The 144179-nt window shown below is 39.9% G+C and overlaps 1 protein-coding gene and 1 long non-coding RNA gene across 5 annotated transcripts; one reads left to right on the top strand and one right to left on the bottom strand.

The window, feature by feature from the left end:
* Nucleotides 1-26640: 26640 nt before the first annotated feature.
* On the bottom strand, nucleotides 26641-143730 carry LOC118809592 (transformation/transcription domain-associated protein). 4 transcript variants are annotated; one of them, XM_036573052.1, is made up of 71 exons: nucleotides 143670-143730; nucleotides 142569-142750; nucleotides 141105-141154; nucleotides 139447-139557; nucleotides 139234-139338; nucleotides 138762-138845; nucleotides 138280-138336; nucleotides 138055-138180; nucleotides 136861-136938; nucleotides 136345-136433; nucleotides 136151-136247; nucleotides 135858-135996; nucleotides 135026-135104; nucleotides 133859-134093; nucleotides 133098-133428; nucleotides 132882-132979; nucleotides 131705-131899; nucleotides 131153-131344; nucleotides 129956-130121; nucleotides 128524-128780; nucleotides 127400-127600; nucleotides 118886-119037; nucleotides 116725-116924; nucleotides 114891-115108; nucleotides 114604-114801; nucleotides 114001-114261; nucleotides 112953-113114; nucleotides 112211-112307; nucleotides 111650-111771; nucleotides 110334-110504; nucleotides 109976-110044; nucleotides 106807-106926; nucleotides 106299-106418; nucleotides 105550-105714; nucleotides 105021-105202; nucleotides 104704-104902; nucleotides 99739-99867; nucleotides 99100-99366; nucleotides 97806-98012; nucleotides 97548-97706; nucleotides 96412-96546; nucleotides 96166-96276; nucleotides 94946-95092; nucleotides 92312-92525; nucleotides 91158-91283; nucleotides 90340-90486; nucleotides 87404-87603; nucleotides 85154-85275; nucleotides 84600-84813; nucleotides 82028-82207; nucleotides 80855-81001; nucleotides 78067-78186; nucleotides 76089-76376; nucleotides 75706-75843; nucleotides 73848-73960; nucleotides 73408-73543; nucleotides 71905-72096; nucleotides 66469-66664; nucleotides 64249-64514; nucleotides 60032-60132; nucleotides 56087-56288; nucleotides 52214-52375; nucleotides 47687-47777; nucleotides 46821-47020; nucleotides 44184-44445; nucleotides 37230-37455; nucleotides 36649-36866; nucleotides 34384-34568; nucleotides 33625-33828; nucleotides 28867-29061; nucleotides 26641-28360 (listed from the first exon to the last, which is right to left on the bottom strand). In XM_036573052.1, the coding sequence occupies exons 2-71, from the start codon at nucleotides 142666-142668 to the stop codon at nucleotides 28076-28078; spliced, it is 11511 nt and encodes a 3836-aa protein (XP_036428945.1). In that variant the 5' UTR covers nucleotides 142669-142750; nucleotides 143670-143730; the 3' UTR covers nucleotides 26641-28075. The 4 variants fall into 4 exon arrangements, with proteins under 4 accessions (XP_036428945.1, XP_036428949.1, XP_036428948.1 ...); XM_036573056.1 differs by having other exon boundaries at nucleotides 131705-131893; XM_036573055.1 differs by lacking the exon at nucleotides 143670-143730 and adding an exon at nucleotides 143454-143579.
* Nucleotides 73509-96418, top strand: LOC118809594. The gene is made up of 4 exons (XR_005007375.1): nucleotides 73509-73893; nucleotides 76155-76992; nucleotides 87344-87503; nucleotides 96225-96418. It is a non-coding gene; the product is annotated as an uncharacterized LOC118809594 (long non-coding RNA).
* Nucleotides 143731-144179: the final 449 nt, after the last annotated feature.

Below are 144179 nucleotides of genomic sequence, written 5' to 3'. Positions count from 1 at the left end.
AGCATTGTTGATTTCAAATGATTTTTATTTTGTATGCATGTGAAATGTCCTGAGTTGGGAAGTGAATAAGTTCACTCAAGTTCATGTCTTTCAGAAAACATTGACAGATATTGACAGATATTAGTGAGTCAAGGAATGTACTGTTTACTTAGTCACATTCTAGCCGTTCATACTTAGTTACTAACACCTTTTTCGTGCTAAATTCCTTTGTTTTGTTGGTGACAATATCTGTACTGTTTTGTGATTGGTCACATCTCTGACTTTGGAGCTTTAGCATTTTATTTTAGACCAAAATAATCCCAAAAAGGGAAGAATACAATCAAAGAATCTTCACTTGCTGTGCTAAAAGATGCTGGATTTACTAAGATGTTTCACTGCAGTTCTATAAGCGACTCTGTAGATTTTTGATCTGATATTTTTTGGGAAGGTGCTTTGACTTCTACTTGAGTCATTATTTTACCCAAGTACCAAGACAGTTGAGTAAGATTTTAAGCTACCCACCTCTGGAAATGTCACATGTTAGAATGGATGTAGGTTTTTTGTAATGTAGCTGAGCTAACATTACCATGGCGGCAAATTCGCTTTTGCCATTTCCAAGTTTTGATTAGCCGTGACAACAAAGTCCAGCTCAGTAGTGTAGCATTCTAAACCTGGAACTGAATATAAAGAAATGTTGTAGTGGTCTGATGTGAATGATTTACATTTTTTCTCCATTTCTTAATAGGCTGAATTGATTTTTTGCTAGAGTTCTGTAACGCTTGTTCAGCATAGAAAGAGAAGCTACTAATTTAGTGGCAGAGCATGGATAGACCAATTAATAGTGTGTAACTGTACACAATGGGAGATTGCTATCAGATGGAGTTGGCAACCCTAATTTATTTCACCTATGGCGCGTAATCAAAGTCATAATTTTGACACGATGGAGGAAAAGACAAGCTCCCCAAAGCTGTTTTCATTTTTAAGGTTGTGAAAAATGACATGGCAGAATTGAAGAGGGAGTTGAATGTCCCAATACCAATGATTGATTCCATCTAAGAAACTGTAGGACGCAGCGGCCAACACAGCCAGTTCAATTATCTGGCATTGCTCCAGTCTGATGGGATGGGGCATATTTGCACAGAGCCAATAGATTGAAAACAATCTGGGCTTTAATCTGTGGGGTTATCAGAGCCATGATCAGTAATTACTACTGACTGTCAATTTAGCACCAGCGTCCACGATGAAACACTGCAGAGCCTTTTCTCTACTACAGCCTGCACACACACACACACACACACACACACACATACGCGCACACACACACACACACACACACACACACACACACACACACACACACACACACATATACACACACACACACCATTTTGTGCATTTTGAGCGAGGCTGGAAACATTATTATTATTATTATTATTATTATATATTATTAAGATTTAAATTCTAATCATTTCTCTTTTTCTTTCGAGCCAAACCATCTCACAGAAAGACTTGGGGGTGCCTAACAAAAATAACGTTTATTCATATGTTTTATTAATTTAGTCAGGGTCTGTAAAGGGCTAAATGAATGTTACATCTGCAGTGGTTTGTTCCAGGCATTTGTGCCACCTAGAGCCTTGTGGTCTAAGACTCCCCAAGGGCCATGACAGTCAGAGGCCCCTGTCAGTCCATGGGCTTTGAAAACTTGTGGTAGCACTTAACAGTACATTACATAAGTAATATTTATTATTCATTGAACATTTACATATAAAATGTGGTATATTTGTTGCATGTAGCTTATGTAAAAACATACAGGTATGTGCAACAGTGCTTAAGGCTACATTGCAACATTTACCCAAATTTAATAAGAAATTATATACTTACCAGTAATATTTGGTACATATTTTGCAAGCTGAATGCGTAAGTGCATAAAGTGAGTAACTAAAGTGAGAAATGCCAGGTATTCTGTGCCATGAAACCATTGAAAGCAGTGTTTTAACCAGATCTTTCTCTAATAACATTACTGAGATTTAACCTTGTTGAGTAAAGTTCACATCTTTCTGATTGTTTCCTGGCACTAACTACTTGCATTTTGGGTCTTTCTCCCTCTGTCTATTTACACTGTGTGTTGTCTTCATTTATGGCCTTCCTGCTCTTGTGCATGCTCACTTTGGTTCTTTGGTTTAGTTTAGCTCTTTCAGGTCCCAAATGGCTTGTTGCTCAGTAGCATTGTCAGTTTTTTGTTCCCAAAACTACACACACACACACACACACACACACACACACACGCACGCACACTTTCTAAACCTCTTCTGGGTCGCAGGGGAAGCTGGAGCCTATCCCAGCGGTCAATGGGTGGAAGGCAGGAAATACCCTGGACAGGTTACCAGTCCATCGCAGGACAGACAGACATATATATACATTCACACACACACACTCACACCTAGAGTCAATTTAGCGTGTCCAGTTGGCCAGTTTGGACTGTGTGAGGAAACCTATGCAGACACGGGGAGAACATACAAACTCCACACAGAAGGGAACCTGGTCACCTGGCCAAGAATCAAACCTGTGCCCTTCTTGCTGTGAGGCTCCCAACATTCAACACTACTTGAGTTACTAAACATAACCTTATTGAGCTAAATGAATTTGTGAATTTACATAGATATAGAATGACCACGATAAATTTGCATTTACTTAAATCATTTTTTATGCTTTACTTGAATTCACTGAGTACATATCACTCAACTGAGTATCTAAGAAGTGACAAAGCAGTTTTGTGGAACTATTTGCTTTAACATTTTTAAGTAAATTTTTCTTTTCTTTTTTTTTGAGTACACACACACACACACACACACACACACACACATACACACATATTGTGAACCAGAACCTCAGGAACATTTCAACACTATTTCAAGGACACTTAGTCTACCCAGGTGTGTATGCAGCACCACCCCTTTCTAACACACACACAAACACACACACACACACACACACAACATGTCTATTCATTTGTCTCAATTGGCAGGGTGTGTCGAGTTTCTCTCGTTTAAATGAGACAGTGCTGCAGCAGAGGCAGATGGATGGTTTATGGCTTACATCAACACTTTTAGACATCAACACTTTTAGACTTGCACTCTGAATAATGCGACACTTCTTTTGAATTCTGCTAACTTCATTTTTTCCCTCCCTCAAATTTGCAGGGCTGAAAACGTTAGGAATATTATCTCTGTTTTTTTTCTACCACAAATGAGATTACACAGCAGATAGGCTGGGCTTTATAAATTACCTTCACACATGAGTTCACAAGAAACATGTACAGCTTTTCATGAAAATACAGAACTACAGAAAGACCTTTTTTCCAAGTGAATTTCAGCCCAGTTAAAAACCAAAACAAGCAGTAAAGCAATTAATTATTTTTAAAAATATCATAAGAAAAACTTATGTCTCAGAAATGGTAAATGTGCAGGAGGATAAGATTTCATTCAAAGTAATTTTGAAGCCTTTCTTTTGTTCCATTCATCATGAAACATTCACACAATGTAAAGAGCAGCTGGTGTTTTCAAAATGAGTAAAACAAAATACAAGCCCAAAAGAGATGAAGTTATGAGGTTTTGATATGACAGACGATATTTTATATAATACTTGAGCAGCGTCTCACTAAATCTCACTTAAAACAACTGCAAACAGTAAAAATAGTTGAAGAGTTTCATTCCAAAATGCTGTCAAATATTTGCGACAATTTTGGATGCAACACGTTTTTTAAAAGAATTGATACTTTTGTATTTGTAAATCTCACTCTCAATAATTCATATCAGGAAAAAAAGAAAAAATCCTGGAAGTGGTCATGGATCATTCTACTGAAACAGCTCAGAGTCAGAGTACAGACTTTTAAATGAGTTGGACTTGAGACTAAAATCCTTTTGCTTTGAATGATTCTGTACCCTAATTATGTTTATTTTATTAAAACAAATGATCGAACGTTCTGTTTTGTCAATACGAAAGTAATCATAACACTACTGAACCAAATGTTTTGGTAATGTCTGTTTCCATAGTGACAATTTTAGCTACTTTTGAGCATAAATCAAAAATGCTACAGCACTAGTATGACTAGCAAACACAGCCTTGAACAGTTCACACATAAAATCATAACATTTTTCATTAAAACACAAAAAAGATCATTTAATTGCAGAAAATATGTGTTTCAGTAGTAACAATTCTTAATGTTACACACTGATTTTCAGACTTTGGGACACATTTACTTCAAAACAATGGGATCTAAGTGCTCACCATGCGGCCTTGAGGGGCAGAGATGCAGTCTCACTTCCTGCTGTATATTGCAGGGGTGTGGCTAACATAAGGCTCCACCCATGGATGAAAATTATTTATATTTCGGTATTGACATGAAAACTGAATAAAGATTTTTAATTTAAAATGTAAATCTTTCAACTTCAATTTAGAAAAAATCAAAAAGACCCTCAAAAAACAAACTTTCACAAATTTGAAATTTAGGGGTTAAGGTTTGGGGCAGACACATCCCAGTAGAAAAAACCCTATAAATGATGATTTAGATATACATTTATACTTAATTGTTTTATTAAATAGTTTTTTGTACTCTGGTACTGCAGTTTGGACTAATTGAGTAGGTTGGCCCATAAGTGTCCTTTGCAAAGAAACCCTTCAATTCTGTTTTTTCAATATTTTACATTCAACTGTTCATTGTGAAACTGCTTGGTGGTCTCCGCTATAAGCAGAGAAGGTCATGGAGAGAGTCTGAAACGCCATGTTTACTTCTAAAAGTCAGACACAAGGCCGTCCCCTCGTTTCCTGCATTGATTTATCGACATTGACAACTGTATTACTGCTTTTAATTATAGCTACAGTATAGTCTCCAGGTGCAATCTACCAATCACACGCGCAGAGAATGAGGTTATTTGTTCTACCATAACCTGACACATTGATTAATTTGACAATTGTCCCCAGTGTCAAGTGTAACTACAACTCCAGGTAGATAAGAATGTTATTGTGGATGATTATATTGCTCCTGACCCTGCGGCAAGAACATACTGTACATATTAAAAGTTTCCTTTACTTTCTCTATGAACTATTACGGCAGGTTGCCACTGTGTGCAGTTCACCACAGCTGCCAAAAGCAAATACATTCAGGAGTTTCAGGTTTTTGCACATTGAATATTTAGCTTTCGATTTATCAGCGAAAAGCAGTGAGGCACTGGTTAAAGTTTTGAGCTTTAAAGCTATCGTCTTCAGATATAGAGTTTGATCTTCAATCCTCATCACAATACAGTGGGCCATAAATGCAGGGTGTAACTAGTTTAGGCCTATTGTAGTTCAGAGTGTATTTGATGTGAGAGACATTCATAGCCAGAGGAATATGGCCAGTCAGTGGGAGACGGTAAAGTGTTTCCAGTGCAGGAGTGCCTCAAATCATTATCACCTTACCTGACTAGAAGTTGCAGGAAGAAGGGAAGACAGTCAAAAGGCATAATTTAAACTAGGCCTACACGATACAGATGAAATAGCCTATTGAAATTTCACGGCTACACATTACAGAGAACCTATCCATGCTCTGCCCACAACTACACTCTTTCATAGAAACTGTTGTGAGGTTGGAGAAGCTTTACAGAATGTGGGCAAAAATCCCATTTAACTCACTTAATTACATTGAGTTTCCAGTTGCTACACTATTGAGCCAGACTGTGTTGTTGTAGCTAATCAAAACAAGGTTCCAATGGTGCTGGAAGTGATCTCCATTTTCTGCCAGACACATGAAGGGGTACAGGGGTATGCACCCAGAAGTTGCAAACGGAGGTTAAACATTGTGACGGCTGTCCGGCGCCTACCTCATCGCTCCGATGCAGGGGCATCCTGGCTTGTTCGAAGCTTCATATACTGAGGAGCACGTTGCAAAAGCTGCTTATACATTATACATTACATTTGATTATGCATTACTTATGACCAAAATGATTTGTTGGATGCCTTGATGTATCCGTACACCCACATCTGGATCATCTGTTGTCAGTTTTTTTGTTGCACACAAAACATTTTGATTGTAAGGCTCTTTTGCATATCACAGCTGCATATAAGTATTGCAAAAGGCCGTCATTGTGGTAATAATTAAATGTATATGATTGAATGCCTACTATATGTAGATGCGAAGCACTCACTCACGTTTAGCAGACTGAAGCTTCTCTACAAGGGTGCAGCACTATTAGCACCCCAATAAATTTTGAGCATCATTGGACCACTGCATCTCATACCTGCCTCTATCATCACTTTGAGCCTACTTTGATGGGGCTTTTAAAAAGAAGAAAGTTTAATTGCAGTGTGATTAAAAAACATATCATCATGTCAGCATGTTGCCTCATCCTTACCAAGAGCAATTACAGTACACCTCATCTTGTTTTAATATTGTGTGTTTTGTAATATTTGCAGGGGGAAAAGGCTCTTTGGAACATTAGCAAGGCCATCAGTGGTTATGTGGACAAAAAAACTCCCTTTCCCCTAGTTGTTAGCTCCAAATAGCTAATCAGATTGACATTTGTATGAATTTGCAATAATAATCTATCATTAGTCATTAGTTTGTCTTCACCACAGCCCCAGCAAGGCAAATTAAAGCCCACTATCTGCACAGCCCAGCCACTCCATTGCATTTTCCTAATCAATGCCTGAATTATAGGATGTTGTCTCTATGGAAATCAGAATTGGCAAGGCTACAGTAGCCGCAGTGAAGGGTACAGTAAGGGCGTTTAGTGTATTAATCATTAGGCTGCAGGCGTTTCTGTAGCCTGGCTCTAAATAAGACCATTTTGTGGGCCTCTACTGACAACCAGTCTATGACAAGTTCACTTAGACTGTCTGATAATGACTCATTCTCTTGTCCATTTTCCCCACCAAATGTTCAGTAATGATGTGAACACTGCTGCTTTTGCGAAGTTTATAAAAATGAATGAAGCGTGAACAATGATTAATTCAACTTATCTCCATTTTTGGCTCGCAAAGAAATTGAAGTCAAACTTATGTTGGCGCCCAACACACACACACAATCAACAGCACTGGCCTATTTCAGAATAACTGTGCTGAGGCAAAGTGAAGGCAGTACTGGGCAAAATGGCAACAATTAAATTAACTTAGATTTCAGAGCAGAAAAGTTAAAATGGCCAAAAAATAGAGCTATAAAATAACCTTTAGAACAGCTAAAAGGCACTTAGATCTACAGAACAGTCAGGGAAGCTGGTGTAAGGCTTGGATGCTGATGCATCACATTCATTGTGAGGTCCAGATGCGCGTGTGTGTTCAGTAAAGCCCACTGAGACCTCCCCTGCTGCGTCTCCTTCAGCTGCTCCAGCTCTAGCAATGTGTGAGTAGGCGACATTCACGCGCTGCACTTTGCCTGTGTTTGCTTTTACTACAGACATTTAGGTCTGCTTAATTACGTTTAGTGAATGAGCTCTCTGAATGCTGCCCATTAAGCTGGTCATTAAGCTAAAAACTGCCTCAGATAAGACATTTGTACTCACTCTTTTCTCACCTTGCTTACTTTTCAAAAAATGGCTATGCAGCAAGTTTAGGCTCTGTTTTAAGTTCACTTGCGTGATGAAAGGCCAGCGTTGCTATTTCTGTTCCCTGTGACACATTTCTGACATTCATTTGCTGAAGGACCGCTCGCAAGGTACCAAGTGTCACAGCAACCTCTTCACATCCGCACAGCTTACCTATAATGATAATGACCAAGGTTATAGCCAGTTTCTCTGCAAACTGTGCCTTATTCTGCTGTTCAGTTTGAAAGTCGTATATAGTGAAAAAGCATTATATTTCATGGTTTAGGTGTAAACTGAAAGAAAAAAATGAATATTGTATTTTATTCATATGAAAATGATGTACACATTTGAACCAAGCAAATTCAATGCATTACTCTTTTTAGTATTTTTTATTTGAAGTTCAAGTGTTGGTTTTGTTTTCATAAAATGCCCCTGAATTTCATTTATTTACATTTACATTTATGGCAGATGCTCTTATCCAGCGCAACTTTCAAAAGTGCTTTGTTGTCCACTCAGAGAATGTATCCTAGGTAGTACAAATAGGTTAGAGTCCAAACGACCCTTGAGCTATGACACTGCCGGAAATAACAGTCAGTCCTGATACCTAGAAAGAAAGATACAAAATACAGAATTATTAGACATAGCACGTGTGCAACACAATACATTTTAGTAAGTGCTACATTGTTGTCAACTTTTAATTACAGGGTATCTGATTACACAGCTGTTTTGAGCTAACTCAACTTGAGGATGATTTGACCAAACTAAAGCTTCTTAGTTTAGCCAAAAGTTCTCGTAACTCATGCTTTTTAGTTCTGAGTGTCAGCAAAGTAAATAACATAGAATTAGTTTCTCCATTAGCTAGGACTCTTTGGGGGATCTTTTGACTAAACTAATAGGTTTGAGTTGGGTGAACTGTAGTGTCCTCTAGCTGAGTTCAGGAAAAGCAGTGTAATCAGTTACCTTCCAATTTTAAGTTGAGCTGATACAGTGTACAGTGTAGATTAGTGTGCAGTTAAGTGCTTCACAAAGAGATGGGTCTTTAGTCAGCATTTGAAGACAGTGAGTGTAAGTTCTACCACCTGGGTGCCAGAACAGAGCCTTCATGTTTGTCTTCCATGCATTCTGAAGGATGTGTCTGACCAAACCATGCTTGAAGCACAAAGGAATCAAATTTTGACCATTGCCATTAAGTAGGGAGGGGTCTATTTTTGGCTTTGTAGGCAAGCATCAGGGTTTTACATCCAGTTTTAAGCCAGGGAGGGGAACACAGCAGAGGACTGACTTTGTGAGTGGATTTAGGAAGATTGAAGACAAACCATGCTGCTGCATTCTGGATCAGTTGCAAGGGCCTGACAGCCCGCATAGGAAGACCAGCCAAGAGCAAGTCACAGTAGTCAAGCTTTGAGTTGACAAGAGACTGAACAAGCGCCTGCTTGGCCTCCCTAGAGAGAAAGGGTCGTGTCCTCTGAAAGTTGAAAGATCTTTCTGTAGAATCTTTGTGTAGAAAGTATCTGGATCTTTCTGTAGTAAGAAGTCTTTGCAGGGTTTTTTGGAAGGCTGCCTTCATATAGAGACTTCATAAAAACAAGCATTTAATAATAAAAATTAAAATCAGTACTATTGTTGAATTGAGACATGGTGTTCTTAACTAGACCTCTGCTTTATAAGTTCGATTATTTGGGAATGATACTTCATAACACTGTTATAAATTGAGCAAATGCCAGTGACTTTAATGTAAGGTGCTTATGTCAAGTACAATGTCATTTACCTTACAAAACATCTTATGTCATCTTGTACTGACGTAAGCTGTTTTAATATTCAGGTACTTAAGAATTGTATTTTAAGTGCATTATTCAGCGATTATGCATGTGTCATGAAGTCTCTGTGTAAGTAACCTTAAAATAAAATGTTACTAAAAAAGTGATGCATGATGCATTTACTTGAATCAAACTGACACATGAACAAAATAAATCAATGCAATTTTGTCTTTATGTTTGCTTAGGGCAGTAATTGTGAGGATGTAATATTTTATTTATATTAAATGATGTATTCAGTTGAATCAAGTAAATTCAGTGCATCATTTTACTCTGTATATAATGGTGATGATATGTGAAGGAAGATTGCTCTTAAACGCTTACCAGACTTTCACTGTTAAAAATTAATGTGGGAAATATTTCAGCAAAATTCAACATTTTTGCCCACTAAGACTCAGCACAAGTGCACAAAAGTGTAATAAATGTGAATGAACTAAATGTAATAAATCACTATGAATGAATCTCACTAGCACACTAGCAAAGCATCTAGTACAATACCTTTTGTTCTTTGTACTTAAAACTGACTGTCTCAGTTTCTGCTGGTTCAATTCTGTATTTTTTTTTTTTTCAGTAAAATGAACTACCCTTCAGTTGTGTAATTTCCAGTCAAAATGACCACATGTACAAATCATTCATTTTTCAGGAAGTGTTTCTGAGAAGATTAGATACAAGATGCTCCACAGTTTCCAAAACTGAAGTTCAAAAATGATTAGAAGATATAGAGAAACTGGGTCTTCTAATAACTAGTGCAAGACCTAGTAAACCACCAAATCTGTCACCATCAGATAAGCAGTTTTTAAAGCTTTCATCTTTGAGAGAGAGGAGAAAATCAAGCTCCACTCTTGCTTCATGTGTTTTTGTCCATCCTTCCACTGTGAGAAGACAACTCAGCATTTAGAGAGTCTAAAAGCATGTGCAGCTGTCAAGAAGCAGTTGCTGAGAAAAAGAAATAGACAAAAAAGAACATTATCAGATAACAACCAAAGACGCTGCTAGTGTTCTCAGAACAGTGGACTGACCACCCCAGGGTCCAGAACTCAACATTACTGAATGTATTTGAGATTACTAAGATTGCAAGAAGCAAAAATGCAACCAAAGACTGAATTTTGGAGATTTGGAAAAATATCCCTGCAGATTTCTTTGAAAAACTGAAAGCAAGTCTCTTGAGTAGAAAAGAAGCTGTAATAAAGGCTGCTGTGTAGCTGTATATGTATTTAATGTTTTTTGTCTGTACATTCCCAGATGAATAACTTATATTTCATACACTTTATAGGCATTTTGACTGAAATTACATTTATTGCAGCATTGGTGTAGAGTAAGACACAGAGGAGGCCATGATTCCACTATGAGAAGTGCTATTTATTAAACACCAGGGCAGAAAGGCACATACAGAAGTACAAACCCATGGGGGAGGTCACAACTTCAACTACCCACAGGCTTCACCCTCATAGTAGAACAACCCTCAACACCAAACACCCACATCCCTGACACAGAATAACACAAACAACAGCCACGACCCCACTTAACCCTGTAAGATTCCAGGCTTCTTACATACTAGGGCTCATTATTCAGTAACTGCAGGGACTTCCATGCAAACTGGCAGAGCTGTTCTCAGGTTATAGAAGTGTGTAATAAATTTTGGGCCTCGCATGGCCACACCTCCTGAGCTTCTCAGAGGAAGTATAAGCCAGTAGTAGGTCACTACAATATGAAAGGTGGTCTCTGACTTTTGCAACAGAGTTATTGTCAAAAGAAAGTAAATGGAAAGACAAAATGATGCTGATATTTTATAATTTACTTATGTGGAAATTATGTACACGTTTGAATCAAGTAAATTAACATCACTGTTTTCAGTGGATTCTGATTTAAGTTGCTTATGTTGTTTTGTAAATTTCGCAAAGTGCTCCTATTTGTATATAAAATGAGTTTTAGCTACCTTTTAACTAGTTTTAGTTACCTTTTAGTTACCTGGCAAAACCAGCCCCTAAAAAGTATTCATTCCCACTACGTGCTTTAAACTTATGTAAATCGGATGTGTCACTTGCATGTGACTGAAATATATTACATTGGCACAATTGCTGTCTTTCGCTTTAATTACTTTTGGCAACAGTTGTGTTACTCATATGCAAAGTTTTTTGAATTAGGTCATTTCAAAGCACCATTTCTTTTCTTCTTGTCTCCTGAGATAGAGCTGAAGAGAGAGTATTCCTTTTACCTGTCGTTTGTAAGAATGTGGTGCTGAGCTTGAAATGAAAGCTGCTGTTGGGCGGCCATCACTGACACAGAAAAAGCCTGGCCAGGGAAGGTCCCCTCGGAGAGAGTTAGGAAATAAATTGTCTGTCCTGTCAAAGGGGACAATATTACTCGTGACATTACATTAGCTGTGCTGATGAAAACAGAAACAGTCATACATTCCAGTTCCAGGAAAAGAGGTGAAAGAATGGTGAAATTTGGTTGAGCAATTTAATCATGAAATATATTCATCATGTGCTCATTTGAACACAATAATCTTTCTTCTTCTATTACTTAATAGCTGAATAGTAAAATCTGCTGCTGGGGATTTACAACAGAAGTGTTCATTCAGTGGGCCTGTGTTGGTTTATGTTCACTGACAGCAAATGCTGTGCGCCTAATGCAAGCTATGAAAAATCATTCAGGAACATCACAGGCTAATCCCAAACTCAGCAGTTCACTCTGCGGTCTTAGGCCTCATGCAGATTCTGTGTGTCGAGCGCTGGCTGTTGGAGTTGACTCTGATGGATGGCTGAAAAGGCCCAGCCTATGGGACAAGCAAGCAGTGCTACTTTGTAAACTAGCTTTGCTTGACTTTCCTGTTGTTCGCTCTACTCTCTAGGGAGAGACGTTTTGCTCATTAGTTTGAACACATTGTTTGTAATAGAAGCTAATGGTTTATGCATATGGAGAGAGCAGCAAGCGCTCTTGTGATGTAGTGTGATGTTTATTTTATGGTAATCAAATAGCAAGATGAAGTGAGCTCTGACTTTCTGTGCATGGATACAGTAGTTGACACAAAATGTACATACACTTAACATCTGTACATTGCATACAACACTGTACATCATATATCATCTCTAATAGACATGTAAGGGTGTGAAAAAGCTGTGCAGGCTGCTGTATGTCAATAAAATGGACAATTACATACTGCAGACAGACGACAATTAAAAACCAATATACTTTAGTAAGCAAACGTTTGGGACCCCTAACCAAATTACATATTTTATTGATTATTGATTGATTTTATTGATTTTTTTATTGAGTATAAAGAAGTAAGTAGTAAGTAAGTAAGCAGGTCAAGAATTGTCAATAGGAATTGTCAGCTGATGACAATTCCATAACATAAATTCTCTGACTCTTCAAACATTGTGCTAACACCCAACAACCCGAGGCTCCTTTAAGCAGCTGGCTTAAGATCTATCAGTGAAGCTAACTAATGCCTACAAAGTAGGGGAAGCTTATAAAAAGATATCAAAGCGCTTCCAACTGCCATTTACCACTATCCAAAATAAGGCTATGTTCACACAGCAAGTAAAAATGTGTTGCAGTGTGAACAGCAAAAAACACATTCAATCTGACATTTTCAATTATGATTAGAGACGCTTTCATATGTGGTGCTGAAATATTATACGTTTCATCTGTAACCTCATCACAATAGCCACCATCTGAAGCATGTAAAACAGTCTACAGATCATTTCAAAAGCATCTTAGGCATTTTAGAACAAGTACTATGGACCCATGAAATAAAAATGGAACTTTTTGGCTACAGCCACTAAAGAAATAGTCGGTGAAAGGAACAGCATATGATGAAAAGAACACCTTGACCACTGGTAAGCATGATTGTGGATCTGTTATGTTTGTGTTGCAGCCAGTGGCACAGAAAAGATTGCATTTAGATGGATGAATGGATTCTACTAAATATCAGCAACTTCTGGAAGAATTTGTGACATAGTCAAGAAACTAAAGCTTAAAAGAGGATAGCTTCTACAAAAAGACAATGATCAAAAACATACCTTAAAATTCAACATGAATTACTTTGAATTATCATTGAAAATATCTTAAACATGTTGTGTGTGCAAGACAACCAAGAATGTTGTGGAAACTGGAAGCGTTCTGCAAGGAAAAGTGGGAGAAAATTCCTAAAAAACTGAAAGACTCCTACCTGGTCACAAAGAGTGTTTGCAAGCTGTAACATCTTCCAAAAGGGGGCTGAAGTACTGACTTAGTAGGGTGTCCAAACATTTGCACATGCCATAATTACTATTTTATTTATATTCTATTCTTTCAGTTAATCACATGAAGAAGACTGTGTGCCATTTACAGAAACCTTTCTTTTTTAAAAAATAGTTGGCAGTAAAGAATGTGCTTACTTCTTCTCGCTTTAAAAATCAACAAAATGTCATTTTTCAGAGGTGCTCAGACTTTTGCATACATATGTGCAACATACTAACATCAACAATTTCAGTCAAGCTAGAAATTAGTGTAACAACAGAAAAAAGGAAAACAAATGTAAGAAAATATTTTGTCTTGCGCACTGGAGAATGAAAGTTGTAATTAAAGATTTAATCATTCCAATGGAGAAAGAGTTGGGTATTGTTGAAAAAAAGATTGGATAAACCAGTGGCTACATTGTTAGGTCCCACTGTGCTTTCTGATATCGCTATGGATATGTTTAATAATCATTATGGGCCATAAAGAGAAATGGAGCGAGGAATGTGTTGCATTAAGGATGTAATCCCAGGATCCAGTAATGTCAGTGAAGAGACTGGGAACATGCCATTTGGCACCATTCCTAACTGTTCCACTGCTTAGCATAAAACATTAAGGCAAATACAGCAGAATCTAATCATAGCCAGCCAAAGGAATTTCTTGCTTAGATGTTAAATTTGAAAATAACTGATGAAAAATAGTCATCAGTGCTGGAGAACTGAATCAGTTCCATCAACAAAAAAATCTAACAGTGCTCAGTGTAAAGTATCTTGACGAGGGGATAGTCATCAGAGATACAAAATAAAGTGAAATGACTTTTTCTCAACCCACTGCACATTTAGCTCAAGCCGCACTAGAAAGATGAGGATGTTGTTCAACAGGGGTCATCAAATGGGCCCAAATACTGCAGAACAAACATCTTTAGCTTCCCACTGTATTGTTTGCTTCTCAGTGATAGCAGCCAGTCATGTAACGTTTAAGTAACTTTCATATAACAAGTTAGCTAGCAAAATGAGCTAGCTAGCAAAAAATGAAACTTTAAAATTTTATTACAATTTAGTTCTTAAACGTAAAAGTAAAACTTCCATGTAATGATTGACTTTGCTCATGCAACAATTCAATTTACTGCAGTAGGAAAAGAATTCATACAAGTAATAATCAGAATTTCAACTTGTTAGAAAAGTTTGCTTGTGAAGGTTGAAGTACCACTTGTTAAAATTAAATTCATGATAGTAAAATCTGTTTATTAGAAGTGTTCCTTCCAATAAAATTAAATAAACTTGTATTAGGGAGAACAAAATTTTTACATGCTAGAATTCACAATACTAAAATGTTAGAACTACAATTTTTACAGGTCAAATTTCTAAAAGTTTTACTAGAACTAATAAAATGTTTACTTGTTCAAGTGAAAGTTTTATTTCTGATACCATCTCCATTTTTATTCTACATCATTTGAACACAGCAGCTGTCCTTTACACTGGGTGAACATTTCATGATGGATGGACCAATTACTCAAAATAACACTTTTGCCTTCTTCTCTGAAGTTACCAATTTTTTTTTATTTTGGACAGTGATATGGTTTTAAAAAATACGTCATCCCATACATGCTTATCTATTAGATGTGCTAGAATATCCTGTCCCCTACATGTGGTTGTACATTTAAAAAGGTCTTGATGGTAGAACAGTGACCAACAAGCCGCTATCTGATCATGTTTGAGCAATGTGGCTTGAATTTTTGAACCTGACCTCAGCAAAAACAGGTTACTGAATAAGCCCGTGAGAAGTGTTCATTATTTTGACAGTATTGATCTTAGATTACAGGCATGCATTTGAAATGCTATTAAATGACAAAGCAGTATTAGGTCCAGAGACATTTTGCCGAGCAGAAGGTTCACAGCCATGAAGTTCGAGGCACTAACTGTCCTTACCCCCAGATCATTTCCATCTGTCGTGTGGTGTGATTGGCTGTGATCAGCTATCTCTCCAGAGGGCTCACACTCACACTCAAGCCTAAAGGAGCCGTCTCTCTCCACTGGAGGTGGAAATGAGCCGAACTTAAGATGCTCCCAGTGTCCTCCTCAGAAACACAGTAGGTCTGTTAGACAGGCATCTTTTCTACAGTGGAGCTGAACCTTTGGGAGAAAAGACTGTTAGACAGGCTTTGATACATTTTAAAGGACCACCTGAACAAGCAAAAATGCTACTGACTGAATAATTTACAGTTAAAACGGCCATTAAGTATAAGTTATTCATTTTTCACCTTCAGAAAAAAAAAATCATAAAGCATATATTTAACAGAAAATGACACACAAACCTCAGCAACTACACATCCATTTTTTCAGTATTCAAATATTTTCAGTTTTCAAAGTGTGTCCACACTTTGCCTTTATACAGCTTCTCGTCTTTTCAGGACTCCTGCTTTCAGTTTTTCAAAGAAATCTGCAGGGAATATTTTTCCACACTTCCAAAGTTCAGTCTTAGAATTTGGTTCCATTTTCTGCATCTCACAACAAAGCAATTCCAAACACATTCAGTGATGTTGAGGTCTGGACTCTGCGGTGGTCAGTCCTTTGTTCTGAGAACACCAGCAGCTTCTTTGTTTGATTTGCAATTGTCTTCTTTTTGTCTATTTTTTTTTCTCAGTAACAGCTTCTTGACAGCTACACATCCTTTCAGACCCAAAGCACTGAGTTGTCTTCTCATAGTGAAGGGATGGACAGAAACACCTGTGGATTGTTTCAGATCTCTGAAAGATAAACGTTTTAAGTACTGTTTATGTGGTCTTGCATGCTGGGTCAGTGTGGTTTATTTTCAAATAATTTTTGAACCTGCTTTCTCACATATTTTCCTTTGGCCTTCCCCCTTCTTATTCAAGTGGAATATTTTACATCTAATCTAAGAAATGTCTCTTGAAAAATGAATCATTTGTGTTTAATGTATATTTTGCCTGGAAATAGAATAATTGTCACTGACTTTTACACTGTAATATATTTTAAGCCATTGTAGCTGCTCTGCAGATCCACCACTTGTCTGAAGCTATGGAGAGTAAAGTTCTCCTCTGAACATGTTGAAACAGTTAAACAGTTTCTCACACACTTGTGGTAGCATGTTGTAGTGGCTTTTGCCTTACCAAAATGATGGCACCCATGCTCAGCAGAAGAGAAAACTGCTGATATATATATATATATATATATATATATATATATATATATATATATCTCTGTCAAAGCTTTATGATCTATGAGGAGAGACACTGGACAAACTAGGATCAACCCAATTAATGCTTGTTGGAGTTGAGAGGCAAAGTAACTTGATTATCTTCTCTGTCTGCTGTATTGGTGTGTCTTTAACCAATGTACAGTATAAAGAGTGATTCCTGTAATGTCAAAGTTCTCTAAAAAGTTCACGGTCCTAGAATCAAATTGTGCAATTCCTCGGTTCTTCTCTCTTTCATGCGCTATGTGGATTTGCCCCCTTTACCTCCATCTTCATAATGTCGTCTTCTGACTCGAATCCCCCCAGTGGGGGCTAAATGAATTGGTGTGTGCAGTCCGTTCAGGTGCTTTTCTGCAGGCAATACTCAGCCCACTCAGCCAGCTGTCAAGGTGAGACAGTTTTACATGGTGAAGCTCCAATGCCCTTGTCCAATTTCACTTTGGAGTGAATCTGGGCTGAACATGCCAATCCTCATATTACCAAACAAATTAAATCAGTGCACTGGGAGGAGGTGGGTGGGGAGTGGGGTTGTCCTGTCAGACACACAACAGCTTCCCCCCTCAGCCTGCCAACAGATCAGGACACTGAGAGAAGAGAGTGGTTAATTGGTTTAGGATGTGAGAGGTGTGTCTGACAAGCACCTAAAGACACACTCCAGTGGGGGAAGCCAATAGTCCAGCAAAACGCTCACTCTCCACTACAATGTGGAAAAGAGTCTTTAAAAACAGTGGCTTAACCTTTAGAATTTACTGTGATTTTATTCTAACATTTAAAATTAATTGTGTACTTGCATAATTAGTTATGATATCAAGAAATATTTGAGATGTTTCATTGTTGTTCCCCAGTCCGTTCGTTGTGTACCACTCACTATCAGGCAAAGAGTGAATGAGTTAATGAGTGAACCATTCTGAACACATTTTCGGGATACATTAGATGTAAGAAAACAACTTGCATAAGGAAGGGGAAAGTGAAAGGAAAATAAGTGAGAAAACTGGAGTTTACAAAACTGGACTTTTGCAAATGTTACCTACATAGAGTACTTATGACTACATAGAGTTTATTTAATGGTGACAGTTTTGGTGGTGTGACAGGTCTTGCATGGTTAAGAGTCCCTTTTTCTCTGCCCAGGACTCTGTCCAGCTTTGTTAAAAAAAAAAAGGAGTGAAACCATTATAGATATTCAACATTTTTGCCCACTAAGACTCAGCACGGGTGCACATAAGTGTAATAAATGTGAATGAACTACTCTTCAATTATTTCATTTCCAGTCAAAATTACCATGCATACAAATCATTCATTTTTCAGGAGGTGTTTCTGAGAAGATTACATGCAAGATGTTCCATACACATGAAAGAAAGAGAAAAGAGAGTCATAAAACAGTTTCCAAATCTGAAGTTCAAAAATGATTAATAGATATAGAGAAAATGGGATTCATAACAGCCATGCAAGACCTGGTAGACCACCAAATCTGTCACCGTCAGATAAAGAGTTCTTAAAGCTTTCATCTTTGAGAGAGATGAGAAAATCAAGCTCCACTCTTGCTTCAGATCTGAAAAAACCACAGCTTCTTCTGTCCATCTTTCCACTGTGAGAAGACTTCCCTTTAATCTAGAGTTGATAGGTAACAATGTTCTTTTACCTATAAACACCAGATTAAAGGGAAGACAACACTATGAGTCTCAAAGGATGTGTAGCTGTCAAGAAGCCGTTACTGAGAAAAGGAGGAAAAGAAAGAAGAAAATTTGCAAATCAAATAAAGAATCTACTGGTGTTTACTGGTTCTAAGGCTGAACTTTGTAGGTGTGCACATCATATCCCTGATGATTTCTTTGAAAAAGTAAAGAAATTCCCCTGAAAAGAAGCTGTAATAAAGGCAAAGGGTGAACACACTAAATACAACAATTGATAATATCTGTTGAGGGTTTCTGTTAAATACTTGCTTTCTACTATCACTAACTAATCACTAACTTGTATTTAACGATTGTTTTGACTGGAAATAAAATAAATAAAGTTTTTTTCATCAAATGCAAATTATAATAAAATATCTCTTCCTCTATTTTAAGTATATCTCTATAGGAAACAACGGCATATAAAACTTTACCATGTATAGCAACGGGTGATCTTCAGCATAATGGGCTAAAACATGAAATGAAACGTTTTTGAATTCTTTATACGACCTGACACAGTTCTAAGACATTTTAATGTCCTAATTTACTTTGGGCTCTGAGTCAGTGTGCCAAATTGATATGAATATAAGCAGAAAGGTTGGTGGTGGTGGGGTGGGGGGTTACTGAATGAAATGAAGAAATCCATGAACTGCCTTAATGGGGTTCAGTAAGTGTCGTGCAGTAATAGAGTGAAACCATTATAGATTACAGAGGTAACATCAGCACCCTGTCGAGAAAACACAGCTTCAGATTCACCCATGACAGTGTTCCTCAGAATAGTGAGATGGCTCTTCTTCTTAGAATTTAATTACTCAGCCTGATTCTCAGTACTTTCTTCCAAATGATCAATCAATCAATCCATCAATCAATCAAAGTAGAAGAGAAATTGTTCTTAGATTTATTTATTGATTGATTGACTGATTCATTTATCAAAGTACCTGTTAGTAGAGAAAAAAGAATGAAAAAAAGGGTTCCAAGTACCTCTAACAAGTCTAATACAAAAATGATTTATAAATAACTGATAATGACAATAATTTATAAGTAACTATAATACACACACACACACACACACACACACACACACATATATATATATATATATATATATATATATATATATATATATATATTATATTTATATTTCTTTTTTAATTGGAACAATGTTTTACCTATCAACACTAGATTATTAAAGGGAAGGCTGTGCTTTCCCTACATAAAATATTAGCTGTTTCACACTTTACATCTTAGAACAAGTACAGCTTTTCATGCGCAGCTGTTTCTATTGTTCCAGTACTATTTCAGTCCAAACGGTCAAATGTGTTTTCTTCAGGTGTCAAGCTATATGCAGCCCAAAATGTCATTTTGGTGAGTGTGTGTATCTCCAGTCAGCCATCCACTGCAAACATATTGTAGTGCACGGTTCAGTGCAGCATGTCGTTTATAAAGCTACGAGCCATTTCTGACTCTCAAACGGCAGCACTGAATCAGCTCAGCCAGTACAGCCACACATGTGACTCCTTCAAATGACTTTCAGTACGTGACGTATTGCACAGGTATCACCTTGGAAACAACACGCCGCAGTGCATGTGTGGTTTCAGAGTATATAGGTCGGGGTGTTGGAGTTACTGTGTGATTCAGAAGTAAGTAATCATCTCATGTCCTTTATGAGAAAATATCAGTGATTATCAATGTTTTTGTTGGTTTTTCTGGGTTTGCTGCTTCAGCTCATGGTCTGGAGCCGAAAAGGACATGCTGCTGTGGGAAAATCGGGGGAGAAAAGGCTGATGGCCTGTGGCTACTGATGACTCTTCTGTAAGACAAGTGTTAACTGTCCATATGTGGGAAAATCAGCCCAGGTGATCAGCTCAGCAAAAGAACAAACCACACCATGAGTTGTTAAAGAAAAAGAAAAACCCTCAGCAGCAGCCATCAGTCTCTTAGTCTAATGTACATTATTGTATTGGCTAAAATTTACTGAGAACTGATTGTGTCCCCAAAAAGTAAATCGTCACAAAAGTACCTCAAAGGTACATTTCTTTTTGTACTTAATTAATTACTTTTTCTTATTTCTCAGTTAAATTGTACTGCCCTTCATTTAGCAGTCATTGTTTATTATGTGTATTCCAATAAATTGTGTTTATTGCATTACCCAGGACTGTTGAGCAGCTAGAATCTTGCATCAGACAAGAATGGGACAAACTTTCCTCTCCCAAAACTCCAGCAATTGGTCTCCTCACTTCCCAGACTTTTACAGGCTGTTGTTAAAAGAAGAGGGGATGCTACACAATGGTAGACATGGCCCTGGCCCAAATTTTGAGATGCATTGTTGCCATCAAGTTCTAAATTAGATCATATTTTTCATGAAATGGTAAAATGTCTCACATTCAACATCTGATATGTGTTCTATGTTCTGTTGTGAATAAAATATGGGTCTATGAGATTTGCAAATCATTGCATTCTGTTTTTATTTACACTTATTAACATTTTACACAGCGTCCCAACTTTTTTGGAATTGGGGTTGTAGATTATAGTAGACAAAGGTGTTTCTCCAATTTGTGGTAAATGTAATTCAACAGAAGCAACTCATTCTCCCATTTGCCCCATGTTGCAATTTTTCTGGGAGTGTTGCTTTGTTGCTCTTTTGAAACTGTTGAATGTGGTTGTAAAACCGGATCCTCTCTTAACTATTTAGGGAGTGTCAGAGCAACACTTATATTTAAGGGACTCCCAGCAGCAGCAGTTGTCCTATGCCTTCCTCATAGCTAAATAATTTATAGTTCTATTCTGGAACAAGGAAGAAGCTCCTACAGTTAATCTGTGACTTGGTGAGCTACTGCTCACTGTTCACATGGAAAAATAGCTTTAAAGAATGAGTCAGTTTGGTAGAATTTGGTAACATTTACTTGATAATCTGGATACATCCTTGTAACATCATCTCCAGACAGTTTAAGGATTTCTGAGATCATCTTAAGTAGTAGCAAGGGGCTGGTGTGGAGGAAGGGATCCCATAGATGTTCTATGTTTTGCAGTTTTGTTTTATGTTTTTGTATGTCATAACATGTTACTGAAGTATGTATTGGTGGACAAGTGTAAAATGTGTTGGAATACAAGTGTTGAGAATACATTTTCAGAATACAGAAATTAGATATCTGTAAGGCAGTATTCAGAATACAGTTACTTTCTACATTTTTAGGAGAGTACGTTTAGAATACTTACTAAATAAAAAACATACAATCTTTAAATGACACCATCACTCTTTTCAAAATCAGTGTATGGCATGTAGCAATTAATAGCTTAACAGTTAACAGCAATTAATGATGTAGATAAATCAATGTGATCAGGTATTAATCTTAGTGTTACTCAGCTCTGCTAAAGCCTGAGTAGACTGATAAACCAATGTGATCAATTATTAATCTCAGTGTCACTGAGCTCTGCTAAAGCCTGAGTAGACTGATAAATCAATGTAATTAGCCAGTTATTAATGATAATGTTACTGTGCTCTTTTGAGGGATCAAACTCCTGCTAGGGGGATTGTGGAAGCAGCAATGAACTGAAGCAGTGAGAGAAAAAACAGGAATAAAACTGCCAACCAGTAACAGCAAGAAACAGCGTGAAAGTTTTTTAAAAATTAGAGTTTTTCCCATGTGCATTATCAAGATGCCTTTTAATTGTGTTCTGAATTACTGAATACATTTAGGACAGTGTAATCAGTAGTCACCCATCACTACTTTTTCAGAGTATTTTGCCCAGCACTGTTGGTGTAAAGTTTTTTGAATAATTTGTCTCCAAGCAAATACACTAATAAGCTGTTATATAAATAAAAAATATTATTATTTATGATTATATTATTAAAGATTGTTCAAAGTAATACACTTTCTAGTTTGCTGTGTTGGGATGCATCCATGTAACATGAAACATCACTATGAAATGATTTAACTGGGTTCATTTTAGTGAGTTAGAATTTACTCTAATTGATTGTAATAATCAATAAAGCATGCACACATTTATTGGCCAAAATATAAATTATCAGGGGAATAAATAAAGTGGTGTATTATTCTCTTTGTTTGTTTTTCACTATTGTGTCATCTTTATTTGTGTTTTCAGTGTATTATTAAAAATAATTCTGAATTGTACCAAATCAGAATTGTGGCGACATTTGAGATTTCATGCTGCACTGAATTGCTTCCTAAAGATTCATAACTAACTTGAATCATTGCGAGGTCAGAGATTCGCACTCTTGCTGTAGTACTTGGGAAACTTTTCTCTTGAAGATATAGTTGAAAGCTAAACTTGATTCATCCGTTAAGCAGCAGATACATAATCCTTCACCCCAGTCCATCACTTTCTATCAGTATCGACTTGATCTTTCATTTGAACTAATTAAAGCACCTCAGTGTAATTGTAGGCTGCAGACAGATGAGGTCATGAAGGATTCTCTCTCTTTCTCTCTATCTCTCTTTTCTCTCACTCTCTTTCTCTTTGGATGATGTCGCAGGCATAGTGAGTGAGAGAGAGAGAGAGAGAGAGAGAGAGAGAGAGAGAGAGCGGCGCTTGGTGTCTGCCAATCACACGCTCCGCTCTCCCTCAGGGTTTCCATCAATCAGTCTCTTCTCCTCCTCCTGCTATCAGTCTAGACATCTGCAGGTTTGGAAGAGGCATCCAAAACCACACACGGGACCCAGTGCATCTCACACACACTCATGCACTTCCCCTCTCTCTGCTCCAAACTCGCCCCCCAGCCCTTCCAACTGACAGCAGCAAAGTTTTAAAGCTGCACAAGAGCAAAGCAGAACTTTCATTGGAAGCGTCACTCTGGACTAGCTGTGTGCACATGCTGTGTTTCTGATGCAATAGGGTGTGTCTCTGTGTCTCTGTAGGTGGAAGAAAAAAAAACACATTCATAACATATGCCATAAAATTTTATACCATAAAATGACAGTTATTATTTTTTACTGCTCATTTCTGAATAGTAACAGGCAAATGTGCTTTGCCTGTATAGAACAATCAGTACATATCACTTCTGAAGATACAAAAAGCACTTTATTTGAAGGCTACCTATGTAGATACTTAGGTAGCACAAGCACTGAATTTAAAAAACAATATTTATGAAGAGTTTATGTCAGTATTCAACATATTATTTTGATGGTCCCCTCTCGACGATCTACAGATACATTATTGTTAGGGTTAGGTCCAGGAGTGGACATAGTGTTTGTGTTGAAGTTAAGGTTAGGTTTAGGGTTAAGGTTAGATTTAATACAATCTTTAAACCTCAACTTCATGTTCAGCTGCTACTTAATAGATACATAGTCGAATATTACTAAGACAGACTGAGCATCTACAGTTGATCATAAAAATAAGTGTTACTGGCATTTTATTGACATTAGGGCCCTTCAGTGATGGACAGTTGTTCTGTTTATAACACTGCTATGATCCCAAGTAATGGAAGTTAAAATGCAGTGGCCTAGTTAATAACAACATATCATTGCTGTGAAACCTTGTAACTCTATTTTTGTTGTTTTATTTTTTTCAAACTTCATTTGAAATGCAAGTTGTCTTTTATATTGTGCCAAAATTCTATATATTGTGTCAAAAGGAACAGACCAATAGAAATGCTCCAAAAGTGACTTGGAATAAAATTCTGTTTCATGAACTTACATTAAAAGTAAAATTAAAAGTTTCATTAAAAGTTCCAATGGCAATGATATACAGATCTGTAAAAGATTGTAATGTTCTCTTTTGTAAAACTGACTCATGGCATTCTTAATAAGGCCTATGTCTTATAGGTTCCATTACTAATGTTACTTATATTAATTCATATCAGGTTATAATCAGAACATTATTAAGTATTGCTTTTTAAATATGTTATTCAATGCTTATGCATGTGTTCCTAAGTTCCGATGTAGGCAGCCTTCAAAAAAGTGTTACCAAAGAACGATACACAAACCCTTACATATTACTTAAATAATCTATAATACTGATAAACTAGGAAATACAAAGCCTAACAATGCTTATTATGTGACAAATTCAAAACAGTAATGCTTTATGAGAGCCACAGGTTAGTGCTGTACTGCCTCGAATGCTCTCAGGTGAGGGAAAATAAGTCACAGCTGATGAGTTGAATGAAGTGTTAAAACAGAGATACAAACTTGGCCGGGACCCTGGCACACTATCAACACTCTATGGCCATTTTAGTAAAAAACACTATATAGATGCATTTTTTTTTTTAGCTGTACAATTACTTACACCCATCAGTGGAAAAGGACCATGGTGGTTTCCCACTGACCAGATATGAGCACACTACACAGCAGCAACGCCGGTGTGTGAGTGGTATTGGTATTTCAGGTGGTGACAGTTTTTACACACCTCAGTGTCACTGCTGGGTTAATAGTTGACAAAAAAACAAGCCTGAAGTCAGCCAGAGGTGTACCTAATATTCTGGCAACTTATAGGATGGCAGTCATATGTAAAGTAGGGGTGAAAGAAAATTTATAGTAATATTTTCCACAGTGCTGGTGATGGGAACCATAAGTTATGATATTTATTTATTATCTAGAACCATAGTAAACAGTTACTGTACGTAATGTTGATAGCAGAAACTATGGAAAAATATGTATTTTTTTATGTATTTATATTGGAACAGTCATATGCAAAGGTTTTGGCGCCCCAGTTCACACATCCTCTACAGAGAACACTTCAAATTTCTATTTATTTGCGGAGTTTAACATATTGGGAAAAAAATGACAAAAAAAATATAAAATGTGCTGTAACTTTTGCAGAGACCACATTTTATGTTTTTTCCTTCAAATTTCAGAACCATCACCCAACTATGTTTGCACACTGTGGAATTAGACCTCCGCATTTAAACCATCCGTGCAGTTAAACACCCACATACATACATGCACACTAGTGAACACACACACTAGGGGGCAGTGAGCACACAGCCCTATCCACGGCACCCGGGGAGCAAGTCGGGGTTAGGTGCCTTGATCAAGGGCACTTCAGTCATAGACTGTCAGCCGAGGGGATCGAACCGACAACCTTCCGGTCACAGGGCTGGTTCCCTAACCTCCAGCACACGACTGCTCCAATATGTTAAATTCAGCAAATGAACAGTAATTGTGCATCAAATTTGCAGAAGTGCATTTTCTGTAGAGGATGTGTTATTTTCACTTAAAAAAAAAATCAACAAAACACATCATTTGATCAGGAGCGCCCAAACCTTTGCATACTACTGTAGGTGCTGAGAGTGTAGGCTTTTGTAGAAGGAACCCAGTGTGACGCAGGGCAGCAAAGCTAAGAGCTGATCTACACTGGTCGATAAACTCCCCTGCCCCCCCATAACCCATCCAAGGCACATTCTGCTCACACTACTCACTTCCAACAACTGAGCCTACAGGAGGAGTTTATTTTAGAGAGTCACAATTAAACCTTGAAATTAATCTTTGATACACAACTTGGTCACAGATGAGTTACAGCACTCTGATATGGTCTTTACATTATTTTGACCCTTGTCTCGGCCTCGGTGTAAGGTGGACTCACAATCTGTTTTCAAGACCACCCAAGTGCAATGCCTTCGTCTGAGATTCTTTACTGAATATCAAATAGAATAAAACAGTCCCTTTAGTGATTCTGAATAAGCAGCAGAGAAGAAGGGACAGAAAATTACCTCACCATTTTTAGCTTCCAAAAGTTACAATGCAAAGTTGCACTAAGCCAAAAATCTAATAATAATTAGTAATATTTGCATGCTTCATATTATTTTACAAACTATATTATAAATTAAATATTTATTGATATATACATATATACACACACAGGTCTCGGTCTTGGACAGAAAATTGACACAACTCATATTTCTTAATGAAATATTGAATAAAGCATTTAAAAATACCTTTTGGTAAACAGCATATAATATTTAATCTCTCATTATGAGTACTGTATAAAAAAATAATAAAAATTACTAGTATGGCAAGTGATTCCAAGCTTTTGAATAATAGTGTATATCACTGATGATTAGTTGGCAATTTGCACAAAAATGCACATTTAAAATCCTCAATTTAATTGCCTCTCTTGCAGAAAGAATCTGAGGGACTCCACAACCGAGAGTTTTTAGATACAAAGCATGAATCTGGCTTGTAAATCACTTTCAGCACTCAAATGGTTTTGACACCTTGTTACTTTTTTATTGAAGACTTTTTGAAGGACCCGTTGTTTATCTTTTTGATCTTTAAAAGGCTCTCCATGGCTCGTCATTTTTCAGTGAAGTCCATTTTTTATTGTTTGGCTTGTTGAAAAATGATTTCTCAATTAACCAAAATAATCATTAGATCACTTGATTACTAAAATAACTGATGACTGAAGCCCTTGTAGAGTTAAACAGAGGTAAAGTATTCTCAGAAGTTCATCCCTGAATGACTCATTTTCTAAAAAGAGCATTTTATTAAAACAAAATGCATATTTACACTGCACAGTAACAATCCTTGGATTGGCACAATGTATTGTACCATTACAAAAAGGCAGGGATCATGTACAAAAATGAGTCTAGGCATATCAGTGATATAGAAACAAGTCAATAGGGCATTGTCCCAAAAAGGCAGAGTTTGGTAACCTAAAAGTAGCGAAAGATGACTAGACAGTTTTCTGTAAAGCTGGTATGGCTGGTACTTTGAAAGACACACTGTACCCCTCTGTTTGGGTGAAAAATCAGCCTTCAGACTATTGCTTATTTCTTAATGGTAACAGGTAAATGTGCTTTGCCTTAATAGAACAGTGAGTAAATACCACTTCTGACAACTGTCTGCCAAAAAGCAGACAGGACAGGGTAACAATTTGGGGTCTGACAGCAGTGCAGACGAAGGGAGTAGCCACCAAAACTAATCACAGTATAATTACAATAAACCATTAAGTTACACAATACAGTGTTGGAAACAGGCTGAGACAATGCCATTATTCACATGATGTACAAAAAGATACAAAAAACGCCTACCTATTTATAATTTAAGTGACAAACTAAGAAATATGAGGCTGAACACTGCTTAACGTGACTGCTGGCTGGCGAAATCAAAACAATCTTTTGCACAGAGAGTGAGAAATGGTAGAGCGGGGGAGGTAACATCACAGCACATTGCATAAAACCTGCTGGAATAGTTCCAACTCTCTGCCTGGCTGAAAAAACACAAAACGACAGCAGAATTTGAGCACTTTCGTTTCAGGCTGTTTTGTTTGCCTGTAACTTTACACCAAAAACCATAGGTGCCCCAACAAAAGCACAACGCTGAGCACATCAGGTGAACAATAGGCTTTATCTGCCTGAGCACAATGCTGCTTTCAACTGAAGCGGGAATCTCTGACCCGGAAGCTCTCTAATGACAGGAATAACACAAATCACAATAATGCGCATCAAATGTAACAACATTTCTTTTTTCCGTTTATAGCTTAACACATCATATTCTCCAGCGAAGCTCTACATGTTACCTAAAACCAGAGTGTTTTACCAGCTGTGCGATTTAGACACGTAGTTAACCCTGACGTTCAACCAAACTTCTTCACAGTGAAGCCTTCTATCTCCATTAGAGATTTCTGTGTAGCTTGTAATGCCTTTTTCCAGCATCCTGAAGGCCTACAGCCAAGGATGCCAGGCTGGGTCCATGCGGCAGAGGTTGTCCAGACTATTGGCGGCCGCCACCAGTGTGTTGACCTTGCTCTCACCACCTTCAAACTGCGCCAGGTTGTGCAGGCGGGTCATGATGGCAGTCACGGCCTTCTGGACCAGCGAGACCAGCTGTTGACTGTCCATGTTCTCTGGCTGTCCAGCAGGGGACAGAGGCATGGACGTGTCCTCCTGAGTCTTCTTGTGCCAGGCGATGATCTCGTCTCGCAGCACAGCCTTCAGAATGCCGTCCACCTGAGGGAAAGGACATATTGATGTGATGGTGGAGCAGACACAAGAGCTATGACACAATTCAAATGTTTTAACACTATAAAGTCAATTTAAACTCAATATATCCAGCGTAAAGAGCAGAGCTGTTGAACAACACTGAGAAATTTGGTAAGTTATAATAAAAGGAAAATAAACATCCAGAATGCTTTGTACTTGAAGTGATGTGTACACACACACACACACACACACACACACACACACACACGAATATATAGCTGCAGTCGGAACAAAACCTCGTATCTTTGAGACAGCAGCAATATATAGTTTAATTAATACTGCTTTAATAATTAATCAAATAAAAATGAATGAAGTGATGGAATAGCACTGTATCTACTAACAACATTTATGAATCAAAAAGCTATAGTTCTCTATAAATGCAACAAATATAAAAAAAGATCCTGTATAAGCTGTAGATACCATTTTCTTTATTGCACATATAAATACATATTTTAGCAGTAACTGAGAGCTACCTTAAAGTTGGGCTGGGCAAAGCAGCGAGCCACAGCGATCATGGAGGCAGTGAGAGGGCCGGAAACTCCAATGGTGGTCAGGAACTCTGAGATGTTGGGGGTCAAGCGGAAGGGCACAGGCCTGTTAGCATCCAGATCACCAGTGGCATCATTGATATCAAAGCGGAAATAGGAAACATTGAGCTTCCCGGTGTCCTGAAAAAGACATAAAACATTCAACATATTGGCAATGTTGGGACACGACCTGTTCAAAAAGGTAACTTTTACAGGAGAAGCAGAAAAACCTTCCTAACTCTGAATGGGAGGTAATGGAACTAGATTTTTTTCCAAGAACATTTCTATTGGTCCGTTCATCATGAAATCTTAATATAGTAGAAAAACAGCTGGTACTTAATTATTTAAAAAAATGAAAAACAGAGGTATTAGACTTTGCCCTGACACCAATGATACGCTGTAGAGATTGACCAGTATGAGCAAAATTTAATTAAAAATTTAATTAAAACTGGCCAATATTATTTAATAAGATAAAAAATTAAACAGACTCCAAACAGTACTGACTGATGAGACAGTCAGTAGTCACTTGTGAATTGTTCAATATGATTGCCAGTTCAAAACACACATCTTAAATAAATTGCAGGAAAAAAGTCTTAAATAATTTAAATATTAGGGGTGGATCATCTCATTTTTCACCAGCTCTCTTCACATAAACATTTTTGAGTTATAACATGTTATCTTCACGCAGAGGTAAGATTTGGATTTATTCGCATGTTTTTGTTAATTTAACAATGTTTGTTCAATTTACCACTTCAGCTAATTCAGGCAAAGAACTGACAACACTCAGCGACGCAATCTCTGAAAAGAGACCATTAAAATTCTCAGAAATTAGAGATTCTTCTCACTTTTGTAGCAAAGATGATCAGTTTGTTGAATATGAAACAAATGACTTAGAAATATGTGTTTTATTGGTGAGATGTTCACTGAAACTGATTACTGATAATTTAAGAAACCTAAGTGCTGGCCTTTTTAAATCAAGGTCCGATTACACATCAGCATATATTAAGTAGAGCTTCAGTATCAGTAGAACAGGCAGCGCATTCTGCCACAGTTAATAAATGTGATGATTCAGTCAAACCCCACCAAGAAAAACCTCACAGGGAGCTGGTCAGACATCAGATAATCTGTACAGCTACACCCTCAAAAATACTGCCTTTGACATCCAACCACAAAAAATATAAAAGATGCATTGATCTAAAAGCCACTAAAGGTTGTGTCAACCCATCACTGCAGGTACAGACTTCAATCCTCCATTCTGCCCCTGGTGCTCTACACACGGGCCACATGCGTCATCGTGGGAGCTATAAAGCAGTGATTACGTGTTTAGGGCAGTCCTGGTGGAGCGCTTCAGAGATAAGACACTTATTTGAGAACGGCAAAATGGATGAATGCTTTTCTGCCTCACATCCAATTCTGCCGGCAGTCACAGGGCTGGTGTGGAGGGAGCAGGCCACAAGGGACCGAGCTCCCAGACCCATCTGAATTATCACTGGAGGAGCCTTTAACATGAGTAGCTTCTGGGTCCTTCTTTCATAGTGGCTCTGAAGACATATAACCAAAGCACCAAGGAAGAACATAAGCACTGATCAGTTCTGTGCCGATGATGATCAATGAGTGACTAGTTGTGAATGATATATATATTTGGTTAAATTATTCATTTCTTCCTTTCACATAGCCATAGAAGTTTAAGCACCACCATCACCATCTCAGGTGAAAATAAATAAATAAAATAATACGAAATAAAAAGTTAACCTATTCTCAACTAGGAACAAAGTTAGTGATCGGCAAATCCTGCAAATTTTACTTTTCTATATATTTGCTGAGAAATTTTGCACAAGCATCATGCTTCATTATTTTTATTCATGCTACATTCAGAAAAAAGTAGTAATTAAAAAAAAAAAGTGCATTAAACAGTGCAGAAGTGTGTTCTCTGTACATGATGTGTTAACTTATTTTCACCTAGAAAATCAACAAACCAGCTTTACAGGAGAATGAAAAACATCCTTAACTGATTTCCCCCCAAAATTAGACATTTCCAAATCCACTCCCTAGTTTGGGCTCCCCCAGTCACACAACACCACCAGCACTAGGAGAGCAAAGGTGAGCACAGGCTTCCTCCGAGACCCATGAAGCATCAACATCATTGGATAGCCGAACAGGCCCGGAGGAAAGCGCCAACCGCCACATCTGTTACGTCAGCTAACAGACGTCTCTTCTATTGGACTCTCGGCCATGGATGGCTGTGGCATACAAGGTTTTGAGAGGAATGATGAAGTTTGAATATTTCTTTATTTTAACTGTCATAACTGGTTTTAAGGTCCAACTGTGTACTTTAAATGAGACAAGGTGTGTGGAGTTAACTTAAAAAAATATTGCAATGCATCTGAATTTGTGAAAATTTAATTTTCTTTGGGGTTGTGACTCCTGATCTAACCTGGCTTTTAATGCAGAGGGAGCCGGTCGGATTTCTCGCTCATCCACTTGTGTTTTTGTTATGTGCCGCCACAGACTGTCCGGGCGCTGCACTTCCAAGTTCTGCCTTTTGTGTTCCGTCAACATTACGTTATCAATGGCTCCCGTGTGGCATCTAAGCGTTGGCCCTATCATCAGGAAATCGCGAGTTCGATGCCATCCGTAGCCGGGAGTCCAAGAGAGCACAATTGGCCTCGCTCTCTCTGGGTTGGTAGGATGGCCCCTCCTTCTCCCCCCATCACTTAACGCTATGCTAGTCAGCGCAGGCGTTGGTTGGAGCTTTCCTCTGAGCGCATTCAGCTGTCCAATGACGTTGCGTGAGCGGCAGTTCGAAAAGAAGCGGTGGTTGGCTTCACAGGTCTCGGAAGAAGCCTGTGCTAGCCTTCGCCCTCCTAGCCTTGATAGCATCATGTGATTAGGGGAGTCCTAACTAGCGGGTGGAATTGGCGACGACTAAATTGGGGAGAAAATTGGGTTAAAATCCCCCCCCAAAAAAAAAAAATTACGTTATAAATTAAATATTTAGAAAATCGATTTCTGACATTTGTGAATCGATTCAGAATCGTTCACGTCCGCATCGCGATGCATCTAATAATCGATTTTTTCCCGCACCCCTAATATATATATTTATATATATAATATATATATATATATTTTTTTTTGTGTGTGTGTGTAAAAAACATCCATATGAACATTCTTACTGAATTGAAAATTAAAGCAGCAAACATGGAACACGTGGTAAGGCGTGCAGGCCTGACCTCCAGAACAAGTCTCAAAGCACAAACAGAGACAGTAGCTTTCCAGATGGGAATACACTCCAGATGTGTGTGTTTCATTTCTGGGTGTTTGTGTGTGTGTATGACTGAACACACACACACACACACACACACACACACACACACACACACACACACACCTCTCGTCCTCTCTGCCTGCTTCTATAATCTCTCTGTGCCTAATGAGATCTGTAGAGTGGAACACGCAGTGAGGGGACTTAATACTGCCGCCTTAGCTGCCCGCTCCTCCGACTGTCACAAAAAAGGCAGATTAGGATCAGAGGACGCCGCGTCTGTTTGACAATCACTTCTAATAAAGACTTTCAAATGCACTCCCTGCTCCAGTATAGAGTCCAACAGGCCCCTGTGCGGAGATGCTGTAATGATGCAGGGACAATCATCTACACTCAGGCTTTTTAATTGAATCAAGTCTGACAGCTGGAGAGCGACTGTATAATCAGGCCATCTAAAACGCTCCTCACATCAGAGCAGTGCACCACTGCTGTGTAATATATGCTCAGAGCCAAGGGAGAGTATCTGTTCTTCATCTGCTGTGTGATGATCCAGCAGGGCGTATGAGACCACTGCCTTATTGGATTCACACATCCAAGATGGATCCCTAACGTCGATCGAACCTGACTGCGTCCAGATAAGTTAGCCTTCAAAGAGGACCTTCAGTGGTGCAGTACCTTCAAACGTTAAAGGAGCTGTGTCTACACTAAGAATCTGGAGCAAGACCATCAACAACCTGCAAAAAATTCACCCTCCGATCTGATCCAAGTACCTTCAAGTATAGGCCGATACAAATCCGATCCAATCTGTGTGTTTTCGTAGCTAATACAGCTTCTGAATTTAGCTAAAATATGCTACTATGCCAATTAGAACTACAATAAAATGACTATTTTGTATGTGCATAAAGAGGCTGATATGCTTTTTTTGTCATACATTTTTAATTGTTCACTTTATCGTGTGTTTAATACTGATCAGTTATTTTGTATTTCTCTAACATGCATGCAGCAGCCTGCTCCTTTCTCTCTATTGAATACACAGTTGAACACTGGTGTGAGGCACCGTCACTGTTAAAGCAGAGCGTTTTTGTGAAATCTATGTCGGGACTCCAGAAAAGTTTTGATTTTCCACTTTAAAAAATCTGCACTGCAGACATTAGAAGTTTCGTTAACTTCTGAAAATGTGCCTCACTTCAGCAGTGATGTCTGTTTTTGCCTCTCTAAGACAGTGGTGCTAATAGAGTAAAAAAAAAGAAGGAAAGAATGGAAGCCAACCGGGCTTCATATAGCAGAGACTTGATCCATTAAAATTTGCCTAGATCTGCCCTGATTCTGATTCCTGGATCACACATAGATCAAAACAAAAAAATACTTCCTTGATGAAACAAACAAAAAAGTAAACAAAAAAAACAAAACAACAACAAAAAAAAAAAGACTATGGTCTTTACCTGAGCAATCTGCAGCATCTCTGGGTTGAGGCGGTTGAGATGCAGCATGAACTCAGCCAGGCCGATGAGGGCCAGCTGGATGGTGAACATCTTGCGGAAGGTCCAGTAATCAGTGGCGTTGGGGAAAGTGTGCAGGGCCCACTCTTTCAGCATGCTGCGTGGAACCATGTTCCCTTGCACCTCCTTCAGAATGTCCCGCAACACCTGCACACACATCAGAAAGACAAGGGCTTAGTACTGTTCATCAGCGCCTTAAACAAAAGGAGGGACCGGATGCCTCAATCAATGATGAAAAGAAGTGATCCACCCCCCCTCCCTTTTTCAGTATGAAAGATGCAGTCATGTGTTTGCATGGCATGGTTTGCTCCAGCTTCTAAATAGAATAGAAATACTTTGAGGGAGATAAGCATGGTATTTTTAAGAACCTCAAAACTCAATCTGTAAACTGCTACTGAATATTTCTGATGCCAGTTATATCATATTGTCAGGTATTTTTATCCAAATGTAGAAACATGGACGTTCTAAAGACAACAGTCAACATTACTAACTGGCAATTGTTTTAGAATGCTTGGTCGGTGTGCTCTGGCTTTAAGCTTACTGGTTTTAAGAAGACATAAAATTTAGAAAAAGATTTCTGTTTTAGCTGTGGTATTGAATCCTGAGAACTTCACTGATATGGGTACTGACTACTAACATTTGGGTATTGTGGCTACAGTAGTTTGGGCAACTACTTGATGGGTCACAACAGATCCGGTTTACCTGATGGCTGGCCTGCGTTCCTCTGGCCTGCACTGTGGCAAGCCTGTCGTAGTAGCGGGAGATGGGGTTGTCATGCTCGATGCCCTTCTTAGCGCAGCGCTGTTTGTAGATCTCCACCAGAGAGAGAGACGAGGGGTTATCCTCCACCAATCGCATCTGAGGAGACACGGCCACCACCCTGGGGACTGCAGGCACAACAACGCGTCACGATGCAATCACACTTAATGGAGCCAGACAAAGACATGCTTAGTAGATATCGTCCCTAAGATGCTTCCCTGAAGGTTGGATAATATGAAGCTCAGCTAGAAGTATCAAACTGAATTGCATCCTAACAAAGAACTGGCACAATGCATTAGCATGGCAACATACTTCAAACCATACAGAACTGTGAAGACCTCAATGCAGCGCAATATGGCTGAAACTTAAGCTCATCCATTAAACATCCTCTAAACATTTTCCACGGATGCGCCACTGTCGATACAATCGTTCCATTTACACAGAGAGTGAACTGAGACCACACAATTCCCCAGTCATATCATTTTTAAACAAAAGCAATCCACAGCCAAGAGAGCCAGTGAGAAAACACCTGCAAGAGGAGCGCTCTCAGGAGAACGCCCACGAACACCTCACACAGCTCGCAGGAAACTACTAATGCGCCGCAGGGTTGTACCACTGGTTATTTATTTGTTTATAAGAGGACGGAAATTGTTGGCATTAACTAAGAGAGGAAACTCACACAAAGTAAAATGAAGACTGGTAAAAGCACAGAGCACTTAAATCAACTGGATTGCTTTTGTTCAAAGTAAGGCTGTGACTATCAATTACATCAGTAAATACAGTAATCAACCAATTATTCTCTATAATTAATTGAATAATCAGTTTTTAGGCCAAATAATAATCAGTTTTTAGGCCAAATGACAAGAACGGACTTACCTTAACAATAACTATATAAAGTAAGAATAAATAATAAAGAAATCCATTATCAATAATTGAGTTTAATGAGTAGATGTGACAGCCTTAGTGCAAAAGACACTAGAACAGAAACTGCCTTTGACCTCTGACCTCAATGAGCAAGACAATTTAGTGTGCTGAAGCCTTTTCTACCAGGAGAGCACCAAACTCTTTTCTCATTCATTCTGCTCCGTATAGCAGAGAGAGGGTGAGCCATCGCAGCCTTGTCCTACATTACTCTAACACTTTTCCCACTGAACAGTGCTGAAAACCAGACCACATTCACTGCAATATTGTTTCTCTCCCAACTCCTCACATTCTGCCAGCCTGTCTGAAAGCAAATAGGCCAGAGGCTGTGGCTGCAAGTTTAGCCATTTAGCTGGACTCTGAATAGAGGGGACCAAGCACCAAATGTAGCTGGCTTCAAATGCCAGCATTTAGTAAATTGAATTTATTCTGGGCAAGTGAGGTTAAACTTATTCCAGGTCAGGTTTAAAAAAATAAACAGTTCTTAAATATGGACCTTCTTGCGATGTTATCTGAATGATATTTACTTTCTTTAGCCAAGCTGCTGACCACATAGCATAACAGAGCATGAATGCTTCACCTGATCACCGTCCCCACCCCCACCCAAAAAAAAACCCAAAAAACGAGAGGGTGGCCGATATAACAGTTTTACAATGGGCACAACCTTAATAGGAGGGGAGAAGGCTTTTTATGCCATTAATAGTCTATAATCTATTAGCTTTATCTCATATCCTATTCTCAATGTTTTTATGGGTCAGCCATGAATATATTCAAGCTAATTCAAGATACAATCACTAAACATAGTGGGTTTTTTTTAGGGCCTACATGGCTAACATTACTTAGCCTAGGCCTACATATTTACAGAGGGATAAAAGTTACAGTGCAAAATAAAACTTCTGCACTGGCAGGGCTAATGGCATTGCTTTCACTTAATACTATCTATTGGTTAGGGCAACTATAAAGCTAATTTTCTGACTATTTTCCAACTAATGCTAACTCCAGCCTTGAGACTCCCAAATATGTACATGTTACCTCACCATGGCAAATCAATTTATGTTCTGGATTCCATAATTTGCTTTTATTTAAAAAATGCATGTATTATTATAAAAACCTAAGTTAATAAAAATTATTAAACACATTTTTGACCAGATATCCACAGGCATGACAGCATTATTTTGCAGACACTGGGCCAGAAATCTACAATCTTCTTACATCGTGATTATGTAGTCCAGCTACATGATTATGTCCTTTGTAAAACAGCGCAGCCAAAGAAGTGGGTGGTTGTACCTGTGAAAAAGAGATGTCTCTTGGTGGTTTCCTTCCTTTTCTCCAGGCAGGGATTGAGAAGGCGCAGGAGCTGCAGCACACGCTCCTCTCTGCGCGACTCTGTTAGACAGGCATCGTTCATCACCAGATACGGGTAGATCTTCCCGTTGTGGCCACGGATGTAGAGGCGGCGGGCGGCTGTGTTGTGCTTCTGGACGATCTCAACCCTGGGCATAAACCTGAGAAGCAGAGCAGCACTGAAAAGGTTAATTACTGCACCAGGCATTATACATACAGTTGGGAAACCACTACTGTAGTGGGATCTACACAATAGTACTTTTGGTTCCCTAAAGGGTATTACAGCAGATAGCATTGTGAAAGAACCTTTCTAAAGCTTAAAAGAATCTCCACAAAATGTAAAGCTTTTATATTACTTATAGCATTTCCTGAAACAACAAATCCATAACAGGAACCACTTTGGGAATTTTGTTTTTTGAGAGCGTCAAGGAAAAAAATAAATCAAAATATCTTCCAATACATAAAAGATATGTTTATTATGTGTGCCTGTACATGTGGGGAGGATGTGTCCAATCTTTCTTTACCTCGCAATCTTGATGTAATAGTGTGTGGGCTTGGGCATGAGGAATTCTCCCGGGATCTCCACCTCGGCTGTCTGGGCTGAGAAGTTGCTAAGGAAACGGCACTTCTCCTCAATCAGGAAGAACTTCGGCAGTTGCTTGGTCTTGGCTTCCAGGATCTTGATCCATTTCTTCAGTTTGGAAATAAGATTGTGCAGCTTCATCGAGCCAGGAACGCTGAAGTCAAAATCTGTGCCAGAAGAATGACAGATAGGGATAGTAAGAAGAAAAAGGAGAGGAAGAGAGATTGGAAGTTCAGAAAAGATTGCAAAGGAAGAGAGACAGGTAGTGAAAGAAAGGAGGGTGGTAGAGAAAGCAGGGAGAAACATGGGACAGGTGTGAAGAAGGATGTATGTATGTGTGTGTGTGTGTGTGTGTGTGAGTGTGTGAGAGTGTGAGAGAGAGAGAGAGAGAGAGAGAGAGAGAGAGAGAGAGAGAGAGAGAGAGAGAGAGAGAGAGAGAGAGAGAGAGAGAGACAGACATTATCTATGGATCAGGAAATAGAAGTGCTGCGCTGTACTTCCTCACAGGTTCCTCTTGTGATGTGAGGCTGCAGATAACATCGGAGGCGGGGGGGGGGGGGGGGGGGGCACGAGGGGAGAAAAGGATTAAATGCTCAATTCAACTTCTAAATGACATTGTGCATTAAGCTGAGGAGGAAGGCACGGAAGGTGCCAGCTGAACACACGCCACGTTCCCAATTTTAGAGACAACCTCGGGGCACAACTTTATCAAATAGGCTAAAACCTGCTCCACTTTCATAATTCTGTTGTGCCCCTCCAATAGAAGCATGAAACACTGTCAGTGAAAGGGCTTGCCATTTAATTTCAGCTGGAGGTTTTTGTAGGAAGCCCCCAGACTGTCAACATCTCACCAAAGATGTGACAATTCTCACACCCCTGAAAACCTGCTCACCCAATTTCCATGTCTTTAAATATTTGGTAGACGCAGCTATAATCCAAAAGCCTGCTGTGCAGAGCTGTCAATCAACCTCTGAGTAAAGCCAGTGAGCTGAGCCTGCCATGCATACTGATGGGCCATTTAATGAACTCTCACTGCCATTATGACACTCGTAATAATGTCAGTTATTGTGTGCGATGCTTTGCCATAAGCAAACCAGCCACCTCCCATTTGAACGCCCACTGAATTAGATGGTGTCTTACGGAATCAGACACAGCTTGTAATCTGCCGTTTCCTAGGGCTTTAAAACAGACTTCTCCACTGTTTAGTTACTTGAAGTACAGAGAGAACTATAAAATAACACTTGACTATGAATGGATGGTAACAGAGCTGTCAAGTCTAATTAGTCAGTCAATGGTAGAGGATAATGGTGCAATGATTATGACACAGGTAACAACAATGGAAAACAAAACATTCCAGACAGTGAATTAAAATATATATATCACAGATATACCCCTTGGTTTCTTTTGAGGGTCTCTCATTTGCTACTTTTTGTGGAGAACACTGTCAATAAGTAACACTACACAACTGGGTGCATCCTCCTGGGTGCAGAGTATGATTGGGGGAGGTGGTGGGTTCGGAGTTGAGTGGCCTATGTTATGCATGTACCTACACTTGGAGGAGGTTTGTTTTTTTTTTTATCTGAAGTGTTCAGCAAGCACTGAACAAGAATCCTCACCAATCAGAAGACTTGTGGTTTGTCCCACTCACGCAGCTTTAACAAAACTGTGTCCTCCTACATTCTCTCCATGTTGAAGTTGGAGAAACTTCTGCCAAAGCTAATGGCAAATTAATGTAACAAGCTCGACTGATCAAGCTAGCTCATCTGTCTGTCTGTTGACTGTCTGTACATCCAATCATTTGTCCATTCAATGGGCCACACAAGCATTGAAATTTGCTTGAAACTGACATTAAACTAATTAGCACTTGAGTTGCACAAGGTAAAGAATCCTGTAAGTCGACTGAAATTCTGCAACAATGGTTGCATGCAACTCAGCTTCGTTAAATTAGCTTTAAGAAACTCAACCAAAATGTCAATAAAGCCCAAGACAGACAGATAAAAGACAGACATACAGAAGAAAAAATGGCAGTGACAGCTGGAAAAAACATGATAAAATGCTGCCTTTATAGTGAGAATGATATGGTGTACCAAAAATATGAGTGCTAATTTGGCTAATTAGGGGAGTAGCTAAATATGCTATGGCTTTGACTTGTTTAACGATTACACAGCAATTATGCTGCAGGCAACTCAGCATGCAACTAGATGCATTCAAGTTTCACCATGTAAAGCCAGCTTATAAGACAAATTTTGTGTTTCCAAACCAATCCAAACCAATCAAAGTAGTTTACTGGAGCTCTGCATAATGAAGATAATAAAATACAGGAAATCGACTCAAGTTTTGAGCCTAGAATCGAAAACTGTATTAGACCAGAAAATATGTATATCAAACGCATGTGTTGAGATTTTCTGGCAGATTGGCCTGTGGCTGAGACAAGTCTTTATGATAGCAGCACTCAGCCACTTCGTGTGGGACACAGCAAGTTGTTTTCTGATAAACAAGCTGCCCCCGAGAGGCCTGCTGGTGAGTTAGGGTGTGTGTGTGTGTGTGTGTGTTTGTGTGTAGACGCAGTGCATAGCTCTATTTCAGCTCCAGAGCATGGCCCTCATATCCAGAGGGGATTGGAGCTCCCCAGAGCTGCAGAAAACAAACTCCCTGCTCTCTGACCCGTGGACACCGAAGCACCAAAGGGGGAAGCTTTTTTCACCTAATATTGTGCAGATAGGGGAGGTGGTGGAGAACTATAAATCCCCTCCGCGTCTCTCTGGCTGCCCCAGTCTCTGGCGACTTTGCTGCTTTAAATTCCATCAGTGAAAAGCGCTGAGTGAATGCAGCCTCGCCCTGGCAAGCCAACGGGACGTCTGAGTCAAGCCTAGCACTGCAGCCACTTCACCAGCACTCTCTTCAACCTCAAATGCAGTGCTAGGGATAGAAATCTCTGATAACGATTAGATTACCATTTAATTAAAAGCAAATCGCAAACTATACAACAACCGATTATTCTGGTAAGTTTCAGAATTAGAGTGGGCGTGCACCAAATAAGTAGTCAGAGACCAGAGGAGGGTTATCTCTGTCTGCAGCCAAAAGAATACTGATGTGGTAAGTTTAACACACTGGGGGAGAAAAAAAAATGGAAAATGTGCCTTAACTTTTGCACAGGCCACATTTTATGTGTATTTCCCCCAGTGATAAATTTAGCAAATAAAGAGAAGTGTGCTCTGTGTAGAGTATGTGTACTTATTTTCCCTTAGAAAATAAACAAAATATAACTTTGAGTAGGACTATATTTTTATTTTGGCCAAAACATCAGCACTATCTCATCATGATAACCTTATATTAAATGCTAGTATATTATACTAACATTCCAAGATTGATGGAACTAAATCATCTTTGACAACCACTGCACTGATATATTTTTACACCCCTTTTAGCATGTAACTTTATTTCTAAGGGTCTAGAATTCTTGAAAAGCAGTGACAACTGGCAACACCTTTAGCATGTTTTATTGTATGTAACGTACTGGACTGAAAACAGAAAGGTTGAAATACCCAAGAGGAATAGACAATAAAAATAATTCAACTGCATTAGACATAAGGCATCAGTCTGTCCATCTGTAAAACAACAAACCATGCAAACGGTGTTTGGCTGTGATTGGATTAAAGGCTTTCTGCCTGCCAAATGATGTGTGGTCAGAGTGTATGTGTACTCATGTGCATAAACTGATATTTTCTGGTCTACATCTCACCCTTAAGGAACAGAGAACATAGCTCAAAGCAGCGGGGAGAGCGAGAGACACAGAGAGCACATGCAAGAAAGAGAGAGAGAGAGAGAGGAAGAGCAGGGTGAATCTGAAGCTTCCTGCATGGCTGCCTGTGTGCTGTAGCTGGCGATGCCAGGCGGGCACAGCGGCCATCGGCTCCACCCCACTGCACACAGACAGCTGGCAACACATCTGCTTCACACCCGCCTTCCTCTTGTAGTCCCGCAGGGCACTTGCATACATACCCACGCACGCACCAATTTATTTGCTGAGCTTAATATATGAGGAAACAAATGATACAAGATGTGCTATAACTTTTTCACAAACCACATCCTCATGTTCTCACTCTCATTCGAATCGAATCATGTGGAAAATCAGATTTTATGATGTATGAAATTCCTGATTTCCTAATCAGACTGCGTCACAGAGAGGTCAGCTGTGATTTTTATTCAGCTACAACTAACGATTATTTCTAAAACAGATTAATCTAACTTTGTCCCCATCACAGCACCGGTTATCTTACAAAGTTCTGTCTCTCCGATAAGCGATTTCTTCCTTGATGGAGCCAACACTTCCACCAGAAGTAAAAGAAGGCTTCCAGGATAGAAATGCTCTGTGCCTTCCAGAGTGGAGGCCTGCAGGCAGACAGGGAGTTTGTTTAGATAAATTCCTTTCCACATGCTGTCCAGGTGCCAGGTGTTGTGTAATGTGTACAAAACAACTTTAAATAAAAAGTCTCTACCAAGTGCCCCCACCCAGAGAGAGAGACAGACATTTAGTGAGGCTGAGGGTTCTGATATTCAGCATTTAAAGGCAACATGCTTTATGTCTTACCACAAACTGTTCATCATTTAACAAACTCAAACACTACACAGCATCATCGCAGTAACAGCCCAGACTAGACTCATCTATGTATTTTGATTATACTGTTCAGTGTTACTGACTAATACAGCCACCTCATATTAAAGATCAGTTTTGCACGCTAACTTTTAAAAAGCCACCCAAAATTGACGGTAAGCAAAAACAGACAGCATGGTGTAAATATTAGGGAGGAGTCAGAATAACAAAATATTCAGTCACTAAAGTGTAAACTTCATACAGTAAATAAGTAATATCAATTCCATGCAAATTAGCTTTTTTAACCTCTCTCATTCTCTTATTTAAGTACCATGACATGCCTGAGGACATGCGTATACCACTTCACATGAATCCCCTGAACTGGTGGAAAAATTAGACACAAATACGGCTAGTGGCTAGCACAGCTAACGAGCCCACCTGTGCATATTTGTTGCATATTATTCCAATGATGGTGTGAAAAATTTGACTGAAATGCCCATCCTTAGGACATATGTAACAGAAAATTCTCCTGAATGCGGCATTAAGTTTGATACATCGTGAATTAAAATCCAGGTGAACAATCGAGTTTATGGCAAATATTTCAAGTCAGAAGATCTGCCTCTCCAAATCAGCTGATCAACAGAGAGTGTGCAGGTGATCTAATCACATGCACACATGACCTTACTTTTCCATAGGTGACAAGCAGAAGATGTACCAAAATGAAAAGCAATACATCTATTGCATTGTTTTCACATCACTGTTTTTGCCTCATTGAACCATGACAGTGAAATGCAATGTACACTTAAGACTGCATTTAAATAGTAGCATACAAAAAATATGCCAAAATTAGAAGATCCATAATACTGATTTAACATTGTTTTAAAGACTGCACAGTGGAAAAGCAATATAGGCATGCCTTTATTACATTTCAAGTTGATTTCAGTGCACAAACCTGTAGTATCACCAACTACTCTTCTAAGTGGGAGCATTACATAAGACAAGAGTGGCACAATTACGACACAACTGTGACATAAATGTGAACAAAAAAAATTCAGGTACACCTCCAGGTAAATGCTGCTCTAATGTGAAACATTTAATGAGTTTGTTGAATGAACTCAGCTGTCCTAGCCCTGTGCAATCAACAGTACCTCAACACACACCAAATGCACCATTCTCCAGTCATCCTCCCTCACCCATTAAATGTAATCACATGGTTCACAGCCAGAATTATCTCCTGAGCCAGACCTGATGTAGAAGCGAGTGGTTAATGCAGCGCTAGTGCTCATATGTGGATCAGACACTTCAGGGAGATTCATAAACAACTCTCAAGTTCTCCCACATACGTGAAATCAATGTGACTAAATGGTCTGCATCTTCTGCTTGCTGAAGTGTGATTATATATCCATACAGATATTGGAGGGAGGGGGGAGGTGACTGCCACTGACATTCCGACTGTGCTTTTTCCCTTGTTTTCCTAGCTGTGCATATCCCTTGGTGTTCATGTTAATAACAAAATAAACAGGGGCTTTGTGAGTTACGTGTTTTGGAGTCGTCTCACAAAAAAGGCTGCAGGACTCAAGAACCAACAGCAGGTTACGTCCTTAAAGTACTGAGCAAATGTCAGAGAGCACCCTTTATTTCTTTCCGGTCAAAATGGTCATTCACTTTTCAGCGTCAGGAAAAAACAAAGAAAAAACACACAGTCTGAAAACTAAATATAAACTGTTTTGTTTTCAGTTTATAGTGTGTCCAGCCTTTACCGTTATGGCAGTTATCGTCCTTTTTGGAAGACTTGCTTTTAGTTTTTCAAAGAAATCTGCAGGAATTTTTTTGCTGCACCTCCAAAGCTCAGTTTTAGAAGTTGGTTGCTTTTTCTGCTTCTGACTCATCAAACCTTACTCTACATCTCAGATATCCAGTTTTGGCACTATAGTGCAAATAGTCAAATCTTTTTTGTCCATTTCTTTTTTTTAGCAGTGGTTTCTTGACAGCTACACATCCTTTCAGACCCACAGTGTTGAATTGTACTCTCACAGTGGAAGGATGGACAGAAATGGCCTAATTTAGAGTGGAGCTTGATTTTCTACTCTCTCTAAAAGATTAAAGGTTTAAGAACTGCTTGCTGGTGAAGTGTTGGTGGTCTCAAAGGTCATGGTTGTTAGGAATAACTTGTACTTCAAGGCTTTTCTCAATGGCAGAAACGTAGAAGCTGGCTGGACATTAAAGATGATGGGAACGCTTCGCTGTTTCAAAAGTTCATCACAAAAAGTACACAATGCAAGTGTGTGCACATGTACTGACCTGTGGTGAACTGCCCCTTCATCTTCTGGAAGACAGGGTCCTGAGCAGTGGCCTGGGCTCGGCGGGCCAGAGATTCGGAAGCAGCGCTGGAGAACATGGTGGAGACATTAGAAACATTCTCCAAACCTACACCAAATGTGCTCACCAGCTTCTTCACAAAGTTCAGAGTGTGTGGTGTGATTTTAGCATCTGACACCGCTCCACTCTTCTCAAACGCCACAGAGTGGCACTTGGCCAGGCCCTGCTGCAGCTGCCGCAGAACCTAAAGGATCAGAGAAACAAGGAAGAACTGAGTAAAAATCCTTTCAAGTCATTCAAGGAAGCAAACCAGAAAAGAGAAAAGACAGACAGATCTTTTAACATGTCTTATCCTACATTGTATCCTACATTTTTGTTTTTTTATTTGTTGTCCCTGAGGTCCACTTATGACATTAACTAAAACAGTCTTAAATCATGTTAACACTACCATTTTCAACCTGTCTTTTACCCTTAAAATGAAGTAGGCTGTTTCCGTTAAATATTTAAATAAGCTCTGTTCTGACTGGCTGTCCTGTATTATGCCTCATTCAAAACCAGTCCAGACTGAAACACTCCTTATAACTTCAACATGAATCGGTTGGGGCTAAACTGCTGTAGGCTGAATAGGTGGATGTGTGTAAGACATGTTGGATGGACTATGTTCTGAGCAGTGGGCAGTATGCGGACACCATGTTGAAAGAATGTGTACATACCACATCAAACTCTCATTTTTTTTTTATAATATTGAGAAAGTTTTGCTTTTTAATGATATGGGCCCTTTAAGGAAATAGTTTGATGAAAATAAAATTTACACAATTTTTTCCTCTTAATTCAAATCTAGTCAATTAGCCAAGACATGGTTAGAGTCTAAAGTTTTCTTCTTTAGTTTCACACTGGAGTCTAATATAGCTAAAGTGTAATGAATCTTAGAGCCACCAATTAGCATTGTGCTAACTGCCAAACTAAATCATCACACTGACGCACTTCTGGACGAACTGTTAAGTAAATTAAATTGACTTAAATTGCCTATGGTGTCCGACACTGTATTACTGGCTTTTCCACACAGACACGGTTTGACATGGAAAGCTTAAAAACTGGGCTCAGCCTGTTTTTTTTCTGCACAGTCAGCTAACCGTACTCGGGGCCATAGAGCCGTTCAGCGGGATGACATAACGACGTAGCTATCCGCTGATTGGTTCCACATTTAAGACGATACTGCGCCAACACAGTACAGGCTGTTTCAGTAACAGATGCACAAATACCAGCCGCTTAAGAAGATGAGAGCACAAGAAACTGGAGCTGGAGTGACAGACGGCATCAAACATGTTTTGTGGTGGGTGGTGTGTGCGTAACTATTAGCCACTCATTTGTTTAGCTTCCTTGAGCATTTCCTGGTTCTGATTTAGTGATCCAACAGATGGAAAAAGAAAATGTAACTGCTCTCACAAGCAGAATGGCCCAGTACAGCCCTGAGAACCATTTGGCTCGATAGTTGAAGAAAAAAAAAAAAAAAGGGGGGTAATTTTGTCTGTAGTTCTATCCATTTTCACAGATAGTAGTATGGCACACCATACAGCGTCATATTTTGCCAAATTATCACTTCAACCCAATTCCCTGCATCCCTTCCTCCTTGGTCTGGCTTGATGTCCACCCTCTTTTGTCTTCTCTTTTTCCATTCTCCAATTCTGCCAGGTGCAGGGCAGCGTCCCGCAGGACAAAGCGCTCACTGTCCCTGCCGCCCCTGTCCAGCTCCAACATATCAGTGCATCTGCTGCTGTCACGGGCTGCCCATCTCCCTGTGCTGCGTCCCCCTCGCTCTCCACAGCCATCAATCACACCTCTCCGCTCGCCACAACCCGATTAGCATCAGAGCAAAAGCCTCCCCCAGCACTGCAAAACCACTTTTCAGCCTCACTGAGCCCCGCTCCAGTGCCTGTGTCAGCTTTCATCTGGACAACTAGCCCTCTGAAAATAGCAAGGTACAGACAGCTACAAGGGCATTTAACGTTAAGAATCTAACAATTTAAGTTAAAAAGACGGAAACCATATTTGTTTCTTGTCTGAGAGAGTTGTGAGTGGGGGTTGGGATTATCTGAATTACTGCATGAAAGGCTACTACAAGATCTGATCTCATTCAAGTCATAAAATTAAATGAACAGTCTTGATTGTAATCTTGATTGTTTAAATCATTTGCTCAATAAAGATTTAGTAATGTGTTTTTTTTTTTATAAGACTGACTCTCTTTATTATGACTTATCTGAACATAAAATTACATTTTTGAAGCCATTCATGCAGAAATTTAGATAATTACAAAGGGATCACAAACTTTTTTCCCTGAAAGCTGAACTGCTGAGGTGAAATTGTAGTGTTTGTGCAATTAGCAGGTCCTGTGAATCCCAAAATACGTCAGATGCACCAGAGTAACAGATTTTATGCAGATTCTACACAAAATCTTCAACATTATTCTATTCTTGAAATGCTTGGTGCAGATATGTAATTTATGCATCATATGCACCAGCGTCAGTGCATAACTCACACACAAACATCACAATGGCCTTCAGAAGCTGTCAAAAACTCTTTTGGGAATAAGCCCATCCCACAATGGGGGGTGTAGCTCACCTCCTCGTGCCAGTTCTCTCGGAACCACACCATCTGGTCCACAATGCCCTCCAGAGAGGAGAGAAGCGTGGGGTGGAGCTCACGCTGCATGTGCATGATGCGGCTGCAGCGCCACATTGGCGCCGTCGCCCGGATAGGTCCTGGGTCTGAAGCTGAGTGACTCTGAGCCCCCACTGAACTCGGCTGCTGCTGACCAGAATCTGTGGAGAAACACCAAGGAAAGCGAGGAATAGTTTATAGAAGTTGCAAACATACTGTAAACATCCACACTTAAAAAAGAAAAAAAAACAATGAAAAGCCATGAATACAATGGGTTTTATGCAATATTTCAAATACTGTGTGCACTAAACTAAAAACCAATTATAAGCTCTTTAACATGCAGTTAGTTATTTTAAGTACAGACAATATCTTTAAAAAACAAACCTATTGTGGCATGTTACTCACAATATGAGAAAATATCATAAAAACACAGATAAATCAAATGAATATCAAAATTAGTCAGAATGCACACTTTTAGGCGTATGTCATCAGCACAATCAGTTGATCTACAGAATCATAACACTGCATTCTGATGTTTCTTCTTTTTGTTTGAAATATTTCATGCTAGGCTATGCTTAGATGTCGCAATTGAACACAATGTTATCTGCAGTTCAACATCACACATTAAATTGAAAACGTACAAAATTAGACGTGATACATTTTTCATTACACACACATTTGAATACTTGATTACATAAATGAAAACTAAGATGACTAAACAAACATCCATGACTAGGATATAATTTATTAATATTGTCCCAAAATGAAATGCAAGAATAAACCATTTTGTATAGGACTTCCTGAAAAGTCACATCCAGCCAACTCACCGCTCTTGTAGCGTTCCCTCTGCTCAATCTTCAGTGTCAGGTAGAGAGTACGGATGGGGAAGTACACAGCTTGAGGGTAGACACGTCCCACCTGAGAGAGACAGCCACAGATTACACTTCAGATAGTCCCCGTGGAACCGGCGCCCGAGCGAGCCGCAGCTGACATGTTTTCAAACTGCTGCGCGATAGCACTGGCTTTTTGAAAATGAAACCGCAGGGAAGAGAAGCAATGAGATGGACAAACATCAAGAGCAGATTAAAACCATGGCTCAATATGACACACGGTAAAAGCTTGTCAAGTCCGGACGGGCCTCTCTCCCTTCAACACCTGCTGTGCCCTTGAACAGCCTCAGAAGTAGACGAGGCCTATTCATCAAAAGCCCTGGCAAAGGCGTTTACACTAGAGTAGCTAAGAACAATATCTGGAGGTGTAATCAGAGCTCAAGGTCATAAGCCAATTTTACTTCACACCTCTGAACATCAGCGTTTTCCTCACACATCCTTCTGCATGAACTCTTTCCCAGCTTTACTCACACAGGTGAAAAGTCGTCCTCAGGTGGCAGAGGCTCTCTCTTTGGCTATGTTCAAATTACATGTTTGATATGAAACAAATCTGGCTAATTTCTTGGCCAATTGGACATTTTATTTTCCATGGCAGCATGAAGATAAAAATCTGATCTTTCAAATCAGATCTAAGTCACATGAACACCGCTCCAACTAAATTATGTCTATAATCGGTATCAACCTATCAAATATAAATTAGTTAATTGACTAATCAAAGGACTATGCCTTCGGCTGTTCCCACTTAGTTTGCTCCTGTCAAAGAGCCACAATTTAAAAGCTGACCAAATAGCTAACAGGTGAAACGTCTCCTCCATTATCATTACGATCCCATATCAATAACTGTTTAAATGTCCATTTGGCCTCGTCAGCGCCATCCCCAGGGCCATCTTAAGGGCTGCTCCATCACTTTATTAGTTCAAGTGAAGGGCGTCAGATGAGTCCTCAGAGTGAAGAGGAATCGAGTGAACACCAGCGTCGACTTCAGGAGCAGAATTTGCCCAGAAATCATCGTGACCTGACGCATTTTCAAGCCCAAAAATAATAGCAGACAAAGCTGTTTATAAGCTCTAGCAATAAACTACTTCAAAATAGTTAACATTTCAAAACAAATGCATTCATTTTGCTGGGCTTTACGAAGTACTTCATCTGTTACACAAGACTGCTGATATAACTTCATCACTTTCCTCTGCTAGCTGGCTTGTTAGCATGCTAAAGGCTACATGGCTAACAATAACTAAAAGGAAGGCATTACACCATGGCTCTACCCCCAAGTTTATAGCCAGACAAAGCAAATACTCACACAATATGTACGTTATGCTCAAACCTCTTTAGAAGCAAAGTTTGCATGGCTGGATAATTAGCACACTAAGACTAACCTGCCGAGGGCAAGTATGTTTCATTTGAATAATCCGTTTCTCACTGTTGCTTCCTCCACTTCTGCTGCAAATGGCCAATAGCCTAATATATATGCGTGACATACATGGTTAGTTGAAGTGGGTAAGGGAAATTTAAAAAAAAAAAAAAAAAGGTAGAAAAAAAAATGGCAAAAAATGGCAACAACAACATACTCTAAACGGAACTTAATTTCATGGCAGAAGACTAATTTATTGACAGTTAGTGTATTTTATGCCTGCAATTTTTTTTTTTAAATCAATAAGCCAAGGCCCATGACTAATCAACACTGCTGACTATTTGCCGCAGTTCCAGGCCGGGCATTCTTGATTTTAAAATGCACGTAGGCCTGTTCAGGCCAGAGGTGACCCTACACTAATAACAGATAGGGCGCACTTACACATGTAATAAGTCAATGCAGACAGATCATATGTGAGCAGATTTGAGCAACAAGGTCTGTAACATGAACATAGCTTTTGTGCTGCTTCATGGCATCTCCACTCATTCCTCTGTTTCCGCGTGGTATGTATGTCGTGTGAGATGGTGTGACAAGGAGTGAGAGTGGAGACAGCGGAGACTGAGCATTTCTTCTGCAGCCCCTCTGCTCTTCTCAAGTCACCCTAACCCAACCAGCAGCAGGCCATTAGAGTGGACACCTGATCCGCGCCGGAGCCGATAGCTGGGTGCGCAGTAGCCTTTAGGAGTAAAGGGACACCTCAGAGCTTCGGCTTTTATGTGAAAAGAGCAGCAGGCCCGCCTTTAAGAGCTTGTTAAGTAGCACATTAATAATGAAAGAGGAAAAAGGGGAAGAGATCACCCCTATAATTGGAGATATAGCTTGTCATATTTTGGGGCATGTGTGTATGTGTGTGAGCAAAGGTGTTGGGTTCTCTTTGCTTCTGTTTCATCTGCAAGTACCCCCATGGATCACCTTCATCAATTTTTCACCAAGCGTTTTTAAAACATCCCGCCAACCGGAGCGGGGGGCTAAATAATTCAGCGAGCCGAGATAAAGGTGCTCCATCCGCTGGAGATTTGACTTCAGCAAGGAGAGTCTTGCCATTCAGCCTTCAAATCAGTGGCGTGCGATGACGGGGGCTTAAGATCAAACTCGAAATGTCCTTCAAGAGGAAGAGAACCCTCCATGGCCAAACTCGCCTTGACAACTCTGTTAATTGAGACGGCAGCACACAAACATTTCCATTTCATTTGGTGCTTATCGGTTTAAGTGGCCTTAATCTCCCACCCGAGCGTGTCCAACACATAGGAGCGTTTGAGCTGAAATTGGGAGATTAAGAGAGTCACTGTGCCGCTTTACCTGCGCATGAGTGCAGAGAGGGGCCCAGCTGCATGCTAAACATCTAGGCCAAGGACAGGAATGAAAGACTGAGCTCTTCAGGTGGGTTTAAAGTAGCACCGATCCCATATATTCGACTGGTATTAGCACTGATACTAATACAGGTTCAGTGCAAGGTCAAGCTTTGATTCAAATTTCAATATTTTAGGGGTTAATAATTTACAGATATTTACAGAGTTCAAATTATTATTAGTACACAAATATACTTATATACTTTTATAATAACTTTATTACAAAATAATAGACTGCAAAATAGCATGTCCTTGTGCAAAACCATGATCTTATAAATCAGTACAATTGAGCAACTTTCTATTTGCAACCCTCCAAAAACAGAAATGTCGCAGTATAATCAAAATAAAAAATAAAAAAATAAAAAAAGTATTGACCTTGAGTTTAAATTTTTTACACTTTTTGGTTTCCACATAAGACAATTGCAAGACCCTCAGAAAAGCTTAATGCCTTAAACTCAGCTCATTTAAAAGCTTTGCTTCACACGTGAGTGATTTTTCACCACTTTTCTTTATTTGCTGTATTTTCTTCTTTCTCACTCTCAGTTTTCAACAGCTGTTGCAAGAATCCTTTTAGATTCAGTCATTGACCAGTATACACTACTAGACTATGCTCAGAGTCAGATTAAGAACAATCGAACATGTTTGATATACTTGCTCTGAAACACGATTGGGAGACCAAAATTCTCTGTCTGTGCCCCTCACACACTACTCGATTCTCTCTCCAAATGACCCAAAATCTGCAGACTGGAGCCAACCAACACAGACTCAAACAAACTAGGAATCAGGGGAAAAGTCATGTAGGTAGTGTTCCCCTTTAAGGCACTCATAAGAAATGTGTGCCTTAAAGCAGAATTCCACCAATTTTTTGAAATGTTTGCATAATTAAATTGTTAACGTGAATGCTCCATTATAGAGAAACATACCAAGTCAGGATGGTGTGGTGACAGATATTTAAAGAGTTTAACACCTATAAAAGTCATGTCATGGAATGCCACTAAATGAAATGGTTAGTTTTGAGATGAGACTTTGGGCTATAACTTTTTTTTTTATATTTAATCCAGGAGAAATACATGCAGGGCACTGTAAAATAAAAATAGTCCTGGAAAAAGTTCAGATATCAGAATCAGTATCAGCAGAAGAAAAAATGTGGATTGGTGCATGCCTGCTTAAAAGCTGAGGCATGAGTGGCCTCCGGAGTGCCTGCCTGCTCTTTGAAGTCGAGGTGCTTTTTAAATGGCTCAGAAATAATACTCCATCAAGGAAAGCAAATTAGTCCCTCCATTTAATTTGTGGCTCCCTTCCTGCAGGTTCAGAGCGCTTGATATTAACTCAATAATAACGCTTTGCATAAATAATTAAAGAGGCGGGGGGAGAAGGCAATAAAATGATGAATTTGATAAATTGAATTTGCAGTAGCACTGTCCCCTTTGGAGGGAACAAAAGAAAATGAATCTTGATTAGGTTTGTGATGTGCATGTCTACATGCACAGACACTACAACACAGAACTCAAGTTTGATCACCTGCAAGTGTTTGAAGAGATAACACAACATAACACATCACACTATAAAAGACCTGTTCAGTTTCATTTAACATGGCAAGACACCTTGCCAAGCACAGCCTCTGTCTGCCCAATAAGCAAAGTGAATATTGCACTCAGACATCATCAGCGCTGGAGTAAAGCGCTGGGTAATAGAGGGACACACCTGGCTGATGAGGTTGAGCAGAGGCTTGCCTTCAGAGCCCACGAGGCAGGTGAGGAGCTGGGGGATCCAGGCCAGCCACTGGATGGGAGGCACTCCAATGCAGTATTTATCTACCGCATCCGCCAGCGTGTTCTTGTCATCAAAACTCAGCAACCACAGCACCTGGGACAAAAGTTAACTGCACAACTGATCTTACACATTTTAAACCTCACTTAGTTTCTAAATACAGTATGAATCACACATTTACAGGCTGCATTTTAAATAAGACATTTATGCAAGCCTCCGCACTGGATAAATTTGAATGCTAGCCCAACACTCAAGTCAGGAAAAAGTCACTTTCAAGCTACTTTGCCCATTTTGAAAATAAACTGTTCATAATCATTTTATGATTTTATTTAATTATACTTAATTTTTATTTATAAAGGTTTTTTTTTTTTATCACAGATGGATATTCTGTCATATTAGCATCGGAGAGAAGTTTAGATTTGACAGATTAAAAAAATTATTTCTGAAAAAAATCCACAGGTGTTCCTGTCCATCCTTCCACTGTGAGAAACAACTCAACGCTAGGAGTTTGAAAGGATGTGTAGCTGTCAAGGAGCACTTACTAAGAACAGAAAATATACAAAAAAAACACAAACACATTTTGAAAATCAAACAAAGAAGCTGCTGGTGTTCTCAGAAAAATGCACTGACCACCCCAGAGTCCAGATCCCAACATCACTGAATGTGTCTGGAATTTTTTGGATCGTGAGATATAGAAACTGCAAATCAACTTCTGGGACAAAACACTTTAAAAGGTGTGAAAAATATCCCTGCAGATTTCTTTGAAAAACTGAAAGCAAGTCTCAATAAAAAGTGGATGCTGCAATGAGGGGAAAATGTGGACTTACTAAGAACTAAAAAAAAATGGTGATTTTGTTGAGGTTTCTGCGTAACTTTTTGTAAAATGTATGTTTTCTGCTTGCCCCCATGGACATCTCTGACTTTTGCACAGTACTGCATGTACATGAAATATAACAGACACTGGTCCATAACTTCCAAATCAGTGTATTTCTACGATTTGATCATTCGTTTATATTTGATCCCTCAACTGCTATAGATATGCACATAGCACTGAAGTTACCCAACAGATGAACTGAATGAATACATCATAAAGACATAGCGTTCTGTACAAAATTTGTGTCGAAGAATCATAGACACTCCTGATGTCAATTCTAAGCCATAAATCCTCATTTCAGTTTCATCAAAAACAGTGCCGTCCTACTATACTGACTCTTAAAGTCACAATTACACTATTAAGAGTGTGATGGCACTCCATGCAAGAAACAATTAGCCTCTCTAATGAAGGCCGATTTACATGTGCACACGGCTCAGTGAATCAGAGTCAGCACCATCTACACTACTCTGATCTTGTCCACATTATGATCTGATTTAGCGATCCACGGTAAAGTGCATTTAAGCAACTCTTGGCCACACAATGCACGTTTAATGGCTTGTGAAATCATATCACAACCATCTCTCTCCACCGTGAGTCATAACATCTCTGCTTGTTACAAGCTTCTAGAAGCGGCGGCTGGGGGCTGATAGCAGGTGAAGCTGTGTCCCTGGAGGGGCTGATGGAGACATTAACTGCTGAACCCCGCGATGGGCTACTCAGACCACACAGCTTGAGGGTAATTACTGATAATCACTGGGCATCTATTCTCATTTATCACCTCTAAACTGTGCCAGCAGCTCCACGTAGTACACGCTTGGCCAGAAGTGCGCCCAACATAATCTAATGTCCTTGCTGTGTGCCAGCCTGTTCATGCGCACAAAAGCACATGCCATCCACACAGCTGGTTTTACTATGCTTGTAAGCACTTCTATACTGTTCTCTATCTGAGCAGCTGAGTAATACACCTAACCCTAACCCTAACTGTAAAGGGAAATTCCACTGGTCAAAATGTCCGCACAATCAAGTGGTTAAGATGTAAACAGTCATTCAGAGTGGTTTGATGCAAAAGTCTCAATTCTAAAGAAATGTAAGGGATTGGAACTGTTCACAGTGGTGGTGAAAGAAACCTGATATCTGAAGCATTTAATGCCTCTAAAAGCTACCCAGAAAATTATTATACGAAACTTATGAATATGCCACCTGATGTCCAAGACGAGTTTTGAGATAAGCTTTTCGCCCAAAATGTGTATCTTAAAATAAATTCTTGGCAGATAGATGCATGCAAGCACTGTAAGGCGAAATAGTCCCAAAAGAAATCTTTTTGTTTTCCTTTTCAGATGTAGCTTATTTGACTGTTTTCAATGTTTCATATAAAAACCTCAGTAGAAGTGTGAGGGTTCACTGGTCATTTTGGATAGTAGATAAAACGGCCACCTCTACTGAAAGGAAAAAAATGACCACCATTGTAAAGAAACTATTCCTGCAAGGATCAGCAAAATGTTCTCACTTCTACAAAAAGAATTTTTTTTTCCCATCTTAAGGGGATATACATACACAAAATCAGATAAATGGACAATCCTTTCAGAGAGCACCTTGGTCCAGAAAAGAGCACTCACTCGAGAACCCGGTCCTACTGATACACAACTGAACATCAGCTCTAATAACATAATTACACCCATTATCTCTGCTCCACCACTCTGACTGCCTCCTCCACTACAGCCGTGTTAACTTCAGAAAGCCTGACACATGAACGGACAGGCCTTCTGTTCATGAAAACAGGCAGAATTTAGTTGTTAGGACAGACATATCTCTGGTTCCATTCATGCAGATAACTACAACTACATACAAGCATCACACTGACTGGTCTCGCTTCTTCCTAAATTCAAATTTCTAATATGGGCGTGCAACATCATTGCTTGGAGATCAAGGCTGTGGATGGGGTTACTGGTGCGATGACAAAAATGGTTAAATAAAATGACAGCAAATCCAGAACAGCTTTTACCAGAACATGATTTTAGTATGCGTGCAAAAAACTTTATTGTGTTGCAAATAGATCATGAAAAAAGGTAAACAAGACTAAATGTCGTAGCTGCTGGTCACTTTAGGTGTAAGTTTGGCCATGACGGCCCACCGATGGGTAGAATCACGGCTTATATGAGGAGGAATGTGGCCTTTCTCTTGCCTGCTCCTGACCTGCTGATAGCGCTGCTTTATTGATTGACTGAGGGTGGCATCTGGGTGTTAGTGGGGGGTTAGGCTGCAGAGAGCTGGTTAGATTGGACTGACAGGGGTGGAATTAAGCTCTTAACCTCTTGGTGGTGCTGGGCGTTCTAGCCAGGTCCTGTGGGGGTGGGAGTAATTGTAACAGGGCTTCTCAGTGTGAGGTTGTGGGAGTCTAAAGTGAGAATGGGCTTTTAACCATGTGAGAGAAGAGCAACATTACTGGTGTGGGTGGACACGGCCTGCATAAGCACAGACTCCATCACAGAGCTTCTTTCCAGTCTCCTTATGTTTAGTGTGCAAAGTCTGCTTCTGTAGATTTACACTGGAGCTGCTAAAACAACTACGTACCAAGCAAAACTGCAGATTGTTATCAAAAGCTCAGAATATTCAGGCTTCCAGATAGTTGCTACTGCTGTTTTCAACTATGGAATGTACTTTTGTCAACATTTGCAAGTCTATTTGAGGTTTCTTAACAACTCGATGTGGATTTACGCAAGAGTAAAATGATTTAGGCATGTAGTTTCCTAATATTAAAGCATGATGCTGAGTGAAGAGGTATATAACATGTTAGCTGCCTTAGCCTCACAGGCTTTTTGAACACCAAACTTGTCTTGGCTTAGTGACTAAATATGGGGAGGAAATATGTAAATTTGAACTCAAACCATCAAGCTGACAGAGGAAGAATGCTCTTGCAGGTCAGGAGCTCCTACCTTGGCTAGATATTTGCGGGACTTGCTCTCATTCTGATGGCGGCAGGCGTGGAGATAGCAGGTGATGGCTGATACGCCAAGGTGCAGCTGGCGGTCTTTCACAAAAATGTTCTCGAGGTAGTCGCCCCACATGGCCCAGGCCTTCACCAGGACATCATGCATCTGCACAGCTGCCGAGAAAGCCTTATTGGCTTCTTCAGACCTGCAGAGAGAGAAGGAGAAAGAAAAAGGGGAGAGAAAAATATCAAAAGTTCAATTGTTAGATGAATCTTCATGGACTGACTGATGATCATCATGGAAACTTTCCAGTGCGCTCATGCAATAAGTGACATCTTGCAGATACAGCACAACTCCCTTTATAGAACCGCCAAAAAAAAAAAATCAATGCAAGTAGTTTAATGGCTCAAATAAAACATGGAGAACTGGTAACAATCCAATACACATACTGTAAAAACAGCCAAGGGACAGCAGATATGTGGCAATATATTCAAAATTATGTGTAAGAAAATGGGTAGCAATTTCATTACACTGGAAAGCTATGGACTCGGTGAATTCTTGCAAGACGACCTGCATCTCACTGATATTAGCTGATAGAATCCAATATTTTCTTTCATCAGCCATTCTGCAGCTCAGAGAGCATTTCCCCAGTGATTATGCTTTCCTCAAGCCTGTTATGGAGCTGCTTTTAGACTATGACCAGAGAGGAGCTCATAAAAGGTTTTATAAGAGACTAAAAACAGTTGAGAGGAGACTTAGCAGGAGTGCTTAAAGCCTTAGTCATTACTGGCATGCTACAAACGAATCTCCAGCTACAAAACCCATGCGAAACATCTCTCAGAAGAGTTTATAACAGTAACGTATAATGAGTATACAGTGTGCAACAGGTCCGAGTTTGATTGCAAAGGAACCAAGGGAGTCCAGATCCACTGAAGCATCCTCTCTGCTTTGGACATACACACGTACGCACACACTGGGTTAGGCAAAGGGAGTGTGGCTTTCCCTCCTGCCCAGTCAAGTGTCGAAAGACTCCCGTCGACAGTGCTATTTCTTTATCAAATCCCCCTGTTAATATTCGTGGAGAGTGAACATGCAATGATTACATTAAGCACTGCTGAAGCCAGGAAAAGTTCTGCTGATCCCAGAGATTCCACAAATTGGTATTGAGTTAATTATTCAGAGCTGTGTATTTAATAAGCCACCCTGATTCAGCAGTGCCCTCCAGGGTCACCGTCATTTCACCCATGATGAGGGCGAGCGAGGCCCGGGACCCACAGAGCCCCAGTAGTGGAGAGAGAGAACAATTGGTGCTGTGGAAGATGAAGGTGGAGCGAAAGGTGGTAATAAAGTCAGTGCAGGAAGAATCTAGAAGTCTGAGGCTGTATCAAGTACCTCAAAAGTTAAAAGAAGGCAATAAGCAATGAAAGACTGAAGCCCAGCTGCTACGACAGAATCTATGACTGTGGCCTTCTCATTCAAATACAGCTTTTAAACTACTTTTAAATCAATACCATTGCTGCACTCAGATGATGTATGGACAAATCAGCAAGCAGCAAACTAGGGGTGGGGGGGATTAATTCTTAGATGCAATCAATTCACAACTGTCAAAAATCAATTTTCTAAATTTTATTTTATAACAATGTTGACGGAATGCAAAAGGTGGAAGTTGGAAGTGTGGAAGTGCAGCACCCGGACGCTCTGTGACGCTCATAACAAAAAAACAATTGGATGAACGAGAAATACGACCGGCACCCTCTGCATTAAAAGCTAACGTTAGGTTAGGGCAGGAGTCACAACCCAAACGTTAAGAAGGGTCAACAAAAATCAAACCACCTTGGGAGCCACAACATTTTATGTCCAGTATGTCTCAGTATGTGCTAATGTCCTAGTATAGGCTAAAAAATGTAAATGAAAATGCAGACTTTACTCTGCTTTAAGCTTTAGCTATAGCCGCTTTCCTTCCATCTCCGCCAGAAAACTTTTCCTCAAAAGCTGAACAGCTTCTTGTAAAATGTCTCTCAGCGTTCAACTGTTTTACGAGGCTGAAGTCGCTTCTCATTCGCCAGCTTCTTGTTTGAATTTTCCCGTTCCACCTTAAATTCTGCCTGAGGTGCCAGAATGTAAATGCGCCATTAAAGGTGGAACATTCTACTGACACAGCAATCCCCACTCTCTATGAGACCAAAACTGAAGTTACAAAAGCAAAAATATAAAAGAAAACGGTTAGGAGAGTTTAACATGTGCTGCGTCTACATCTATTTCCACTGGATCTTATGTCACCGTAACAGCGCATTTTATCACAGATGAGTATCAGCCAGTGTCTCATGTGCTCCAAACCAGAGCAGTGAATGAGAGTCTTCCAGTTCACTTACCACATCACTTCCATTTGCTTTATTAATTAAAGATATTGGACGTAAATTCATTATGGATCATTACAAATACTTTGCTTTAAAAGTACCAAGTCCTCACACAGTGAGAAAAAAGAAATACTGTATAGAAAAAAAAAAAAAGATGCATCAAGATGCATCGATAATCGTTTTATGACTGCATCGCAGCTCTCTGAATCTCTGAATCTCGAAAGGTGCCTAGAGATTCCCACCTACAGCAAACTCAAAAAACTTGCAAAGTGAAAAGCTATGCTTTCCTTTAACAGCCTCCACCAGAATAAGAACCTCCAAGCGGCCTGAATGAGAGCAAGGGCTCTGCAATCATGGAGGATTTGTAACCACTGCCTGCATATATGATATTTACACACAATTGGATGGAACACACAACCACTCTTGCTCCAACTGAACGCCAGTGAGGAAAACTGAAAACTGTACTCACTTTACAGCATTAAATTCATGATTAATGACAATGTAAATGTAGTTTATTAACAGTCACCTATAGTTGCCAAGCAACCGTTAAAGATTACTTGAACAGCACAACAGTTTTTAATAACTTGGTGTATTAATATGGAATTCAACAATTTACCAAGTTAGAGTTGTTAAATTAACTAGAGCCAATTAGAGTTTAAAACCAGAACTATTCATGTTATAATAATGCAACAAGGCAAGAGAGACAGCAAATTATAGTGCTTTTATCATTGTGGGGCACAATGAGACTATCAAAAACCAGAATATCGATATTCAATAGAAAATGTATTATTAATATTAATTTAAATAAACAATTATTTTACCAAGCAATGTAATTCCACACTGTTGCTGTGGCTGCCAAGCACCCCAAAATTTTAATCCTTGAGTTTCAGAACTTTAATATCTTGGCCTATTTAATACAGACCTTGACTGATGTATGCGGTCCACTCTAATTTTATAACCAAAACTATCTGTTTTGTAATAAATATTCCTTCATTTCAATTTCATTTTAAAGAACCTTAGGCGATGTCCAAACTACACAGCACTGAAAATTCACGGTAATTGTGAGCAGATGCAGAAAATGTCACTCAACATGAGTCTGACCAGCAGTGTCAATCACCATATGAGAGCCTAGACCCATTATCTGTATGCACGGATGCAGAATGTAAGGTTAATTACTCATCATCCACTCATATTGGCTCCTAACGACTGCTTTGACCTCATTATTGGCCTAATGTTTTAGAAGTGATCATTAGTGGGGAAAATAGAAACACACAGCTGTTTATCTATCTTCTCCGAAACACCTCTTCGAGTAAGCGTTCATTTTAAAGAGGGAGCTCTTAACGACCAAGCTGCCTCGTGGACCATTGGCCCAATCCTTTAATGTCAATCCAAAGCGGGCTTAATGAAAAGATTAGAGAAATGGAGAGAGCAGGGCCTGAGTTATGTCAATTAAAGACAAAGACAAAGAGAGAGAGACAACAAGAAAGAGTGAGAGGGAAGGAGAGAGTTAGTTCAATAAAGTAACAGAGAGAAAGAGAGGAGATGAGCAGACAAAGAGGGAGGAACTTCAAAGCCAGAAATCAACTCTTACTTATTGATCTGGGCTAAGAACATGCCCTTGAGAGCGTAGAACTCTGCGGTCATCTCCTTGGTGAAGTACTTCAGATTGGTGGACTCTATCACCTCCAGCCCCTGACCAGACAGAGAAAAATAGTTCAGATAATTTCAAAATATTGCATTTTAGGTTTAGAAAATGAGTTTTGTGGTAACCCACTGCATGTCAAATGTCTCACACACACACACACACACACACACACACACACACACACAGAGTACAGACAATCTGATGTATGAACAAGGACAAAGGACTAGGGCTGCACGATATGGACAAAATATCAGATTACTGCATTTTACACTGTCAGTAAGCTCTGCAACATTAGGCCTGTCACATCATGAAATTTCTGTTAAAGTTTTGTTCACTGCGTATAACTATTAAACCATTAAAGGGGACCCATTATGCAGATTTTCAATATTCATAAATTTGAACATTGAAAATTGGGGTATACTAGAATAGATTTACATGCTTAAATTTACCCAAAACACAATATTTCTCTGTACAGAGAATATTTCTAATATATGCTGTATTTCAAATATATCTGTATTCTCCTTCTGTCTGAGACACTTTGTTTAAGCTCCGGTGTCTTTAAGCCCCACCTCCCGATGAGCTCAGTGTGCTCTGATTGGTCACCTCGTCCCCGGTGTTCTGATTAGTCAAGTTCCGCACCCACACCGCTATGGCTATTCTTACAATGGCGTCGGTTCTGTCCATATCAGTTTGAGCCAGAGTCTGGTCATGTAACTCAGGTGGAACAAGCTGAGAGACCTGATCCACTTTTTGACTGGAGCAGGACATTTCAGAGTGGTACATTTTTACTTTTTTTTTTAGCTCTAAGTGCGTTGTGTGAAGGTGTGCCAAGCTTGCCGGGAGATGGGCAACAAGGATTGTATTACAAGATGACGTCATCTTGTAACAGAGAAAAGGGACAGAATTCCAATGAGGGTTTTTGGGCAGCAGAGAAAGTGGTTTCTGTAGGAGATAGTTACTCCCTCTAGCGTGTAGTAGGCTTTCTAACTTTGCAGACTGTTTACACATGTACAAAAAGCTGTACAACATACTAAAAGAAAGGGAAAAACCTGAAAACCATAGCAGGTCCCCTTTAATGTGACCAATATTCATAGTATACACCATGCCTTCTGAACAATTACCTTTACTAAACTCAGTACACAGAAGCACTTCCACTTATTGCAAACATATATTATACAGATATATCTACACATATATTCACATGTTCAGCTGTACATACTGCATATATGAAATTCAGTACTTGACTTTATCTGTACTGAACTCCCATTGCACATCCTTTATATTGCATACTATCTATTTGATGTATGTATAGTATGTTTTTTCTTTATTTTATTAGACTTAATTTCATGGTGAAACGTGGACCAAGAAAAATTTCTTAAACATCTGATTAGCTATCTTCCTTCCTAGCTGTTACTTAGTATCTCCCAAATGATAACATACACATCACAAGCAAAAATAAACAAATTCATGGCTGTCATCTAAAAGATTAATCGCAAGAAGTCAAATGAGAGCACTTTGTTTGTCAGATCCATAACATGTCGTAATAATTGTATTTTTTTTATTGTATTTGCCTAAACTCAACTAGCACGCGTTTCCTCTGAGACATGTGACTGCATCTGCGCAAGAGATGCTAACGCAACATCACTGGACAACTCAATGTGCTTGGAGAAGAACACTAATTGCCAATCCACTACACCAGCTAACAGATGTTGACTAGGGGAGAGGAAGGGACACTCTACCCACCCAGAGAAATCAAGGCCAATTATGCTCTCTTTAACTTCCAACCACAGATTATCCTACATTGTTGTGACTAAAATTATTTCTATTTTGGATTACGTGAATGACTTCATTCTTCAAAACATCGGTGACTGGTCAGATTTCTCAAAGTACAAATAAAGAGGGCTCATTTGCATATTGTGGCCTTCAGAGACATCAATATTGCAAAGGTCAATATAACAAAATTATATTTTGTGCAGCACTAAAAAGGATCACCAAATTCATTTACCATATGGTCACTCAAAGTTTTGTAATACTCATATTTCTTAACATAACAGCATAAATCCTGTCAGCAAACCCAAAAATGGTGAAACAAAACAACTAGACCCGTCCAAAGCTGCTCTAAGAACCCTACAGTTGTCTGCAAGTGTCAGAGTGAATCAGGTAAGAGGCAGTGGCTAAGAGACTGAGGCCGAGCAACGTTGAAGGGAAGGAGAGAGAGGAGTGAACGCGACAGCACTGAGAGCAGCTCTTATTAAATCCAATGGTACTTTAATGACCTGCGCTCAGCTGGGGCAGCCCCATTAATCAGGCTTAAGAGGATGCTCGGGCTATTCCTTACCCCGCTTGCGACTAACTGACAGCAGCACACAAGTCCTTCTCAGAATAATGAGAGAGTGGTCTTATTTGGATTAAGAGCCTTGTTAAAACCACAAGTGTTAGAACAGATCCAGTAAAGGAGAGGTGTAAACAGAAGTGGAATAGGGGCTGCCGCCCTGCAATTCCATGTAAAATGAAAATGGCTACTGATAACAGAAGGAGGTGGCTGTGCAGTGATGAAGGTTTGAAATAAGCTCAAAACAACCGCATTGAGTGGTGTAAAAATGCATCAGTGCATCATGATCAATCTGAAAGTGGTGCTAAATAAATATTTATTAATAATATTTAATTATAATAATAATAATAAATAATTAACTGATAATTCGTTTCTCTATCTCTCTCACACACACAAAGATCCATAAAATTAAAACCACCCTTTTTTTTTTTTTTACACTCAATGTCCATTTTATAAACTCCACTTACCACTTACCATATGGGTGCACTTTGACGTTCTACAATGCAGATTTTAGTCCATCCGCTTCTCTGTACACTGTTCTTCAATTGTCAGGACTCCCACTGGATCACCACAGAGCAGGCATTTATTTGGATAGTGTATCATTCTCAGCACTGCTGTGACACTAATGTGGTGGTGTGTATGTGTGTGTTGGGTAGATCAGACACAGTGGGGCTAAGGAGTTTCTAAACACTCCACTCACTGCCTCTATTAGACTCTCCTACCTCGTTGGTCCACCTTGTAGATGTAAAGTCAGAGACAGTAGCTCATCTGTTGCTGCACAGTGTGTGTTAGTCATCCTCTAGTCCTTCATCAGTGGTCACAGGACACTGCTGGGTGGATATTTTTGGTTGGTGGACTAGTCTTCAGTCCAGCAGTGACACTGAGGTGTTTAAAAAAAAAAAATGTAAAAAAATCCAGCAGCACTGCTGTGTCTGATCCACTTGTACCAGTGCAACGTGCACACACACGCCACAACCACGTCAACTATGATCCCCCACCCAAATAACACCTGCTCTGCAGTGGTCCTGACCATTAAAGAACAAAGTGAAGGGGGGATAAAATATGCAGACAAACAGATGGATTACAGTCTGTAACTAGGACTACAAATTGCACCTTTATGGTACGTGGAGATGAACAAAGGACAGAATAAAGTATAAATACAAGGAAGTGGTTTTAATGTTATTATTAAATGGAAAATAAATGGGAAATTTAACTGCTTTTCCAAAATTATGGCACTATTCAGAAGTTAAGATGTTAACAAAATCCTTCAGACTGGTTTGATGTTAAATGCTCCAAAAGAAACTTCCTCCTCAGATTTCTTTACAGTGGTTGTGATAGAAATAAGAGGTCATAATATCTACAATGCAAATATAGCCATTTTATTGTCTCACCTAAATGTCTCCCAAGGTTCTCTATGCAATGTTGATAATGGTAAAATAGTAGAAAATCTGAAAAAAATGTTTTCTTTGAGCACTATTTTGCTATACAATACTTTGTATGTACCTCTCCACAGTACACCTATGTTTTAAAAACTTTTAAGATCAAAATTCTCTTTCAAAAGTACCATAAAATAGTATCTCAGGCATCAGGCTGTGTATTCTTAACCAATTCACATGCTAAATTTCTGTGAGCGTTTTAGAGGCGTTAAACAGACTTCTGGTTCTTATCACCACCACAGAACAGAGCCTTTCATATCAAACCACTTTCAGTGACACTTAACATCTTAACCATTTTTATGCAGAAATTTTGAAAAAATGGTGGAACTCCCCTTTAAGGTCAAAGATTTATATCTCTAAATGGTATCTTCTGCTGCTGTTGCAGGTCCACTGACCTGCATGCATTCGTTCTTGCCCATAACTCCAGCCAGTTGCAGGTAGCATTTGACCTGCTGCCGGATCTTCTGGAAGCAGTCCACGATGGGCACGGTGGGGATGGTGTGGATGCGACTAAGGATGTCGAGAGCCACGTTGACCAGACCTTGCTTACGAGCGATTTTTCCATACTGGATGATGGCTGAGGCAGACGCGTGGACGCCCAGCATAGCGTTGTTGGTGTTGGGGTCATGCTGTGTGTTACTCTCATAAGCCGACACTATGGCTGAACAGAAAAATGCATCAGTTAGCCAACATCTTCACTTTAATACTGCACACAGTCAGAAATCACTTACTAGTAACCCTGTGGTAAGGACAGTTTTTTCCTTAGGAAATGAATGGAAGAATGTTTGGAAATTTCAAACGTAACTGCCATAGATTATGTATGGAAACCATAGCAATGGCCTAGCAGCACCTTAGTAACCACTTGGGATACAACAGCAATAGGCTTCCAAAACCCTAGCAACCACCTGAGATACCACAGCAAATGCACACATACACTAATGCAAATGCACACATACACGTCATATTCAAACCAAAGATGCAATACTCAGTACTACTCCTGGAAAGCCTCCTTGTAACATGTGTCTGAAAATCTCATTAACATTAGGGGTGGGAATCTCTAGGCACCTCAAGATTCAATTACGATTCAGGCCGAGGGCTGCGACGCGCTTATAAAACGATTATCGGTGCATCTTGATGCAATTTTTTTTTTTCTATATTCTTACTGTCTGAGGACTTGGAAGTTTTAAAGCTAAGTATGTGTGATGATCCATAATGCATTTACTTCCAATATCTTTTATTAATAAATCAAATGGAAGTGATGTGGCAAGTGAATTAGAAGGCTCTCAATCACTGCTTTTGTTTGGAGCACATGAGACACTGGCTGCCACTCATCTGTGACAAAAAGCGCAGTTACGGTGAAATAAGATCCTGTGGCAATGGGTGTCCACGCAGCACATGTAACACCTGTCCCACAGTTTTCTTTAGTGATTTTATAACTTCGGTTTTGGTCTCGTGGTAGACCTGATCGCCTGTGTCAGTAAAATATCTTCGAGACGGGACGTGTGCAACATAGCACGAAAGCCCTGGTTTGCAACGACTGAGAACTGATGTGCAGACTGCAGGTCACCTAGCAACGCAGTCTCGCCCAGCTAGTAGCTAACGAAAAGGCAAAGAGACAGATTTAAGACGAATATTTGGAGACGAATGGACTTATTCGCATTTATAAGCACTGCAGTTGGTTTCCTGGTATGTTAAATCTGCAACGAGAGACTGTCAAACACTAAAAAGTTGCGAAGATGAAGTCGCTTTTCTTTCGAATATTCTCGTTCCACCTTAAATGGTGCCGCATTTACATTCGGCTCCTCAGTCAGAATTTAAGGTGGAACGGGAAAATTGAAACAAATACCTGGCGAATGAGAAGCGACTTCAGCCTCGTAAAACAGTCGACCGTTGAGAGACATTTTACAAGAAACTACTCAAATTTTGAGGAAAAGTGTCCTGGCGGAAATGGGAGGGAAGCGGCTGTAGCTAAAGCTTAAAGCAGAGCAAAGTAAGTCTGCGTTTTCGTTTATATTTTTTAGCCTATACTAGGACATTAGCACAAACGGAGACATATTGGACATAAAATATTGTGGCTCCCAAGGTGTTTTAATTTTTTTGAAAGGACAAAATGGCTCTCCTTAACATTTGGGTTGTCGACTCCTGACCTAACCTAGCTTTTAATGCAGACGGTGTCGGTCATATATCTCGCTCATCCAGTGGTGTTTTTGTTATGTGCACGTCACAGAGTGTCTGGGTGCTGCACTTGCCCACTTCCAAGTTCCGCCCTTTGCGTTCCGTCAACATTACGTTATAAATTAAAATTTAGAAAAATCGACTGACATTTATGAATCGGTTCACAATTGTTCACGCCTGCATCGCGATGCATCCAAGAATCGATTTTTCCCCCCACCCCTAATTAACATATTCTAAAAGATATTGCATTAGGACACATGGAATTGTAATATGTTACATTTTGCTTAGTAAACCAGTTTTAAGAAAAATATAATCCAGTTAACACAAAAGTATTTTGGTCACCAATCATGTGACATCAATGGTTCACCCTTGATGCATAAAGTTTAACTAGCTGATTAGCTGCATCCCATATCCCATGCAGCCCCCATAACCCATCTTACCCTGGTAGTGGTGTTGGCGCCACATGAAGATGCTGCTCCAGTGCGAGAGGTCATCAGAGACAATGGGCAACCGGTTCCGCCACGTTTTCACCACCGTCTTCATGTCATGCAGGCTGGTGTTGCGGCCCAGGTTGGCTGGCTGGAGACCCGCGTTGATCTGAGCTGCCTCCTGCAGCTCAATGATCTGCTGAGCAGCCTGTATGAGTGAAACAAATGAATGGACAGATGAGAACCTTACCGAGGTGAACCCAAATTCTCATTCATGAAAAATGTATTGGTTGTGATGAAATTTTCATTGAACTTTTCTTTTTGGTACATTTTATTTCATGTAGCTTATAATTACAAGCAAGCATAGTGAGGTAGCATTTAGCTCTTATGCTGCCAAAAGATGGAACCAGCTGTCGGAAGATCTTAGACACGCCCCAAATCTGGACATCTCTAAGGTCATACTAAAGACTCTACTTTATTTCTTTGCCTTTAATACTTATGTACTTTCTCCAGGCTTTGTGCTTTTTTTTTTTAATTATTTATATACCTGCTTTGTCTTTTATTTCATTTTTATATTTGTTATGCTGTTTTATTTAGTTTTTTATTTAGGTAAAGCACTTTGAATACACTTTGCATATGAAATGTGCTATATAATAATAATAATAATGCCTTCACCTTGCCTTCTATTTCCTCTACCCTTATTTATTAATTTCTTTGCGAAGCACTTTGAGCTGCTTTTTAAAGTTCAAATGTAAAATATAAAGCTACCTCAAAAGTTTGTTATAGTTACTGTTATCAATAGCAGCAGCCCCTCCCACCCTCCTCCACCCAGTGGCAACTTCCAACTTATCAGACACAACCCAAAAAGACCAGCAAAGGCTAGTTGTGCTGATTTAAACCCAGCACAACACTATACAGCGTAGACAGATTAAATGAACAGTTCCGCAAGGAAGTAAAATTACAATCCACTAAAAAATAAATATTTTAAACATAAACAGAACAAGGTCAGTGGTACTCCTGTATGACAGCGTGGAGAATTTCAAAGTTCTCATCCACTTTTATTAGCTGCCTCAACTTGGAATCAGCTTTGAAATCACCACCACAGAATCAAATCAGAAAGGTCTTAGTTCTGGAGAAGTTCATTAAAGGTGTTACATTCTACGGATCATTTTGTTCTGCCTATCCTAACACCTTCCAGGCACATCACACACTCTTGCACACAGAGGAATCTCCAAGCCATTACTGCAGCCGTATTACAGGCTTATGATCCTTATTGGAGGAGAAAAAAGAAAAATACAGCGAAATGAAGTCCGAGGTGGCTGGGCAAAATGGATGGATCAAAGTATCTTCTAACCCATTTACCCTGAGGGACAGAAGAGAGCAGGAGAACGGGCGAAAAAGTCCCCCAATAAATTATTCCCTGTGTCTAATCATCCTCACAGACAAAACACTGACACAGCAAAACCACCTGCAAAATGCTCTCGCTCAGAAATGCAATCTATTTCTCAGGGGTAAACAGCCAGACCAAAATTAAGAATCTGTAGCCAGAATTACAGAAATATTGTATATAATGTCATATATACTGTATTGACAATTAAAAAGCATGCCTTACTACCAAAAACAGTGAGGTGTTGCTTTAAAAATTAAAATATGTATAAAAGCTTAAAACATCCATAACCTATATTTTTTGTTATTATTGTTTAATAACATTTGAGCGGGTAGACAAAATGGTCATAATTCATGTTTACATCACATTTTCCAATCTATTTATCCCTTAGAAGTGAACAGACTATTTTTGATACTGCACCTTTAAGACTGATATAAGATAAACAAGCTCTGTTCTGATTGGCTGCCCTGTTCTGTGCCTCTTTTAAAAAGTAAACAGATCTCTCAGAACTTTAATATAAACAGGAGGGGCTAAACAAAAAATGAGTTGATTATCCTGATACACAAACACAATAAACTGAGGAGAGAATAGTAAGTTTTGAAACTAATAATGTTTACATTTTACTTCAAAGTGCTTGATTTCAAAAAAGCTTAGTTTTCCATTATACAGGCCATTTAATAAGAATATTGCTGAAGCTGTGACCATGGTGGTCCCTCCTGCTGATCTGACATGATCTGACCTAGGTTACGTCAACAAGTACAGATTAACTACTGCAGTGATAGCCTCTCAGTGTATCGCCTGCCTAATTAACAGTTAACTATAAAATGACAAAATGTCTGATTAGTTACACGTCCAACCAAATAAGTTTGTTAAAAGGCAAAAAAAAATAATATTAATTAGGAAAAAATAAATAAATAAATCCAAGGCCACAGGCTCTGCAATTTTACCTGCCAAAATATGAAATGTTGTAGTCAGGCGTACCAGATAATAGGCAATACCTTCACTTACTGCCTCTCATTGTGTATATACTACACATGCAATTCTGTATGGTTTTTTTCAATCGTAGAAGGGCTAGCAGAACTGCTACAGGACCCTCTGGTGATTTACAACATGACAGTTTACTATGCAAATGGTGGGCTATTTGCTTTGGCCATGATAAAGAATCACAGCTATCCAAAACACACCCATTCACACAATACACACAGAAATAGAACAGCAGAGTCTGATAGCATATTCAAAGACGATACCTGCTTGAAATGATAAAAATGTCTCAAATCAAGTCTGTGGACCACATCACAGCACCGGAAACAAAATAAATTAGGAAATACAATATTTTTCACAATTATCAGTTAATATCAGCTGATGCCACGTTATACCCTTCATTCCGACTGCCCATTCATCATGTAAATGTAATTTTCTTGCAGGTATTTAATCAAACGCTATCTGATGAGGGGAAAAGTAATTACTGCCATTTTAAACTTACTGCTGTACTCTCTCTTTCTCCCTCTCTCTGAAACTCACCGTCCCTCCTGCCTCTCCTGTCACTTTTAATCTCGTATGTTGGAGTTTGTGGGAGGTGGTATTTTTTTTTTTCTTCCTTTGGTACCTGTGCAGCACTTTAGAGGCAGGAGAAAACATGCACAGTTATCTGGAAATTCCCACAATAAAATGCTCACGAACAGTATTTAAACACTACCAGTATTAGAACTACACAGCTAAATCTGGCTTCTTGTTTGAATTTTTCTGTTTCACCTTAAATGGTACAGGAGTTACATTGTGGCACACGAGGCACCGGCCAGGAGAGTCAATAAAAGTTCAGTTCAAGTTTTTACACTCGTTTCGTATAAATTGGATGAAACAAAGCATTCAGCTTTACTTTCATGCTTGGTATCAGTTTACTACAATCTTAAAAAAGATGGTTCTTCAAGGGTTCTTTAGTAAAGAAAATTGTTCTATACAGAACCATGAACACTCAAAAACCCCTTCTATAATTAAAGGGTTCTTTGCCTGGTGAAATAGTTCTTCAGAATGATAGAGAATGTGTTGTATACGGCTCTATATAGAACCTTTTTGAAAGAGGTTCTAAATAGCACCAATAGGTTATACTATTGTTATGATTTCAAGCTAGGAAAAAAAAACAAAAAACGAAGGAACCCTTTTTGGTGCTATATAGAACCTTTTTTTTAACTTACGTTTAGCGTCTGTTTACCTAAAACACTAACTGCCTTTTTCTGTGGAAATTTCAAGCCACGAGTGATCTACTGTGGCTGTCTGTGATCACGATATGGCTTTCATTTAATGTAGCAATCTAGGACCTAATAAAGATAAATGGCATCATTTACGAGTTAGACTACATAGGTATTCTCACTCACATCAGAATTACAAAGTGTGTTTTTAAAATAAATAAATAAATAAATAAAACAACATCTACACATATTTCTCTCATTAATTAAGCCTCTTGGACATCGCAGCCTCTTACTACACAGATGAACAATAACAGCCAGAAAACTAATGGTCTCCTGCAGCTCCGGAGAGCAGCAAGCATGGAAGCAGTAATCTACAGCCACACATCACCTCCACCATTGTGTGCACTGTCTGATTATGCATGTGCCACTCAGTAAGCTGTATGTAGAGAGCTCATGTTGAATATTAATACCAGCCACCTATTCACAGCCACAATGGCCCAGTTCACAAACACAGTCATTTCAGAACAGGTTAAGAGGCCACAGCGACAGAAGGAGACAGTCAGTACTGCACACAAGAATAGACATTTAGTGAATTAAAGTGTAAAAATACTAAGGAAAAAGGCAATTATTTAAGAGACAAGGGCAAAGTGAGTTTTACCACCTCACATAATAGCATGATTGTTCACGCATTAAACATGACGACAAAGAGACTTCATTGCAGTGAGCCAGAAACAGGCTTAGTCCGGCTATCATTATTCTGAACTGACCATGAAGTAATACCATTCTGAAAAGCTCTGCTCATTTGTGTAACAAGAAAACCAATAGGCATAATAAAAGGTAGACAAAGTTTTTGCTAGCTAGCACATATGTGTGTACATTTTTAAGGACAAAACTACGCTATATGCCCAAACATATCAAAACACTCTTTCTAATTAGTGAATTCTGCTACTTTAAGATTTTACCCCGGCTTGTATAAATCTCCACAGAGGAGCTTTGCCACTAAAGACGCTCTGCAGAAGCCTCACATGCTCACCATGCTCAATGCCAAGCATCAGCTAGTGGGGTAAAAAGCCCCCTGAGCTCTGGGCTGTGGAGCTTTTCTGAGGAGTACAGACTGTTATTCCTTTTTGTAAAAGGTATTAATACCTTTGATTTTTCATTCACTAAATTTCAGAATTACATCAAGAGTTGTTTTCAGAGTTGAGTTCAGGGATAGGCATTGAATGTTATTACATATCTTCACTGTCATAAGAAACCCTTATATACATATCGCCAGCTGCCCTTTACATTGTGTGAACAAATGAGAGAGAAAACTCCAATTAAGAATATAGTTCTCGCATGTGTGCAAAAACATTACACGTGGTAAAAATTAAACATCTTTTTGCAAGGGAAAAACACTTCTGTTAAACCATAGAACACTTTATCTGTAGCAGATATCACTGGGCAAGCAATACAAGTTGATGATGGGGTACCGGCGACTGTATGTGGCCTGTGCCATTCACAGTTGCGAGGATACAGTTGGAGTAAATGTGATGTGGAAAGAAGGCAAGTATGCTCAACAAACAACAATCTCTCGGATTTGTAAACTAAACTTTTACCTCATCCTGTTGGCAAACAAGCCAGGACATCTCATCTCATCAGTTACTATCCTCAAACAACAATTTCTAACTGTTTTATTAAACCAATTTTGTTCAGCGATCACCGAAGGGCATTTCTGAAACATTCATTCTAAAGAATAACATGATCTTTTTTCCTTGCATTACTGACTGTACTTTGGAAATTAAGCATGCACTAGAGAGATTTGGGCAGTAGGTCTTACAGAAGGTTTGCCTCTAAACACATTGTGTGTGTGCATGAGTGTTTGTGGTTCCTCACCTGCAGCAGTGGGGTGTGGACATGAGAGACAATGTGAGGTAGTCTTCTCCACTCTCTGATGGCCAGACTGCTGGCCATCTCAACCAGCCGTTCAATGAAGTTTAGCTGCTGCTCCTCTGGGTGACAGATGGCCAAGTATCCACGATGCATGTTTACCTTCCATGCCATCTCTTTAGGACAGCTCAGCTCCACCTGACAAACACAAACATAAAAGGTTGAGTTTTTTTTCTGGAACCTAAACAAATTTAGCACATTGAGGTTTTGCAGATCATAAGCAAATTTTTAAAGTTTATAGTAATAACAAAGGTTTAAATATAAGAAGATCTGGGCAACTCAGAAGCATATTTCCAAAACCTTTGTTCCAACTGACGTTTTTTTTTTAGTACTGTATTATCTAAGAGAAATTATTTTACAAATTCATTAAAACCAGCGAAACATAATTTGCTGGCATTCTGCTACGCAATGTGTCGAGGCGTTTGTGAATTACAATCGTCGGCCAGAACACACTTATCATGGCCAACGTTTTGATGAATCTCCCTGCGACAGCGCTGGCCTTATCGGCCGTGCTTTAATTGAAAGCGGGGACATTTAAACTTCCTGAGAGCAAGTGCTACTGCAGCGCTCTGTGCCCTGGCACAGCGAAAACAAATCACTTCCTAGCAGATGTTTGAGCAATTATTCAAGTGCGTATCCGTAAATATTAGATGCAAAGCGAATGGAGGGGGGAGGGGGAAGAGAAGTGGGGCGGTGGTGCCGGACAATTTAATTAGGTGTCACCTTAGGACAGAAACCTCAATGGATTTGTTCCAAGTCTCCTTGAACAGGAGCCAAGAGTATTTATAACGTGTCAAGTGCTATCACGTCCTTTTTTTTTTCCCCTGACTTTGTTTTAAAAGTGAGATCCATAAATTAACCGCCAACAGGGAGGCTATGTTTCTGAAGTGTCGTAAACAGCAGCCTGAAAAGACTTCCTGTTTACCTCTCTCCACCTAACAACACCGTACTCCCAATACTCAATTAGGCCTGTCACTATCAATTATAGTACTCACGGAGTGATCTACCAATTATTGACAATTAAGCAAGACATCAAGCTTTTTAAAAAAGGACAAAGAATAAAAACACTAACTTAACTAAACAATAAAAAATTAAGCATTACCTTTCACAGCTTCCTAAATGCTAAAACAAACTAAGAAGACTTGGATGCATTTATGGATCATATATCCATCTATTTAGTCCACAGCTGTCAAGCCTCACAAATCTATGTTAAAAGTTCTCATCTACATATATTACTCTTAAAGGCACAATAACAAAAATGTCCTGTTAAATTCTACAAGGATAAAGAACGGTTTAAATATGGTTGAGTTAAAAATATGTTACAACTGTTTTAAGCATAAAATAAATAAATAATGAATCTCAGCAGAAAAAAAGAAAATACAAGAAAACTGGAGGACATGGCACTTTAAGAAATTAAGAATATAAAAATAATATGTGGCAATGGATTACCTGCACCAGCGCCTCTTTCATGGCAGCCCAGTTGGACACTCTCCAGGCACACTCCAGCACGAGGTATGGGTTGCTGTGACCTTTGGACTGGCCATACTCGGTGAGAGGTTCCCACTGGTTCAGTTCCTTAGAGCAGCTGGAAGAAAACGGAAGAAAAACAGCCCGCTGGTTAAACTTCTCTACACGCATGGCCCAGGGTAAAGCAGTACTTCACAAGCTAAAATTCCAGGAATCGACTTTTGGATGAGTTACAGGGTTTCAGTGCGGCTTTAAGAGAGAAGTCTGTCATCTTGGGCCAAGTTTTGAGGGAGCGCTCAGCTTTGCAGCAGAAAGAGGCCGGCTGAGGCAGGATGTCGCCTGAAGGACAGCACCGGAGCTGCTGATCTGAGTGCCAAGAGCAGACAGAGATGAGCAGCCTTTAAAATGACAACAGAACCTACCGGATCCAATGGTCCTCCCACAGCTGGTACTCAGGGAAAATGGCAGGTGAGGTGTTGGTCCTCTCGTGCTCTTTTCGGGCTTTCTCCATGGCCTTCTCATAACTCTCTTGCGCCTGGCGAAGAGAAAATGACCGTTGAATGTTTACGGTAACAATGGCTGTCAGTATAATATTGGACATACAAACTTAATACATGTTCACTTAAACTGCTATTTCAAATAGGGCTTTTGCAGCTGGAAAGAAAATAGCATTTTCTTGTCATTTTTAAAGAAGTTTTTGACAGTGTGACAGTTAATGCAAAAGTCTGGGCACCCCTAGCACAGTGTTTGTTTTGTTTTAACACATCCTCTACTGGAAACAAACTTAAATATTGCATTTCTCTGCAGATTTTAGTGCACAGTTTCTATGTACTATGGCATGTGCCATATTTATTATTTTTTTATTATATCATTATACATGTTTATTATTGGAAATTAGGGCTGCAACAAACGACTAATCTGATAGTCGAATAGTCTATTGATTACTGAAACGAATAATGGATTATTCGGATTATGAATCACTACATTACCAAATAACTTTTATGTAGCTATTTGCTTTTAAATTTAGCTTGAGGTTGTTTTATGCATTTGCTAACAACGAAGTCAATAAAGATGAAAAACATTCAAGAATTCACTGTATTAATGAACTTTCCTGCTAATACAAAAGACAAAAAAGTAAAACTCCAATGTATTTTTCCTGTAAAAAAATTTATAACCAAGGATGTGTAAAGTAGAAGCAATGAAATATAACAAAACTAAATCAGTTTTCCTTTAATCAAGTAAATAAAAAAAAAAATCTATGTTAAATGTTACATTTTTAACAGTGCAGTCTGTGCTCTGTCTACATTTTTTGCAACTAAATTTTACAGTCACAGGTCTTTATTGAAACGGAGGAAAGTCAGCATCTCTCCGTGCTCCTGTGAGAGTCTTGCTCTCCTCTGAGAGCGGATATTCCCCACTGCAGAGGAGACGCGCTCTGACGGAGCAGATGGGAAAGTGGCGAATGTTTGTGGAAAACATGACTAAACATGACACGGAGAACTACCTCCCTAAACTGTTAGCGAGGAAACGCTCTCCTGTGTTCGTCGAATCTGAACGTACCGGTGGCCTCGACGCCAAGATGACGATGCAGTGTTTAAAAGTGTAAGCGTTATCTTGAACGTGAACAGGGTCGCTGTGAATAATAGTTACTTGCTTCTCGGTTCCAGCTCCGTTAACGATTCCAGAGAGATTTTGTTCTTGAGGCAGCCGTCGCGCTGTTGTTAACTCTCCAGTGAGCGGTAATGTTAAAACGTTCCTACTGAGCGCGAGAAAGACGTATAAGACATCACCAACTAATCGACTACTAAATTAGTCGACTAAGTCAAAATATAGTTGCACCCCTTTAGACAGTAATTATGCATTACTATACGAAGAAATGTGTTCCGATTCACAAACTGGTCCTCAGGGACATCCCAGATGGTCCAGATGTTTCCTCCAACCAAACTTGCAACACAGTGGTACAGCATTTAACTTGGGATACCCAAACCTTTTGCATAAGACTGTAGAACACTGAAGGACACAAGCAGCTGCTGATGCGCCTCAGGTTAAGCAAAACGGCAGCATAACAGGGCTGCAAGCGTCAGTAATAGCAAAAAAAAACAAAAAAAAAAAAGTTTGTTTTATGGTCAGTATTTTGCTGGAGCGTGATCTTGATTTTAGGCTTGCTGGTTAATGATTAATCACGGACTAATCACTGTCTGTTACTGACAAAAAGAGTTGCTATTGACAAAAAGCTGTTTACTACTGCAACTATTGTTTGAATATGAACTACTCTTTTACCTGTTCGAAGAAGCCATGCTGCTCATAAGCAATGGCTGTGCTGGTCTCAGGGAACTTGCAGCGCTTCTGCCACAAACCAGCCCACATGTCCTCCTCCTGCAGCAGCGAGTACAGCTCTGCAAGCGAGTCCAGGATTTCCTGGAAACATACATGCAATCACACTCAGAGACTTTGAAGTGGACAAATGTTTATACTTGCACCTGAGACCACTGCCTGGCAGAAGCAGCCTGTACACTAAAGAATACTTTACTAAATTTGAGCATGGTGCCAAAGCACCAGGAGGTACAAATAAGAATATGGTCAGGTGCCAAATGAAACCTCCTCTTGCATGTGACTAAAACTCAGTAAACAAATCCAGAATAAGGACTTAGTCCTCAGTGTACCTGCTGTGGAGGTGTGATGCTCTCCTGCTCATAGAACTCTGTGCTCTGCTTGGGTTTGATGTGCAGACTGAGGCCTTTCTCGAAGGCTTGCTGCTCCAGCATCAGGGTGGAGCGCAGCCACAGGTTGTGCGTCTTGCCCAGGTACTTGAGCACACAGGGCCTGATGGGAATGGGCGGCACACACTGTGACATGGCCTCCACGAAGCAGTTGAGAGCACTGGGCTGGCAGTCCCTCTGAGACTGATGACTGCCGCTGCACAAGAATGGACCCATCTCTCCCGACAGAGCCTGCAACGAGGACATGGTCACACGGTCAGTTTCAGTATTCATAGAGTGTGATTTAAAAAAGGTAAAAAGGAAGAGGTTAATCAGCCAGGGGAGTGAAATGGCTTTAAGCATAATTCTCATGGCAACATATTATACACACAGAGATATATATATATATATATATATATATATTCTGCAAATATGTTCCAATGAATATTTAACAGGCAACAAAAATTATATGTAGAAAGTAAATGATTTAAAAGAATATCAAAAGCATCATATTCAGATTTTGTAACATGCCCTAATTCCGTCCTCCTTACCATCAAGCCAAAACAAAGCTATTAACTAGCCTCCATTTCTATTTTTGAGATGCAGTTTAAAATTCATAGCTTTCATCATTGCAAATCAAAGCTATTTAATTAAAATCATAATGCTTAAGACATCTGGCCCATTAAACTCCTTGATATTTGCATAAACGCATGAATTTCTTTCTCATTACCATGGTCTGCATGTGAGAGCGCTGCGGAAAAGGGCAAGGAGTCAAAACGCCTGCCTCCCTGGAGCCTGCTGATCGGAGCAGTGTGAGGGCCGACACACGCGACCTCTGACACCATTAAGGACACTGAGCTCAGTACAGGTAATGATGTGATATGCATCATTATCACAAAAGCAGATTCTCTGGTCAGTTTTAAGTGTTTTGGTTTTAGCAGTAGGATGGGCAAGCCACTTTAAGACTTCTGACTAATGGTGGGTTTTAGCACATTTGACCTAGTGTGCTATACCATGTGATGTGACCAAGAACCACCTAATTTGACTGGAAGGAACCATTTGACTGGCATGCAAAATGAACAACCAAAGACCACTGTTTCTCCACACCCTGTGGGGGCAACCAAACAGTGCCATACCAAAAACAGACCCACATGAAGCAAAGACACACAGATATACAAATATTTGCTACTAACTGCTTCAAATTAAAACGCTTTAATAACTCAAAGGGTGTACATCCTGGAAAACAATTGTCTTTTTTACTGTATGTACAGTGTTAATTTATCAAAACATAGCATTCACTCTCCTGTCATATGGTCCATATATTGAAACTAAGTTTCAAGTTGTCGCTGTCCAAACAAAACCTTACGTCCTTAAAGGAAACAAGGTAAAAACTGGGATATGAGGTTTTGTTCAGACAGCAACAAAATACAGTAGGTTTTAATTATGCCATTTAGCAATGTCACCAAAACATTTACATTTATCATTCCATTTAATGTTGCAGAAAATTATATATATATATATATATATATATATATATATATATATATATATATATATATATAATAAAAATGAATGATGACTGTTTTTGTTACATAAAATATAATTATGTAAAGTGGAACTCAGGGGGGGAAAAGTACAACGCAAGTAAAACGCAGAATAACGGCCCTTTCAAGACCATGCTGTGAATTTCACGAATGCTATTTAATATAGCCACTTTATCTGAAGGCTCACTGCTGTCATGTCACACAGAACAGGCAAGTGCTTGCTACTGGTGACTAGCTAGAGTCTAGCTGGATAAACCAGTTTGTTTCCCACCATAAAAAACACAACACGGAACTGCATACACATAACGTTGTGGGTAGCCGATAACAAGATTCAATTTTAGCATGCAATATAGGTCAGAACGTAGAGCTATGGTACAGTTCGTGGTGATTGGACTCACATGTTGTTGACGATCAGACAGAATCTTCCAGAGGCGAGGGAAGAGCTGCACCCACGTCTTCTCGGCCAGCGGAGTGGAAATGTGACACAGCTGCACCAGAGCATTCAGCAGTGCTCCTGTCTGAGAAACACACAGATTACATTCATCTTCATTACACACGTTCAAATTTGCACCCATGGAACGAAAATATTGCATTTGGGTAATGGGATAACAATCAAAAAGACAGCCATCAGAACCTTTAGTCACTCCCCACTGAGAACTACAACCGATTGTACAGTACAACTAAATATAATTAATATCAAATTTTTTAGTATTTAGTGTGTCCACGTTTTGCCTGTAAAACAGCTTTCATTCTTTTCAGGAGACTTGCTTTCAGGTATTTAAAGACAACTGCAGAGACATCTTCAAAAACCTCCGTTTTTTTAAATCAGCTGCATGTTCAGCCCCTCATGATGGAAGTAATCCCAAAAACATTCAATGATGTTGAGGTCTGCTCTCTAGGGTGACCAGTCCATAGTTCTGAAAACACCAGCAGCTTATTTGCTTAATTTGCAAATCAAACAAATCTTTTCAGAGTGCAAGGATAGACAGAGACACCCATGAATTGTTTTTATCCCCACACTTATTGTCCTTTGCTCTTCCTTATTCAAGTGGATTATCTTACATCTAATTCTCCTCTGAAAAAACCTGAAAAATTATTAACTTGGGCTTAACGTCTGTTTTGACTGGAAATTACAGTGACCAAAAAAAAACTGGCCTCTGACTTTTACACAGCACTACACTCATATTTAGTGGGAAGAAGTATAGCAGGGAGAGTGGGATACATGGGATCTTTTTTTGCAATAAAGACTCTCTGCCTCTCTCATTTAAAATAATAATGACAATATTATTATTATTATTGTTATTATTATTATTATTAATAGTAATAATAATAATAGTAATAATAATAATAGTAATAATAATCATAATAATAATCATCATCATCATCATCATCATCATCATAGTGACTGGACAGACGTCCATTTTCATAATGCAATTGCAGTACGAGTATTGCAGAATGCACTATTGTGATCGTGATGGCCCACCAGGCCCAAAGTTTTGTTACACACCTCTATAACCTAAGATTGACTTGTGAATGCCGGTCTGCATGTAAGTCCCTGTAGTTACTGAATAATATGCCTTAGTATATAATAAGCCTGGGATTTTAAGGAGCTAAGGAGCAATATATTGTGCTGCTCTACAAAAAATAAAAACCCTGACTAAAAGTCACCTGTCTCAGCAGCATAGGCAAAAACTGCAGCTTTCTATTCATGGAGTCACCCGCTGCAAAGTGAGGAACAAAAGTGCGGATGTTCTGATCTAAATCTGAAGGGCTATTATGGGGCTCTGAGTGCTAGCATAAGCGAGAGCTAAAGGTGTACCAAGTCTCTGACAGCTGCTCCTCTGAGCATTCCTGCCAGGTCAGGCCTCTGAACTCTTCCACTTCATCATTTATCTAAAGCCTGCTTAAGTGAGGGCATGTAAAACAGAGCCGTGGCCTGGATTAAACAGGAATCGATGGCAGCGCGACCTCCGGGTGAGAGGGAGAGAGGGTCTGCTGCTGTTCTGATCAAACGCTCATTAGCACAGACACTTACAGGGGTATGGGTGAGCACAGGAGACAGAAAGCACTCCAGCCTGAACAAATGGCACTCATTATATCCAAACACCTTCAAATCTATACGACAGCATTTATCCAGAAGCATACAGAATGATTTACTCTTAACATGATGTAAATGTTTCCTATCCAATGGCATTGCTGGCCATTCCCTTTCCATAGTCTTATTTTCACATACATAAAGCACTATGTATGTACTATGTACTAGTATGCAGGTGTATGCCAGTAAAACACTTGATACAGTCCTGTGAAAATACACCCTGTGAAAAGTTTAGACTTTTTTTAGCATATCTGGACAGAAATGTACTTAATTCAAACAATATTGATAGGCAAATGTGATATAATTTAACAAGTGAAACCTAAAATGAGCAGTTTTGTCATCCTTTATATAACTGAAATAAACAGAAATGCAATTTCCTTATGTGGAAAAAGTACAACCCTACATATATCACTACATCAATTGTGTCAAATTGAATTCAGGTGTACCCGATCAAGTAGCACACTATATTTTCGCATGTTTTTTTTTCCTTCCTTACTGCTTTTAATTTTAACAAATCAAAAAATATACACAGTGCTGCTTTAATATGTTGACTAGAAGAATACAGTAGAGCTTGAAATATCTGTCCGAATCCAACGAGATACGACTGCTCAAGACATAATTTCTCAACTATGTATAAATATGTGTAAATATTCTGCTTCCTCAAGGAGAAGTTTGGAAATGGGCAGACTAATATTGATAGAAATAAAATAATAATGTATTGTTCATTTGCGTTTTTGTATTTATTCTATTTTTTTAAACAAACACTTACTGCCAGATAAATGATCGATACATGATTTTCTCAGATCTCTAAGAGTTTTGCACAATACTGTGTACTGTTGTAAGAAACCTAAAATATTTGAAATAGCTGCTCCAAATTTTATGAATTTTAATGTATGTTAATGTACATTATGTAATGTTAAAGATTTTATTTTATAAAGTAATTTTGGACCATTTCCGTTGTTCATTCTTCATCAAATGTTTTCTCTTATGAGTAACTGCCTGTTATTTTCCACAAATGGAGAAGTGTGCCATTGTGCACTCCAGCCGAAGTCACACGTCCTCAAGTAGCATATGTTGAGGTGGCTGCTTACCTTGACCTCTCTGAGGGAGTCCAGGAACTTGTCATGGCGGTTGGTGAGCATGTGCAGCTGGTTGCCAGCATCTCGCTCTGCCTGCTCCTTGGTCTTAGGCAGGCTGGTCTGGTCTCCGGGGGCCAGCTCAATGTCTATCTCCACATCCTACAAACGGCAAAAACAGGGAGAAAAAAAAGGGAGAGAAAGGCACCATTTAAACAGTTAATCTGTGCACATATCAAATACATAATATTTTCTCAACTTTTCTATCATCTGCTTTCAAAGAGAAATGTATTAATTTGAATGCTAATTAAAGTTGCTGTGGAGCTTTGTGGTTGAATCAAGTAAGCTACAGTCTAGGGGTGTAAACCTGACCTCATAACAGCTCCATTTCTTTAAGAAATGATTCAGTGTAACTTTCACTACAATTGAATTTGATTATTTTAGCACAATTCACAAAAATATTATAAAACCATCAGTAATTCATTAACCACATGAACTTGAGTTCTTCAGTGAGTAGAACCAGAGCTTTGTGTGCTACCATGTTTCTATTACTGTCTAAAACAAGCACAAGGCTTCTATTCTTGTTGGATACAAGCAATTTTTTTTGAGCGAGCAGGTAAATAGAACAGAATTTGAATTGAGAGTAATCAGAGTAAAGATAAAGCATGAATAATGTGTGACATTTCTGTTTTTTTCATGTGTTTTCTTGTTCAAAACTAGTGTGTGACATAACCTGAGTAAAATCTCAAAATTTTGGACTTCTTTAGATTGCGATCCTTATGTAACACAAATAAACACAACACCATCCACAACTGCGTTATTAATGGAAAAGAGTAGATAGTCATTTTTTGTGTCTGCCTTAAAGTGTTAACTAGAGAAACTACTTGTCCAATAGTAGAAAAAAAAACAAAAACAAGCTCCGTTTTCCTCTTTAAAAATAGTGAGAACTTTATTTAAAAAATGAAGTGCATATTTTATTGAATATTTACTGACTTCAATAATATTGACTTCAATGATTAATAATAATATTCTATCACTGAGTCAATCAAAATCATATTTTTTACACCTCTTAAATCAGTCATGTTGTAAATTTGGAAGAGGAAAGCAACCACCTCCTTCACTAAAATGACAGGTGGTGATCATCAAATCAAAGAGCTGTGAGGAGAAACTCAGACAGGCAGAACTGACCTCCTCCTTCGTCTCACTGTTTTCCCTCTCACGAGGCTCCTGCTTGATGTGAGTCGCCATGGCGAAGGCAGCACGGTCATGGCTGTCGGCCAGGTTGATGACGTTGGTGATGGAGGGCAGCATGGAGCCCTGGCAGCTCGTGCCAATAATGGTGCCCTTCTCACACACAGCTAGCAGCAGCTGAGGAGGACACAGAACACTTGGGTCAGCAGAGCACCAGCCCAGCCTAAATGGTCACTTACACATCTGCTTGCTCCTATTTTTTGTCTGCACTGGGCAATGCCAGTGCAACAGGGAACTGGATGGCTTATCTGTCTCTATACAGGCCTGCGATCATGCCATGCTTATTGGCAACAGTACAATAAAGGTCTGACTCCTGACATGCTGTCGCATATTTCTAAGCTGACACAGGCCTGGAGGGCACAAATGCAGAAGGCAGTTCCACTCCAGCAGGCCAGGATGAATCAGCACGTGCCCCCGATGCTTCTAAGGCACCATTAATAATTCACCAGCAAGCAGCAGCATTGATTGTAGCTGAGATGGAGATTTTTTTTTTTGTTAGCTGCATGCTGCAAGTGTAAGCTGTACCCCTCACCTAAAGCCACATCTTACAGCATGACATTACTCAGAGTCCCTTACGAATAATTATTATTTCTATACTTGATGGACATATCGATGGTTATTAGTTTGTTCGACTAATTTAACTATTAATCCTTAACTGGTAGTCTCTCATGGTCAGATGTCATCTTATAACAAGAATACAGGTCTGGGGACAAACATTTAGAGACTGATTGCAGTGAAAATCCACAGCAAACAAGGGTGCATCCTCTAAACCTACTTAAATTCTTCTAGTCCATGCTCTTATGAAGTCCAGATTGATGAGTGCATCCTCGTCCCCTACTTTGAGTTTGGCCTTCATGAGGCACTGGACTGGTACAGAAATTGCACACTAGGTTTGTTGCCACGCAAATAAGACCACATTTCCACACATATTTAGCCCAAAATGTCTCATGGTTGTCACAGACGTTCTTGTAACGAGATCACATCTGGCCTGCGAGACGACTTCATTGGCTGTTCTCTGGTTATGTTTGTAAGGCCAGCAATTTATTCCATGGAGCAATAATAAATCAGAAGCCTTATCACACCAAATGCTTCTTGCATTTTACTGCAATCTTTCAGAAAGACCTGAGTAATTTCTTTTTATCAAAAAAAAACAAAAAATGCCCAAAGAGCATTTTACAGGCTTTGAATATCAGTAGGTGTTTTCGAAGAAGTATCTGAGTACTCATTTTCAAAACTACCTTTAAGCAATAATTTTTGCATTTCAAAATTACCCATAATTTTAAGCATGGTCGTTACCACAGGAGTACTCAGATAAAAATCATCATACTTACATTTAACTCATCATGCCTCCATGATGCACCACCTCTTATATTTCTTACCATCCCATAATTTACAGTGCTCCCATACTTTCTTTCTCTGCTGTTTTGGCTTTAATGGCAGCATGGCAAGCAGTGCAGATTGTTGCACTCTAAGGCAAAGTGATTTTAAGGTATTATAAACAAAATCACAATTTCCATATCATCGCTGTCCAAAGAAAAACATGCATCTCCATTTTTGTCAATTTTTACCTTTCTACATCATTTGAGCTCAGCAGCTGCCCTTTACATTGAGAGAAAATATCATGATGAATGAAATACTTCAAAATTGCATGGAATATTTTTTTTTTTTACATTAACTTACATTAAGAAGTAAAGATGGTTTTTGCCCTCTTCTGCAAATTTACCATTTTAGAAATAGTTGTTTTTCGGTGGACAGCGACAATATGTTAACAACAACTGATATAAGTCCTTGGCTGATGAAATTTATTGATGAAAATTGAAAATTTTTGTGCCCTTAAAAAGATGAAGCTACTCTATCAAAAAAACATAGCTTTATATTTACATTAGTATAATTGGCAAAGAAATGTATTTTTGGTGGTCATCTCCTCACTATCCATCTGTTAGTTTTCTGTTGTCCAAGGTTACAACAGTGTGTCCATTAGAGCAGCTGACATACAACTTAAATCAGAAAACTTAAGTTTAGGCAAATATGTTAGCTGTTGATATCTTACCTTGAAGAATGGAACAAAACTGCCCCCTCCCATTATTCTATCATGCTATGCTATTGGTGACTAATAATATTGTCAACCTGACTGTAGAAATAACAACAAAAAAAAATACACAAAAATCGAAAAATGCTGACATGATCTGTCAGCATTTATGGCTGGCTGGAACACTTGAGTTAGTTATTCAGGCCAGCCATAAATACGTCGACAACACAAGAAAATTTTGTTGCTGCCCTACGTAACAGGACTAAACACTGCTAGAGGTCACCTGGTTTCTGCAAATGGATTATGTACATGCAGAATTTCTAAATAACTCCTCAGCAAAGATACTTCATCTAACCATGCAAACAGCAGGGAATTAACAGCATTCTCTCAGATATTTAACGCATGTGATTTGGTGTTGTCTCTGTAGATGTGTAGTCCACACTAGTGAACCTTTGTCTGTAGTTTTGTAGATAGTCATACCTCAATGCACTGCTTGATCCAGAAGTGGCTGCCCATGGCCTCCCAGTTCTGTGAGCAGCAGATGTACAGGAGCCGCTCGTAGACCCTCCGCTTCATAGAAGCATCAAACACCTCAAAGAACTTCGCCCTAATCAGCGGCTGAGCACAGCGCAGCCCTGACAGGAAGGCCGGCTCCAGCTTTGATGTGATGTCACTTCCTGAGAGGCTCTCATCCCTGAAGAGGAGGGTTCAGAGAGTTAATAAACCTGAGGCTACAGCACCCATGTAATGTCTCTCATTTAAAGATTTCTACTTGATGTTCTCCAACATATGGTAGAATACATAGACACTGAGGCAGGTCCAGGACTTGTCTGGGTGGGGTGAATGACCGTTGACTTAAGGATGCATGCTGGGACCCTTTCATGCCACCTGCCTCTTAAACACCACGCCTGCCCATACCCTTCAGCCACGCGAACCAGGCCTGCCACCCACTAACCAGCTGCAGCCTTGTCGCCATGGCGATTGATGGAGGGCCAGCGTGGCCGCTGGACCCTGTGATTAATCGGCGTAATTACCTGTAGACGTAATTAACGAGGTCCAGAAACTGGGCGTTCAATTCAAGGTCGTCAGGAAAGCGCTTCTCAATGTAGGTCATCATTTTCACCAGCAGAATAGACTTCTCTCTCAGATTAGGCATCTAGGCAGAGACCGAGAGAGAGAGAGAGAGAGAGCGAGAGCGAGAGAGCAGAGGGGAAAAAGAGAAAAGGAGGGAGCGAGAGAAAGAGACAGAAGCAGGGTGAACAGATTGATACACTCCATTTATCTTGAATCTATCAGGAGGGCTGTATGCAGCACCTTTGCCTGCCTCCTTTCTTTCCCTGTCTGCTCTGTTGCCTCAGGCTAACCGAGAGGCCACCTGGGTTCAACCGTCCAGCCAGAGCAGCCTGCCCACCGAGTACAGCTACCACAGCATGACAAAAACACAAAACATACTGTCTGACAAAACACAATCACTTAAAGTGACAGTTCTGCCAAAAACCACCTAAATTTTCCCATAAGGCCAAATGCAGTTAATCAGGCAAGACATGTTCAGCATCTTTTGTGAAGTTCGCTTCTTTAAGCCAGGGTTACACCAGCACCACCCAATATGCAGTCTGGCTGAGTCTGTGCTGGTTGGCTCTAGTCTGCAGATTTTGGGGCAGTTGGAGTGGAGAGCTGGGAGAGAAAATAAAGTAGTCTGTGAGCAGCACAGTGTAGGATTATTTGTCTCCTGATCCCATTTCAGACGAGTATATAGAGTATATCAAACATGATTTTTCTTTTTCTTTTCAACCAGACACTAAATGCAATCTAGTAGCATATACTAGTCAACATCTCAACTCACTCTAAACATATTCCTCTAACAGTCAATTTAACCTAAACACACTAAAGAAGGAAGTGGCACAAATAAATAAAGAGTGCAGCTTTTTACTGGACAAAGTTTAAGGCTCGAGCAATCAAGTGCATGAACATCAAAAACTCTACAAATCTTTACATTCATGACCTTCATCTAAATCTGTCTTGCCAGGTGCTCCATGTTTGTTTATTTGCATCTCATAGTAACAGGAAACAAACATGTGTTCGCCCAAGTTGGTGTGAGTTCGGTTTAGTTCCATAACAACCTGAAAGTTGTTCAGTGAGTATCTTAACACATACAGATGGAGCAAAAATGATGATCGTCTGGTGAGCCCTGAGGACCACTGCTCTTAAAAATGTCAAAAATATGCTGCAAAACTAAAAAAAAAAAAAGAACAGCAGTAGTGCGTCTTGAATCCTCACGGTTGCCCATACCTACATCTACTTTTTTACCGATCGAAGGGAAAATTGCTTTAAACGCGCAGAACACTTAGCACCACATTGTGGCTTAGTGACTATCATAATAAAAACATTTTCCCCACTGCATGTACAGCTGTTCTAATTCCAGATTCAACACACTAAGCCCAATAACACTGTCACTCTGGCTTAAGGTTGGACGATAATCTAAATTAGACAAATTGTTATTATCTGCAGAATTATCATGATAAACAATCATCGAAATATAAGTTCAGTTACAAAGTACCATAAATGATCGTTACAAAACTTTACACTTATAACCTTCAGTTTAGACGATAGTAATAAAAAGATCACAATTATCAACTGGGCTAGTTTCTATATTATGTAATAACTTAAATTATATTCTGCACATACAGCATGTAACACTTAACATCTGTCAAATGGTTCTCCCATATTTAACCAAATTGGCACTTCAATACCCTTCTTCTGAATAAGCTTGTCCATTTTACTTTCTACAGAAGAGTGGATCTCTTGTACCAGACTGATTTGTCTATTATTTACATTTACATTTATGCTTTTAGCAGAAGATTTTATCCCGGTCGACATACTTTTCACCATGTTACAGAGGCAGGCAAAAGCAGCATTAGTAGTCTTGCCCAAGGATCCTTGTTGGTGCTGCACAGGCAGGGAACTGAACCCCAGCCAGCCACATCGAGGGCAGTGGTATTACTCACCATGCCATACAATAATAAAGTGAAATCTTTGCCATTGTATACATTTTGGATTAACCATTGATTAGAATGACTGTACAAACAGAAAGCTTAAATAAAGACCAAAAGATTAATAAATAAAATAATATGGCATGTGAGAGAGTATGAAAGAGTGATAGTCTACATAAGATCAACACTTATTATATGTAATGTAATATGTAATAATATCAATTTTTATTCCAGGGCTACACTGGCTTCTAACACACTCAGAGTCGACCAAGAACTTAATCGTTGAAAGTGTACCTGGTTGGCAGCCATAGGGGAATTGTTCTTGACCCACTCCTCCACAATCTTTACCACAGCTCGCAGGATCTTCGGGTCCGGCGATTTCTCAATCAGTGAGGTGAGGATTACTTGAATGAAGTTCTTCCTCATCTCCATGTTCATGACGGACAGCCTGGTCTTCACCAGGTCCAGACTTAACATGACCAGCTCACTTGTCACTGAGATACAGGAAAGAGAGACGTGTAGATGCGTTTTTATGACATTATATATGAGTGCCATGAATGCATCAGTACATTGTTACGCACTGACTTCAAGTTGGCTATTTAACTGCAATGCTACAGTAAATGTTACAATACACTGCAGTTGATGACAATATTTAGTAAAATATGACCTTAAATTTGTAGAGGATGGGTTAACTTATTTTCACTTAGAAAACAAACAAAACATGTAATGTGACAAGGGGTGTTCAAACTTTCGCATACGACTGTTCCACTACTGTGTAAAAAGTCCATTCAATCAGATGTGTATTCAGTGTATTCTTAAAAATGACTTTCAAACTAACCAAATCAATCTGACTGTAGGTAGGTAAAAAATCTAAAAATAATTAGCCCAATATTTTCTTTTTTGGGGGGAAAAAAAAATAAAAAAAGAAATAAAAACAGGATTATTGATTACATTGCCCCCCCACCACACAAACACATTACTCTAGTATAATCTAAAGACTTATTAATTACCTGTTATAATCCATTCTTTTAAGAGTAGAAGGAAATAAAACATTACAGTTGCATATTAACTGATATTATTTTGAAAGCTGTTTAAAAGTAAAATTAATCCTCTGTCTGTTCTCTTTCTCTTTGGTATATGATTACATCACCTTATTTAAAACACGGTAAAAATTGAGATTGCTAATGCACTAAACCTAATCAAACTGTTGCATGATCAGAGATGTGCCCCCATATTCATACAGCACTATAAGAGATTTGAAAAAACGTCATTACTTTTATCTCATTCTCTCACACACACAAACACACACACACACACACACACACACACAGGCTTCCTTTCAAATCTAAATGAGGACAAATTCCACATAGCTCGCGGCGCAACAAAACCATCAAAACACTAAACATAGCTGAAAAGGCCCAAGAAAAAAATCAAAACAGACATCCCTGTATATGAAGTATAAAAACCATGAAAGCCATTACATGTCTTAACATGGAGACTAAACGGGATTGAGTTTTAGCACGGCGAAGTGCGACTGAGGAAATGCATGAATGTGAATTTGTTCAGCCATCTGAATGCATTTTCTGGCTGATTTGCTAGTGGTTAAAGTCTGAGTGCTGATCAGTGTAGCAGTGGGTAGATGGGGAAACTGTGGGAGCGGCTGATTTTTCGAAGCTATGCGAGGGGCTCATGCTGTGCGCAGGGCTCATGCTGTGCGCAGGGCTTCGGCCCCACTGCCACTGTGACACTGCAGCATGACGTCGACAGACGGCCGTGGGCGGGTGTGCGTATGCGTTTGCCAGTAAGACTGCATGTGTCTGTAAGCACGATACAGTCCAATCCGTTTAAACACCACGATAGCATCTGGGAAAGGTTTTGAGCTGAGAGGTCAGTTTGGAATTTCTAAGCCATTGGACACGGTGGGAGTGTTCTGACTGAGCCGCTTCTCACTTCTGAGGGATTAGTGGGTCCACACAACGACAGCTACACCAGTCCTTCTGCAACACCAAGTGGTCAGATGCAGACACCACAAGCTGCACCCTCACTACTCGTCCTCCTATTCTGCCTCAAGGTGTGTTTATTTCAATGTAGGGAACAGTGAGGAGGGTTAATGGGGAAAGAAATGGTCATCTAATCACAATTCCCTACAGTGTAACACCAAGAATTCTGTTTTATGTAACAGAATTTGTGATTCAAGTAAACTACTTTCTACATGAAGTAAGACAGGTTTATTAATCACTCTGTGATGACAGACACCTTCCGTCAAGGGTATTCTATGGCCGTTACGGAAGACTGGCTGTGACAGAAATGGATTCATTCTGCCTGGTATTAAGCTATATATTGTACGCACAAGTATTAAAAGAGCTATTTGTAACTGAAGCACTTCAGTTAAGATTAGCATCTAAAAGTATGCTATCATGCTGTACTACTGCACAGATAGAAACACACAATTTTTATATTCTAAGTTTTATGTTTTGAACTTTGCAAATACATAGAAATTGCGCACTAAACTTTGCCAAAAAAATCATACAGAAAGTGTGTAGAGGCTGTGCTGTTATTTTTAGAAAATCAACAACTTGATCAAAACGTAATTTCACCGGGGCTGTCGAAACATTTGCATACAACTGAACATAAAAAAGAAATTTCATGCTCAGTGATTAAAGAGGCTGGATTAGACTGTACAACTATCTTGTCTTGTGTGTTGTACTCGTTATTGTTGGCCAGTCAGCAAGCCACTGCTAAACTGCACCGAAGCGGAGGAGGCTTTTCCTCTGCAATCTTTCAGTCACGCCAGATGTGAACTGCACATTTCTAGTGTGATGCAGCTTTAGAAAGTGTCGAGTGGACTCTACTGAAAGACAGTAGAAGACAGCTCAGCTCTGGGCTGAATACAAGAACAGTTCACTCTGCTTTTCTGAAGCCACAAATTCAGAATGAAGTAGACAAGAGACCCATCACAAGTATGAGAATGACTGTGTGCGTGAGAGAAGAGCAGGCCTGAGCGCCCGCAGGTGGCTTTGATGACAGAAGGAGGCCGGCTCTCATAAAACACATTATCGTTTAATGTTGTGCTGGCATGCTACATCATATTAACTTAAAGCGGCTGCTCTGAGACAGTAGTTAATTGGAATTAATTCAGTGCCCCACAGATGACATGGAGTCTTTTAACCGCTGTCAAGAGCCTGTGAATGGATTTGAGAAGTGTCCCAGGACGGCTGCACACCGCTCACCTGCACTGGTTTCCGTGGCGCCAGGGTTGGTCTGTGGGCTCAGGTGTTCACGCACCATCTTCTGCAATGAACGCATGAAGACAGAGATGAGTCGGTCGATGTAGCTGGAGTTGTAGCTGCAGGCAGACTTCAGGATCATGAGTGTTCCTGGAAGCAGAGAGAGGGAGAGAGATAGAAAGAGAAACAATGAGAGAGATAGGGTAACATGATGCCCCACAGAGAAGGGACAATACTTCCCCTACTGTAACGCTATTGCCAGTGTCAGCCAGTGGCCCAGGGGGCAGCTAACGGCTTTGGAGGCAGCTTCTCTGTCACTCTAGTTGTATTACAAGGTCGTTTTGAAGAAATCTGACTGAGTTAGCGGCTGGGGTGGGGGTGGAGGGGATGAGTAATGCTTTTCTTTGCCCGTGCCCCTGGGGAGCGGAGACAAATGTAAAAAGTCACCCTCCGCGAGACACATACATCATATCAGTGGTGTGCGTGTAACTGTACGCCTCCACCAGGGCGGAATTGGGAGGTATTTATTGACCAGCATTGCCATTTCAGGCCCATATCGAGTACCACTAACTTTAGATTGTAATTCAATAGTGTTTTATCACCTTTTGTTCATTTGTAGGTCTTAAGAAACTGCCTGCTGTGTGTAAACTGAGAAACAGGAAACATCAGAGCAGATGCTAGCACTAAAGAAACACAGGTCCCCTTCTCTTAGAAATTTACACTTACTCTTCTTCAAGTCTACAACAAAGCAAGCAAACATTACTCAGCTAACATTTGAGTACTATTCCTACTGGCAACATGGCGATGGAGCCGTCTCTTACCGAACAGCTGAGTGGGGTTGGCACTGGTGGCCTTCTCGTAGTTAGTGAGGCCCTCATAAATGACCTTTCCTACAGCAGCGTACAAGGACTCCAACTCCTCATATTTAGAGGCCACTGAAGAGGTGCCTGAGGACACAGAAGAGACAAAGAGAAAATGCTGGATGTCCTAATAAATCGATGTATTTGTAAAACAGATTGATGGACCTCGTTTTAAAAGTAAACGAGTTAGGCTTCTCAGTAGTCTGTAAGAGAGAGAAGGAAATGAACATAATATACAGAGCTATGTTAATGTAATGTGTTGTCAAGCTATTTTCTGCAAGCTCCTCAACGGGGTTTCTAACAGTATGTTAGCACCAAGCTGTCACTGGTGCACATGAAAATGTTTTGGTTATATTGAGCACAGGCATTTGAATTATTTTAAGCTTATCTGGTATCTTTCAATGAAAAGTCCTGCTACAGAGCTGCATCTGTTTTCAATTTCTAGCACAAACAAAAGAAAAACAACCAAAAACAAATTGGGGAAAGAAACTTAATAATTAATGGCAACGAAATGAGAAGAGATTAAATAAATAAAACACACTTCCATCCTTCCATTCGACTGCGATGGTCAGCGCAGATAAGCAAACAGTTTTGAGCAGCAGAGTGACAAGCTTGTCCACATGGATCTATTTCACAATAGAAACATTAGAAGAGCAACTCATAATCCCTGATCATGTTGAGTATCAAGAGTGGATCTAATGTGCAAGAATTTGTGGTTTTATACCACATGAAAACAACATCCTGCTCAATACGCAGAGCACAGCAAATCAGAAGCAGAAAGCAATGTCTGAGCGCTAATGACATCTGTAGTCAGAGTTTCTGAATTAGCAAAAAGTGCAAACTCTGGAAACGTGTTTTTGTCAGCTTTTTTGGTTTTCGACTGAGTGTGTCCTGAATTTTGTTATCGGCCAAGAATTTTCATTTTGATGCGTCGCTAACCTTCTTATCACGAATCTCATTTGTCCACTAGATGACATAGAAAAAATTAAATAAGGCAATGGAAAAGATGACAGTTTCAAAATTACTCCTAATGTACGCTTATCGACAAATTTATCACGAGTTGCAGAAGTACATCAGGGTGTTGCCAGGAGCCTTTATGTGTGATGTCTACTCACTGGGTTCAGTGGGAAAAATGCTCATAAGTCTGGAGAGCAGAGAGTGGACAGCTCGTAGGACTTTGGTGTTGCCACAAGTCATGCAGGCGGCGATGCCACGCTGCAAGGGCTTGAAGTGGGCCAGGATGGCAGGAGACTGCAGAACAGTGAGCAGGAAACTCAGGATCTCCAGCCCTGTGCAAATGTTAGAGAAGTTGGCCTGGTTGGGCTGCTCCTGTAGAAGAGCAAAAAGGTGTAATCTCAAATGAACAACTCTTATTAATAATATTAACAGAACCATCTGACTCTAATGCTTGAAACAACTAAGAGTGATCATGGAGGATTAATAAAATTCAGCATCATAGTATTTCACATTTGGATGGAAAGTATCATGGCATTCAATTTAAAATTAAAATATTCATTAAATTAATGAACATGCTTTTGTGTACCCGTACATTATGCTAAAAATGTCTTAAAAACCTGACACCCAGACAAATTTTGATTGGATGGTTTGTTTTTTGTTTTCTTTTGTTAAAATTACACCAAATAGTCAATTATAAAATACTGTGTTACAGAAAGCAGATTTGTTTTTTTAAAACCAAATAAAAGTTTCATAAATCATTCAGCAAATTACATACACTGCATTGTTACAGTTAACCACATCTGTTACCCATCAATACTGCTAATTTTGCACCTTTTAATCTTGTTGTGTAACGTCAATACTGGTGCAGATAATATATTACCCCAGCACTATAAATAGGGAAAATCAACAAACAAGGTTCACAGGAGAACCAGCGCAGTTTCCAAACTCAGCAGCTCAAGTCAGAAGCGGAGCTGATTCCAGTAAAGAAGACTAGCGTGAGGCTAAAGTGTCCGGGAAAACGCTGCAGCAGAAGCAGGTCTGGTCCCGAGAGACATGCAGGCAGATCTGCAGTGAAATGCCCATATCTGCAGTGTGTTACTTAATCACACAAAAGCCAGCACAATCAGACAATAAAAGGTGACTGGATTTGCAAAGCACTTCATTAGTGTGGATAGGAGCCTTGGGTAGGCAGCACAACCCTATGTCCCCCCAGGGCCACCAAGACTTGCCTGTTTATTAAACCCAGCCTATAGGTCAAAAAAAGACCAACTTTCAACAAACCGGAGAAAATTCTAAAGCCACTGGCAACAGCCAGCTCACACTGATAGCTTTGAATGTTCCAGCATGTAAAAGATCACAAGAACCAGCAATGAACTCAAAGGAAAGTTTCAAAATGTTAGATTTATCTGTGAGAACCTGGCAGATTAAGAGTCTTATATAAATAGCTTCACATACCACTGTGTACTTTGGACATATGTACACAAACTAAATAGGAAATAGGAAAAAGAAAAAAGAAAAAAAAAATATCCGGGTCACCCACAAAATATGGGGTAGGGTAAAATAAACCATATTTGCGGAAACCAAATGAAGAGTTTGATTGTGCCCTTGGATGGACATCCGCTAACTGTTAAATGCAAAGTGAGAAAAATGAGCCGCTTTCTGGTTTTCACGACAGCCGAAGGCCAAACTCCAGGAATCTACAATTACACGATGCTCCAGACAGACTTATTGCACGCTGGGGAATCAGGCACCATCCGTGCATTTCAATCACAGGCCTACATGAGCCTGCAGCAGGGCACATGTGTCTGGCCCTAAAAAGAATCAATAGCCTGGCGTGTCTGCAAGACAGGAAAACCAGCTCTAATAACAGGAGAGAGAGAGAGAGAAGAGGAGAAGGAGAAATGAAAAAGGGCAGAAAGAGAGAGGGAGAACAAGAGAAAAAGAGACACGAGGTTAAAAGAGGAGGAGAAAAGAGAGAGAGAGAGAGAGAGAGAGAGAGAGAGAGAGAGAGAGAGAGAGAGAGAGAGAGAGAGACACACACACACACACACACAGACAGAGTTAGGGAGACAAGGAAGAGAGAAAAGGAGGGAGAGGGAGATATGATTAAGCGAAAGTGAGAAAAAAAGAAAAACAGAATGAGGGGGAGAGAGAAAAATAATGACAGAGTGAAGGAGAAAAGGGAAGTGAAAGATTGAGAGAGAATGAAGAAGATAGAGAGGGAGAATGAGAGATAGGCAAGGGGTTAAAGGAGAGCGGGAGACAGTGAAAGAGTGAGACAGACAGACCGACCGAGAGAGAGAGACAGAGAGACAGGGGAAAGGGTAAAAACAGGGAGAACGAGAGAGAGACAGAGAGAACACTGAAAGGCCAGTGCAGGTGGGCCAGCTGCTTAACGGAGACCCAGTCTCCCAGATGACAACAGAATTAGTCACAGCTCTCAGCTCACGAAAGAGAGAGAGAGAGAGAAAATCAGTCATAAGCCAGAGGATATCGATTTAGCTCACATCAACACTGCTTTAGGAAAGGCAAAGGAAAAAATGAGGAGGAATGGGAGAAACGGAGGACAGGGCAGACAAGGAGAACTTCTATCAAGACAAAGAGAACAGACAAAGTATCAAAACAAATGTAAAAAGACCTCTTTAAGAATCTGAGGTAAGCAGACTGTTTGATGCATAACTGACACCCATCCTTCATATTATTACCTGAACCATATAACCTAAAATAAATCGTTGACCACCTAAAATCATGTCTGACCATTTCCATCCCAAAGAACAGCCTCTGCAACTCACCACAGTCATGAGTAGCTTGTCGAACCACTGCAGTTTTAGTTCAGCGCGAGGCCACATGTCCGGCCTGAGGGCTGTCTTCATCAGGTTCACACAGCGGCGGGATAGCAGCTCACCAGGAGAACCTGCTACACTGGCACTGTCATTCACCTGCAGAAAAAGAGCATGTAGATGTTAAAGGCGTACATCAGGGAAAACCACATTTTCCATGTTTTTTTGTAGTAGTCCACATAGTCCTGCAAAAAATCTGTTTTATATTTATCGTGATTTTGAGGTCACAACCATTTACATATGACTATCCATTAAGCCTACAGCTGTTTAACCCACCCTTTCACGCTGAAGTACTAAGGAGTGCTGTCACTACAAACAGCTTGGCCGCAGCTGAATTATTGTTAGAGGAAGACGTGGGGAAAAAAATTAAACATTGTGCTATTCTTGGTTGCTGAGAAGCAAATCCATCAATTTACATTTACACAGTCACTGTCAGGCAAAACCTTCTCTCTCAATTTTTGTTGTTTTAATTGCAGTTTTTTAATAGAATTTGAATTGACAAATAAATAAAAAGCCAGCTTCCTTTTCCAATAAAATACGTTAAAATTTTATAATAAATGATCAAAAGAAATTATTAAAAACCACTTGAGAAGAAATGGTTCCATTATTGTCCATTCAAAGTTAACTTATTTCCTTCTACTGAACAGTTATGAGGAGATACAAAGTTTTGCTACAATTTATGCATTAGAATTACTGTGGCCTTCCAATGATCCAGGCATCTATAACAAGTGGCTAAATTAAAAAAAATTTTAATGTCCCTGAGGTTTTCAGTTTAAATTGTTGTTCTACATTTCAGCCTGGACTGCTTTTTAAAGAAGGCACAGCACACAAACAAGCCAATCAGAACAGATATCATTTACATATCAATCTTAAAGTCTCAATAACAAATGCATTCTGTTTCATTCTAAGGAACAAAAGAGAGCTGGAAACGAATGTTAAAATGAATGATAACAGTTTTCAGTTTCATAAAACCATAGAAATGCTCCAAGTTTACTTCAGCAAAAAATATAGGATACAATAAAAATAGAATACGGTCTCTTTAAAGTGGCTAACAATGAAGGACAGCCAGTAAAAACCAGACAGCATGATGATCTTTGCGTAAGGCTGCCTGATCCCCACCAGCTTTCATTTCCTATTACCAACAACAGCGCAGGACGGAGCTGCTCATTTACCTGGCAGGCAATGCGGATGAGGAAGTTGACCACAGTGTCCGTGTGCTGTTTCTCCACAGGCTTGGTGAGCAGCGTCTCTGAGCCTGGCATTGACTGACTGCGGCCAAACACCTAGCAAGAGAAATCCAAGCTGTAAAAAACACCTCGCTAAGGCCCTTGTGTCCAAACATGGCACTTCGAGTCAGCGAGTGAGAGATGGGAGAAAGTGGATGTGCCGACTCGTTGCTAGGTGTAGAGTTTCCTCACCGTGCCGACAGCTCCTGTGGCTGACCGGAACCTCTTCACGTCCTGAGCAGAGTCCACAGACATGCCTCGTTTCACTCCCCCTGAGCCCGAGCTTGTTCCCTCACCGCCTGTGCCGGGGTCCGCTTCTGACTCTGGCTACAAAGGAAGTAAAAATATTTACAAATCAATTAACAGATTTTGCAAATACCCTTAAACAGGGTAAAATTAACATCATAAACAAACACACAAACACTGTTAGTGCAGTCATTTATTTTATTTTTAAATGGCTATTATTACAGATCTGAGTCAAGAACTCCAAGTACCAAGTGAACCACTAAAGGTTATATCAGGCAATAAGGGTGCATTTATACACAGCTGCATCTTAGCTCCACTTTGCTTAGCATAACATTTAACATCGAACCAAAAGATGTAAACAAAAGACATACAGGTAAAAGGCTACAAGTGACTGGGCAGATTTTATGTGGCACAATAACTGTGGTAATGTCCACCAAACTTTTTGAATCATGCTGTTCTCTCTTCTACGTGGGCTTGTTGGTTTATGTCTTGTTTTATCTATCTTTTTTTTTTTAAATCTATGACTTTCGAGCAATAAGCCATAAGACTCTGTGTTACCATGGCTTGCAAGACGCAAAGTAGGGTGAAATCCCTGTAACACAGCTTTGAGTGGCTTACTGCTTTCACAAAATGGAAAAACCCTGGCAGCATCCTCACTTGCTCTGATGTACCGTCCTCACAGACCACTAGGGGCTTGTTTTAATCGAACCAAACCTACCAAATCTGAACCCTTATTTCTCTGAGGTTAACCAGAGGTTAGTTTGTTAACTCTCACACATATTCAAATCACCTAATTACTCAGAACACATATCATTAGTGGGGATATTTCTGCTATAGTGTCTTGTACCAAGGAGCTTTGCATTAACTCCCAGCCTTATGTAACAATCCATTTTAACACTAAAAGTAGCGAGCCAGCTAACTCTCTTACAATCATGTGTTCTTAAAAATTAAGTATCTATGATAATAAAACATTTGATTTCAATAAAGATCATTATTATTTCATTGCCTACTTTAACAGATTTATCTTGGTTACAACAACTTGTACAACGCTAAAATGCAACAATTAAAACTCCCATCCACACCTGTTGATCTTTGATCCTTTGCAGCTCCCATTTAATGACCACTTCAGCCAGGTCTACAGCCAGTTTCCTCTGCTCTATGGTGACGCTGGGGGTGAAGCCCAATCGCTGCATGGCACTGACCATGTGCTGTACCAGGTGATGTCTCACAGGGTAGTATACCTAACAACACATGCGTGCAGAGAGCACAGTGAAAAACTGACATAATAAATCACTGAGTGGGACAGCAAACAGGCACCCTTAAAAAGTGCAGTGGCATACCCTGAAGTGCTGCACGATGAGATGCAGGATGTGCACCAGCTGCGGCACGGTATGGCCTTCCTCCACAATGATCTTCCGAGTCCAGTGGGTGAGCATCTGGTGCCCATCCTCCATGCGGGCAGGTACCGCTGGTGTGAGGATAGCCATGGCTTGTCGCACGATGGCACGGGCCTCCATAGTGTGAGCTTTCAGCAAGCTGTGGAACACCTACACATGCAAAACATACATATACACATTACAAGTGGACAATGCAAGAGTATATAAGCAGATAATCAAAGTAAATACGCACCTACAGCCATATGGAAAAGTTTGGGCAATACTGTTAAAAAATGGTGTTTTAAATGGTGTTAAAAAGTGAAATCTATGCAACAATACAAAACACCAACAACATATATGTACACAAATTAGGGATTCACAGTAATAGTGGAATTGGCAGATAATAGCCATAGCGAAGACTGATTTGATTTCGTAAGATATTATTTTATAAATAATAATAATTTAAAAAAAAAAACTACAGGCTATCCGAGATGGTGAAGCCACTCAGCATCGAACTATTACTGTGCAATATTAAACCCAGACTCTGACCACAAATCCATAGCAGGGAACATGTGGCTTAAAATTTACACAGAGGAAGGCAGTCAATCAAAAGTCTATAAAATAAACAAACACTAAACCTCTTTTTCACCTGAGCTAGCGCTACTAGCCTAATGACAATGTATTTCACTTCATGCTTTTAGCTTGAAAAGTATGTGTTTGTAAAGAACTTGATAACTGATATGAATTGTGATAAATTCACTACATTACGTTGAAAGTTTTATTCAATTCAATGAGCTTCCTGCTTATCGGCCTCTTTACTATTTGACTAATATTTGATTACCAGACCGATGTTTACATGTTTATCAGACCATTAATCAAACCGATATTTGAGGACACATTTACTGTATTCTAGAAGAGCAGAAAGTCTAGGCGACGCTGTATTATATTTGTTTTACTGCAAATTCCATAAATGTTATAGTTCTCTGTATTGATAATCAATGTGGATTTTAGCCCCAATTTCAGGATTGGCACTAACACATGAAAAATACTTAGTATCAGCCCAGAATTGTCATATCAGTGCATCCATAACAAGAATTTATATTAGACAATATTCAATTACATTAAAAATATGTAAACAAAAATACCATTCTTACACTGTTTTATACAAAATTTACTTAGAACTAAAGCACATTTACAAAATGAATCCAATTCTCAGTGATTTGAAGAACATTTAACTGCTTGCTCCTAATCTTCTAACCTGCAGGACGATCTTCTTGTGAATGGCGAACTTGGCTATGATGTGGGCCAGGAGCAGGTGGCCGCTGTACTTGCAGGCAGGGTCCACACAGGCTTTGGGCAGCAGGCAGGGCCAGGCAAATGTCATGAGGCGCCTGAGCTTGCTGTTCCTGCTCTTGTTATTGTCATGGATGTGGTGGGGCGCGTGTTCCACCAGCAGTGTAGAGAACTGCAGCAGGTTGATCCTCAGCGAATCCAGAAGGTCAGCCTGCTTCTCTGGGTCTAGCACCTGCAGGACAAGATCACAGGCAGGTCACATGACTACCATCTCGCTTTAACTACAACAGCTGAATATCTGAGGTGGCTAAGGAGGACGGGGCTAAGAGGGTGACTGATTGCCACAGTTATTGCCAGGAGGGGAAGAGACAATCAATTTGAGCGTGAAAAAAATAGAGGCCATTAACCCGAAGCTTTATTTGTCTCAGCTATAATCGGATTCGAAACAACACAAACACTATGACCTTTATTGAGGCTGTGACATTTCTTCCAGGCAAATAACAGCCTCGGGTCAGGGGCCTTGATGAACATGACGCTTGGTAAAGAGAGAGTGACAGCTTTGTCGCAGCAGCTAGCGGAAAAGTATGCGGATAGAACAGGTTACCTTGGTGATGAACACACTTGTGATGCTCTCTGGATTGTCTCCCTCGGGGTTGGGGGGTCCCAGAAGCTGCTCTCCCTCGCCTTTCTCAAAGCTGTACAGAAAGGCTGGGTGCAGGATGTGTTGCAACACCTTAAAAAAAAAAAATAAATTAAATGCATATATATATATTATTTTTTTTTATATGACACCAACAAACACAAATCAATCCATAAACAAAGAATTACATTTATCATTCTCTCAGATCAGCAATAAAACAGCAATACTGCTTCAAAAGCTAAGCCAAGACTGCTTTAGTGACTAGCTTGTCAAGTATGTGATATAATTTATTACTTGCAAAGCACTTGCTTAATAGATCAACCTCAGGCAGATTTGTCAGCCCAGGCTAGAATAAAGCCATTAAAAAGTGTGACGAACAGAGAATGAGAAGAGACGGGTGCTGGGTGGCGGCTCTGATTTCGAATCATGGACGGCAGTTCATTCTCCAGCTCCGTGATATTAATCACACTGACATGAGCGAACATTACAATAATAATATCATTAGACCATTTGTGTTCCCCTCTGGCTTTCCTGCTCAACTTTCAGGGATGGAAAAGACAGCAAAAATGTGACGCATGTGTGATAAAACACGTGTGATAAAACTGTCAAAAATGTGCCAAACATGCACAAGAGATAGAGAGTGAAGGAAACAAAGCAAGAGGAAGAGAAACAAAAGATGTATAAAGAAGGAAAACAGGAGAAAGCAAGAAAAAAATCCTTTGCTTTTTCTTACATTTTTTTGGACACCATTGTCCTCATGACTATCTGCCCTATATACACAATGACAGTGTCACCTCTACCAACAGCTCTCCAGGACAAACGTTCAATCAGTAAATTTAGCACATGCCTGATCACTCAGCATCATGCAGAGTAAAACCATCAGTCTAAAGTAATTACACAGAACAAAGTTGAGGACTGGATGTCAGCCCCTCTGGCTTACTTAATTTTTAATGCACCGATGGTAACTACAGACTTGCGGGTCACAGATATATTAACCATTGCTTCATTTAGGAAATGGAGAAGCTGGTGAATAAGAAGCTGACTTCAGATTCACCATTTAGGCAGAATAAGTTGAACACTAGTTTAACTGCTCATTAACGTTTTAACGTTTTTTTTCTCTCCCACTGATAAACACAGCATTAGCTAGCCTTGTGGGTAACCTAATTTAGCAGTTAGCAGTGTTAAACATATACATATATAGCTCAACTACTGTACTACACTCAACTACCATAACATTAAATGTAGGCTAATTGTGATTTCTGCCCAACAGTACCGGTTTTCACGTTACTACAGCAAACGTAGGCATGGCCGACATGAATGTTGCCAGGCTTATTTGGGCTGAGAGGAGAAGTGATGGGGACAACTATGAACTCACCATGAACACTGATAACCTTTTTGTGAGGTAAGGTTACTCTGTTTGACTCCGCCTGAGTCAGCTGATTGTTGCGATTTGTGGCACGTGTGTGTTGCCAACAGGGCAGCTGCAGAGTGGCCTCTGATGGACAACTACACAACACTCAAAACACGATTTAATGATCTGTCTTCCACCTCTTTTTTCTTTTTGTCATTTATCGTTCGTTATGAATGTCTAGCACGTTATGCAACTAACACATATCTGTCGGTAATATCAGCACGCTGATTTATCGGTTGGGTTCATTTTTGTGTTCCATACCTTTTTGCGTAGCTTTTTTTGTTCAAGGGCCCATAACAAACCTCAGCATAAACAATTTTTTCTCACTTTTTTGAAATAAAAGTAGCAGTAGTACATTAACACTGTTAAATATTGCGCGTTCTGACAATGTCTCAAAGTATCATGAAGTTATATCTTAGCCGTATCTCCCAGCCTTGACTTTAACACTCAGCTTAAGTGTTCAAGCGCTTCCATTTGAATACTTCACGTATCAGGATCTGCTGCAGCTATACCCAATTACGCCTTCACAGGAAGGTGTGTGGCAGCAGCACTCGAGCTGAAAAACATCACATCGCAGTGATCAATAATCATGTCTGCCCTCTCTCTGATGAAATTCAGACCAGTGGACTAAAACTAGCTTTGTCTCTCCAGGTGAGAAAGTCTCGCCGTGCTGGTCGGCTGTGCTGCGCTGTCTGACGATGGCCGCTGTGTATGTTTTTGTTGTTTACGCATGTGTAAAATAAATGACAGTGTGTATAGTGCTGGTATCAGCCGGGCCGCGGGGCTGCAGGTGCACCTTCATTATCCACCACCCTAATGAGCCCCTCCGCCGTTAGCGTGACTGATGGAGCAGCGCAGACTCCATTACACACTATCTATTACAGCGGCACACAGACACCCGCACCCCTCCCCCCTCCAGAACCTGCCGAGAATAACGCCCAAAACACGCATTATGTTAAAACATGCAGCTGTGCCCGCTCTGGGAAAACATCTCCGTGTGCACTTTTACCAGCAGTGCTTTGGATACGGATGGCCTGTTCTGACAGACAGTGAGGTTTGGTTATGCAGAGCCTTAGAAAAGCGGTGACGGGTAAACTGTCAGAATTTCCTAGTTTGTAGGAGAACTGAAATTGAAATCTTTTAATATTGAAAGTTTCTATAAAACTTCATGAAAGCATGAAATCTGCTACAAACTATTATTCAAAAGTTAGGAATCAGTGTTTTCAATAATGTAAAACCTATTTGGTTAAATGTACAAAATGACTTTACAACGCTAGTCCTGGACTTCACCACCAAACTTCACCAGTTTCAAATAATTAGAAGGAATATTTCCACATGCCCAGAATGAAGGATTCTAAAATAAAGAGCAGCCTTCTCCACACTTTGGTGAATGCAGTGGAGGTGAACTTAAATCGCGCCAACTCTGCATTCAACATGCAATATTGCTAGTTAGTAATATCACAGATGGTGGTTCAAGCTTAATCAGATCACTCTAAACAAAGTGACCAGTATACTTTTTGCATACATTTTGTTTCGCATAGCTAGCTAATAAATCAAGTGATGTCTTCAAAGTGCCCATTGGAAAATGTGTCCACATGTGCACAAACTTTCTGTTTATAATGACCACATGATATTACTGGGCTGGCAGAATTTACGAAGAACTTTTTTGAGAATGAATATTAAATTAGCCATGTTTTTATCCTGATACAGTGGGCTGTAAATGTCTCAGAAAATCATTAAAGGCTATTATTAATAACTATTTAAATGAGGGAGGGAATTAAATCTTTCGTGGTTTCTTTTTGTTTTGTTCATTTCATACATACAGATAGAGAAAGGTATATGAAGGCCCCCCATTAGAAGAAAAGTTTTTTCAGGGGATACACATTTATTAAAGTCCAATGTAATATATTTAATTAAATGCATGTGTAAGTTGTGATAATTGTTTTCTAACATTTCATCATTATCACTTTCTTGTGTGATTTTCAATAGCTGTAGATAATTGGGTAAACAGATAATTACTGAATATTAACGATGATTTTATATTTTATTGTTCACAACATTCATAAAATGTTGAATAAGACTCTAAAAATCACACTGGGCTTCTATAATATTTAAAGCTAGACAGCGCAAATAATCTGACAAGTGATTTCTAACTTTTTAAATACAGTGTACATTCACGTGCATAAAACCTGACAGTGAAATAGGCCACTGAAATACTGCTCATTTGACAACTATGCTTAGTGAATCAGACTCCTCAGTGTGAACCAAATCTCCTATGTGAAGACATCCATCCACGCTCTCTACTGCCACCCGCCCTGCAGCCTGTGCACTATTCCATTTTGCCTTCTGATTGCTCCCCAAACTCAAACTAAGGTTGAGCTGGAGGCTCATGAGCGACGGCCATTAAAGTAATCTGCGGATAAATATTCATTAGCGCTCCTCGGAGAGCTGTGGCTTGGTGTGCTGTGGAGACACGGTGCCTTTGAGAGGCGAGCCGAATGTGTCAGCCATAGCTGCTCACTCTTGCCCATACATATTCAGCAGGGCCAGCTCACGTGCTGGATTAGACACCCGACGCTGGGGAAGCGTGACGGCAGTGGCGTGTCCCGGCCCTCTCGGCCGTAATTAAGCACAGGGCTGGTGTTTGTGATGCTGGCCGTGCAGCACAGAAACGCTGGCCATGTCATAAAATCGGTCACACCCTCCAAGCTAATAGAGGAAAAGGGTCATAGCAAAGTCAAGCTACAGTTTAAGGCTCGGGTGATGAATTGCTACCAATAATTCTCAAAATGAAAATTTTTTTCAATGTTGATCAAATTAATATATAAATAGTACACATTAAAAATATTAATGCAATTATTCAACTGGTCAGCTCCTTAACTTGGCATTAGCAGCAAAGACTCACTATTGCTACTTCTGTATAATCTGTGGCGATGATAGAAGAGGAGTGAGGAGTCATCTAGCCACTGACTTACAACAGTTAACAAAATTGAGAGGTAAAGTGCTATTGCCAGTGCTAAAATTTGGAGAATTTTAGGTTTAAGTTTGGAGAAATTTAAGTTTAAGTTTGAGGAAAACATCTCAGAACAAGAGGAGACTACGGCAAAAAGGCCACAGATCAGTCGCAGTGTAGAACAGGTTCAGTCTTGTTTTCTTACCTTAATAGGATTTTAGTTATTATACCACAAGCCCTTTGTTTTCCAAGTTCAAAATACTATTCATTCACACTTAGTTTTAAGAATTCCATATCAAATTTTTCAAGCTATGAAAAAATAACAACAACATTTTTGGCCACAGCGCCCAGTCCTACAATAGAAACTCTTAGGTGTTTTTGTCATAGGAGTTTACAGGGTTCAATTTCCAACGCTTTTAAGTTCAGATTCCTGTCATTCAATCATTATGTACCAAGCCCAGCACCATTCAGGAACATGTCAGGGTTCCTTCGTATAGCACTTTACCAAAAATGATCAAAGGCGACTATAATGAGTGTGGATATGGCCGGGCTCAGTGTGTCTCACCTTGGCTTTGAGCTCGTCATTGAAGTGTGGATCGTTGAACTCAACAAAGCGAAAGAAGAGGGCTCGTTTGTGGGTAATGTTGTAGTTCTTAGGGATTTCTTCCTCCATGTACTCCTTCAGGAAGGTCATGTTGCAGAGGAAGCGGCCAGTGAAGGCTCGCAAAAGCTGGAAGAGCAGCTCAATCTCTGAGTAATTGCGTCTGTGAAACAAACAATTCAACAGGTTATGGACACACTTGTTAGTTTTAAGCAGAAATGTATTTTCCTGTATACACAGTTTTCTGTATACCACTGATGTGAAGACAATAAAACACATACTTGCAATAGCTGAGAAGACAGTAAGCCAGCAGTTTAGGCTCCTTCCAGTTGGTGGCGGCCATGTTGTCTTTGCGATGACGTTCCTGGAAGGCCTCGCTGACCCACACGCGCCTGAGCTGGCTGACCAGAGAGTGCTGCCCAGCCAGCCAGCCTTCATCATTTTTCACTATAATGCTTATAATCTGAAACAAAACATCTTATGTTTCATAACAATAAATGATAACATTTTAAAATAATATACTAAAAGCACAGTGGTTAGTACTTGATGCAACGTGGTTAAAGACTGGCCCGCATTATTTTAACCAAAATTAATTACTATTATGCATACGATGTGATGATTCATCAAAACATCCACAGGTTGCTCAAGATGTTCACATGATCCAATACAAACAAATAAAACAATTTATAGACTAACTAATGGGCAAATTGTATTCTTCTGCTATATGAACATTGCAGAGGTAAGTCGACAATTAACAATCAATGCATTGTACAGCCGCTGAATGAAGGGTGTGATGGAGAATCCACTCACCTTAATAGCCTGGAACTGCAGATCCAGTCGAGCAGTGCTGGTGGAGGGTGACCCGGGCCGCACTGTGGCAGCTGTACCTGCAGGAACCAGCAGAGGAACGAAACGGCTTGGGTTTGAAGCCAAAACGTCCCGGAGGGGCTTGGCATCTTTGTGCTTCAAGAAACTCTGAAAAGTAAGGATTATCAGATCAGTGGTTATTTATTTAGGAAGTACACGTTTCTAGAAATAATCTGACAGACATACATTATTTAGTAAACCTAAGCTGTACCTCTACCCCTTTTGATCAAAAACACCTTCATTACAGACTCTGAAAGTATTTAAGTATTGACAGTAGTATATATACAAAGTGACACCCTGTTCAGGACCACTGCTGACCAGATATTGGGGTGGTGGACCATTCTTTGGATGCAGTGACAACGACATTATAGTGGCACATTAAGCTAAAAAAGTGGATCAGCCACAGTGGTGTTACTGGGTTTTTGTCTTTTAAATACACACCTCAAGGTCACTGTAGGGTTCAGAGGAACTGCTCAGCAATCAAACATCCAGCCAACAGTGGTTCTAGGCTTAAAAACTGTCCACTGATAAAGGGCTAGAGGATGACTAACAAACATCTGCATAGAAAAAGACCTGCTGTCTAACTACACCTAAAATTGTACAAACAAGTCATCTGTATCTCAAAGTGGCCTTTATGTGTAAGCACTTAAAGACACAAATTTTGTCAAACTTGTGTACATTAGATACTTTACCATGAACATGCGGCTCCACTGTGGGTCATTGAGGGTGGCCTCCATCATGAACAGTTCAACAGTTTGGGACGGATGACGGGTCAGGAACTTAATGAGAGGCTCACGGAAGGGACTGCCCGCCTGTTGCACACACACACACAAAAATTAATAAACAACAAACTGTTAGGTTTTTAGTATATTTTACATAGCACATGGACCAATGCCTTAAAAGCCCATTTCAAGGAAAAAAACGAATTTTCGATGTACTACGATGTAGTAGACACTGTTAAAGCTCCAAATCGCATCATTCACTCCCAGTCCATATATGAAAGGTAAGCTGCAAAACAGCCCATTCTGAATTCAACAGCCTTTTTAATTCAAAGGGATTAAGAGAGGTTGAAAATAGTCATGTAAAAATCAATAATGAAAGTTTTTTGACCAAAAAATACAAGAAAAATGTAGGATATGGGCCTTTCAACAGACCATGCCTTTAGAGGTAGACAGAGTACAGAGAAAAATAAAGCTGTACCTCAATAAGCATGGCTCTCTCAGTCTTCATCACCACCTCCAGCAAGGGTTTGACCAGAGTCTGTGGAGCAGCTGGGATCAGGTGGAAGAGGTTTATGATGGCTGAGCAGATTTTCATCTCCTGTAAGGAAGAAGGAAAGAGAAGGAAAATACTGTCAGTTACTGACAACTGAACTTACTGGAGGGCTGTGGTGCACACTAAACAGCAAAGAACAGAGGGAACAATCCTCAGGAACAAAAGGAGAGGGCACAGAAACCTTTGTTTTAGTTTTAACAAAAGTGTAAAATACAGTTTGTGTGAGTAAGTATGTATATTAGACTGTGGCGCTTCAAAACATGTGTGCCTAAACATAAGTGTGTTACCAAGGACGTGCTGTTAAGGCTGCCACTGAGCAGGCAGGTGTGAATGCTAACTAGGCTAACCACGCTATGTGATGTTAGCTAGGTCCAGAAACAGTGGGAATGTATTTCTTTGACAAACACATATTGGCACATCGCCTATTGAAGGACAAATACTTTGGCCAAAATTAATCTATGCCTGTATACAAAGTCCTCCCTCCAATCCCCACCCCAGTTTCCCATGTATGATCAGAAATCTGTTCATTAAGTCTCACGAACAACTAAATATCAAAATTATTTGAGATGCACACCCCTAGCCCCCCCCAGTAGGAATTGTTCATAAGTTCTTTTTTTAGCTCTTTGGTTAAACACAGAGACATAAGATTGAAATCTTCTGAAAAAAAATTCAATATATTATTACTAACAAAGAAGTAAGTCAACTTTAGAGACATTAAAAACATTCAGTGTCCCAATTGAATAAGTAAGCAATCTGACAGCCAACTTTTCAAAAAACTTCACAAACACACACTGAATCCAGAGGGCACCCCAGCAGGCTTGAGAGGGGGTGGCTCAGGATCAAAGTGAAACTCAGGAGTCAAACACGACACCACAGAAAAACACAGGCACGGTTACAGAGCACTCCACTAGCACAAAGAGAGAGAGAGAGAACCACAAGCACAGGGCGAACGAGGGCGGGGCCAGTGAGGGCCTCCCAACACAGTGCCATCTCACCTCCACACCCTCCATGGCAGGCTGCTCCGGAGCAGGAGACAACGGACACAATCAGCAAAGCAGTGAGTGACAGCAGAGGAGTGAAGAACAATTAGTGAGGGAAGGGTGATAGAGAGAGAAAGACCAAAAGAAAGAAGAGAGAGAGAGAGAGAGAGAGAGAGAGAGAGAGAGAGAGAGAGAGAGAGAGATAAACGCAAAGTCAGTAGCTACGTTTCCATCCAAAAGACATTTGGCGAAAAATGTTAAGCAACAACAGCAGCAAAAAATTTACAAATTTTTATCCACGCATCTTCATTTTATGACTTAGTTTGTGCAGAAAGTTGATGGAAACATAGCTAATGACATCGTGAAAGTGAGTGAGTGACCATGTGAGAGAGTGAGTTGTGAATTGAGATGGAGTAAGTGAGAGCGAGAGTGGGACTGACTGGTGTCTGAATTTGTGTTGACAAACCAAAACCATCTCTTCTCTCTCACATTTAAAAATTTTTCTTCTGAAGATGGAGGCCTAAAAATGAACTTTAACAAATGGCAAACAGTGACCCACAGGTGCAATGATCAGTCAGCAAAGGTGATCACTCCTAAACATACCTTTTACTTAAACACAAAAAAATCCTCTATCAAGTTTATATGATATGCATGGTCAATCTGATAGATTGCAGAGCACTACAGGAAGTCTATGTGGCAATGCCACTTCTGCTGTACCGCTGCACCATAAAAGAAGAAATCTATGCTGTGAGGGACAAAGCAAAGGTAGAAGGCATAACGGTTCAATGACTTGACAATCTGATTAACAGATGATCAATTACTTGATTTTAGGGATGTTTTTGTGAAATAACCATTTTTAGTGTTGAGAAAACAGTGTACAGTAAATATTAGTTTCAACTCAAGCTGCAAAGTTGCTTGCAAAAGTCTACAAATATTTCAGTATTTTTGTTTAAATGTAAACAATGTCATTCAGAGTGGCTTGAAATTCTTTCTAAAGAATTTCTAAAGATTCTAAAGAATCTCACCGTGTCTGTCTTCTACGACTGTCAACATTACTTCTAAAAACTCGTAAAGACACATTTATGTTAACTTGTTTTGGATATTAAAAATAATGTTTTACAGTGAAGCATTTCACTTCAAACCACTCTGAACAACTTTGTTTACACCCCAACAATTGAAATATGCAGGGAAAAAAAAAATCAGCAAAATTCCGCTACAAAACTTAAAACACTGTGGGGCCAGTTAGTTAAAAAGCTTCTGTAACAGATTCGGATCAGATCAGGACATCCCTATTTTATGTATTTTACACATTATAAATTTCTATATTTCATTGCAACCCTAATTACTGGACCACTTCACTATTCAGTATCTAAGATTATAGTCTAAAAATGTGTCATACTCAAGTCTCCCTCTGTTTCTGTAAAACCAATTTCCAGTGCATGCATCCCAAACCCCTCCCCTTCACCCCTGCCTGACCTTGCCTCACCCTGTCCCTACTGCAGGTATATTAAAGACTACAGGAACAGAGGGACAATTTGCATGTAATGACAATATATGTAGGGGAAGCTGGTGCAAACAGAAAGCTAGAAAGACTGGCAGTTATTTGCACGATGTGTGAAACAGCAGACCTCCTCCTTTCACCTTTTCTTTCCTTTACAAGGTTATCTGCCTGTAAGATAACAAGAATCCAGCGCTCAGAGGCTCGTTACCAACCCAGCCCCAGGGAGCCTGGCGCCTAATTAATCATTGATTGTAATACGGCCACTCGCACCTTGTGTGAGAACAGGGTGCGCTGAATGAACTGCATCACACAGCCCAGACACCTCAGGCCCCTACTATTACTCTCATTACATACAGTACTGCTGGAACAGAGCTACAGAACTGACTGCAGAGCCTTGAGCTAAAGCAGAAAGACACAAAATCATCACAGTGCGAGGAATATCTGTACTGAAGGCCTGATACTTTACCCAAGCGTATGGGAAAAAACAGAGAAAGGTCACACTCAAGAACACCAGCACCCAGCAACAACTCCCAATAATAGCTCACTGAGGTCCGTTGAACCCCAATCGAAGCAAGAGCAGAGCCAGTATCCAAGGAAACGAGCTCACACTTACACTGCCATCACTGCGCTGGCCTCCTTTATGAGTGAGCACCACCACCTCCATCCACTTCCTTAAGTGTTGCTGAAAGAAACATAAGAAATGCTCCTGACTTTCACTGTAACTGTTTGCAGCACAAATTATATCAGTTTGTATTCTAAAACTAAAGCAAGATGGTAAAAAATGTAACATTGTGAGACATTTTCATTATATACAATATGTATCATATTTAGAATTTTTCGAGATTTGCAGCTGGGGAAAACCCGAAGTACAGTGTTTTTTTCCCCCACAATGACATGTATGTAATGCCCATCAACAACCTATAACAGCATATTATAGCGTTTAAAATGTCTTGTGAGCTCTTCTAACTCACCATCATCTGGTCACAGAACTTGTCGTTGAAGGAGTTGGGGAAAAGGCGTGTGACGGACGTGAGTCTGTTGACCACGTTCAGGGTCAGGCTGCGATAGTCTCCCAGCATCATCAGCAGAGGCCGCATGTGAGTGTGGATTTGATCCACTTCAATAGTGGCTCCCTCCAAGAACTGAGAACAAGGAGACACACAATACATTAACATCTAACCAGATCTACAAACACTTTATTCTTCTTTGTTGTAGGCTAAGAACATGACCTTCCAAAATTAATTCATTAAAAAGCATTGATGTGTATTAGTACCGATTCGATATCAGCAGAAAATGCTGGATCGGATATCAGAGAGGAAAAAAGAATGAATCTGATCCAATTCTGTAACAAATCTAGCATGAAATAACACAGATTCAGACTGTGTGATGTGATGACAGGCTGTGTATTTCTTCCTGCAGGGTAGTAGAGTGTTTCAGCAATGATAGCCTACTTTTAGACGTTCTTCTCAAGTGAAATGCTTCAATTAAAAAACTTACATAGTTAATATAGTTAATATAATGCAATTCAGGTTTGTGAGGTTTAGGGGAATTCCACTAATATTTTTGAAATTTCAGGATAATTTTACTTGTTAGATGCTAATGAACTCATATTGACTGGTTTGATGTAAAATGCCCCATTCTAAAAACTTGCCAACTCAGATTTTCTTTACAGTGCTTGTGTTAGGAACTAGGAGCCGAAATATCTACAACACAAACACAGTACTTTTATTTATCATTCAAAACCACCAGTAAATCTAGTCTGAGTTTCCATATTTAATGCTGTTAATAATAAAATTATGGTATATCTGAGAAACACTGGGTACCATTTTGCTTTAGGCATCAAAAACCTTCTGGTCTGGTCTGGTTCCTGTAACCATCACTACAAACAATTCTGACTCGTTCTCTGCTTCTCAGAGAACGGAGCACATTTATGTAAATAAGATTTCAACTTAAAGGGAGACTGCTTAAAATGAGAAGTACCAGGATATTACACAGTGGTGCCTAGTTGCATAGTAGTTCACACAAAAACACACCACCTTTCAGTCTTATCCTGTCAAGAGTCAGGGAGCAGAAAAACTCAAAGCCCAGTGTATCTCCATTAGCAGTGGAAAGGCCACTCTAATAATGCCCAGGCTGGCCTTCCACGGCGAGATGATGCATCACAGCCACATTCATTTTCCTCTCTGCCTGCCTCACTCCATCCTGTATTGATTGTTCCTGGCAGAACTCATTAGTGGCAGCAGGACAGGGAGAGAGGGAGGAAAGAAAGGAGAGAGAGAAGTCTGACCTTTCTCATGCAAGCCTCCCCAGCTTCCTGCAGTTCACTGTTGGTGGAATTGAGGGCCTTGAAGAGCGCCGCGATGATCTTCTCTCTGGACTGGGGCAGGTAGTTACAGGCCGCTAGCGCGTCTACACACAAACCCAGAGAATAACCATTTGGTGTGAAAGTAAGACACAAGCTCAGGCTCACAGACGGCTCACTTACTTTTACCAAACTCTTGCTGAGTACATCAAACACAGTAACCTTCACAATTCCCCTAATTTAAAATGCTCATATCCTACATTTTTCTTGCATTTAATTTGTCATCCTGACGTGTATTTATAGCGTTAAGTGTGGTTTTATGCACCAAAACCAGTCAATTTATTTTTACATGACTATTTTTGTCCTCGTAATATCTCTTAGAATTGATGCTTACATATCCATATTGAGGTCTTATTTTAAATAAGTAAAGAAAACCCAATTTTCAACAGTATGGGCCCTTTAAGACATTTTCAATTAATTGGCAGAAACATTTGGTTATTTTCAATGTTAATGAATCAATGTTAATGTGTACTGAAAGTCACTCACTGAGTGCAGCGATGCGTAAGGGCACCAGCGAGGACAGGCTCTTGTAGCAGGGTAGTTTCATCAGGGCAGCATCCTCAGCTTCACACAGATTCAACAACTACAACAAAGCACAAATACATCAATGAATTGACAGCCTAAAGCACACAGGGACCAGAGCTGGGCGATACATCCACAACTAGGACTGCACTTTGGGAATCAGACAAGATTTATGCTCCAATCAAGCAATTGGCGTTCAGCCAATTTATTATTTTTGTTTTGGCTGAACTGTGTTGCGATTTTAATGATGTAAATAATGTGAGGCAGGTAAGTGCACTGTCTCTGCATTTGAATGTAGAATAATGCATGACTCGTGTTAAATGGACACTTGCCTTTACATTCGATGAATTCGATGAAGCACTTTACTTCATTAATGTTATATAAATATAAAACATACTGGCACTACTATGCATCATGTGTTAACCACCCCACATGGAGTGAGTTTCAGGTAATGAAACTGGCCAAGAAAAATCAGCCATTGCCATACAAATTCATAACCGGTGCAAAAGCATTGTTACAATATATTTTTTCAAATCAATGTCAATAATTATCAGTGCTATTATACTTCCTAACGAGCACATTTAAATTCTCAGTTTTAATTACAAGCAGTATTTTGAATGCAGAAAAAAAACATTCAAAAAACTATTATAAACTGTTAACTGTTGGAAAAAAAAACAAACAAAAAAAAAATAAATAAAACACTCACCTCAGTGTAGAACACTTTGTGCTCTACGACGCTAAGGTCCATGGTGAACAGGCGGGGCTGCAGTGTGGTGCAGAAGGTGTTGCCCTCCATCAGGCCAATTTGAGCATTGGCAGGCTGGTGTCGCAACAGGTGTTTTTTCGGAGGAACCATGTCCTGCAGAACCTGAGTGCAACAACATGCACACAGATTAGCCTTTAACTCATTTAGACAACATATAGAGACATGAAATCTTGACTGCAGGATTTAAAAGATGTCAAAAAGTCAAAAATTGAGCTCTTAGTAAACACAAATTGACTTGCTTATGTGGCTTCTGATACTGAATATAGTTGTCTACAAAAATTTCCAGGCAAAATTCTGACTTCAGGTAACAATTTTCGAATAAGTTTCCATTATTTGTTAGTTACATTAACCTTGCAGTTCCAGTGCAAAACTGAAGATGCATACTTTGAATGTCAAATCTGTCTTGGCTGACCGACTACATTTGGTATAGGCATGTTCCATATCAATATCATGGGTGGTAGGTCCTTTGTACTCTGACAGGATGGCAATGCAACCTGTGAACTGTGAAGGTGCTCAGAACAATAACACACTAAAACGTCTGTACAAATATCACAAAGCATGGGATCAAAATGTGATGGCGTAGTGGGACGTTGTAAGTAAGCAATCTTTATGTAAGTGTAAGCACTTTTCTAAGGCAAAGCTACAAAGTTTCAAAATAAAATATTTAAAACGAAATTTTAAATAATAAAAAGAAATTAAACACACTCAGTTAAGCACATTACCCAAGACCACATAAAAAAATAATAATAAAAAAAACTTCTAACTTCAAACACTTCTGACTAAAATTAGTGTTCACATTTACTGCATATTATGTGTTAAATAACACAATATATCATTTAATATCGGCACATGAAGGCAAACTACGTCAATTTGATCACTTTAAAAAGGAGAAAAGTATTTGGTATGTGTTTTTCTGTGCATATCTGTGCTTACAACCTAAACACAAAAAGGTCTAAATGGAATCAATATAGTGAATGCGACCACGCACCTCTTTGTGCGGCTCCATGATGATTGTGACACTCTTGCCAGTGACCTGGGCGAGCACCTGTAGGGAGTGCATGGCCTGCTTACGCACAGTGGAGTTAGGGGAGGTGACCTCTCGCACAAGGTCGTGGGTCACCATGTGGAAGGACTTGTCCTGGGCACTCAGCAGCTCCTCTGTCTTCTCCTCTTCCTTCAGAGGCGTAGCACAGCGCACCAGCAGCTGTTCCAGCGTGGTCTTCGCCATTGCAACTGCACCATTAGAAACCTGCAGGGACACAGCCTGCTTGAAAAAGCTTCAAGAACAAGGTGGAGGTGTGACAGTGACAGTAGTTGAGCGTGAATGTGCAGGGCTAAACAGCTGTAGGCTGAAAACTTGTATGTATATAAATGCATTTGTTTTTGCAGCTTAGCTTCCATTCCATTTTCCATCCTAGCGACTATAGGCAAACTCAAACTGAAAATTAATACACTCATATGTTAACAACATAATGTTTAAAAATAGAAAGTTAAGCTGAATGTGTATTTTCAAAGGCTCACTCTTCATTTCTGTGATCGATCACATAACCCAGATTACATGTAGTCTTTTACTACCCAGCACAGCTTTTACCTCGCCTGTGAGGTCCATCATGACGAAGAGCAGAGCCTTAAGGAAGGTGAGCTGGTTTTGCAGAACCCAGATGAGAGGAAGCCTTTCCATGAGGAACTTGATGGACACCACTCCACCCAGCTTAGCATACCAGGCCTGCTCGTAGCAGCATGCGCACAGACGCTCCACAATGTATGAGAAGAGGGGCAGCTGGCATGCCTGGCAGGAGCAGATATTAGACTGTAAAACAACCTCTAAAACGGGTCATATAGTAACAGCATTCAAATATTCTGTAAATAAAGTCCCACCCTCTCCTTGGATCCCAAGATAATGCTAGCCACGTCAAATATGACGGCCAGTGCGACTTCTCCAATCTTGCACAGTTCCTTCTCCTCGTAAGCCATGCAGATCGCGATGGCATCGATCAGGACCAGAGGGTCCATTCCCTTAGACCCGTTCTCCTCACTGTGGAACATGGCTGTGCTCGGCTGACTGCCTAGCTGGTAGCATGGCAGCAGGAAGGGACCTACAATGCAAACAACAACCACATAAGCTTGCATAGGTGGAAAGCGCCACTATACATGAGCTTCGGTCTATAATAACATGAGAACCAACACATTTTATCTATATCCACCCTAATATCTACAGCACTCTAAGGAGTGTTTTAACTCTGAGCTCTTTCTGAATGAGGCACAAGACAGGGCAGCCAATTAAATCAAAGCACATTTATCTCATGAGTCTCACAGTGACAGCATGTTTAACTCTAAGGGATAAAGAATGGGTTGGAAAATGGTCAGGTAAAATTCATTATGACCATCTTAAACACATAAAAATACAGTGGACCTCAAGGCAAAAGTAGAATTCAAGAAAAATGCATAATATGGGCCCCTGAAATTACAAACCCATAGAAGGTGTCTCTTAAAGCCAAAACGAGCGCTGGAAGTAAGTATATGTACAGTCTGCAATGGACTGCAGACTAATCAAGTGGCACTGGCTTTAATAACATACCTACAGAATGCAAGTCAGACAGCCAATCAGAAGTCTAGATTTTGGAACAGGCATGCTTAATGGCTTGTTGACATTGATATGTTTGCTGTCCAATGTTTGATTTTTCAGGTGTGCACTGGAGCCATGAGGCTAAGTAATAGAAGATCATAACCACTAGGCTGACAACTTGCAGAATACATACCTAAATCATCACATATTCACCTTAAACCACTTCAACTTGTTAAGTAATCTCAAATGTACTTCAGTATATTCATGGGATTTCTCCCACAAAAGCACACACCTTTGTACCGTTGCTGTCTGTTTAGCTAGAATGTTTTGCAACATTCTTTTGTTCATTTTCTGCCTGTCTGTGTTACTGGCTTTAAGAACCCTACCTTAACAGGAGTGGTTATCTTTATTAGAAAAAAAAGGACACATGAAACAGACTTAAAGAATGTCTGCCACTGCTAGCTATGCAGTGTACTTCTATTATTTTCTTTTGGAAAAATACTAGAGGATAAGAATTCACTCAAGCAAGTCTTTTGGGATTACTTAAACTAACATGGTTCAGGGCAAGTTTGTAATAATTTAGGTATGCAGTTAGGACAATGCTAACAGGTGGTTATAGAATTCCATTATTGGCCACGTTAGCCCTGTAGCTCCAGCACAAAACTGTAGATGTGATTTTTCACCGAATTATTGCTATTGTGCAAACTTTTAGTGCACACATTTAAAGGGGAATTTTTTTTTACAGTTTCTGAATAATTAAGGTCATTAAGACAAACAAAACTTAAGCATTGGAACTGTTCACAGTGGTGACGATAGGAACCAGATGACAAAGGGATTCATGTCTCTGAAAACTCTCACAAATGTATTATATGAAATGATTATGAATATGCTGCCTGATGTCCAAGACATTTCTTTCTGATAGTTGCAGAAGATTTTGGCCTGAAACTGTTTCCCCCCCCCTATTTATGGTACAAAGGTACACAAGTTTTTCAATGAACCATTTTACCTCATACAACTCTGAATGACTAAGTCTCAACAACTGAATAATGCAGAAATTTTGAAATATTTCATAATTACTGAAACATAAGCCTCTGGATGTCAAGTACTAAATTCACAGCCCACTCATTGAGGGGCACAAGATCTTACCACACTGCTGAGCAACAGCAACCATGGTATAATGTCTGATGAGACTGGCCACAAAGGGCAGCGCGCTGGGCCGCAGATCTTTGATGACTGCAGACATGAAGGCTCCTGTCAGGGCCTGCTCAAATGTCTTCCGTGCAGGTGTGTCCTGGGCCTTGTACCGGTGGGAAATAATCACATTGGGGATCCATTTCTCTGTAAAGCTACAAGAAAAGACATTTAACACACCATTCACATCAACATTTGATGCACGTTTCCATTATAAGAGCCATGATTTGAATACCTAAAAATCAAGCAATTCAGCTTGATTAGCCAGTACGAAAGGCTGCCTGTGTCTCAACAGCTGAGCCCTGTGGGAAGATTCTGCTTTGTGTTTGGCTGGCATTTGGCGGCATGTTTCGTTATTTACCCCAGCTGATAGGGACACTATGATGGAGTGACTGTTTTATCCGCACTTGAGCTTGTGTTTTATAATGCCAAATGCCAGCGGCGCCGGTGATGGATTGCTCCATTTCATTATCGCTATTTAAAAGACTTTGGCTTTGGGAGAGACGCAGAGCGGAGGAGGCTAGCAGGGGGATGGAGCGGCGAATCAATTCAAATTCATACCGCCACCACTTGAATAGGACTCCATTATCCGGACTGGCATTTGCGATATTAAGAGAGCGCTCTGCCTTGTGAAAAGGCGCCTTTTCACGGTGCCCGGCGCAGTCCGCCGCGCTGGAAGAGGGAGAGAGAGGACGTCATGAATCAAGACATTTGACAGCGACGGCCGCGCTCTCCCCCCACACTTCATAACTGACACACTTCATTATCTTGGCAGGGGCACGAGCGGCAGGCTTTTGGGGTAAACAGACAGAGAGAGAAAGTCAATTAGCCCCGGCGTGGAGATCAATGCCTGGGTAATGTGACCCTCCCACCCTTCCACAGCGCAGCAGCAACTAGAAGTGTCTCTGAGTAATTAGCCCTTTTAACAGGGCAGACAGCGGCGGGCAGGCCGCACGAAGCCCAAAGGAACAGCATGCAAGAAGCATGGGGGATGGGGGGTGCACAGCTTCTGCCTTAGGGCTTAGAGAGCAGAGCTGCTGTGCCTGACTAAGAGCAGACTGAAGAGGCTACAGCAGGGCTTCCAGAATGTACACTACCATTCAAAGGCTACATTGCCATCAGTTTGAGGGGTTTTGGTCCCAATGGCAGCTTGTGAAGGCTGCTGTAATTGGTGCAATGTGCAAATCTATGATTGATGCATTATATACGCTAGGGCTGTCACATTTATTACATTATCGCCTAATCACTTTGAGATGATCAGTTATCTGGGACTACAATAATTTTCCATAGTCATTAGATTTCTGCAACAAGCAGAATGTGAACTGGGTGTAAGTTGAGGCAAATAATATTTGAAATACAAGAAAGCAGTAAATGCATTCAGTGAGACATCATGGGGCTCATGAAAACAAAAAGGTTTAAACTTTTAACTTGGTGCTTTAGCATGTTTAGAGGGCAACAATGAGCAATGCTAGCGTATTTGTTAACCATGTAGCTAATTTAACATTTAGCAGAACAAGTGTTTTTTGCTTATATTCGCTACAATTCTTGTAGCTTTGATTGACTCTACACATGAATCTGTATGACTGTAGACATGTGTGCGCGTATGGGCGCATGAACAATAGTGTAGTCTATCACTGATAGTACAACCAGTATTAGCCACTAATCAAACATGACTAGGAAGCAACATGGCTAATCAGGCAATTTGGCCACTTTATGCTTGTACTTTAATAGTTGCATCCAAAAAATGAAAAGACAACTAAATAATCACAATTATTTATAAGACAATTAATCATCAGCTAAAATATCATGATCCTGATTTAAAAGTGGAATCCTCGTTCAGAAGTCTGGAATCACTGCTTAGAGTAACAAAACCAATGTGGCTCCAGACAAAGTCATAAAATCAGTAAATTATGCTGGTTCAGTGCAACTTCACAGTAGGCCTCAGGGATGTTAACACTGCTACATATCATACTGTATTGCAGAGTACATGACTAGCATTTTAGTCACGTGAATCCAGACTACATGACGACTGTCTCATGTGACAGACAAGCTGAGATTCACTTTGCCTTTGCAGTGTGAAAGCTTAGTGGGTTAGATGTGGTGCCGATGGCCTTACTTGGGGTGTGCAAGGAGCTGGTAAAGGGCGTGTTTGTTGTCCTCCAGGCTTGTCATGGCAACCAGAAAGCACTTGATGACCTCCCAGGCCTGTCTCCTGTAATATGGCTCAGTGTTGGCACTCTTCAGGCAGTCCAGCGCTGTTTCTATGGCCTGGAAACATCAATGAGAAGAGATCCCTTACACCACACAGAAAACCAAAGATATAAAAAGATCCAGAATGACATTCATTATCAATAAAAACTTTCATCTTATACAACCACTGACTTTGGCCCAAAATAGAATTAGAAAAGTCCAAACATTCATACAGTTAGTTTCCAACATGAGCATTTGGGTGCTGTGATGGCACAGCATACTTGATGCCATTAGGTTAAAGACCAGTCTGCACTGCTTTTAAAACAAAATGATTTACATGTGTTGTTTCACGTGAATGGCTTAATTAATTTAAACAGTCAGTTGGCTGACAACATCCATCAATATTTATACACTGTTTTATCAGTACAACCACGGGTCAGCAGAAATAATTAGCAACTTTTTTTAGTTGCGGCTTCACAGGATATAAACTCAGTCTCCTGATGGTTGGGCAAAACCTTAGACCTGTAAACCTTTCAAATACATCATATCAACACAGAATGAACTGGTAAATTAACATAAAACACAATCATCGTTCGAACAATAAATACTTGTTAAATGAATCCAAAACTAACCTTCAGCCTGAGAATAATCTGTTACAGCATACACTTTATACTATAAACTGAAGAAAAACAAGAGGTCATTAACAGAAACTAGAGTTGTATGGACAATGATTGTTTTAATTATTTGAAGCCAAACTGACTTTTTTTGGACTATTTCTTCTTTAACATTTTTAACATGAAGCTCATTTTGTGTGGGCTAAATGAACACACGAAAAACCCTAGCACATTTCCAGTACTTTTTATTAGACACAACAATAAAAATCACTGATTGGCCAAAATAAAAATAAGTTAGTCTACTGCTCATCCTGTGAAAAAAATGGTCTGATTCCCTAACCAAAACCTTAAAGAATGCTTGGTAGCTCTACCATCAGTGCTACAATATTAATATTACTTAAGACAATGAGTTTTGCTGCTTATTGAAGCTTAAGAAATATGACAGTTGAGAACTTACAATCCTATCTGTCAGCAACGCACTGTTTAACTAGAACTGAACACTATTTGAGCACAAATAATGTAAATATAAAATACTAATTGAAATTGGTATTGGCAGAGTTCACATGTTCATATCAGCTGAGCCCTATCACAAAGAAACTTATCTGCACCATACAAAGTTACGCAGGAACCTCGCAGCACACATCAACACATTTAGTCATCAGTCAGAAGGCTCATTTACCTTTCACAAAATGACATGATATAAGGCACAGTCCTAATTATTCTTGAACTGCAAATTAGACCCATTACATATCATATACACCTCTTGCACTGTGTACTGACAGACACTGAAAAGTAATGCATTTTTCTTGCTCGGCTGTATTCTTCTGCAGAGGCACTTAGGGACCCATCATACACACTAATCCACTCTGCCCCAGTGAACACGGCCACTCACACCATCAGAATTACGAAAAGACAAGTTAAAGTGGCTCGGAAGATGAGCTAATTAGCCTGACTCAAGGACAGAGGAGGCAGCGCTTAATGAATTCAAGCCACTGTCTACAGAACGAATGACAGAAATGACAGCCACTTCATGAGACATGGAAAGAAACGATTATGAGGAGCAGGGCTGCACAATATGGATGAAACAAGTATTATGCTTACATTTGTGACATTTTCGACTGCATGTTGCAATAACTAGGGGTGGGAAATACTGCAAAGATATTCTCTGAGAAGATTTCACAATACACAAAATGCCCCAATATTTAGTGTTTTGAAGTGTGATAAGTTGCAACAGATTAATTAATCAATACAAATGATAACATCAAAAAACTCAGCAAGTGTCACATTTAACACTACTTTCAAAATCTTTGACCACATATTTTTATTCAACATTTCACCTACTATGCTGCACTCAATACAGTTAAACAGATCTAATTATTCTCTCTTTGTAATGAAACATGCAGTCGGATAATGTTCTTAAAGTACTAACGACAGTCACAATATGCCCAAAAAAGCATAAAGGAACAAATTAAGATGTAATTTATCACAATAAGTATCGTCATATTTTCCAGCCATACTTATGTTAAATATATAATAAATTTATTTATATAATTGTGGGGCGATGCTGTTAACCCATATTTTTAATGTACATATCTGCTGAGGCCAATACAGGTGGTGATACATGTTTTATAAAACTGTAGAAATTGTAACTAAACTTCAAGCTGCAACAATAATTTGTATAATTTAGTACAAACGAAAAAAATAAAAGCATGTGGCTGGAGATACAGCAACAATGCCCAATCTTATCCAAATAGGGCCAGTGTGGCTGCAGGTTTCCAACTGATTAAACAAGCTGAAAAAGGTGAGCTCCTGCTTGTTTGAAATGAAAACTTGCAGCAACACCGGCCCTATGTGGACAAGACTGGACACCCCTGCTTTACAAACTTGTCAATTATAGAGTAAAGCTTATTTGTATAGGGTTACAAATGCAGTAAAAATAAAATGCAGATATTTTAAGCACAGCAGCCTAGTGCCCCATTACCATTCTGTTCTTGAAAAGTACAATAAATATGGCTTCATATAGTGGTCAAATCTAAACATCTGACACTGATGTGGTTCTGATATTATCACGCTTCCCTAATTGTTAAAGACTAGTTATTTTAACCAAAATAACTTACACTGGCAGAACTGTACAAATATCTTCGTATACCAAAAGACTCATCTGGAAGTAAAATTGGTCAAGATTCCTACAGTGTACACTGGGAAAATAAATAAATAAATAAATAAATAAATAAGATTGGTTAGGGGGCTCATTTGCATACTGGACCCTTCAGCAAAAACATTTCTGCAAACGTCATCATGACAGCAATTAGCAAGCAATATACTGTACAGTCCCCCTTGCAACTCTTTTAACGCTGCTTTCAGGTGCAAGTGAGGTGGTAGTCTTCTCCAAGGAGGAACTTACGGTTCATGTGACAGATGAACAGAACACAGAGGGTGTTGTAGTTTATGAGGTAGCAGGTTTATTCGTTTTCATGTTTTACTGGTGTTTTAAACTTTTCTGATACAGAAATAAAACGTGAGTTAACATGTTTAAAATTCATTTATTTATTCATTTATTATTATATTTGTACAGTTTATCTGATCGCTTTCCATTCGTTCACCATGATGAAAATAGCGTTGACATCACAACTCTGCCAACTGGTGCTGCATCGAAAATATCAATGTATCCAACCACTTGATAGCAGCATAAGCCCACCGCAGACTCTGCATTAGCGGTCTTAAATGTTCATTGCAAGTCACACAGCATGAGATGCTCCAAATAAAATCTTGGCTGAATTCTGCGGCACACTGACTGACTTCCGTTACACTGCAGGTCAGATTATACGATAAAGATTTCATGGCGGTGGATCTGCAATGCAAGCAGCATTTGCTTTTCAACTAAAAAATAAACAAAGCTGCTCAACTAAAAAAAGCTCTCAACATTATGTTTGGACTAAAGATACACATTAACAGCAAAGAGGGAGAGTTTGGAGCCGTCCATGGCCAGAGAAGAGGACAACATGGAATGTTGATTCACCAAAGCGAGGTTATGGGAATCAAGCTTATTTTCCTATCCATTACATGGCAAATAGCTCTGCCATTTCAAGGCAGGTCACTTTGTACGTGAGCTTGAATGTTAGGCCATGCTAAGATATATAAGCTAACATAACCTGTAGTAATAAAGTAACTTATCATCTTCATACTCTCGCACTCATTTACACACGTTATTCCATGCCACTCCCTACTGGTTGTTTTCAGAACTTTGTCACACGCATACTTTGATCACTAAATTGGCTAAAGTGGAGGCTTAAACATTCAAAGACCACCAATTTAAATGATGATCAAAGAATTTCTTCACTGTTTGCTACCTTTGTCTGCAACAGCCTTGTCGTCGCAGTCTTTACTTATGGGAGCTGAACTAAATGGCACACCAGATGAGGGAGATGGGAACCTAGAAAAGGAGGGCAAAATCTGGAAGAACACCAATGTGGTTCAATTCCTGAGGGTCTTGCGCTGTTTCATTTTATTGAGACATAATAATAAATGTCACCCAAACCTTGTACACATGTACCAGCCCCCAAGAGAACTGTCTGTTAAAACCATGTCCATTTTTCAAACGCTCAAGGCCTTTTCCACACCATGGCTACTCAGCCCTTTAGTGAATAGCTTCCCCACATAACTGGAGGTCCTTATTGAATGAGTCTATTCAGCACTAAATCAACGTTTCCCTCCCACATAGTACTTCACAGACAAGCTCCAGGAGCTTCAGCACGTGGGACCAGAGGCTCTCTCACCTCGTCTGAACACTAAACTTCATTTAAAGCCGCCACACTCAGGCAAGAGATGAATATGGGTAGAGGCTCCAAGGTGACAGAGTGAACAGAGGAGATTAATCAAGTCAGCAGTGAGGAAAGTTTAGCACGACAGCAGGATCAGGCCTGACTGGACCATTCACTCCGCTGTACTGGAAGGCAGAGATGGCACAGACTTGAGACCCAGCAGTGATACTGGACAGATTGTTTTAATTTTACACTTAATCAGCTTGTTGACTGGGAATTTTCAGGAGCTGGACATCATGAACTGCCACACACAGAGACAGGGCAGGATCTCTGACTCAGTATAATGGAAATCCTAGTATACACAATATTGCCAAAAGTATTCACTCACCCATCCAAATGATTGAATTCAGGTGTTCCAATCACTTCCATGGTCACAGGTGTATAAAACCAAGCACCTAGGCCTGCAGACTGCTTCTACAAACACTTGTGAAAGAATGTGTCGCTCTCAGGAGCTCAGTGAATTCCAGCGTGGTACCGTGATAGGATGCCACCTTTGCAACAAGTCCAGTTGTGAAATTTCCTCGCTAATAAATATTCCACAGTCAACTGTCAGTGGTATTATAACAAAGTGGAAGCGATTGGGAACGACAGCAATTCAGCCACGAAGTGTTAGGCCACATAAAATGACAGAGTGGGGTCAGCGGATGCTGAGGCGCATAGTGTGCAGAGGTCGCCAAATTTCTGCAGAGTCAATCGCTACAGACCTCCAAACTTCATGTGGCCTTCAGATTAGCTCAAGAACAATCACCAAGCGCAATGCAAAGCGTTGAATGCGGCGGTGTAAAGCACACCGCCACTGGACTCTAGAGCAGTGGAGACGTGTTCTCTGGAATGACAAATCACGCTTCTCCGTCTGGCAATCCGATGGACGAGTCGGGGTTTGGCGGTTGCCAGGAGAACGGTACTTGTCTGACTGCATTGTGCCAAGTGTAAAGTTTGGTGGAGGGGGATTACGGTGTGGGGTTGTTTTTCAGTTGGGCTCGGCCCCTTGGTTCCAGTGAAAGGAACTCTTAATGCTTCAGCAGACCAAAGGATTTTGGACAATTTCATGCTCCCAACTTTGTGGGAACAGTTTGGGGATGACCCCTTCCTGTTACAACATAACTGGGCAACAGTGCACAAAGCAAGGTCCATAAAGACATGGATGAGCGAGTCTGGTGTGGAAGAACTTGACTGGCCTGACCTCAACCTGATAGAACACCTCTGGGATGAATTAGAGTGGAGACTGCGAGCCAGGCCTTCTCGTCCAACATAAGTGTCTGACCTCACAAATGCGCTTCTGGAAGAATGGTCAAAAATTCCCATAAACACACTCCTAAACCTTGTGGAAAGCCTTCCCAGAAGAGTTGAAGCTGTTATTGCTGCAAAGGGTGGGCCAACATCATATTAAACCCTATGGATTAAGAATGGGATGTCACTCAATTTCATATATGTGTGTGAAGGCAGACGAGCGAATACTTTTGGCAATATAGTGTATGACAACAGTAAGAAGTTTCTTACTTGAATTACGATTTCTCCATTTTAAACAACTTAATTTTGCATAGATCTGCACCGAAAGTGATAGTTATATTAAAGTTATGTTGGCTATGTATTGCTTCCTGTAGTGTTTGACTAATTTGAGCATGGCACTTTGAGATGACCATCTAAAGTTAAGTGGATCAATTAAAAATCTACTTTTTTTTTTTAAAGAAACAATCATATCTGATTGGTATCAGCCAATACTCAAGCTTTCAGTGTCAATATAAGTATATAAGTAAAAAAAAAAGTGAACTGAAAAGTGAAGTCTTCTCAAGCTGAGGACTGAGATGCACTTGTATTAATATCTCTCAGGTGAGCACAGAGCGAATGGAGGGTGTGTTCAGCTGAAGACAGAGGCCAGCTCAGTTCTGCAATTATCACCATCAACATCACTAAATCTTTGACGGGGAAAAAACACTTATGTACTTTCAACTGAGCATGCACATGCAAAGTCCCTGTATCGGAAAAGGCTGAGGGCTGCCGTTGGTCCTCTGGGGGACAGTGTGAGTTATGGAGCGCAGGCTTGACGCATCGAAGCTTCTCTTAATCCAAACAGACAAAGCCGGGCTCCAGGCCGCACCGAACAGCAGCTGCCGCCCGCGGCAACTGCGGGGCGCATGCAAATGAAATTAAGCCGCGGCGGCACAATGGCGGGGAGGCATCCATCTTGAAGGCGCAAACGCAATTACAGAAATGACAGTTTGTGTTTTCCCAAGTAGCGGCGGGCAGCAGGAAGAGCCATTAGCCGCAGCAAATAATCCCGTCTGCACGGCACGGGGAGATTGATTAAAGGGAAGGGGGGTGGGCAGGAGGAAGGAGATGAGAGCAGCTTACAGCCTGATGATCTCTTTAATTACCTGGGGAGGCCTGTCTCCTCTCACACAGGCTTCTCTGTGACAAGGATTCATCACACAATGAGAATCCCGGCACGGCCCCTCCCGTGTACGCTTTCAGCCCAAATTGAAACACAATAGGAAGCAGATTTCGCAGCTCTCAATAAGAAAGAAAGATGCACCCAAAACCATCTCTCGAAAGAAAAACAAACAAAAACCCAAAACGTTGACTATCAGACTTGAAAACTCATGAGCAGTTAAAAAGGCAGCCATACTGGAAATGTAACATTTCATTAACGTGGAGCCAACATTTGAATCAAGTAAATTTAAAGCAACCTTTAAGTAACCTTTTTTCCAAAGTAAATCAAAAACCAATTCCCCCATAGCAGGGTCCAATGACATCATTTCCAGAAGAAAATTTGAGTGATTTCAACATGGTGCACCCTAGCGCACTCGCACTAATATACAGAGACAAGTGCTGTAGAATTCAACAACTACGCAAATACAAAAAATGAATGCTTTCTTAGAGGGGCGCAACACAGAATAGCCAATCAGAATGTCTCATTTATCTTGTATCAGTCATTAAAGCACCTTAACGAAAAAAGCCTGTTTATTCTAAGAGATATACAGAGGTTGGAAAATGGTTACACAAAAATTAATGAGCATTTTTGGTTTATAAAACAAGACAAAAATTATACGTGGATCTCAAGGGGAAAATAAAATACAAGAAAACATTAGGATACGGGCACCCTAAAAATCTTTTGCTTACCATACCAAGGTCAAAAGGTCAATGTGTAAGAAATCTGGTAGATATTATGCCCATTATGTGCGTTCTGTTAAAAGGCCTATAGCTTATACTGGCTCTCATGACTGCTATTTACGATGGATTTTGCAGTCTAGTTCATTTAACTGACTCGCGACACAACACAGACTTATGATTGTTACGCTGGACTGTCAGCCTTGTACTAAATGCATAAAACCAATCTTACATGTGTGACTTTGCTTGTCACTTTTGCTATGGAAATGCATAGTCATTACTGTAAATACATGGATACGATATGGCTAGAAAATAATGACCCTTTGATTATAGAAAACCTTTTGGTCAGATGCTACATGCAGTAAATGTGGCGTTTAAGGGAAAGGCATATAACAACTTGAAATAGTTGGCTTGTATGTAGTTCAGATAGCAAGTATGCTAGCTAGTGCAATTTTTAATTAAGCTAAAGTTGTCAGTTAATCTAGCTGAGGTTTTGGTAAGTTACGGATCATATTCATTTACTTATTAAAACCTAGGCTGAATTAGCTCTTAAGCTAGCTAGCTAGCATATGTGCTATATAACTACAGACTAACCAACAGTTTCAAGTTGTTTTGCCTCTTTCCTTTAAACACCGGATTTACCGCACGTGGTGCTTCAGTTCTATCCATCCAACAGAATTTTCTATAATGGAAGTCCGGTTATTTGAAGCCGTGTTGAACCAGACATGTTTATAATAGGGGTTTTCTTTAAAGAGTTTACTCACACACTCCAGAGACTTGAGCCTCAACTCTGACTCACAAGATTTGACTTGTGAACATCTCTAGGACACACGCTTTGCAATATTCAGAATATCCAGTATCTAGTAATAGCAGCAGTGAAACTGAGGGACACCATACCTTCTCCATGGGCAGCTGAATGGACGCTTTGCAGTCGGTAAACTCTACTTTGATGCTGGGGCCTTGCACCTCAGTCACCACATACTGCAGCCTCTGAGACTCCTTCAGCATCTTCCGGTTGCTGCCACCAAACTTGCCCAGCACCCGGTAGGCCACATGAGAGATGGTTTCTGCTGGGTTCCTTAGTGTTCGCCATAGAGCCTGGAGGGGCGCGAGGGCCGAGGAGGGGGAAGAACACCCAAACTTTTCTTAGTATTTTCTTTTTATACTTAGTCAGGAAACCTTGTGTAATATCTTTGCAACAGCCATGTAATTATAAAAAGAATATCACACACAAGCAGCTGATATTGTGATGTTCAGCTAAACTGCCCACATAAGTAGTGCTGCATACAAATAGGTGTTAGGGTTGTTACCCTAAAAGTAACCTATTACAAATCACTGATTACGGTGTCTCAAACTCTAATACTTACTTTACTTACTTTTTACTTAAAAGAAAAAAAAATAACCACCATTCTTTAGTTTACTTCCATCACAGCCAGTTATGGCTGTGATACTGTTTTGAAAACGTACAAGTTAACTTGAAGAAAATGTCTGAAAGCAGCTGCCTCAAAATAAACTCTTTCAGAATAAAATATAAAGCATACAAAGCTGTGTCTGAAAAGAAGAGTCTGGTTTGTTTAGGTGATGTGAGGATTCTCTCTTCTTCAGAAGGGAGATTAAATCAATCAATATATCCACTTTACAAGAATTGAAACTACAAAGTAATCACATTATTGTAAAGCATTACTTTGGACCGTGTTAGCCCCAGTACTGATAAGGAAATATTCAAAACGAAAAAAATGTTATGGTGCAAGTTATAGTTATTGAAGTTAAACAGAGTGTGTTAAACATACATAGGGAAAAACAATCAACTAAACAAATCAGGTTTGGATCACCTTGAACGCTAGCTGTATGCAGTTAACGTGTCTAATATCTGGCATTTTTATCCATTACAATATGAAATAATTCTTCATCGGGATACTGGAATAACATGCGCCTAGTAACGTCGATGTGTGAAGAGCAAAATGGTTAAAATCCCCAATATGAAAAGAAATTTCAAAAGGTGAAAAGTTAAAACAGCATACCTGCATGAGTTCTGCACGGACAGGCTGGATGTGGTCGTACAGGAAGTCTGGCTGCAGATTGTCCACGCAGAGTTCGAGGGTGCGCAGGCCCTGACTGACCAGCGTCTGGGAGCCGTTGAGGGCAGACACAAGTGGGTCCATCAGCATGGGCAGGTATGGCAGCAGGGAGCTCAGCCTTACAGGCACAGTCAGACACAGCTCCACAAACAGATCCTTCATGTGCTGCTTATGGAGACCACTCTGTAGCATGTTCAGGCCTAAAAGAGGACAAAGGATAATTCGGTAATATTGGCAACATCTGTGTGTTGGCACTGGGGCACGTCAGCACTGCTTCGTTTCTCTAAGCACCACATCGTGGCACTCAGCATTTCGCTATGAACACAAATTAAAATCAGGATGAGACAACAAAATGCTTTAATAGATTAAGTGGCTTGAAATTTACAACAAGAAAGATAAACAGACAGAAGCTAATCGTCTGTTACCTCAGCTAACATTACTAGCTGTGATGCATCACAATTTATTTCACCTCCTATTTTTAGCTAGAAAACGGTATGTTTGTGAAGAGCTAGTTAGCTGATATCAAACACAAGTAAACAAAATAATGTTGACATTATTACTATCATTACAAATGCAACATCTGAGCATATCATTTGTCATTTTTGGAGGAAACTGCTGTCATCGAACAAAACTAGACACATGGGTGCAGCCAATCAGAATAAAGTAGGCAGGGATTATGTTATGGACACACCCACACAAATGACTGTGCTTATTTTAATCAAATATAAATTGTGATTTTTGAGGTAGGACAGCATATCAGGGGCTAGAAATGTTTGACTGGAGGACATTATCTATTAGAGTGAAATGAATCCATTTTATAACCTCCATATAATTAAAAGCTCTAAAATTTAATGTTCTCAGAGTTGAAAATCATGTCAAACTGGACAGTGTGTATGCATGTAAACACTGACATAGTAATATCAATATATGAACACAATGTACATATACAGGAAGTCCTTATTCTTCCTGTGTCACAAAACGTATCACACTGAATCAAATCATATAGACATTTGTGCATCAATATACCCCTAGAAAATCATGATGGCATGACATCATCTCCAAAAGAATAATAATCAAATCAAACTGAATGAGAGTCTATATATAGATGTCCTATGATGTCACTCTGTAAACTCCCTACACACAAACAACTCAACTATTCCTCTATCCCAAGATAAACTAGTATGAGGAGTTATGTTTCAGCTGTTCAGAAACGCATTTTTAATCTAATGCTCTCTTTGAATTGGGAAATGTGCGTCCACTTTTGAGCAAGTCAAGCGGCCTAGTCCCCACTTTCTTATTTTACTACCACCGAGTGTACCTTAAGCTGGATTTAGCACAATACTTCTGTAGTGGGTTAATGTGTAGTACTGCTTACCCTGAAGCAGGTTGGGTAGAAGGGGCAGGAACTCTTGGTACAGCAGGTCGTGGCTCCCGCCGCCAATAGAGCGGAACAAAGCTCTGAGCAACAGGAAATAGTTGTAGGGCTCTTTGGCTGACTGGGCCAGTTCCATGGAGCTGTTCACAATCTTATGGAGGTGAGGCTGTACATAAAAGAGAAAAAAAAACGTATATAAGACTGAGTTTCATAAAGACATGTGTTTGCATCATTTAGTGTCATTGCAAAGTAAACCAAGGCTAGAGAACTTTCGCTAGTTTTTTGCTTTAGAATGAAGAGATGAAACGGCGTCACAAGAAACGACAATCGTTAAAGCAGTTCAAGACATTCTTTAAAAAAAATAAAATAAATAAATAAATAACTTGGAAATGATTGCGGCAAACATCCGAACTACGGCATAAGGATCAACATCAAGAAGGTTTTCTTCGCATTTAAATGTGGAAGCCACAAAAAAGTATGAGGATGTCATGTGGCACTAATAAACTGAAGGCTGAATTACAGTTGTCAGCTTGAAACGTGACAAGACAGCAAGTCAATTAATGCTTCTGAATATCATATCATGCTTTCAATAAACTCCAGGGCTATGGGTCAGAGGAAGAGAGAGTATAGCTCTTTCCTCTGTGCTCCTTTATTTTCTAGTGACCTTCATTCAGGTCCTTGCTGTCAATCTGAGGCACAAGTGCCATTTCTCATTTGAGGAGCTGACAGAACACATTAAAATTAATGTGGCGAGGCCGCTGGCACAGACACGATCAGCGGCATGGCGGTTGTCACAGTTAGGAGGGTGTGTGAGACCCCTCAATCCAACAGCTCCAAGAAACTCTGTCTGAGCCATCAAGATCAACTGGCCCAGCCCAGCTACGCTACTCCAAAGCACTATCCTGTCCCACTCAAACAGCAAGGACATAGTTTATTGTTTTGTTAATGAAGAATTAGGTTTAGATATGAAAGAAAGATGTTGCTATAGTGTCCCTACAATACGTTTGAGCTGATACCCTCTGCACAATGATTTAGGATTTCTATAACTACAGAAAACCTTCACAAGAGATTTTATTCCCACTCACATTAGCCTTTACCATTTTTAACGTTCATCATAGAATAACTGTCATACCATGTTTGAATTACATTTGTTAAGAATGCTTGTTGTGAATTGTATTATACTAAGCAGAACATTACCTTGAGCATCTGTTCATTCTCTGCAGCAAATAGTGATACAGAGCCAAACACAAGTTTGAAGAGTTTGAGGTAGAGGTTGGACAACTCTACATTGGAGCCCATCTCAGGCAGTCGCTCTAAAAGGTACTCCACCAAGATAGTGGCGAACAGCGCAGAGGTTGACAAGTTGGCCAGGAAGGAGTTTGCCACAATCTGCAAAGAAATACATGTTACAAAATGGATAGCTCCAGTTCTAAAATCTGATTGGCTGAGTCACGGTAAAAATAACTATACAACCAAGTGATCATCACTTAAATTCCAGCTTAATGCACCAAAAATCACTGTGCTATTCAGGGAATATTGTTTAAAATGATGGAGTACTGTTGAAAACCATGGCCAAAGGCTGTGCATTACAGTGATTTTATCGCTTCGCAACCCATACACCTCATGTCTAAAATCTTTGTAATGATTGGCCTATCATGCCTCATTTCTTTATTTAATGTCAAAATACGCAGTACTTTACACTTCAATTCTCCTAACAAATCAAATGCTTTATTCCAAACAACATCATACCTGTAGGGCATAGTTCTTGGATATCCGTTCAACCATATACGGCACGGTGGTTTGAAAGATCTCTTTAAAGGTGAGAGGGTTCATCATAGTGAAGACTCCAGCAAAGTGTTCCAACACCTCCTTCTCCTCCTTCATGCGGACAGTCTGACAGTTCGCCACACGGATATACGTCTGCCCGTTGCCAGCAATCTGTACCTAGCCAAAACGGAGGCTGGCTCTGTGATAGGCTGTAGAACTCTGCTACCAGCATTATCCCTGTGTGCCTTACTCATGAGATTAGGGATGCACTGATTTGAAAGTTCTGGGCTGATAACGATACCTGATAAGTGATGCTTGGTTTAAAAGTAATAAGCTAAGTGATTTCATCTTCAGTGTGTTTATTGCTGGGCATCAACTGAATGTTTTTTGATTCCTATAAATTTGTTGAAAATGTATAAAACTTTCACACCAGGCCGGGCAAACATATATACCAGCATACCGTGACATTCACATACTGTTATGGTGCTTTTCAGTTTCAGCAATGTTTTTAGTAATGTCAGATATATAATCAGCACTACATCCATTATACAGCATCTGTTCGTTGCCCGGCACTTTGCTTTGAGCTTTTTAAATCTATTTTGTGCACTTTACTAATGACTGCTGACACGGTGCTGCGTGTTTTGTTTTTTGTTTTTGTTAAATCCCTAAAATTTAAACAAATATTAAGTTTCCTTTTGAAACTTTCCTTTCTGGTTAATGTTTGTAAATACTGTGTAAGGCTCCCTTTGAGCTATATCAAGTTTGTAAGAAATTCTTTTAGCAGAGGTTCTTAACTTTATTGATGCAATCCATCTATCATCATGATATTGGGTTTTTTCCAATATCGCCCAGCACTACTTCTTCATAGATATTTTCATTTTGCAGCATCAGAGCATCATTACACTCTAACAAGAATACGGTACCAAATTATCAGCTGTAATTCCAGTCAGACAATTAAATTAGTATTTATCTACAAACAGTATATCGACCACTGAAACTGTGCATCCCTAAAGAAGAGTAATGCACATTACCACTACTCCATCATGGCTATCACTCTTAATTCTTGCAGTCAGTTTCTGTATTCATCTACTGGATAAACCACTGCAATGGCTATGTACTTCACAGATGAGAATATACAATGATCAGGGGACCATCGTACCTGGTAGATATCCAAAGCCTGCATTGCATATTTGACCAGTTTGATGTAGATCTGTGTCTCTTTAGGTTGAAGTTGCTTGTTGGGAATGAACTGAGCTTCTGCAAAACAAAGCAAAAAGAAAACCTGTCTGTATTAAACTGTACAAGCTGTGCATTTGGTGTACTTGCTGAGATGATATTAACACGTCATAGAAGACCCTTATGCATAGGGTCTCACCTCCAGGAGCTTTGCAGGAGGTAATTCCCCAGGTGATTGTCTTCACCCCACACACAAGGGTCTTGACCAAGCTGCGACAGTCTGACACCTGGAAGGTCTGTTTGTCCTCTTTCTCCCCTGCTCTGTCAAATGGTGTGGCAGGGGGAGGAGCTGGTGGGACAGGCGTGGGAGGTGCAGGTGGAGGTAGCGATGGTGTGGTGGCTGTAGGTGTAGCCGGGACGCCAGGCAACGCTCCTGGATCCACTACACCCATCTCTGACTGGGGCTTGCACTTTTTGAAGATCGACACAAGTTGATACCGTGCAATGGTGTGGAATTTCAACACAAATACCTAATGGACAAAGGAGAGGGAGTACTTTTACAACTTTACAACAGCAACCTTGGCCAGTTCACACACACACACACTCAAAACACCACACTGCAATATATGTTAAATCGGTGACACGATTAAAGACTTGTACTGTTTCGATTACATGAATACTTAGCTTCAACAAAACACCCACATTAACACTGCTTAAAGGGCAGTCGTCTTCTCTGATAATATTTCGAAGGCCAAAATCGCAACAACAATGTACAAACATTATTATACAGCCCTATCACAAATAATCAATAGCTAGCCACACCACAACTACAAACCAGACCCAGGCTCACCCCCAGCAGCCTCATGAGGATGTCTCTGCCACTGCTCTTGTCCTGTACAGCCCTACCTCAAATCATCAATACCTAGCTACACCACAGCTACTCAGGAGATCCAGGCTCACCTCCAGCATCCTCATGAGGATGTCTCTGCCATTGCCGTTCTCCTGTTCGCTCTTGGATCGGATGCAGTCCACCAGGTTGAGCAGCAGCTTACAGGACATGGTCTGGATGCTGCTGGGCAGGGACTCATCATCGATATTCTTGGCGAACAGTTGCACAGCCAGTGAAAGGTCAGTCAGAGGTAGGTTCTGCCTGACATGGTGCACCAGGTCCGCCAGTGTGCTGTAGGCCAGGGGTCTGAAACACAGCAGGGCTCTTAAATTCATGTCTACAACTATTGCACTATTTCACTGCTACATAATGCAATTGGCCTGCGTTGTATCTGACCCAAAGAATTCACAGTTGTTGGATCTCATGATGTCCCAGTCGAAACTCATCTGTGATTGGTCAGGAAGGTCATAGCACAAAAAAGACACTTTGTAATAGCGAAAACAGTAAACAGAAAGGCTAATTTGCATAATGCAGCCTAGCAAGATATCAGCCCTGCAATCACAATTAACTAATACATCTGGCAGTCCTACTCCGTATCACTTTTTTTTTTGCCTTGAGCTAATCTTCTGAAAATGCACAGAGAACTTCAGCTTTCTTGGTTAATCAGCTTGACTGCAACAGAACTTCTAGGGTGGACACATGGGGTGGAGGCTGGCTGAATTTGTGAAATGGCGGGCCAGAATAAACGACGCTAATGATTCTGACGGATCTGTAGTCGAGCCAGATTTGTCGGCTGAAGGCTGACGACCTGAGCGGAAGCGATGCTGGCAGCCGTGTGACACCTGGGGCCGGGTGATGGACAGTGCAGGACAGCCCCCCATGCCGCTGCACTGACAGGTTGGCACTCCGAGATGGCACCTGGATCTCTTCAGCCCAATGGGGCTTTACAGCTCAGTCATGCACCATTAACCAGTCATTTTCATATTTTCTGATCATAGACCGCTGTCTTTTCCTCCTCCTACTACTGTGTTATCATGTTTCTCAGACAAGCAGCAGAGACTGCACACGGCGACAGCGTGAAAAGAATGACAGTGCCACAGTGCTGTGATCTGTCAGACAAAGTGTTGACACCTGCCAGCAACTCAAATATGTGACAATGCTGCAAACGTTCAGAATCAATCCAACGTTAATTCACACCTGTCCACAACAGCGAGAAAAGGGTTAATCTCTGTTCTTACCTCAGCGTCTCTCTCGCTGTGTAGCCTGAACCGATGAGTATCGACTCATCGAAAAGCTTGTCCATGCATGGAATGAATTCTGCAAGACAAATAGTCCTCATCAGTTGCCATCAAAATCTCGGAGCAACTACAGAAAGGGCAAGCAGCCCCTGAACCATGAGACACATCGATGCAGCAGCTTTGTAGTTAGAGCTTCACATTGATTCATTTATCCTCCAGAGGACTAATGATTTAGCAGAGTGTATCGCATTCCTTTCTCAACTGCTATTGATTGAGAACTGACGCTCACAGAAAACACTGCAGGAATTTTAAAAGAATGAAGCATCAGGCCGCCATCAATTTTGTAAATCATCATAAAGATATTCACAGATTTGCACGTGCATGTCTTTGAAAGAGTTTTATTTGAAGCTGACATTTCCTGATGGCTCCACTGGGTCATTTTTTTGTTGTAGCAGTTTTGACAACTGCCTTTCTTGGCATGTCACACACAAATAGCTTTCTGTGGTTGGCCAGTTTGCATGTCAGTCAAATGGCCCCTTTTTGTCAAAATAGGCAGTTCTTTGCCACACTAAGCAATGAAATCCACCAGATTATGCCAATAGAAAATATATTTAATTCAGCTGAGCCACATATTGGGATGTTTTTTCTAATTTGGTGACAAGCAACATGAAATTAATTTGTGAATTTTGAGTAACATTTTATTAGTTGATGTATGCAATGAGTGCTTAGTTCAGACGTGCGCCCATCCATACTACCTATTGTTTTAAAATTCAGCTGTATGTGGCCTCAGTAGCAGCAGCATGTAAACTGTGGGCAACATAAGGAAACTTACGGCTGCGCAGGTCTGTGGTAAGGATGTGTTTGGCAGCGATGAGCAGCTCTTTGCGGAGGTGAGCAGTCTCAGGAGGACAGTTAGACAGCAGCTGCAGCATTCCCTTCACCATCTGCTGAGAATACTTCCCAACCAGGTCCTGACCAAAACACACACACCAGTTCATTAACCATGGACAGATGGGGGCTAAGAAAAGTTACTAAGTAGCTAATTACTTGATAATGTTAAACACAATACATGCCAATGGAAGACCACTTAAATTCACCACTATAGTTTATTCATGAGCACGGTACCTGGTAGATACGGATGATATAGGCCAAGAAGGACAGCGTCTTGATCTGAGCAGCAATGAAATCTGCGTAAAGTTCTTTGTTGTAGAGCTTGTGTTGCCTATACAGACATAAACGGAATTCAGAAATTAGTACAGCCAATCTCATTTACAACAGCCAAGAAGTTTTCACAAGTGTTCTGCAAAGAGGATACTGACCGAGCCTGAGGAGACACCTGCAGCATGATGGTATTCATAATCAGTGGCACAAACTCAGACACAACGTTGTGAATGTTCAGCTTATAGAGCTACAAAAATAAGAAAAATAATTAATTAGAACTTTGACTGACAGAAAGTAAGACAAAAAGCAAGTATTCTTCTGCTTCTAAAGTTGAGATAAATAATGTCACCATCATTTGCTTCCAGAAGTTACATTGCAAAGCTAGACTTTAATAATAGCAATAATGTCTGAAATATACGTATCTTTTTGAAGCATTTTTTGTATTTAAAAAAAAACAAAACAGTTTTGTCTCATTTTTGGCCACTTTTGGTCATGGTTTTGACTCAGACTCAATGTGCCCAGCAAACAAAAAACACCAAACGCCCCGGTTGATCAATTACATTTGAGGTAAGAGGAAATTTGTGTAAATTGGATTTTTGGTTGGGCAACTGCTTTAAATCAGTGGCTGTATAAATTGGTAAAGCGTCCTCTGGTTGTGTGGTGTATGTCCTCACCTGATACATGAGCACCACGATGATGGGCAGCTCAGCAAGGACCTTGAGCGACAGCGACCCCCGCGGGATTATAGTATGCTGGAGCACAGAAAGGAGACAAATGAGATACAGACTGTGGGAAGACATCAGTCAGATACCACAGAGAGCATGGCTGCTCAAAGGTGCACCAGCTGTCACTAATAAAGAATGACAGAGAAAGTAATTAATCAAAAGTGCTTTTTCCCCCCATAAAGCATAATGATCGCCTTGTCTATTTGTGGGGACGTTAATGGATTATCAAACAGGTTTACATGATGTGATATCTTTGGTTTCAGACACTAAAGAGCGTTAGCACTTGTAATTCACATCAAACTGCATCATCAAACATTCAACAGAGTAGTGTGACCCCCTCTAGTGGCTATACAGAAAAACGACAGAGAGGAAAACAAAAAAAACAAGGGCTGCACATAAATGTTCAGTGCATTTTCAGCACCACAACATGGTAAACAATTCAATTCGCTAACTTTTAATATTTTATTTAAATAGGCTAGTAAACTATTTGATGTGTTCTGCACACACTGCAGACACAAACTGGATGCAAATGGTTCAAAACAATTTTCTGGGATATAAACACCGTGTGATGAATGCTGTGGTGTATGCCCTCATCCCACTGTTTAACATCCCTTTCAAACATATACAGAATGTAGGAGAGGTCAGATTTAAAATAATTTATTTATTCGATCTACTTGTGGAGAGTTTATCAACAGACAGAATGAATTGTCCAAATAAAGAGCTTTGTTTAGGTTCAAAGCAGTTTCTCTTTCTTCATTTTTCACAAATACAATATCATGCTGTCTAGCCTAAAAAAGGCAGCAAAGTCAAAACATTGTGAGAATCCTACTGCTCATTCATAATATCACAAAGTGTCATACTATGCTCAGCTAAACATAAGTAGCAGGAATATCAGTTGAGACACTCAGATCTTATCAGTTTTACTTTCAGCGCCCAGGACTGATGGTACTATCACACACACCCACACATATACACACACACACACACACACACACGTACCATTCTGGGCTAAAGCATATCGCCATCATCACTGTGTCTCTACTAATCATATCTGACAAAACATCTCTATTAACCTGCAAATTTGTTTTAACCATTATGTTAAGTGTGTGCTGCAGTAATAATGAGTGCTCCAAGCACACAGACCGTTCGAGTCTCACTGTCCTCCCGCTCAGGAGCAGTCTTCACCATCACTGAGGTGATCATGCCCACCATCTCTGGCGACGGCACCGTGTTCTCTGCTATCACTTGAGGGTTCTCAAAGTACCTTGTCTGAAAAAAGGGATTTAAAATAAAGTCAATTAAAAACAGTACAAAGCAGACTTATGACTCCGGGGCTTACTTTATTTAGGTGAAGTAATAACAGCTTACCACTACTTTTGGTAGATCTTTGTAGATTTGCTTTACAAAATCCAGAAAATGATGAATCTGTGAGGAGAAAGTGAAATTAGTTGCCCCAGCTACAGGATACTGGTACAAAAATAAAAAACATGAAATCACAGGGTCGGGCAATATGATAACGTCATTATCATGATAAATTATGCTCTAATATTTCACATTGAGGTTTTTTTTTTTTATCATATTCTGAATATCATTGGGTGGACACTTTCCAACTGTATGTTCCATTAGACATACAGCGCAAGTAGTCTTGTTTAATAGAATTTAGTGTAGCAGAATGTGTAATGTTGAACACAAATCATCACACTCACAGTTTTTTGATGTGACAACTTATCAGATGTAAGAAAAAATGAATATCATAATCTGTATCATAAAAAGGTATTATCATAATACATTTTGCAACAATGCCCTGCTCTATGGAGTTTACAGGGTGTCAACTCTGAGCTGAATCTTACCTCTTGAGAGATCGGAGGTCTGAACTGCTTGTGCAGCTCGATGATGATGCGCAAACAGATGAGTACATTTTCTTCACTTTCGATCTAAAGAATGAAACACTGGTGTTCACACTGCAACAGTGACAATTAGATACAACAGGAGGGGTGTCACACACACTGAGCAGCAAGTCAATTAGGTAGACGTACTTTGTATCTACACTCATCTGTCATTTTTTTACTTCACTAAAGTAGGTTTACAGTAACTGACTGTAGCCCGTCTGCTGCTACACAATTTATCAGGCCCTCTTTATCCCATCCACCAGCAGAAAGGGACCACCACTGGGCAGGATATAATTTGGGTTGAGGGCCATTCTCAGCACAGCAGTGACACTGACACAGTAGCTGCGTGGAAGTATGTGTCGCACTGGTACAAGCACATTGCTGTTGTTTTGATTGTGCTGAACAAAACTTGTGGTACCGAAATCAAACTAACCTCAAGGAAGCGAAACATCACAGAGAGAATGTTCTTTATGTGAGGCCGCAGGTGCTCATTGGTGGGGATGCGGTGAATAATCTCAAGGACCAGTTTCCTTAATTGCTGCAACAGAAGATCAGTGTGAAAAATCCGACTGAGCCATAAAAGGGTTGATGTTAAGGGACATAGTCCTGGAATGCCATTTACACAGAAAAGTGACAGTAAGCCAACCTGGGTGGGCTTCTCTTGGAGAAACTGCACTTCTCCATCTTGAAGAAAGGTTAGAAAACGAGGGATGATGTGTTCCAGAAAAGTAGAGTACTGAGGAGAGGATGTTACATTCTGGGGAAAAAAGCACTTGTAAGTATTAAAAAATGAATCTGCTGGGAAGAATTCAACCCTTTCCAAACACAGGTTAAAAGGAACAAGTCAGCGTTTTTCAATCTAATCTATCCACTGCATCTACTGCCCAGTGGCTACCAGTATGAGCATGTTCTGAGCCAACAGGTTTTCTGATCTTCTATTAAATAAAGGGAAAAGAGACACAATTATAGCATATAATAACTAAATGTATGTTACAAATGCATATGACATAGATTAGGTTAAAATTAAACCTAATAAAAACTATTAAAAAAATAATTTTATTGTAATATGTAAATACTGAAGTTCTAAATCATACCGTTCACTCCCCAGTCCATACAGTCAGCCTAATATGATCGCTTTGTCTATTTGTGGGGACGTTAATTGATTATCAAACAGGCTTACAGGATGTGATATCTTTGGTTTCAGACACTAAAGAGCGTTAGCACTTGTAATTCACTTCAAACTGCATCATCAAACATTCAACATAGCAGACCCCCTCTAGCGGCTATACAGAAAAAACAGCCCAATATGATGTTTTGATAAAAAAAAATAAACATATTCACATACATCCACCTATTTAGCCCTGCCCGTTCACACTGAAGTTATAAGAAGTGTTTCAAGCCCAACTGCTTTTTGAATGAGGCAGGATGGCCAATCAGAAGTGAGGTTATTTACATATGTCAGTTTTAAAGGCACAGTGACAACAAAAGCCTGTTTAATTCTAAGGTGTAAAGACAGCAGAGAAAATGTTCATGTACAAATTAATTATGATGTTTTGGTACATAAAAGTTCATATATGTTATAAATGAGCCTCATAGAAAAAACACAAAGTAAGATATAGACCTTTTAATGTATTTGAACAATTAGCGGAAACTAAACTGAAATTTGAAATTAAAATATAAGACTAAATAATAAGGAAAAGCAAATGAAAAACTAACAATTCTGGTCCAGATATAATCAAGACAACATTTACTTTCAAATGGTCTATGACCTACATTTTCATTTTTTTTCCCCACTTCTTCAAGGTCCACTTATAAATTGTGTTGCTTAACGAACCAAAAAATTGTATATGATCATTTTAAGATTCTTGTCATTCCTTTAAATTAAACAGCTATTTTTGTTACTGTACCTTTAAGACATAAGATAAATGAGCTCTGTTCTGATTGGCTGCCTGTATGGTGCCTCTTTCAAAAAGCAATCAGAGCTGAAACACTCACTAGAAATTCAATGCGAACTGGCAGGGATAACCCACCGCAGGCTGAACAGGTTGATATATAAATTTGTTGTTTCTTGTGACATCACAGAAACAATGAATTAAAAAGAGGCTGTAATTGCAGCTTAGTTTCTATATATGGACAGAACATACTGGGGAGTAAACAGCACAAACAGTACGGTACTTCAAACTACTTTCTTTTCAGAAAGCTAAGGAAATTCGGTTTTCCCAGGATATGTGCCCTTTAACTGATCTCTTCTGAGACTAGACCAATGTTTTATGTCATTCAAGGAAAAATGACTTCAGGGCTTACCTCAAAGTTCTCACTGACTTCCTGCATCATTTTCAATTTGGTCTCATCCTCTAAAATTTGCATCAGAAAGTGCAGTCAGGGCAGAAGCAGTACATTTCATAACGTTTTTACAGACATAAACAGAGGCATTCAAATTTTATCAGTTTTCCTTTCACCAACCAAACACACAACAGGCACATACAACCAGAAAAACACACTCACACCCCATAGTTTGGGCTGCACATCACTCTCATCACAAACCTTTGGAAGTACAATCTCAGCAAGAACTACAATGTCCAAAAGTCTGCACACACATGCTCATGTAACATTTCTTCTGAAATTAATGGTATTAATAGGGAGTTTGTCCCACTATGCCATAGTAACAGCTTCTACTTTTCTAAGAAGGCTTTACACTAGATGCTGGAGCATTACTGTGAGGAACTGTTTACACTCAGACAGAAGAGCCTTAGATCAGGTACTGATGTTGGGTGATTAGTTTTGGAATATACACAACAGTTCAGTTCAACAACATAAACATGATTGGTTGAGAAGCATTCTATTACAAATAGCAGCATGTTATTTTTGCACCGGTTGCTAAGACTCACTTTTACGCTGCAGCTAACATTACTAATTCTCAACTTGCATAACAGAAAACGGACATACTTAACAACTACTGTAAGATTATATTTGATCTGCAGCCGGTTCGGTTAAATTCTAATGTAGAGTGTGACACTAGGCTTACATCAAATTCTGAACCTGTCTTTGTCCCTAAGTAAACATTCTGGTCAGGTGTGAAGAGCTTTATAGACCATCTGGAACAAAACAACCTTCAGGTTAATCTGGCAAATATTAAAAAAGCTGAGTTGAACTTCAGACTGTGAAATTTTAGATCTGTAACACAAAAGGCTGGTACTTTTTGGACAGAAGGAATTGCCAATGTTAAAGCAACGTTTGAGGCTTATTTGCTTTAAGTCTTTCCTTTATTTTGTAGAATTCCTGTATTAAAGCGATAGTACACTAAATGTGTACGTCATTGTGAATAACATCACAGCTCTGAAGCTCTACGGCACTCGCCTTCATCTTGACAATGCAGCCAAATAATCTGCGAGAACATTCCCTCCCGTTCTCTACTGTTTAATCATAAATGCTACTCCAACTCATCTCAAAGGCAGTGGATGGTGCTCTATCACTCCACAGAATGCAGCTCCGCTGGGCCCAGTGCTGGGGGCTTTAATTTCTTGGCATTGGGAATGGTTACCCTTAGGCTCATGTGTGGCTGCTCCAGAGCATCCCATTTTTTGCCAATATTTTTTCATGGCGATTATTCAAGTTATGTGATGTGTACGTAATTAAACACCGGTGCTCTCAAAGTAGTTGAACTGACTAATTAGAAGGTGGGTCTGGATACAGCTGGACATAAAGTGTATCTAGTCATAGTGCAAGAACTTTTTAGTCACTGGACGACTGACATGTTTGTGTACTCACGAGTGTTGTTGTCTGTGAGGGCAGCCACAAACTGCAGGTACTTCTTCATAAGGGTGGTCTGATCCACCACGGTGGGGCTGGGCGTGGGCACAAAGGCCATGGTGGCGGCCGGGACAGACAGGTTTGCGCTGAAGCAGTGGCAGACCAGAGCCTGCGCAGTATTTAGATAGAACTCATGCCGCCTGCAGGACAATCAAACGAAAACATAAGGTCCCGATTAGTCACTCACAACTTCAGACCAATGCTACATGCAATGTGATAAACAACTGCAGTACGGCTGTGCATCATCTGATTATTGAGCACTTTTGCACTATAATTTCGATTAAATCATGAGTTACAATGAATTTGCCACAAAGAAGTGCATCATATAAAAATTACACCTAGCTATCCACAAAATGAAACTTCTACAAGCATCAGTACAAGAGGCGAACTATCTGCATACAGCAAAGAAGGCGGCGTCGAAAACAGCACAGAAACACTAGGTTAGCTTGTTAGCCACCACACTCTGCAGTCTACTAGAATAACGTTAACGTTATTTTTCCCTGAATGATAATCACATGATGATAAACCATCTATTCAAGTTCCCTTTCGCAACATACACATACCGTTCACGAAAGAAACCACCAAATTATCAGTCTACGCACTCTAAACAACTTTATCTGCAGTTTTCCAGCGAAGCCGGCGCGCCAAATTGCAGGTTATGCTATGCTAGGCTAAGCTAACTTGCACGCCTACTGCAGTCAGACGCGTGTAGATGACATCACTGCGGTTAAAAACAAAATGAGCCTGTACGGTGAAACAAAAGCCAGTGTATCCTGATTTAAAATGTTTCGGCGTAGACAAGATGCAACACGCCTGTGCCCGCCGTTGTCTTAAATCCCACACCTGAGATTTTAAGCTCCATTCAGTAACCAGGCTAACGTGCTGCTTAGCCTGCCGTTCTCATTTCCCCATCAATGTGGTTAAAACTCTATTTTAGGCCTTACCTAACAGTAACAAGCACAAGTTACCGACTCACACGCATAAAATCTGAGAAACATAGCTAAGTACAAGATTTCCCATAACAAGAATAAAATAACCAAATCGCATAAAGAGACTTACAGCAGATGGGAAAAAAGGGAAGGAGTTTTATTACTGCTTCCGCTCACTCCGACTCAAACACAGCGGATGGATTTACGCCGCGCTTAGGCTATTCATCAATTAGTAGTGTGAATTTTGTTGTTTTAAAAACGAATTAACACTTGGTCGTATTCAATAGTCCCGATAGTTAACAGTATCCAGGAGCCGAAAGAGCAGCCCTCTGTATTTTGTCATTTTCAACATCGCAATATAGTCCTGGGCGGAAGTATACTCTCACAATATTAGTAGTCAGAAGACCATCGAAAATGAAGGTCTTTCATTTCTATTGTGTTTTCACTGCTAAAGCGGTTTTATTCTGCTGTACCCAGAATATAAAACTGTTTTGCAACACCTAAACGCCTATACCTTTGAAAACACTAAATATCTTTGCAAATAAAATTAAAACTTTTAAAATATATTTACGCACAAAATTAATTAATGCTATTTAAACGTCTGGGCTTTCAGCATGTTATTTACACTTTTCAATTATTA

Source organism: Colossoma macropomum, unplaced genomic scaffold (genome assembly GCF_904425465.1).
Source record: "Colossoma macropomum unplaced genomic scaffold, Colossoma_macropomum, whole genome shotgun sequence".
Lineage (NCBI taxonomy): Eukaryota > Metazoa > Chordata > Actinopteri > Characiformes > Serrasalmidae > Colossoma > Colossoma macropomum.
This window is presented reverse-complemented; position numbering and strand designations above follow the sequence as displayed.

Bases quoted from the DNA above. Each gene is read 5' to 3' on its own strand.
- LOC118809592 (XM_036573052.1), bottom strand. From the start codon at position 142,668: ATGGCCTTTGTGCCCACGCCCAGCCCCACCGTGGTGGATCAGACCACC. The intron at 133,429-133,858 runs GTGAGCCTGGAT...TTTGTCCATTAG, and splicing joins TCCTCATGAGGATGCTGGAG to GTATTTGTGTTGAAATTCCA. The intron at 73,961-75,705 runs GTAAAAGAGTAG...TCTCTTCGCCAG, and splicing joins AGCATGGCTTCTTCGAACAG to GCGCAAGAGAGTTATGAGAA.